Source organism: Magallana gigas, chromosome 6, assembly GCF_963853765.1.
Source record: "Magallana gigas chromosome 6, xbMagGiga1.1, whole genome shotgun sequence".
Lineage (NCBI taxonomy): Eukaryota > Metazoa > Mollusca > Bivalvia > Ostreida > Ostreidae > Magallana > Magallana gigas.
This window is the reverse complement of record NC_088858.1, coordinates 15595443-15704812: the sequence shown is the minus strand read 5'-3', so window position 1 is coordinate 15704812 and position 109370 is coordinate 15595443. Positions and strand designations below refer to the sequence as shown.

Genomic DNA, 109370 nt, shown 5'->3' with positions numbered 1-109370 from the left:
ATGCAACTTTGAAAAAGGATTTTATCTATATTGTTAGCACATTTCGCCTTCAAACTTCCGACATTGCAAACAATTAGTGATATAATTCACAGCAGATGTTTTCACCTCTTTTTATTTCCCTCTGTGCAAGGCCAACTTTTCCGTAAAAGTTTGACCCATTAGGGATCTTTGAAGTACTGGGATTAAACTATTGTTTGTGTGCCATGGAAGCGAATTGCTTCAAATCTGCCCCTGTGCTGCAAGATGGGCTTTCAGGTACGTGCCAGGGGAGCAATAATATTCAGATAATCAGAACCAAATACAAAAATATAAGTAAAGGAAAAGTATTTAGTAGGATGTCTGTACCCTGGTAACAATTTTAGTGAATACCTGGATAAGAATGTTTAGAGGGTAAATCGGTACGCACGTGTGTTTGGGTGGGTACATGACGCAGTTATAATAGTCCAAGACATAACAAAACACCATAAATCTGGTTTTTAGCAATAAATGCTTGTCTGTCAAAAGTCATTAAGGTTACGCACATTTTCCGCAGTTGATTAACATAAATATTTTTTGTATGACAAGATGGAATTTTTCCTTTTGGTAATAAACCACTTCTATTGGTTAATTGGCTACAAAGATTTTTGTTTTTTAATTAAAAAATAAATAAATTGAATACGTTTATGTTATGTATTATAATGATGATTTTGCTTTTACTACTACATGTATAATGGTGTCTTCCCACTTAGCCAAAATTCTGAAATTTACACAGGTGACTGGTTTTGGCTAGGTGGGAATGGTGTACAGGAAACGGGAGGGAGAGAACAAAAGACATTAATTACAGGTGATCTATAGTCTGTTTAAGAATGACCACAAGTGCTCAATAAAGATATGATACTCCAATGAGGGATTAATTTAACATTATGATTTATTATTTATTTATTTTAAACATTTTTTATGATTTTTGTGAAAATTACAACTTTGGCCAGGTGGAAATAAGAATTCAGAATATTGGCTAAGTGGGAATAAACCTGTATAATACAGTTATCACAAAAATAACTATCATTCAGACAGTCTCAACTTTATTATTAGAGAAATCTTAAAACAAATAACACCAGATAACGTTTATAATATAAAACCTTGTTAGACAGCATATGAAACACGCAAATATTGGACCAGTGACATAAAACCATAAACTTTATTGCCCCAAGACGGAATAAACTTGCCGTTTTCTAATTATATTTGAATGGTATCAAAATCCAAATATATATCATACCTGAGTGGTTTCCGTATCTCAAAATTGAAAATTGAGATGATAAGACGCAAAGTCTTCATAAATATCCTATCGACATGTTGTAGATACCCCAGGCTGGATCTCTTTGATGTAATAAAGACAATTCATTTAACCCCGGTGGTACCTTTCACTCTTATTTCTACCGGAGTACCATGTTATCAGACTCAAATGCACGATACATTTCACTCATTAAAAATTTAGCGCTAAAGGTTGTCGGAATAAAACGCATTTGTTGACAAAAAGACAGGACTTCAAGGGCCAGTTGGATGTGGACTGATAGTGCTGATTTATGACCCGGTTTGAAAGAGAGAAAAGAAGCGATAGGTGTGGAATGGTGTTTGTCCTTTAAAGAGCAGTGCCACGGAATTCCAAAATAAAATTGTAATTTTTCAGATAGTTCTTGAATATAATGACACCTGTGGAAAAGGGTAGAATAAAAACGGTGAAAAAAATTTTTAAAATTGATTTAAAAGATAATTTAAATTCAGTGTATTTATAATCTGTTCATGTACATGTACTTTGTTACACTAGCTTGGCATCAAATAAAACGTATAACTTGCATAGCAATAAAAAGCTTTTCATTGATTTTTACATTTTCTATAGTCTGTCCCAAGTTATTGCTTCCATCAATTTTTGATGATTTTTAATAAAAATACACATACCTGTGAAAGAAATACAATTGAAATTGATGAAAGGGAATATATCCAAGATATCTTCATTTAACAATTATCTCTTTTAACTCATAAAATTTCACAGGAACGAAAACATTTTTCTTACGGAGATTTATAATGGGAAATGTTTACATCTTTTCTCCATTCGGAATACACTCGGAATACATTGCGCAATTTTTAACGTTATCATCCGGGCTTATTAATGGCTGACGCAATGCAAAATCTACGTAGACTTTCAATTTTGGGATGTGTATTGAAACCTGAAGCGGTAGAGGGGGCGTTTCAAAACAGATAATCTGGACATTTTTCATATTACTGGGTGAACGTAGTTTGAGCACAAAAGTATTTACTATTATTGAAATATCAAGCAAAAAGTGGTGGAAGCAAAAACTCGGGACAGAGTATAGTATTTATTTTCAGACAATACACAATATTTTGGTTAATATTTTATGAAATTTAAGTTTTTAGTCTTTCATTTTGATCAGACGATTTAATACACGCGTAGTCTACCTTCGTCTGACAAAAATCACTTCCGTGTACCTTCAAATAATGAAATGATCTATTACGTAATTTGCTGAATATCTTAACAAATCACAAGAGAGTAAACAGCTATACTTTATTCCACAAAAAACTAGCAATACAAAAATGGAAAAAAGATCTAAACGACCCATTGTCAAAATCCTACCCAATTAAGTTGTCTCAATTGGTAATTATGAAGATATTAAAGGTGCAAATGGAACAACATGAATATCTTTTCATTTGTTATGAATGCGCTTTACATGGCTTTATGGGCGATTGAAATGCCACTCTGATATCTGCAAATATCGTTTACATTTTATAATCAATATATAATGTATTAAATGCCGGTTACAAAAAAAAACTCTACAATGTACACTTCGTTTTTCAATGGAAATAATCGACACATGAAAAAATAAGTGTTTATAGAACTCCTTGTATTGAAGAGACCATAGAATCGGACTTGTTGAAAGATAGCTCACTTGCTCTTCATAATGAAGTGATAGCTCTCAACTTACATCATTTAAAGGCAAGAAGTTTGTATTGGTAAAAACCGTTCCGACATACCATTCTAATAAAGAAGTCGGTAATCCAAAACACGGGACCTGGTAATGATTTTGGTATCTCGATAACAAGGGCTTCAGCAAAATGTTGACTTTGTCAAGAACTGCTTCTCAAATTGCGTCATTTATCACACTGGACAATGAGTTACATTTGCTGAAAAACATTTTACATCGATATCTAGACCTTGTGTAAATGTGACCATATGGTCCAAAGAAAGTTCATCTGGAGAATGTGCCAGACAACGTCATAAACTTTACCGACTAGCTGTTACTCTATTTCAAAAGGTAAACATGTACCGCTGGTGTATTTCAATTTTTCCTGCATGTCTGAAAAGAGAAGAAAAAATGACTTTTCTCAATTATTAAAAAGACTTTAATAGAAAAATTCAGGAACGAGGTTACATTATTTTGGTTTTATCTTTCACAATATGATGTTTTGTTTGAATATATTGATTGGGATCAATGCACGACAAACACAGGATTGACAAAATGGGTATTATCTGAATCACGATCCCGGCACCGGAAGTAAACTCAAACATCACCATATGTTGCAATATGTCCATATCAACGATATCGTTTAACCGAGGTGTTATAAATTCTACAGGGGACGTGACTTCATTGATTCATATTACAAAAATTAATATAAACTTGTAAAGTATACATTCACCGTCAAATTCTTATTGTATTAAAGAGTGACTAACTTCAACGAATTGAGGTGGTTCGACATGCCAATATGTTATTTGATATAAAAATATATCAAGTATTTTGAAAATATATGATTTCATAATTAAATGATCGATATGAGCTCCTTCGTTTAATTAGTTTTTTTCCATTGAATAATATATTGGTGTGTCGATCTACCTTAAGTATAACTGCATATGAATACTTTAAAGGTATTTAATTATTCTTCATCTTGTGAACTTCCTATAGTTCCAAGTAAACGGAAGCCCCAAATAAGCTGATGAGAAAAAACGATCTTTTACAGGTATCGGCTACATGTATATAATATTTTTTTTTAACTTATGCTTTAAATTTCACATTTAATTGTGTGACCCTGGTTGACATTGATGATCGTTGGAGACTCCCAAAAGTGAAAAAAAGAAGTTGAAACAAGAAGCCCTTGGCCAATATAGCTTACCTGAACAAAATGTTATTTGATTATATTTTATTGCTTACTAGTACATATATTTATTACTTTAATACATGTAAAATACACTGCCATAATTTGATGCATAGCAATTTCACAAACAAGTCATATATATATATATATATATATATATATATATATATATATATATATATATATATATATATATATATATATATATATATATCTCCAAAACGTGAAATTTGAATCATTTTCCTTCATCCTTTATACAAGTTTTGCTAGGTAATTTTTATACGAAATTTAGACACATTTACACCTAATTGTGTGACCTTTCAGATACCAAAATAATAATAATAAAAAAGAATTAAAGCATCCTAAAATTCTCAATAACTATAATTTCATTTTATTTGTTTCTTCCCTTTTCAATCTTTAGCTGTCAGACAATGTAAAGATTTCTAAACTAGCCCGCCAGATTAAAGCCTCTATTTCGTTAATTTGTCCTCACCCCTCCAGTGCAAGGTACGTACAAATATGAAATATTCCCATCTACTTTTTTCTTTAAAATGTTTTTTCCCGGTAAACCATAATATCCAAAATAATTTCGAACGCCACCATAATGAAAATGATAAGGCTTTGTCAAAAAGTATGTTTACTATGCATGGAATTTGCCTCCGCGTTCCTTTTTACAAATTTTATCATCCGTTTAGTCTTCAGAAGGATAGTTTTCTTATTTTATGTAAAATTGACCACCCCCTTAATTTGATAATGCTATCTCATTCAAACACATAGTGTTATGGTGAAAATAAATATAAAACACCTCAATTTCATGATAATTGAAACATTGTACACAATGTTAGACTCTCTTTGTTTTAGAAGATTTTTGTTACAATCTTATGTAAATTTTGGGATTATTGTAGAATTTGGTTATGGAAAAGAACCTCAACCATTTATCATTCTTTTTAAAATTACATGTACAGGGCCCGGGATTTTAGAAGAAAAAGTTAAAAAAAACTTTTATCAAAAACAGAATTATGTCAAGTCTGGTTTATTTTAGTCCAATTGTTCTGGAGAAGACGTAAAAACGTTAAATGTTTGAAGGGAAAGAACAGTCGCAGTAAATATTGTCGTTTAAGCTCACTTGAGAGCCTTCAGCTCAGGTGAGCTGAAATTAATACCAATTTTTTAGAAGGTTTTAAAAAATACGATGACTTGAGAGCGGTGTTAAGTCTCATTGCAGGAGATCCTTCTGATTGAGAGAAGACAAACGCACTTATTTACACAGTCTAAAGTCCCATATCTCTATGTGATTCTTCTCAGAGTTAGTACTACATAACACCAACTTATGCGGACATGCAAGACTTATTAAAGGTTGCACAACCACCAAGAAAATGCATCAAGACCATCATATCATAGATATCCCAGAGTGCACTTCACTAGGATGTCAAAGATCAAAGACGGCATTCTAATGCAGGTATTTGCTAACAACAAATATTCCACTGCACAGCGTGCCTATGGCGGGATACTGGTAAAATGTGCACAAATTTTTATCAAAGTAAGTTGGTTATTTAAGCCGTAAATATATCAAGTTTTAATTTACAGAAGTCAAAATAGATGTACGAATTTTTTTATTTTCTCAATTTTCAATTACATACAATCCGTTACTTGGTTTCACACACTGACCCTTTTATCTTGTATGTTGAGAATAATTTGTGCGCATATAAGAATGCCACTCGTGAGAAACAACTCGAGTAGCTCGTCAAATCCAACATGTTTGTTTATCTTCAAAACATTGTATTATATTAAGGAGGCTGGCTGGTCATCAAATTAACCATAAGATCTACCATAAAATAACATAACAAATTTTGTAGTCTTAAACTATTATTAAGTTAAGAAAAAATCCTAATATTTTTGCATTAAAATTTTAATATTTTCTACGATATATCTTTATACAAAGCTTTTAAAAAAATAATCAAATCTAAAAGTTCCCATGACCATCCAGCCCTCCTATGTTTTTTAGTTGTGTGGTTTTATTTGATATTGAATTTTTTTTATTTGTTCAGGCTATGTAAAAGGAAGAAAATTTTCTTTAACAGGCAAAAAATCTGCCAAGGACTAAGGTATAATATTTTAATAAACCCCAAAAAATTACAAAAACAATCAATATATTTTTTTAATCTGAGAATATTGACTTTCGTGGAAGTAATAAAAAATTGTATGCAGGTTTTTTATTTCAAAATTTTTGTAAAAACAAAACATTCATATATATATTTTTTATTCGCAACATAATTAAAATTTTTGAATTAATTGAAAATGATTTAAGCATTTTATATTATAACTAATATGCGACACCTATCTGCTATACTCCATTAAAATATGAACATGCTATTAAATGTTGTTAACGTGCAACTTTATTAAATAATGTTAACACTTATATCATTAATGTTAGTCTGGCATTAAGATTCGACGCCTGTTTTTTTTTTAAAAATAATTTTATCACGTTTTTATAAGTCTACATATTAAAAGGATCCATGTCAACCGAACTGTTATGTTTCATATCAAGTATAAATACAGACATTTAATCAAATTGCATGTCAACAAACTCATCTCGCACAATTACATGTACCAACATTTAGAACTTGTACATTAACAAATCTAATGAATTAGGTGCATGGGTGTCAATTACGGGTGGTAATTGAACATTTTTGATTACTGTAAACTTGTTAAAGTTACATGTATATAATACATATATAATGCAAGTCGAAATACTGTAATTTTATTAATATTTGCTAGCATCAATTTTCGTGGGTTCAGTAAAATTCACAGTTTTGAGGATACTAGTTTTATAAGTTTGTTGACAACGACCCGAATTATAACTAATTTTTTAATGCATATGTCATTTTACTAATTTATTTTGTGCTTTTTAATTTCGTTGATCGAATCATCACCAAAAATCCTTGAATATTGGTGGAGGGGAGAAATGGATGAAACCTCAATTATTCTTGAATGTTGTATTGTATTGAGACATCTGTAGTGCAAAATGTAAGAGAAAAATTTATATCACAAAGTTCTTTCATAATTCTTTTTTCATGTTATGATGTATATCATGTGATATACTAGTATACCCATTAAAGATTAATAATTCAATAGCTGCTTGGTGCATTTTCAAGGTGAATCATAAATTTCTGTTTCTCGTTGAGAAATTTTCGAGAGCTTCTAAATACCTTGCTAGCTGGCTTTGCAACCAACGCCACCTTTGCTCATGATGTGGATGTCACAGCCAGTTATTCTTGAAAGAAGCAATTTTTCAAACGTTCTATTGACGATGACTGATCTCCATTATTCAAAGCAGATGGCAATAAAACGCAGGAATGACAAAGAAGCAACATTGGCCTGTAGTATTAAATAAATTTGCTGACATATCGTTCAAAGAAGACTCGACCGGGAGCGGGGACTTTTAATCTGGATTTATGAACAGAGGTCAAAGAATTATACAAATGAAATTGTACATCGTGTAATTAATTCCTCATCGAACTTTAATGAGATAGATTTAAATGTCCTCTGAAAGTGCCTTCACTGCAAGGTGACAATATTTTTCAGATTTTGGGCAACAATGTGACAAAATACAGAGATTGTAAGCAATGTCTAAACATCCCTAGCAGTCCAGAGGACAATAACAATCTTGTTAAAAAATGAATAAAATCCACATGTCATATTTGAAAATGGAATAAAGTCCACGGCATTAGCATACGGCCTTTGTTATCGATGTGTCAAGGATATCATTTACCAATGTCAGAAATTTTAATGCATTTAGAACGAATTCATCAGTTGTAAGAGTAACCACTGGTTTTTCGTTACAATTATGTGCAGATAGCTGTGATATCCAATACATTTCTACTCTAGTATCCATGTTTTTACCAAAATTAAGGCTGATTCTGTGTCTGTTTGTCCATAAAAAAATTGTGAATTATATATGAAGCTCATCAACAGAGATTATATAAATGTAACCTTTTCTATAAAGTATCCATCATTAAACTATAGTGTATCTTAATGTTATGTTGCTTGAAATTTCCAATAATTTGTTGCATGTGTACGTAGTTACTACAATAACATAACGACTTTAAAAGAAAAATTATTCTTAATTTTCTTGTCTCAATTGAACATAAACTTGCGGATTATGTGTTCCGGGGCCACTAACGTACCCAAATAATTTCATTTGACAAGAAATCTAAATTTTCACGCTGTGAAAAAAATATTAAACGGAGCAAGCGACATCTTAAACAAAATCATGCTTGGAAATCAATTCAAACAATGAACGTTATGTTATGGTAAAAGACAATACAAAATGAGATCTCATGAGAAACACGTGTAACATCTGAAAGTCGTTTTATTTCCATGGTATTACGATTTTATTATTTCTCAAAAAGTACCTATCTCAATGGGTTAATTTCACGCTGCTAGAAAATCAAAATTAAATCAATTGATCAAAGTATAGGCATTGGAACGTTTTTGAAAACTAATGTTAGTATTGACAATGGGTTTAATTTCGCGGGAAAAAAATAATTTGCGAACACAGTGAAATTAAAACCATTAGGATTATGTTCAGTTACTGTCATTGCACATTTCACAATATAAAAACGAGTAAAATACTTATGAAATCAATTGATTTTTGTTTAAAATAGAACTTAATCTAGTATTAATGATTGTTATAAAAATCGCATGCTTTTCCCCAATCAAATACTAAAAAATAAATAATTTTCAGTTCGAAAAATTCTTGTTGATCATTAATTTTTCAAAGTGTTTGGGTGTTTTCACAACGTTATTTTGATTTACACGAATCAAAGAAACAGATCTCAATAGAGATAAATGATTGAAATATATCAGTAATATCTTGCATTTTACGAAAATGAGAAGGATCAATTACGAACGATTTTGAAATGTCGGTATATGAATGTTACTGCAAGAATGGCCAAAAATTGTATAAATAACAACAAAACACCCCATATATTTTAAAAAATAATAAATTTTTTAAATGAATTTCAATAAAATGTTATTGTAAAAAGACACTTCAAAATAATTATATACTGTAATAATCATTTTTACATAAACAAACATTATTTTGTTATGCATTTATTTTCCTACTCCACATAATTTTATTTCCCGGTATTAAAAAAATCATATTTTTTTTCTTGTATATCATTAAAGGCTGGTTTTACCGAATCACTATTTAATAAAAATATTACCAGAAAATTTAGAAGTCGTGCAGCTTTTGTCGAACAGATGAAAATCTGTTGTCTCGCATTACCAGCTGCTTGTGTACCGAATTGCTTTAATCCCTACAACTTCACTGATAACATGATATTGGGCGCATTAGGAAAACGATAAGAGATTTTGCATTATTAAATAATATATGAACACACTCTTATAGTCTTTTAATTCCAAACACCTTTAAAACAGAAGAGGGGGAGGGGGAAACATGACGTGGTCTGTATTCTATGTCTTGTTTTTAAAAGTCCTAACAGTAAGATTGGGTAGATTTTCTAGAACTTCGTCTGATCCTCGACTGCTGGTGGGGCGAAGAAAATCTGCCGGGTTTACGCTGTTTACATTTACTTTTTTAATTCATCACTGTCATGGCTAATCGGCAAATCAAACACACCGTTCGGGACGAGAGTAAGTTGATCAGCGCTAAAAAGTGTTTTGTCATGTTATTGCAGTGTTTTACTAGACAGAGATAAACAGTATTTCTGATTTCTAAACTTTCACACACTTTGAAGGGTTTTCACATAGTGGTCTAATCGAGGAAATATCTCGGAGTTCTCATTACCGCCTGTTTTTTTTTCTACTAGAAGATTGAAAAGCGAATTTGCGCGCCGGGTTGCAAAAGAATAAACAATCCCTTAATTCATTAACAGTGTGTTTGATTAACTCTGTTCGTTGTTATATTGCCCCGTTTACTATTTATAAGTTATAGGAATATTAATGGTTATAATTAAAATGGAACTGAACCTTCATTGGAATGTCCACAGTTTAGAATTTACATGTAATTAAATATAACCCAGTCCTCGTTCTGTTAAGTGTCTAATCAAAAGAAGCGAATCCCTCGACTAGTCAGTTTCCAAATTAGCAGATTGCGACACAATCGAGGTTTCGGGGGTCTTCCCTAATTTAACGTCCACTTGACTCTAACCAGCTGTTAAATTAAAGCCAGCTATGGATGAACTTCTCGTCCACAAAAATAAGTCATTCTTTCAAATAAAAACCACGCCCATTTTAGAGAGAGAATTGCCCCCAAGTTTACAAGTCATCGAAATTGTTTGCAAATTGTAGTTTTCCAAACTTAGAGTCACTGGGGAGAGACGAGTGACCACGGTCATTAAAACACCCCATGGAGGGAGGACATATTCATGAATATTTCGCTCTCCAGACCAAGGGTCCTCACACGTGCTTCAGTAGAGGGCTCCAGTCATTGAATGCTCAACAAATTAAGATTTCATTATTTGACTTCTTTATTGATAATTAGATAAAGTATTCTGTATGGGTCATCATTGATGGCTTCGAGCTTGTACTTCAATACTGGCACGCTTTGTGGAAATTTTTTGGAGTATTTTTGAGACCAGCGTGTGTTAAATGTAATTAGGTTAACCGGAGGAAGTTGTGCAATACAAATTTCAATGCTAAACATCCTACATAGAAAATTAAGAATAAACTCTGTTCCGATGAACTCAATTTTCATACAATCATGATTTAGGAATTACCTTTAACATCATGCAATTAAAGAGGACCGATGAGTTTTGAAGTTTCGTGGACCCCCCCCCCCTTTCTCTTTCCTCTACTGAAAAATTAAACCCATGGCAATTATCTCAAAGTCTAGAAACTACAGAAAATAAAACTGTACGGATATTTTTCAGTGTCATTATAAAATTAGTTTTTAAAAAGCATGAAAAAATAATGCATTTATGTATAAACCATTTAGTGGTATATTCCATTGTGTGATTTTTTTCCTTAAATGAAATGACTATGAAAAATTTCCTCTCTCCAAACAATAATAATGTGGTGGTACTATACGTTTTTCCATATCAAACCATTATAATGTCTTAAATTATTCAAAACCATATTATTTGCTCTCTAAAACAGAGATCATATGAAAAATTAGAATGTTAATAAATTATATAAAAACGATATAGCATGGATTACTCAAGCCGAATTCACATCTTCGCTAGCCAGGGGTTTTCGGTCCCATTTTCCCTATTTATTGGGGGCAAAGTGGACCGAAAAACCTTGACTAGCGAAGATGCCAAATTCAGGGACATTCGCAAAATTTGACTTGGATCAAGAAACATAACTCAGGAAATTTTATCAGATTTAGTCATGTTACTGCCGTGTGGATTAACGCTTATTTTAGCCACTGATCATTTTATATTAAAACAAACGATGGTTTGTAAATAGTATGAACCACTTAAAGAATAATGAATATTACATGTATTTAATTCTTAATTCATCTAATTTTTTATTTTGTCAGAAGTTTCGATTATCGTGCATGTGTTACCAGTGTAGTGTCGTTTACTGAATTTTACTATACCAAATTGATTTAAGTACATAATTATAACTTTTCTAAATCTGATTAAATAAAATTAAGTTCTTGTTGTAAGGCTTATTTTGAAAGACACGCCCTCTTGTTGTTTATAGTGCAATAATAATGGGAGAAATTACATGATTGGATAGAGAAAAGTCTTGAGAAAATATCCTTTTCACCAAGAATTTATGGTTTGCTTACAACTACAATGGATATGTGAAACTACTCTTACCCTCTTTCGAACACAATGAAAGACAAAATATTTTATACATTGATGAAAACATATATCAATAACTGTGAAATGGTAAAACTTCCTTTTTTTAAGGACAGTGAATAGATATGTATTTTCCTTAACTATCTTTCCTCTCTAAGAAACCTGTACTGATACGCTGATTCAATGCTGGAATCTTTTTAGGTTTAGAAATATGATCTCTTAAATTATTGTGATATATGTAATTCACAAATAAAATGTCAATGCTTTATAAAAAAAAATCCTGTTAAATGTTCAACTGGAGTAAAAAAATTCATATAAATTATGCACAATAGGACATTTTGAGGGAAAAAAATTAGGTTTGGAGAGTCCAGTGCTCCCTTGCCCTTACCTTCAATTAAACTAATTTAATAGTTAGATAATTTAAAAATAAAAAACTTGATTATTTCAAGAACTGAGCATTAGACTACCAGTCTTTAAGTAAAACAGTATATGAATGTGTTTAAATGTATTTGGAAATCAAAACTATCCACAATTTCCCATTCTTTTAAATTATTCAAAAATGTGGTAATGTAATTAAAAATATCTGCGGGCTGCGTACAATTGCTCATATTTACATCAACATGTTAATAGCTGCATTATTCGTGCTTTTAAAGGTGTTATACGTGCTCAGTTCCTCAAAGCCCTATTGTTATTGAAGGTTTTTTGGTGTCAGCTTGCTGGATGGGGGAGGATGGCAAACCCGAAAAAATATCGATAAGACGATCGTATACATGTTAATGAGGGTGAAATAATTTTTTTCTCTCAAAAATTGTTAAAGAGGAATAAACATGTTTTCATCATTACAAAATTAACAATACTGTTAACTCTTAAATCCTCTGAAGATGTCTGGTATACAGAGAAAAATTAATATATACATACATGCATTAATACACGCAAAATTCGCTAAAATCGATTACAATATTTGTAACAAGTAGTAGTACAAGTTAACAAAGTTTTGAAAGACAAGAATATAAAGAAGAATCAGCTTGCTTTATATTTATCTATAACACTTCGTGATCACAATAACAAAAATAACATTTTTAAAAAAAATACAATTACAGCAATCAAGAGCTACACTATATTCACCATTTTAGCGGGAGCTACTTGTACGTTATTGAGCGCAAAATTTCTGTACATTTTTATTCGCACAAGGATTGAAGCACAGAGCGTAACTGATTACTGATTGCAACAAAGCAAATGCAAACATTTTCCATGAAATTTACATATATACACTCTACCTGAGTGATATGGAAAGCGGAGCAATCCAAAAAGCCACGAAAACCTAGTGTCTAATTTAGCTTATCAGCAACATAGCAATTTATTTATTACATCTTTTTAATTTGATCTTTAAATGTTTCCGTCGCCAGAAGAAAACATATGAATAGGTTTTTATAATTTCTAATGTCAAACTGTTCTACAAGTAATTTCAAAATATAGGTATATTTAAAAATTCTATCCTGCTAAAATAACATATTGGTTCCAGTTTTTTTAAAAAAAATGAAATTCAGAACCTCTTGCGTATCATTATGACTCAATGAACCACACTCTGGCGATATTGGCTTTCTCTACTGTTTTTAAAATTAAAAATATGGTTTAAAATTAAATTTTTTTTCACATGGAACATTTAAAATAAAGTTATTTTCTCCCGCCACTTACTCAAAACAGACAACATAAACCTTAATAAAACAAACGATAAATCTCACGGTATACATGGTACATACGGCTTTCCATAGTCACCGAATACACGTCATAAAATGCCTCAGGATATTGTCCCTGCCGTATAAATTGATTGTTTTTCTGGCAATTAGCAACGCACAGTTGGAAATAGAAACCAAGAAAAGTCGCAACATGAATCCCTTAACCGTTTTTCTTCTGTGTCTTTTTGGAGTATATTCAGGTAGGTTTACGCATCCCTTGATAGTTTCATTCTGTGTCTTACTGGATTCAGATAGGCTTATCAATTATAAATTCTTATTATTTATGAACAGTATAACTACTTACGTCTAAAAAATAATCAAATATGGAAAAATTACATTTTTTATAGTTTGCACTTTTCTACCCAAGAATTTTTTTATCACAATCAAAACTCACAGCGGTGTGAACTTTTGTGTTATTTATGAATAATATTTACCATTCTTCTAAGTTTAAAAATACATCGTAAATACTAGTAGTTCCAATACGTTTTAATGTATCATTTCTCGTGTTTGTTTTAGGTTGCAATGGTCAACAAGAAGACCCTTGTCTATCTCTGTACACAGATGGAATGAGAAAATGTTTCAGTGATATCACAGGGTTGCCATCCGATGACGTCAAAGATGTTCTTATGGATGAACAACAGAACGCTGGCACTATCAAAACTATCTGCAGGTAAAACAAGTTATCACTATTCCTTTACAAGAGACACGGCCAAATATTTTCAGAGAATGCTAGAATTAAATCAAAGTACTGAAGGGAGTTGATTTTATCGATTATTATTTATTTTAAAATAAACGATATGTTATTTTGCACGCTAAGTATTTTCCTATATGTATTTGAATTACGCACATTTTTTTATTATATCATTTCTTCGACAGGAATTTCGTGAAAACCCCATATGAATCTTGTTGTGTAATATTCAAAGAATTAATTCCATCAAATTACGTGTCAGTAATCGAAATAGTACTGAGAAATTGTATGGATTCAGGCAATATTTAACTCTAGTCTCGTTCAACTAGATCGACGTTCGGCTGTCTCCGTCAATATCCGACAAGCGAGAGAGACTCTCTGCTAGTCGGAAATTAACGGAGAGAGCCGAGCGTCTGGTTGAACAAGACTATGTTGACTTCTGGCGTAGTAATACAAACTATGTACGACTACAAAAAATATCTAACTTGTTAGTACCATTTAAAATCTGACTATTTACATGGTATCTATAAATAAGATCCCTTGGAATTAATTAAGGCTTTAGAATACACTACATCGAATTTTCGATTAGAATTAAATGTTGTCAGCGATGTTGAGTTGTGCTTCGGTCCAAACACTGCTTCACTTTCGGTTTGCCAGAGTAACTGCATAGGAGAGTTGATTAAAATCAACTCCCATGAAATAAACATTTATAATCAATACTTTAATTCCAGAAATAATTGCATGGTAGTCACCAAAACAACGATTTTTTTAAAATCTGGTCAGAACAACTATTTACTTTGTTTTAAAACTGTTTTTTTAACCTCACTAGTATTTTGTAAATAAAAAACAATTCTTTAATATATATATATATATATATATATATATATATATATATATATATATATATATATATATATATATATATATATATATATATACACCCCCCCCCCATGATACCGTATATCCGGTATTTTTCATGATGATCTGTTTTTCGCTATTTTTGCGATCTCTTTTAAATCGCACATAATTGAATACGCAGAAATTATTTCTTGTATCATTTTCTATAAAAAACTGTTTAAATCGCAGAAATTAACTGACGCAAATTAAAATTTTATCAGATTTCCCCCATTTTTGTGACACGCGAAAAAACCCGGATATACGGTAAGAGTGCACAAAGTCTAAAGAACACACCGATTGTGTGAAATAGATTCGACAAATAATACCTTTCATTTCTTACACTGGTCTACAATAACAACCCCCACCCCCAATTTTGTCTTTTCTATATTTTTCTTTTGAATGCAGCGACTCTGAGTATTGTTTGGCACTCAATATAAACAAGTTATTTAGTTCAATTTAAGTCATTGTCTAGGTGAAAATACAAATGCATAAGCAAGACTTTAAAAGGTAGAACGAAATTCAAGAGGATGTATTTGTAATTTTGTTAAGAAGATACACGTCCGTGATCAATCGCTGCATGAATAACATCGCTAATGTATTGAAGTTCTAAAGACCAAGGGTTCGTGCAACGCTTGGTTGCTTTAGTAATATATGCTTTTATTCTAAAACACATGTATCTTTCTTTAATTTGCAATGTAAATGGTCGATATTTTGTTTGATGTTTGATGATTGAAAATACCAACATAATTACTCCTCAATATGTTACGCAACAAAAAACTTTCCCCTTTTTAGCGATATTCATTTTATAAAAATGATTGGAAATCTTGGAAAATTGGAAAGTCGTTGGTATATTAGATGATAATAAAATCATATTCCTTGCACCGAACGCATATCAACCAATGAAATAAAACTAATTTTTCACATCATATATTTTCTACAAATCACAAAGGAGAGGAGGTACACTGTCCGAAGTTAGTAAATTATGTATACCATGCAAACGATAACTTGTTTCTTTGCATTTTAATCATTTTAAAAGACAAAGGGGGGGGGGGGTAGCGTTACATCTTGAGTTTGTAATCACATCATCAAACAAATCTCAATCATTTACATTTAAAACATTTTTGTTCAGAAAAACAAATGGATTGCGTTCTTTATTTTTTGTTTTGTTTACAACAAATACAGAATCCTTTAAAATTCTATACATGCATAATCAATTTTTTTGCTATCAATATGTTTTACTATATAATCCAAGGTAACCGTTTCCACTCATTTTATAAAAACAATTCAAAGCAAGTAAATACACATATCTTTCAGTGAAGAAGTGTTGAACTCGATAAAGGTCACGAATTCATTCATACGTCCCCTCTTTATACCCGGGGGAAATTAACTTGAGCGAAAATACATTTAATTCTTAGAGAGAAAATTTGATTTTATTTTTAACGAATCGGATTTTTTTTCAACATCATCACATTGGTACTTATCGTTTGCAAATCAAAATTCAAGTGAAAAAGACTTAATTTTGTTATTGGGGGGGGGGGGGGGGTTTCATAATAGAATGCCTGACCTTAACTGTATGTATTTTGGAGGAACAGAAATGTAGTTATGGAAAGCTTATGGTGCATGATTTCAAATTTATTTTTAAAAAGAAAATTTTCACCTTCGTAATGGTCCTCAACACCTCCTGTATATTACTTTTTATGACTGTTCGTCACAACAAGGCGGTTTCAACCCATTATGAAACTGATTATGTATATCGCCATAAGCGCGAGTCCTTCTCTGTAGCAAATTGGTTACAGCTTCTGTCTAATGACCAGTGGGGTCCCGAGTTCGAATATATTTTTTATAAATAGTGGTACATCATTTTCTATAAGTATAGAAATATAGTAGTTGGGGCTTTTCCCAAAGGTGTGGTGGGTCCTTGGAACTATTTTATTGAGGTAAAACTTCAATCAAATTTATACGATGAAATAGAACTCATACATTTGAAATTAATGTCTGAGAACACAGTTAAACGTTTTATTGCATCCACAGTAAAGACGCCAAGCTGATAGAGTGTATTGAAACTATGACGGCAGATACCTCTAAAAGCAGTGTCTGTGGAGAACAGAACGGTGTAATGAAAATAGCCATGATCACCACGAGCCTCAAGTACAAGGTGGATACTCTGTGTGGACCAGGTCGGTTTGAAATAAATGACTGTATTCACATCTAAAGCTGAACTACGCTTTTTGACAATACATGAACTATAGAGCAATCTTATGTGTAATTACTTGCAATTTAACTTTTCTTTCATTAAAAAATTGGTTATGTAATGAGAACTTATGTAAGCCGAATATAAAATGTTAGAATAATGACATATCTGACACGTAAAGACAATATGTAACGACTGAAAATAGACAAGAAGGAATCTTCTGTGAAAATAATATCTATAACTGAAATCCTATTGGTTAACAATGTGTTGATTTTCGAACAAACTACACTATAAACAAGAATTCGATAGCAATTAATATAAAACATTCTATCGAATAAAATTAGACTTTGCATTGATTTGTGTATTGTTCATTTGCTTGCAGGGACACCGCCCCAGACAGTTAGCCATTAAATCATGTACAACACGAGTAAGCATAAAGGAAGAAGTTACCTGCAGCATAATTCTGAACGATATCGATCGAATACATCATTCTTATTCTTCAATAACTTTTTAATATATTGCAGATTGAAAAATGATTTGGAGAAAAGTGATCAATTGTGCTATAGACGTGACTATTGGTGATCATATATTTTGATAATGTTGCTTTGAATAAACAAGAGAACTGATATTGTTGATTTTGTTTTATTTTTTCAATATGTATGTTACGAAAATAAATTCGTGCATGTGATATACCATTAATATACCCAAGAGCATTTATAAACTCAAAAAGTGAAAACCGAACACAATTAATTCAAGGGAAAATAATTAAATTATGATTCATGTTTTCATGATAATAAATCACATTGATATATATTGATATAACTACCGAGGTATCGTCATAACTAACGGGACTGAATTACCCGAGTTTCTTTGACGATACATTTGGTCTTATTTATTGTTCCAAACATCGTTTACACTCTTTTGTTTCATTGATTTCCTCGATCGCAACTCCCCCTATTGCCTTTCGATAATACGTATCGTCAAAACCCCGTTATTCACGTGTTTCAGTTCCCCCATCTTGTTTACTGCTTTCCCCATAATGGCTGGTTTGTGTAGCATGCGGTATGACGTCATAACGGCCGAACCCGATGCTTTATAACCGCCTGCCAGCTGATTTTTGAGCAGACGGTCTAGTCCATTTCTGGACATCAGCCACATTTTGGCAATGGCGGACGAAATTTCCCGATGAGTAAATGTTTATTTATTTGGCAGTGGGAAGTGATGAAATAATATTGTTTAATCAATCAATTTATTATACTTAGGTTTATAGGCATATATAAAGTGGGAGGATTATTATAGGAACGGGACTCCCGCACGATTTTGCGGGATATAGAACTTTACATATTAAGTGTTTTGATGCATATGACTGTTTATAATATTTGATTACCGTCCCATCAAGTTTGGGAATGGATTGATTCTAATCCATCAAGTTGGGAATTCATTGGTTTTATTTAAAATATGGGACTTAAAAAGAAACTATCATTGAAATGGCACAGGCCCTACAAAGTGTTAATGATGTTCTGTATAGAGTAGGAAAGCATGGAAAAAACAAGGGGGATATAATCCACCACAATAATACCAGGGAACTCACAAACCCAAATAGTTCATACAATCCAAATCCCAGTTAAACAGTTCAACATTTGCAAATATCAATATAAATCAAATTGTTCTTAACTTGAAATTTCATCCATTATGTTCAGTGTTACCAATGCCTGCTATGCACAGAACAAAGGGCTTTTACCCAGTTAATGCATTGTGAGAAGCATATAACCTCCGCACATTTAAGATTTGGCTTCATGTGTACAGAATGTTTCGAAATCTTCAATAGGAAAGATCAGAAGCACTCCTGTAAGGATCACAAAGTTAGTGTAGTAAAGAGGGCACGTACACAGAGGAAGAGAAGAAAGAATTTCTGAAATTCCAGAAATCTCGGGCGCAGCATGTGACACCATTTATTCAGGAAATAAAAAAACAGATATGTACCCCGAAATCCAGAGCGCAAAGAGAACCATACGCGTGGAAATCCCCTCCACTTTGTACAAAAAGAAAAGAGTCTCTTTGACGGATAAACCAGGAAGTAAGGGAGATGCTGGCAACGACGAGCCTCCTACGAAACAGGCTATAGAAACGATTTGCTCACCACCAGAAGATATCCAACAACTAAAGGAAGCTGCCATCATCGTACCTCTTGCCGCAGATCCCCTTCCAAAAGCCGCACAGGAAGTTTCATCACCCAATTAGGTCCCAAGCAATCCGGCTAAAGATCCAGAACTTAAACCATCACTTCCGCCAAGAGACGACATATGTCATCCTATTCATCCAGCTCATCGTCGTCCAGCCCATCATCCAGTTCAAGTTCATCTTCTGATAATTCCTCTGCTCCAACAACATTTTCCAAATCCAAAGACCCTCTGCTAGAAATCACCACCCGGTACACCGTTGACGAAGTGCCTGCACCTATCTACACCCCAACAAAAAAATGAAGGTCAAATAAGTATCTTAGCACAGTGTTAAACAAAACGAATCATTTTAATCGTGGGAGGAAAGAAATTTGAAACAAGCACACCGATACTTACCTCAGCACCAAATAGTTTATTGGCCGACATGGTTGCACCTGGATCCCCAGTGAAGCCTTACAATACAAAGGCGTTTTTTGTTACTTCATTGACAGAAATCCCCGGTTCTTCGACTTCATCCTCGATTTTCTTAGAGATCCAAGTAATTTTCACAAGATTGTACCCCAAAACCACCAGGTCCTGAGACAAATTCATGTGGAGGCGGAATATTACCGGCTTTCTGATCATGAGCTGTGCGAAATCGCTGTGAAGAAAAGCATGTCTGCATTGTGGGAAGACTAAAGTGAACATTATGAATCTGTTAATGTCGTTCAGAACGGTTGGTAAATTATCAATACTGTGCATGTATGAATTTTATTTTTTTTAATTTTCTATACTTTGTTGATGAATTGTTCAATTGTTGTTACATGTGACATTGTTGTGTTATAATGAATTAATAAGAACAGATGAATGAATATTTAACATCCCATTATAAATTGTGTTCTATGAGGAAAATTCACTTAATAATAAGTCCCATTTGAAGACGAATGCTTTACAAGGGAGGGAGCAGTGTTACAAAAATGAATTCGTGCATCTGACATACCATTCTTATCCCTAATAGCCGTAATAAGCTCAAGAAGTGAAAACCCAACACAAGTCATACAAGGGAAAATAAATAAATTATGATTAATGTTTTCATGAAAATAAATCATATTGATATATATTGATATAATTACCGAGGTATCGTCATAACTAACGGGACTGAGTTACCCGAGTTTCCTCGACGATACATTTGGTCTTATTTGGAGTTCCATGCATCGTTTAAACTCTCACGTTTCATTAAGTTCTTCAATCACAACTCCCTCTATTGCCTTTCGATAATACATATCGTCAAAACGCCGTTATTCACTTGTTTCAGTTCTCCCATCTTGTTTACTGCTTTCCCCATAATGGCGGGTTTGTATATGATGTCATAACGGCCGAACCCGATGCTTTATAACCGCATGCCAGCTGATTTTGAGCAGACGACGGTCTAGTCCACCTCTGGACATCAGCCAGACTTTGGCAATGGCCGATGAAATTCCCGATGGGCAAATGTTTAATTATTTGGCAGTGGGAGTTGATGAAATAATATTGTTTAATCAATCAATTTATTAATTTGTTTGTAGATAAACTTTGTTTTTACTTAGGTTTATAGGCACTATGTAAAGTGGGAGGATTTTTAAAGGAACGGGACTTCCGGTTTTGCGGGATATAGAACTTTATTAATTGATTCTAATCCCATCAAGTTGGGTATTCATTGATTTAATCCCATCAAATTCGGAATTTATTGATTTTATATATACACTCCCAGAGTCTTGGGACTATCGTTATTTAATAAGCTGGAAATATCTCTATTTTATTTAAATCCTGGCTGTGTTTTCTTTATTGCCAATACACAGATTTGGGATACCCACAAGGTACGTTTCATAACATCCCGGGTTAATAAGATAAAACCCAAGTTCGGTATAATATAATTTATATAAGCGGGATACTTTAAAAACGCAACATGTATTTCTTTTCAATACTTGCAAAAAGAATTCAATGTTGAATTTCAGAATATTACTTACATGTATGATAAGGCCTCATATCTATACTAAAGGTGGTTAACTTTAACACACTAATTAGAGATAACACTGTGATAAATCTTAATCAAATGATTAGCTAACACATTGGTTAAATTCAGTTATCTCAGAAAAGTGCGCGACAAAACAAAAATAGTAAAACATTGTTAATTTTCATTAATTTTATTTCAAATCTGGCGATGATTGGACATGGGTAATAGGCCGCCATACATGACAAAGGGCATGCCCCAAATTTCAAAATTCAACACATAAGTAACACCATACATGTAGTTCACATAATTCAACAAATTCAAACAAAGTTCAAAGTTCACAGGTTTAATACCTTGACTCTGGGAGGTGCAGAAGTCAAGGATTTACAATTGACCCTTGGGAGGTGTAGGGGTCGATGTCCACATATTAATACGTGCACTAGTCTCAAATGACCAGCGCCGCTTATTCACGCCAATCAGGTGTTACATGCACACGTGTAGCATACAACAGCCGTACCGGATGACAGGTCCTTACACGGTTTCTGAAAAATAAAACAGAGAACAACCAGCAGATACCATTTCAAAAGGGAGGGAAGGGTGGGTTATTTGCTGCAAGTGCTTATCAAAGAGAAAAATATTATATTAACTTAACCAACCTATCTTCTCAGCAACAGGAAGTGAAAGAAAGATTATGGGGCTTTGGCTTTAATTTATATATTCAATGGGGATTTAACTCTAGTAATAAAGTGCGTGACAAATAGGAGATAGTGGTGTCGCCCTTTCTTCGATAACACCATCCAATACATAAAGAATTGGATGTAAATATTTTTTCTAAACAATTGAACACAGTAGTTAGATAACAATGTGTTAACAGAGTTAATCACTTGATTACCTATAATGCATTTAACAATATGGCATAGATCGTCTACATAAAGAACAAAAGGAAGGCCAGAAGTAAAAATTACGCTTAACTGAAACTAATCCGGTCAGTTTGAATCCAATTTTGGACGCAAAATACAGCAACACTGTAAATAATGCTTAAAAATCAACACATTTGGAGAAATATTTCTGATAATTTGGATGAAGATGGTATAACACAGACGACAGTCAAGAGTTAAAAGAGAGAAATATGTACCGAGATGCTAACTTAATCTGAACACAGGAGGCAGAGCCAGAAAACTGGAGGAGGGCCCCTATCCACCGTATTGTTTTCAAACATCGCTGAAGTCGTTATCATGTATGGCATATTATGCAAATAATAAAATCTAATATTATTTGACAAAAAATCTAAAGGCAGTGGTGTTTAATTTCATCTCTCATCCTTTTGGCTTAGCATATCAATGACGCATTTATAAATTAATAACTAATTGTAGTAATGTCAATACGTGTTGTAATATAATCATCATCCAACCCTCTATTTCCACAAGGGGAGAATAACTGTTTTTATTCTATCATTGAAAAATGTAAGTAATAAATCAAAAAAATGTTAACGGCTATTTTTATAAAGAATCAAAGGTTGTAGGACCTATGTTAAACGTTCAATTGAAAATGAATGTGCGTGCATATGGCGAGACCCAAATAAATTGTATGTAATTTTAGGGACGTGGGGACATCTAAAATTTAAATTTGTAAACAAACTTCAAACCTTAATGATCACAAATCCTTTGCACATTATGCTATGATATCCCTTACGATCAACAAAGGTGTTTTCATCGACCGGTGGAGCTGGATACAAACATTGGTACCGTCAATACACCAAGTTAAATTAAACCTGACAATAAGGGAAAATCTTATCTTGCAATTGATTCAAGAGTTTTGATTTGAGGAAAAAGGCCATTAAATTAATATGACAGCGCTAGCAGCCAAAGCATCGGTAACTATTTGAACTGTAGGTAATTCGGTGTCTATATCAAACTTTGTTGTCGACAGAAAAACTCATGTTGGGCTAGTTCATGTATGTATAGTATGTACACTAGACTATGCACGCAGGGAGTCTAGGATTTTTCAAGAATGGAATGTAAATTTGTATTTCACAATTATAAGCAAATAGTTAAAAGATAATTAAAATAATTTTATAATTCTATAATATACCAAATCCCAGTGCAATTAGAAATTGCATTTTGACAGTCAGTGCCCGTTTCTTCTAGTCGGTCATCTCTTAGTAGTGAAGCTAGATATTCGATTCTGTAAAACAACGCGTTTTTTCTCTTATAAACTAATCTCAGGGGGAGGATTAAAGTCAGCACAAAGTTAACACAAACGCATCCTTTAAAACACTTCACCAAATGATTAAAGTTAACACCGTTTTGAAGTTACCCACCCTTTGAACAACCGGCCCCAGTTCAAAGAGAGCTTAACTTTAACACGCTGATAAGGGATAACACTATGTTATATCTTAATCAAGTAATAAGCTTTATCACAGCGGCTAAATGTAGTTGTCTAAAAGCAATTTAGCATAGTGGATATAGAACATTGTGCTAACAGAGTCAAAAGAATTAAGTGAATGATGGAGAAACGTCCCAAGAGGCCAAGTTAAAATTCTCAGAACACAGGAGGCAGAGCCAGAGTACCAGAGGAGGACCTCCACCCACTCATTGTCTCTAAACATGGAAGACGTCGTCGATATGTATGAGGACAGTAGTCCATTATCTTATCGTTAATGTTGTGCCAAATAATTCTATAATTACCTGAAATAAATGATATAGAGTTAAATTTTCATAATTCAAAAGGGCCTAAAATAATGGCGTACCTTAACTTTTCTTATTTTTTAGACTCGCTAAAATGTTTTCATTACAATATTCTCAAAATGTTATAATTTAAGTCAGAACAACTTAAACTCGCCTCTGACTTCATTTTTACAAACAAGCATTCTGAGAATATTGCATAAGAAAAACACGTTCTTTAATAGTCTAGTATCTTTAATTTAAAACAGTTATCGTTTATTTTGTTAGGTTTAGTAAATTGAATAGGTTGTTCCATGTCTGTTTTCACATGCTTTTATCAGTAGAACTTCCGATCTATATAAAGTAAAGGAAAATTAATCTAGAAAGAAGCAGGGCGATACATGTATAGAAGCAGGCGGAAAGAACGCGCAGAAAAAACAACAGAATGAATCTACCTCTGGTTTTTCTTATCAAGTAAAATCTAAGAAGAAAACAAAGAAATCCATATGAATGGAAAAGAAAAGAAAAATACCTCGCAGTAAAAGACAGAAATATACAAACATTCAAAACCGTGTCATTCCTAAAAAAAACCCCACCAAAAGGACAAATGGTCTAGCAAAATCGCAAACAAATATTAGTAGATATCAGAAATATATCAAAGATACTGGAACCTATCATACGATCGCCAAAGAGAGTTCATATGATGCAATGCAATTATGCAGTCTTCACAATTGTTATTTCTAACACGGGCAGGTATATCCTCGAGTTGCTAGAACAAAAAATTACATGACCCCCAAAAAATCGCAGAAAACTTTTTATTGAAGTCATTTTATTCTTCTATGCGTTTATGATTTTATCTCCGTTATAATTCTCTTTCTACTTACAAGTTCTGTCGGCTCATCACACTATTAGTCTGAGTCATTTAAATCTGATAATTCTGTCACTTTTAATCTCTTCTTCCATTTCAATCTGTAACAATAGAAAGATGTAAGTCAGGTACAAAGTATGTACTATAAGTTTTGATTGTCTCTACGTAAACTACAAACAAAGTCACAGTTTAGACATTATATTACTATACCTTTTTTCCATCTCCTGGATATCAGACACTTAAGGTCCCTCCTTCGTCTCCACACGTGATTCCAAGACCTCAACACCAAGGGTTCTGCATCATCTGTATTTAATAAAGCTGCACCACCAGCAAGAGCTCTTCTTTTATAGTTTAGACGCCTCTGTTGCCAAATAAAGTGTTCTGGATAAAATAACTTCTATAATATTAATAAGCAATTCCAATTGAAATATAAGATCCCCAAGTCAGTAAATAAACTTACCATCCAAAGTTTTATTGCTTTTTCAGGATCAAATTCCTGAACAGATTAAAATTGAAGCTGAATGGTCATAAAGTCATTCAGTGTGTTTGTCTTTACAATACCTCTTGACTTGCCCTTGCAGAATTTCATTGTTGAAAATGTACATTCATTGGCAACGGATTTTGGAGGAAAACAAGTCCAAAAGCCTAAACACATTCTGAAACCATGGTTAGCCAACTGTGTTTGAACTGTAAGCCAGGTCAAAGAAATCCTGTCCTGGTGCCTTGAGGAAAACAAAATCCTTGTTCAATACACCATAGACTAAGTTACAAGTAATGTTATTGGTTAAATTTTTACAAGAATAGAATTCCTGGGTCCCCCGCCAGTCAAGCAGTATACTAGTATCGACCAAGGCTGATTTAGGAACTTGACCAAGGTATTAGTGATATAGACATTTGGTATAAATTTCATGTAAATCTGTCAAAATTTGTAGGCATAAGAGCGCTTACAAGGTCACAAAGTCCCATAACTCCAACAAAAAGTATCGATTAATGCTGATTTTCGAACTTGACTAAGGTAATAGTGGTATAAACAATTGGTATAAATTTAATGAAAATCCGTCAAAATTTGTAGGCATGAGAGCGCTTACAAAAAAGTGTGACGGACGGCAACACGGACGGACGCCCGGCATTTCTATGTCCCCGCTCCGCGTTGCGGCGGGGGACAATAAAAAAAGAGAAGTATAATGCAGACCTCTAATACATAATTGCCTTCAATATGGTTTATTTTTGAATTAGCCTATTATGTATATCCTCTAAATCACAATCAAAGTATGCTTCAAATTTCTGTGTCACAAACCTCACTTCTTTATTTCTAAATTCTATTCTGTATAAAAAGTTAATTTATTATTAATCACATTTCAAACTCATCTTGCATTACCTGCTTAAGGTACATGTATGTTAGTATTTGACAAATACAGATCAGTAGAAATTGATGAACATCCAGAACTAAACTGGGACATCAACCAAAACTTGACTGGAATTAATATCTGGAAATGGAAAAAGTAAAACAACTAAACAGGTAACATTAAAACCACAATATATATACTACACAGAGCCAAGGACCAGGTATGCTAATCCATTATCTGACCAATTTAAAAAATGATTCAATAAGAGTTTACTTCAACATTATCAGTAAAAGAAAACCTGTTTCTCATTGAAGCCACAAGTGTTGCCAACAGATCCAGCACTTTAGGCTTTGCCCAATGAACAACCAAAGATATTTCCCTGATATGTCCTGCTTTCTATCACTTCATTCATGGACAAAACATCTTTACAAATAATGCGCACAATACCATGTTTAAGAACAATTTGTTTGTGGCATTCGTTCTATGGAATTTATCTGCTAATCAAGACCTTTTGTAAAATGTACCTTCAACTTTCGAATTGTTGTGAAATCAAATTCTAGGTAACTGAGACTTAACTAAATCATGGAGTTTATCATTACATTATTACTTTTCAAGTGAAAATTTAAATCAGAATTTAATTTACTACGTAAAGAGGTGGGGTCTGATTTGAACCTACACTATCTGCGGATACTTAAACGAAAGTTGCAGCTTTTCTGGATGACCGGTTTTCGAGAAGATTTTTCTGTATATATTCCTATGTAAAAATTACCCCTAATTGTGGCCCCATACGTACCCCTTGAGAATTATTACTTGAACAAATTTGAACCACTCTACCCGAGAATGCTTCCATTTATCCATTTACGTTTCAGCTGTCTGGTCGACCGATTTTTGAGGAACAGATATTTCTCTATATATTCTTCTGTTAAAATTCGAAACCAATTATGGCCCCACCCTACCCCCGGGAAAAGGATTTGAATAAACTTGAATCAATCCTACCAGAGAATGCTCCCATACAAGTTTGAACTCTTTAAACGGACCAGTTTCTGAGAAGATTTTTTAAAAGTTTTCTCTATGTATTCTTATGTAAAACCTCCCATTGTGGACCTACCTTGCCCCATGATTTGAACAAGCTTGAACCTACCCTACATGATGGTGCTCTCGCAAAAGTGACAGGTTTTCAGGATGATCGGTTTTAAGACGGTTTTTAATGTGAATCGAGGATATCTTGGAACAGATAGAAAAATTAATTCACGCTTCAGAACCAGGGCATCGTAATCGGGTATTTATTCATACTATACGAATGGGGATACATTATTACAAAGGGACCTCATGTCCACACAATTCACATTGGCCCCGACGTGCAATGGCACTTTTTGCCTAAAATGTTTGCAACCACATCACTTGTCTTTTCCATTTTTTTTTCTTCAGTCTCCTCGAGTAAGTAATTGGAGCTGAATTTAATGACATTACACTGATGACATCACTTTTAGAAACCTTTGCAAAAAAGATTATACTTCTATTATACGGATAACTCCTACAGTTTTCAAGATAGGAAATTGTTCTTTTGGAAGTCAATTGTACATATATCTAAGGTGTTTCTAGGATTCTGATTTCTGATAATTTATGGGGAAAAAACCCCAGCTGCTGAAATCGTTTTTTTTTTTGCGATAACATTGCATGTAGAGTACCCCATTTCTCTGGATAGGTAGTGTTCATCGATTCAGGATTAACAAATAGTTTATGGATACTATTCGCACAAAAGAAAACCCGGTTTGCGGTCACATTATCAGCTTTCTCTTCTTCTATACGGATAACTCCTACAGTTTTCAAGATAGGAAATTGTTCTTTTGGAAGTCAATTGTACATATATCTAAGGTGTTTCTAGGATTTTGATTTCTGATAATTTATGGAAAAAAAACCCAGCTGCTGAACTCCGTTTTTTTGCAATAACATAAGTACCCCATTTCTCTGGATAGGTAGTGTTCATCAATTCAGGGTTGACAAATATATTATGGATACTATTCACACAAGAGAAAACTTGGTTTGCTGTCACACCGTCAGCTTTCTCTTCTTCTATACCCATTTTCATGAAAAAAAAATCCCAACAGCCTCATTTTTCTTAATTTCTGAGCATTCTGTCCTGTCTGTTTCTCATATACTTTAACAATAGCTTCGTCATTGGCATTGACAAGTGAGTTTGGCAAGACCTTGTTACCTACACTACTCCAAGATATATATTTGATGGGGTAATTGTGGTACATCACCAGTTTGGAAGGGTAGATGCATGGTTTTTAAAAAAAGAAGACTGTATAAAAATTATTGGATTTTGATAATGCAGAATTGCAGAAGCTTATGCTTTGCACTCGAAAGCGCAAAAATCATAATGAGTGACTGTGTTGTGGGTCGGGCGGGAAAAGGACAAAAATTCTTTGAATTTAAATTTAAATGGCCCAAAACATCCTACATTTCATGGTTGTAAAATATGGGAGGAATATGGAGGAAGATCAGACATGACAATATTGTTGTTCTTCGCCCATTCAATTAAATCTAAAAATAAGTGGCTTCTTTGACCATCATAAAATGGACAGTGCTCAAAATAATTTGTCCTTGAACATATGTCAAGAAATGTTGCTTGTTGAATAGATCGAAAACTTCAGTTTGACAGGCCACTTGCTGTCACAACTCCTTCAGTTCCCACCTATTTTCCATTGAAAAGCTAAGGCTTCAATTTTTGTCTAGGGAAGATAAAAAAAAAATAATAACAATGGTCGATTTGATTTCCCATAGCATTCCATTCATTAATAATGGAGACCGTCTTTTGTCAGCCATCATGGTCTGTGGTTGGTAGCCTATTTCCGCAACTGCATTTGGTGGCTGGTATTAGATGATCAAATACGGTGGGGCTTGAAATAATATTTTTGAAATAAAACCCAAGACTTAAAGGGGCATGGTCACGATTTTGGTCAAATTTTATTTTTATGTTTTTATTCTTTACAATGCTTTAGAAATGCATTTCTAATAATCAGATTAAATTTAGAGTCATTCGTAGAGTTGTAAGCACGATACAGGGCGCACAATTCTTTGTCATGTAAACAAGGCTCGTGCCCTGTTTTTGTTTACATAGGTTCAATATACCAAAAATCTTTTTCCAGCTTATTTGTCTATCTTTTTATTTATTTCAAGCATAGGTAAACAGTTCCTAACGTTTAACACATTCGTTTTAGGTTTAAAACTGAAGTTTCAAGCTCTGTAACTCGCTTATATCTCGTCTATCTTTTTATTTATTTCAAGCATAGATAAACAGTTCCTAACGTTTAACACATTCGTTTTAGGTTTAAAAGTGAAGTTTCAAGCTCTGTAACTCGCTTATATCTCAACAAATGACACTCAAATTTCGGTTGCCTACTAAAAATGCCTTTTTGAAGCATTGTAAATATTAAAATCGGAAAAATAATTTTTGACCAAAATCGTGACCATGCCCCTTTAATCAAACTGGGCCGGATTGCTCACCGATTATTATTCAAATAATTATTATTCATATTTACAATATTTTTTTAGCGGTGTTTTTTGTTCTTCCCCCGATATTTTCATTTCTTGTAATTACGGCATTCCCGCTTGCGCACCAACAGTACGCCATCGAATGGCTTACTATGGGCGATTTTACTATGTTAATAAACGTATGCAGTGTTCATTCTATGCATTCAAACCGAAATATAGTTCAGTGAATTAAAAAAATGTTGAAGCAAAAATTTCGCCTCTAACCACTCAAATTGAAAATTGCGACCGACACGTTTTGAAACCAAACCACTGTAGGTACTGGCACGATAATCCTCTCAATATTCACTTTAGTCTTTAATGACTGCAACATTACTCTTACAGATTAAGGTAACATTTTAAAATATAAATATTCAGGTATTCGAAATTCATATTTGTTTTTTTCTAATTAATTTAATAATAACTAATAAGAGTTACACACATTTGATTATTGAAGATCTTTTCCATACAGAGGTTGATAATTTTGGTTTATGAAAGATATCGTACATGTACAAAAGACAGTATCAAAGGATATATCAAGATCAAGATAGAATGATATTCGTCTTACTCACGTAATATTACTCCTTGATTCTTTTAAATTGATCAAAAATTTAATTTTTCGATTTCGTCCGATCTTAAGGTGGGTCACGGGTTTACCCCATAAAAAATCTCACTATTAATATTTCTGATTATTTACCGAAAATTGTCGCTTTTCCGTATTTGACGTCATACTTGAAAGTTCAACGTCGAAACTCGTTATTATAATCTCTTTCATTAAATTTTCTTGTGGGATTAAACAAACGAATATATCAGGCCCCAGGATCATGAAGCAAACTTAGACAAGTGAAAAATTGTAAACTCTCTTGATAACTCTTGATTGAATACACTGACAAAATTGAAATGCTATTTAAAGTGTCTTGATATAATGTTGTCAATTACAAATTTCCATTGTCATTTTATGATAAACCATTATTTTATGACTGGTTGAAATTTTGACTTTAGTCTGAAATTGCTTCATGATCCTGGGGCCAGAGCGTTAACTACTATAAACGGGCATGTTCATTTAGGTGAACACACTTATCGTGACGTCCATTATAAGAAATCAAGGTACAACATTTGGACTTATGTGACCTTTCAGTAGGTTTAAATAGGTTTTACTTAAAATTGACAAAAATTAGCATTAAAAACTTCTATCAATAGAAAAAAGAGATTATTAAACAACTTTGTCACCTTAATTTCTCTTTAAAATCTTTGTATTTTTCATTGCTAAATGATATTGCATCTTCCAAACTGACCTTCAGTCATAATTACGCGATAATAATTTCACCTTCGCATAGGTGAACTTGGCGCTTTTATCTAGGCTTTTGTTTGTGAAGATGACCATGTTTCGACTTATGTTTTTGATTGGTCTTCTGTTCACAATTTCTATTTCTACCGCTGGTAAGAATTTTCCAATTTCCTTTTAGATTTACTATTTTAGTGAATATACTCAAAATGGTGCTTTCTTGTGCCCACCATGTTTTAAGCAGGTAAAAATTGATACTGCTTGCATTTGGTTTTGAAATATTGCTGATGTGCATTAGAATATATTAAAACACTTTTTATTGAATAAAACTTCATCTATGTAATAAGTATTTAAAACTACTATACGTAAATTTTCGTGATCCAGGAAGACTGTTTTTAAATCAGTTTTCAAATACTGAATATTGAATTGGTTTAATATAAATGTTATTCTTTGATTGCATTTTGTTTCTTAAAAGGACTTCATAATAATTTCTTGCTGACCATTGATAATAGATATGTAATAATATTCAATTGTGTTACAACACCTTTATCAATCCATTATCTTATCGTTGTGCCAAGTAATTCCATATATACCAAGAATAAATGACAACTAATCAAATATATATTATGTGACCGAGGTAATAAGAGCTTGAAAAGTATTGCATAAGTTCACTTGCCTTTTATGTAGACTCGCTAAAATGTTTTCTTTTCATTTTTTTTTCAAAACATTATTTGATGTCAAAATAACTTGAACTCGCCTCTGACGTTCTTTTTTATAAACAAGTATCCTGAGAATATTGCATAAGCAAAACATGTTCTTTACCGGTATCTTTAAAGCTGCTTGGTCAGATTTTATATCAAGTTTTGCTTTGTTTACAATCGCTGCATATGATGCATGTTGAATAAACCTAGTTATTCGGGGGGGATTCATCTGGTGTCATAAGGCAAAAGTCTATAACCCTCTTAGATAAAATGTTTGTATGGAAAACTGCTCGATACTGTAATAGCGAAAAAGTCGGACCATACAGCTTTAATTATCCCCTCGCGCAACTTGTTGCGAGGGCGATATAGCATAGCTGCTTTGCGTGTGTGTGTGTGTATGTATGTATGTATGTGTGTGTGTGTGTCCATGGTCAGCTCTTTCGCAATTTTCCATCCCTTGAATATTCATCAAACCTTCTACACTTCTTTGGCATGGTAAAAGGACAAACCCTACAGATTTCCAAGCGTAATGATTCAAAATTTTTTTAATTGTCATTAAAAAACGAAGTTAAAACAGGAAATTTATGTACGACTTGACAATAGATATTTCCGGTAATTTTATGTACGACTTGAAGTAAATCGCTACATTTTGTACCATATGCAGTAGAAATCAACAACTTGACAATTTTGGGATTTAAATCAAGTAAAGGTAAAAAAACAGAAATGTATGTAGTATTGGAGGGTTAGAAGATTGCCCATTGTTAAAAGTTGAAGTGGGCAAGAGATTAAATTTTACATCGAAACAAGCAGTCGACTTTCGGACAAATTTTACTTACAATAGAACTAGTCCATAATTCAGGAAAGACATTGACAGATATCGCACATTAAACACGCGAAAATTGTTTCATATTAATAGTTGCATCTACTAAACAAAAACTTTATATCCTGAATTTGAAAGAGGAATAATATGTACAATAGAGGAATACTATGATCTCTGATATACATATACATGTACCTACAACTAATAACTATATACATGTATCCTGAACATTTTCAGAAGAGTTATCCGTACAGAAGAACATCCCTAGATGCAATATTTTGCAAAATATGTTAAGGAGGACAAAAGAGAACCCTTTTGGAAGCCGCCCGCCCTTCCCCCTATTCACCATATCAATAACCGGATTATTTTCTTTGGAAAAAAACCCGTTTAAGATCTTAACCCCTCGATCTCTTGCTCTGCCGTTGGATCGCCTTCAGCATCTATTTTTTTTTATCCTTCAAAACCTTCTCAAAGCATCAAGTGCAAACACCTTCAGTGTGTTGTGGGACATCGGTCTGTGTGTCATAACGTAGAACCGTTTTTCTTCAGTCAATCTGGTTTTGTTACTTTCTTTTTCTATTCCTTTCACTAAAAAGGAAAATCCGCATAGACAAAAGACTTCCAAAGGCAAATTATAGGGAGACTGACACTCGTTTCATTTGTTTGTAAAGTTCAAATTTGTTAATTTCAGTTGCCCCATAGATTAACTGATGTTATACAACAAATATTATATCAAGAGTATTATAATGAGACTGGTGTTTATTTATTTTACAGCGATTAATAAACCAGTTATGCAACATATTAATATCTCTCTGTGATACGGATTTTAGCGAGAGGTAGTCATCGATGTCGGAGGAAGTAATAAGCACTCTCTGTCTCATTTTTCAATAAAGATGGACTTTGGTACTATACTACATCTTCTAAAACTTAGTAGTAAAATTGTTGGGGAGGGAGTATATATCAAATTTTAATTATTTTTTTTTTGGTAATAAATAATGTGCATATTCCAAATAAATGTCTTTCAAGTGTTTCTGTTGTTAAAATCTGTATTACGTGTCAAACAATAGGTGAAAGGTTCTTTTTTATATTGGTAATGATACATCATTCAATTAATATTATTGGATAATTCATAACGAACATGTCATTCAGCAAAGAAGAAAAACATTAACCAAAATGTTATCGATGAATCATGTAAAGTTTCAATATTTATTCAATAAACAACATTTTCGTTTTTCTTCTTCTCTTTAATTCATCCTTAGAAAATAAATATATATTACTGGTAACAAGTTAAACGTAAATCTGAAAAGGGAGAATAAATTCATTAACTTTATAAACTTATGCTTAAGTTTTAAATCAATTATTTTCATTACGAAAACCACTTTTTTAAGTAAAGCATTGTTAAAACTTCATATCAGAACATTTCTATTTACATGCAGCCTCTGGCTATTTACTTTACTGTAGTAAAAGATGCAGGATATGGTTTTTCAAATTCTGATCATCCTATAAAAGAAATATTGATAATTCATTTGATAATATTATCACTATGATACGAGTTTGATGTAACTATATATCAAAACATGAGAATTGCAAATCTTTTGTCATTATGATTTACTTTTAATCCTTTAAAAGAGCCTCTCTCTTTCAGCCATACTGCATAACCAATAACAAGAAGACCACAGGTCCCATAATTTTTTTTTGTCGTGGTACATTCTGAAATTGAAATAAAATATCACACTTGAGACCATAATTAGCACAAACATACTCATGAATTTTGCATTGACGTTCATTATGTCTAAAGTAAATAAATATATTCTGTGTCTGAATAGACATTTATGTCTGTTCTGCAATCTTGCTTTTTGGCCTATGCATCTTCCTTGTCTAATCCTAGCAATGTTACGTTTCCGTATTGTCGCATATTTATGTGAGAAGTGCTAAGGTGCAAGTGGCCTCATAAAAAAAACCCCCATAGTATATGTATTTCTTTTTTTATTTAGTTTCTTTACAGAAAATTTGTGTTTCACAACTGGAACGACTGGAACTTACCGGGGCCCTATCCCCACCAAATATTGAGGCCAAAATATGGGATAAAGGGTGTTAGCCAGCCCTTGAAATTCCCATTTTAACTGTATTATACGGCATTTCCTCTTCTCACCAGGCTAGTTAAGCCTGTTAATGACCGTGTAAACCCAATTCTTTTTGAGGGACGACTAGACATTCCGGGGGGGCCCCATCCTCGCCAAATATGAAGGCCCAAATATGGAATGCACGGTGTTAGCCAGCCACCAGATATTCCCATTATAACTGTGTAATACGAAATTTTCTATTTTCATCAGGCTAGCTCAGTCTGTTATTAGCTGTGTAAACCTTGTTTTTCTACGGTCGACTTGACATTCCCAGGGCCCTATCGTACCAAATATGAAGGCCCAAATATGCGACACAGGGTGTTAGCAAGCACCTTGAAAGATATTTCTCATATAACTGTATTATTAGAAATTTCCTATTGTCACCAGGCTAGCTAAGTCTGTTTATGGCCGTGTAAACCAAATTCTTTTCGAGGGTCGACTGAACTTTCCCGGTGGCCCCATCCCCACTAAATATGAAGGCGAAGATATGGGATACAGGGTGTAAGCCAGTCCATCAAAAGATATTTCCACTATACGATGTAACTGTATTATAGGAAATTTCCTATTTTAACCAGGCTAGCTCAGCCTGTTAATGGTCTTGTAAACATAATTCCTTTTTAGGTTCGACTTGGTGTTCCTAGGAACCCATCCTTACCAAATATGAAGGCCTTGACATTAGATACAGGGTGTTAGCCAGCCCCTTGAATACTATTTTAAGTGCAACAAAATATGATGATATCTTGCCTTTCCGTCAGGCTAGCTTTAATTGCAAATAAAATTCCAAATTTTGCTCCCTTGATTATAGGTGGTGCAAGGCTCGTTGACGTTTAACATCTTTCGTTCCTCCGATTGTAAAGAGAGTTCTAACTTGCATATATCGAAGTGTTTTTCTGCAGTTAAAATTCGCGTTACCGATGGCGGACTATGGGTATTGGGATTTAAAGGCATTAAAAAGTAAACTAAAAATACGAAATGCACGTGTATCTGGGCAGAAAAGAGAACTCGTTGAGAGGTCCGATTGGTTTTACTTTATGACTCGAATTTTCTCTGCTAAATTTCAATATCGCTATTTTTGATTGAATAAAGACTACAACGTCATACAACTCAAAGTAATTTTAGTGAAAATTGTAGCTTACTTTCTTTTTTTATAATTCTTCTTTATAAAATGGCTATCAATACGAAGACAATTCTTTAAAGCTGCTTGGTCCGATTTTCTATCAAATTTTATACACGCTTTTAAACGATGGCTATGCTTAGTATATGTATAATAATAGACATTGCAGTAGTTTTACCCATCAATTATGCCCAATTTCAATGTAAAAAAATACGTACAAAATTTGCTAACAAAACAAACGACATTAAAAGGTACCGCGTTATTTCGCCTCTTGTTAAATTTCACCCCTGACGACGAGACGGGTTTGGTTGTATTACGACTTTGACATCGCTTTAAATAAAGGTCGAAATGATCAGAAAATTACAAATAAACATGTGTATGTTTTGTTTGCAAATATTTCCAAAGTCTGCTTTCTTTACAATCGACACATAGCATGCGGGTTGAATAACCCCAATCATTCGGGGGACGAAACCAAGCGGTTTCCTTTTCTAAACATTCCCGTGATGCATTTTGGTTTGTTTTTTCGTTTGCCCAAAGAGAAATTATTTTTATTTACTTTGAATATTTCTAATTTTGAAAGGAGATTGATTCTGCTGGTGTAAATAGGAGAAAGTCCATAACTTTTTAAGATAAACGATTTGTATGGAAAAAAAATTGATACCGTAATTACAAAAAAATCGGACCAAGCAGCTTTAAATAACATGTTTTAACCCAAAAATCAGTGAAATTATTTGAAAGACTTGTTAAACTGCAAGTGGTCATACATGGATGGTTTAATTTCAATATTTACGTAACTTCTGATTCCAAGTATACTAAGTTTTACTCACTGATTAATTTGATACTATATTTTTTTAATACCTGGACCAAACCAATGTATTTTTTCCAGACTTGATGCATACGACAGAAACCATAATATTGGTGGCGTTGAGAGAGTTAAACTAGAATACGGATGAAAGTTCCAAGTTATGAAAAGTATAAAGACATAAATAAAGACACTGTTATCACAGGAATAAGAGAGGAGGCATGTGTGCCTATCTGGCGAAAAAGAACAAAGAAATGAATGCAAATGTGAAATACATTTATGAAAGCCAGTTTTTAAAATATGTGAGATTAGCATGTGATGATGGAATGTCTTTTTTAAAAGCAGAATGAAAGACACAGATGGAAAAAGCTATCTCTTTCACTATTGATGCATGTTTACATGTTGATGGATGTGTTGTTGAATGTCAGTGTGAGTGTGCTGTAAACGTGTGTGTTGTTTTGTTTGCTCTACAAAAGTTTAGCGAGAGTGGTGATTTAATCACAGAGGAAACGTCAAGCAAAACTTCCGAACATTTCACAATGTTAGACCTTATAACGGAAGTCCTATTAAAGCTAAATATCTGCCTTTAGCAAATGAAACAATTGTTGTTGTTTTTGACCCTCGACCACGCAAGTATAGGAACAGGCCTGGTTATCAGGACACATTTAGGAACATCTGGTTAAACAACCAATCTGTTAACAAGTTTCCTGTTTCTCAATTGCAACACTGTTTGTATAGCTTCTGATCATGATTATTTTCAAGAAAAACTTTCAGAAATATGGCTGAAAAATGTCAATTCCAAAATTTGAAAAAGAAACTTGTGGCCAAAGAATTAATCCCTTATGGCAGGCTGAGAGGTGCAAGGGAATTCACTCCTCAAATTTTGGCAGAATCTGCAAATGTACAGAAAGAACAGATGAGGATAAACTTGCTTGTCGGTTGACTAAATATGTCCCCGAAATCAATGTCCCATCCATACTTCATGGCAAATGCTATGAGTCTCTAGCCATAAAATGTTTTGAAGAAAAATGCGACATAAAGACCCCAAAAACGTGGCACATTTGTGTCAAAGTCCTACCCATTTCTTGCTGCCTCACCAGATGATATAATTGATGTTCATTCAATTGCAGAAGTAAAATGTATTTCTACTTCCAAACATGAGAAAATAATTGAAGAAAGTATTTCATTTTTGAAAAGTGCAAATGATTCCCTAAAACTCGACAAGTCGCATGACTTATCAAATTCAGAAGGTCCTATGTCACCCGTAATGTTTTCTTTATTGTTGCTAAGTATATAATAAATCCAGAGGTGCTCGAATGAAAGTTCACGAGACTTCACCGAGATTAGTTCAGTTCCTGTGAAATTTCAAGCGGAAGTATATGTGTTCGGATAATATTCTCAAAATACGTAAGTTCTGGTGGTTTTTCATATCATATCCTACTTTGTTTAAAGTTAAAACATGAAATCTTTTAAGATGTATGGTTTTTTTTCCACCATCTAGCGGTTATTTTAAATGAAACGATGATTTTCAGAACAGAGTTATCGTTCGTGTTTACCACGTGTAGAGTGGTTGAAAATATAAACATTGGGTTGCTTTAAAAAATCATAGCCATGTTTGATGCTTGTTGTGTGCAATACCATGTTTTTTAAAAAAAAATAATGGGTGTCTGTTTTGCATAAAAACTTAGTATATCGAGACATTTTCAAGGAACATTCTGCATAAAATAATATATTCTGTTTCACTATTGATGCTATTACTAGGTCAGGCGCGAATCGAAAACTAATCCTTAGGGAGATCTCTACAAGCATGTTAATTGTTGCAACAGCAGACAAAAACAATTTTTAGTATTGTCACATTTATTTCTAGAACACATTTTATCCATCAATTAATGAAGATAAAGTTTAAAATCAATAAACATCTAGATTTTATATTTGACTACAAGTACCTAGATTCTATATGAAATAGGCTATAAACACGAGGCACAATTTTTACTGCGAAACTAAAAGGGTCAAATAAAAACACGTGGTCTAAAATTTAAATGACAATAACATTCGCAGGGGTGTCCGTGATATAAGTCCTGTCTTCCTTGTTTTGTCAACTTCATATATTGGAGTAATACGAGATCAATCACTCAACACCCGTTGATTTATAGTAAAGAAATTCACATTTTAGGCATCCGTAGACAGTGAGTTTGAAATCAAGTCGTCAATTAAAAAAAATTGGAAAACGAAGAGGCGATAAAGACTTATGACTCCCCTGATTTTACCGGTAGTTTCATCAAATGAAGTTATGTTGTGCATCTCATTCATCGGAAATATTACAAGCCAACTCAACTCTCGATTAAAGAAGAATTAAACACTGCATCTTTGGTCATGGGCGACCTATGCATATGCCCATTAGTCTTCGTTGGTTATACTTCTTAGAGTTGACATAAAATCCTTAACATTTATTATTTCCTTTTCATCTTCGACTACCGCCATTTTAGTCGTTGATTTCGTTTGTTCTGCTCATCGCAGCTTAATTGTTACATGTACCATGTTTGGTGGGAAGTATTTCTAGGATAAGAGGAATCTAAATTGTGAAATTAATAACCTTACCCCCCCCCCCTCCAAATATGGACAGGGCAAACTACACAAAATTGCCGAATTGTCAAAATCTCTTTCTTTTGCTCTAAGAAAGACCTTCTTCTATTTAAGAAAAACTAAATGCATGGTTATGATGTCAAATTGGAACTATTGAAATTGTGTAATTTATGGCCCCTGGGACAGGGGTTCAGGCCTTGATTGGGGTGGGGGGGGGGGGGGGGGGGACAATACGACCATATGGTAAATTCAATTTAATATCAGAGACTAATGTACTTTTTCCCTCCCGCTCTCTCTTTCTCTACATACAAATGTATTTTTGTAGAGCAAAAACTAAATCTCAAATATAAAACGCGGGGTACATGTATCAGTCAGAAGAGTTTCTGATTAGGCCTAACAAAAAAATAGGTTTGTTTCCGCTTTCCCGACCGACCCTAAATTAAACCAGCTGACCCAAAAAAAAATTTCGAGTGTTTTCGTAAATTTCCGTTTTTATCCGTTTTTTGTTAAAATTTCCTTTTTATCCGATTTAAATATTTATTGTGTCTTCTTAATTTAAGTCGTAAAAACGCTTAAAGAACTTATTTAGATGTCATCAGTGTTGTGTAGATGTTTGTTATTTACAAATGGCAGCACATGTCGTGCCAGTTGAGCTCCAGAAATGTTCCCACCAGCTGGGGAAAAAGTTCATCAGATCATTTAAACAATGACAACAAATACATGAGTTTTTTTTTTTATCTTACCCAGTTTAATAGATAAATGGTTTAATATGCACAATTAAACAGATGGAGAGGGGAAAAAAAGATTAAAAAAAAAAAAAGCCGACCTACCGACCCTAATTTTTTTCAGCCTGAAAGCGGAAACAAACCTATTTTTTTGTTAGGCCTTAGTATTTTACTCCGAGATAAAGTTGAAATTCAAACGCAAGACTCGCGTATAGGTCTATCTGCAGTTGATGGTGCTCAGGTGACCGTCATGATGTTTTTTGATGTTTGTGAGGGGGTCTGAAGCAAGAAACCTATAAAAATGTTCGTTAGTCAAACCCATACTTTATGCATTGCATTTTATTTAGTTAACTATATTACTCAACATTTTTCTATATTTTTCAGAGAAGCGGTTTTTACGTAAGTTGATTATAAAGTAGTTAGAGTACTTCTTTAAACAAGCCATGATTGCTATGATTGCTATGTAGCAAGTTTGATTCTGATGGGAAAAGATTTAAAGGTTTGCTTATAGGAGCAATGTAAGTGACAATTTTCTTATTTAATAACCTGTTAAAAACTAACATTCTTTGTTAATTGAATGATTTGTTTTTCATGTTATCTTTTCATGGTTTAAAATCTCACCTAATAGCTGCAGGTCTGAAAAAATTTCGGATGGACGATCTAGGAGCTACAGTGCCTCCCATAGTAAAAAAAAATGCAATTTACGGCGCACAAAAAATTGCGCAAGATTTGGGATGACTTAACCGAACACATCTATACCACTATATTAAAATAATAGTCTCGAATTTTTGGGCTTTACTACCGAGAAATCGGAAGAGTACTGTCTTTTATTTTATGTATTTTAAACACTTGAAGATTACCAATTTGTTTTTATTTTTTTCTCAATCAAGCTTCGCTAATTAATAATCAACGAAAATTCCTTTAAAAAATCCGGATATGATAAGGATTTTCTGGATTTTACAATCTTGCGCATGCGTATTACATTCACGCTAAATCAAGGGAGGCTATTTAGTGTATATTTGAACAATATCACATTTGCATGAATAAACTCAGAAACGATGATTCAAATACGTGTAAATTTTCTTTGAAAATTTGCTCTATATTCTGTTCATCAAAGAAAATACGGGAAATAACGCTAACTAATATGGAAAAACCAGAAAATTCCGAATGTCAACAATTACATGGTGTGTAAATTTGAAGCGAGTAAAAACGTTGATGAAAAGTGTTGAATTCTTCAATAAATATGACTTAAGTTTTTAGATAATAGGTATTTACAGCCTCAAAATGGTTTGTTATGAATAACTTGACTGTTATTTTCAATGAAGCTTCTTAATTTTCTCCAAAAACGTTTTGGAGCGATTTTGCAATTTTTTGCTATATTTCGGGTATATGAGAGGCATTTTAACTGTGGTGAAGGCCTCTTCTGAGACACAGTATGATTTTTCTAACTAAGCAGAGTGTTGTAAAATTAATAGCATTATTGTAGGCTTAAAGCTTGGTTAATATGTAAATGTCAACAATACGACCGGTGTGTCGATGTATATGTATCTATTTCGGAAATGTTCGATATCATATGCAATGTCAACCCGTGAACGCACGGGTCAAAGTCTAGTTAAAATTCTATACAAATATTTGATCCCAAGGAATTCTTCGGATATTTTACTACGCATAAACACTATCTCTAGCCTCGTAAAGTGAAGGGGTGCAGTTTGATTACATTTAAAAATGGCGACTCTCGATCTAGACTAGAATTATAATACTTCATTTTTCGAGGTCGGTAAGCATGTTTAAAAGAAAGTCTGACTCAAGTAAAGTGACGAAATCAGTTGTAAATTGCCCTTAAAGAATTTAATGGTACTAAATTAATCAGTCCAAAACTAGCGCAATTTTTTTAATGCGCATTAAGTTGTTTTCTTTGCTATGGGAGGCACTGTAGCTCCCAGATATTCCATCCAAATTTTTTGAGACCGGTAGCTACAGACCTGAAGCTAGCGTCCTAGTAATATATTTTTGTACCCAACTCTTTCTGAATATGGTTGTTTCATTTTGGTCTGTCCGTTCGCCATTCTGTCACTATGTTACATTTTATTATCCTTCGATTTCTAAAAAGGCCTTTGAGCTTTTGAATGAACTTTTTTATATACACTATTACTCAAAGAAAGGCCCTTTTTTAATTCCAAGGTCCAATGTCAAGGTCTTAAATCCAATATTCCGTTCGTGTGAAACACTTTTTTTTTTAAACACTTTTTCATTTAGACTTTCTTGCCCTCAAACTTTTGTACGTTACACAAACAAACAAAATTTAAAAAAGAAAAACCTTGTGATGTTATCTTAATGTGTTGCGCAAACACTGTTACTGTAAAAATTAGAAAGAAAATTAAACGGCAAAAAGCAAATGCACTTTACCGGTACGTAAACAAAACATGGAAGTAGCACGTGCTCTTCCTATATAATAGAGTCACGCTTTAGCGTGAAGATATCGCTAAAACGGCAATAAAATGAAAAAATAACCCTTTTGTTGAATTCCTCGTCGTTTTTTATGTTACTAAACTTCGTTTAATAACGAAGTCAATTAATTAAAATCAAAAGCATTTAAAAAACAAACCCTTCGCTATGTTTCTGTCGTTCACATTCCAAAGTCGTGACGTTGTTAAGCACGTGATTAAATGGAGGTTATTGATAAGTTGAGGTAAGTGAGGTAAAATAGAAAAGTTTGACAGTTCTGAAAATGTAAACATTGAATCAGCTGAGTGAGATATCATGCCTTTTTTTTACGAAGATTTGTATGAAATGTGTCGAGAAAGACGATTTTTAATTGATTGGCTTCAGGAGTTAGGACTTTTGGGGAACTTTAGTGGTATATGTGACTCTTGTAACGTTGGAACAGTGAAACTTGTTGAAGATAAATCTTACAGTAAGGACGGTATCGTGTGGCGGTGCAGCAGCAGGCTTTGCAACAAGAAAACTTCTGTCCGAGTAGGATCGTGGTTTTTCGGCAGTCATTTGCTATTGGAACAGGCAGTAAAACTGACATATTACTCAGTGTATGAACTACCGGGTGATTTCATTTCCAGAGAACTTAAGATCGGTAGTGATCATACCAGAGTAGATTGGAAAAATTTCGCCAGGGAGGTGTGTCTATGCATTCTTAAACAAGAGAGTGCAAGAATCGGAGGACCCGGAAAGCACGTCGAAATTTACGAAAGTAAATTCGGCAAAAGAAAGTACCACCGTGGTAAGAGGGTAGCCGGAGTGTGGGTATTCGGGGGGATAGAAAGAGAATCAAAGAAGTGTTTTTTTGAAGTTGTAGAAGACAGAGTGCTAATACGTTAAACCGGTTCATCAAAAAATTTGTTGAACCTGGGACAATCATTTTGTCAGATTGTTGGAAAGCATACTCTTCATTGAAATCCGAAGGCTACCAACACTTAACCGTCAACCATTCCTTAGAATTTAAAAACAAGGAAACAGGAGCTTGCACCAAACTTATTGAATCTACTTGGAATGCAGTAAAGAATTCTCTCCCCAAAACTGGAACTCAAAAACAACACTACGACAGCTATTTGATCGAATACTGCATCAGAGAAAAATATTTGAATGAAGCCAACGATAAATTTTTCACTTTCCTTGGAGTCATTAAACGCGTTTACAAGTGCCAAAAAAGACGGCTTTTAGCCAATTTGACACAAAACAACCAGGTAGATCAGTTGAATGCCAGCACGGATTTATTTGAAGACTAAGGTATGTTTATTTATTTATATTTTACAATATATTGGGGGCTGCCGCCCCCAATCCCCCGCTTGCAATGCAAAATGGCGGCGCCCATCACTGTGTATACGTTGCTAAGTTATTTCGCCGCTCAGGGTCACGCGCGGATCCATTTACAAAATGGCGGCCGTACCGGTAAAGTGCAGTCTATCCCTTTGCGCAAACACTATTACTGTAAAAATTAGATAGAAAATTAAACGGCAAAAAGCATGTCAAAATAACTTGATAGAATTACAAGGGGATCGACGCTCATATTTAATGTACATATCGTATTTTCTACTTACAATATCAATATTTAGCGAACGGTATTAAGCACACTCACCTTGAAAAGTAGATTTTTGTAAGGAAAATTAAAACTTATTATCGTTTAGTGTCAAATATTGCGTGTTCAATCAATTAGTACATGTGAAATGATTAGAATAACCATTTTACTCTCAACCTGAAAGAAAGGTTAAATTCTTTCTTTCCGTTCGTGTTTGTTCATCACTCATTCTTCAGGTTCGAATTGTTAATGAATTTCAGTCCAGTGGCATTATTAAGACATCTTTTTTTTTGATCAAATAATTTATGAAATAATTTCGGACACAATTATATACAAAACTCTTTATTAATTATAAAGTTTAGGGCAAAACACTCATCGAGATATAACAGTTTTGTGTTTTTTTCTGAAATTTTTTTAAGAACATATATTATAATTATAACAATTTGACCATAAATCGTTAAGGGTCTTTTTTCCATTAGACGCTGTGAAAAATTTCGCTATCAAATTGCAATACCAATACATCCTACGAAAAGGAAAATGTTAAACAAAGACAGAAAATTGAAATTTATGACCCTTACTTTTAACCTAAATATACAAAAGGGGTTTTCCTTTGGTCAGCTGTGTTTATTTTAAAAGTTCCTTTCAAAATTGCATGGAAACTAAAGTGTTCCATACATGCAGCATGGCGGACGGACACACTGAGGGACGGACGGAAAACTTTTCACTTGGCATATCAAAAACTCTTTGCTTTTATAGGATATTCGAAATTATTGGTGATATAATTCCCAATATAACCTTTATAATGTAGAAAATACATCAGTTCCCAAGTATTATTGAGTTTACAATAGAACTGCAAATTGTTAAAAAATCAAAATATATATACATGTAGACTGGTTTTTCTGGCCCTCCAACCGTTTCTTTCCCTCTTAGCCGGTTGACACAAAATGAAACGGAGCTTGATGAATTTTGTGTTTTTTAAAGTTGATGATCTCCTAAAGATAAAAACCAACGTTGATCCATGGCAATCTTGGGGCCCTTGCACGGCATCTTGTGGGGTTACAGGAACTAGAACCAGAAAACGTACTTGTCATAACGTGATAGTAATAATTGACATATCAAACGAGTGTCTCATTAATGGCACACAAACAGAGTCTTGTATAGGAGACTGTCCTTTAACTTTATCGACCAATATACAAACAACAACAACACAAACAACAGTAGCAGCAGCAACAACAAAAGTGTTACCAGGTACGTATTAAAATCTAGGACCCCTGATGCTGGAAAACATTGTAAAACCACATGGTTGTAAAACATATCAGCATCAATGTTCTGGTGTAAAAGTCGTTAACAATTTGGAAAACGTGTTTCTTGGATAAAATAATACTTCTTAAAATAATAAAAATAGCCATGATTAATAAAATGTTTGATAAGTCTCAAACTCAGAGTGCGTGTTTTATTGAATGTGGCAATTTTTACGATTTTCCCCTTGCGTTCTGTTTTCAATGATTCAGACTTTATCACTTTTTAATCTTCAGGTTGGTTAAATAAAATTTGTCGCCACCTTCATACCCTGCATGAATCACCAAAGAAAGCATTTTATTGTTTGAAAACCATGTTATATAGAATTTTGCGTATCCATTGGCGGTCAGGAAATGATTGTTTTTATAAACAGATCTAATTTGATCGTGTACATTTAGTTTTATCAGTAAGAATTACAATTTGAAGTCCAACCTTTCATTAATGTTAAAAATCAACATCAAAGCTCTGGCATGGTAGCCAAAACGAAATCCTAGTCACATTCATATCTTAATTACCTTTCATTTAACCAAAGTACAATTTTCTTTTCATTTTAAGCATGTCATCTCGTTAGTTACAGTTCCTTATTAAAGGGACTTGGACACGATTTGAGATCAATTTTTTTTTAAATTTTAATGCATTAAATGATGCATTTTAAATGATTGGCCAAAATATTGAATGTTAAAGTCAAGTTATAAGCGAGATACAGAGGTAAGAATTGATTGTTATGTAAACAAAGCTCGAGTTTTATAGTTGTTTACAAAAAATGTAATGTAGAGAATTACCATTTCTTAGACAAAATGACATTTAAAAAACAATTTAAATTCAATATCTTCATAAATACTATTATCCAAAAAAAAAAAAAAAAGAAAGATACAATTGATTGAAACTTACATCAATACGACACATATGTAAAAATGTCAATATTCGAGCTTTGTTTACAAAAACAAAAAATTATGAACTCTGTATCTTGCTTATAACTTGATATTTGACTTTCAAATTTTGACATAGCATTATAAACTTCTATATTCATCAGTATAAAATGTAAAAATAAAATTTGAAAATTTTAGGTCATATCGTGTCCAAGTCCCTTTAAATAAACCCTCAATCTAATTTTCCAGTAATCGATCTCTGGTCAACTTGGCATGGTTCATCCCATTGCAGTGTGTCATGTGGTGGAGGGTTTAGAACACGAAGTCGATCCTGCCATCACCACCACTCATGTGATGGATCGTCAACCAGGACTGAATCCTGCAACACGCAGCCGTGTCCAGGTACCATTTTTTATAGTAAGAAACTAAGTAAGTAATTGTTTTATTGTTCACATGCAAAAATTATAAAGATACATTGCATAAAATATTAGCACCATGCCTTAATAGGCATATTAGACACTAAAAATAGGACTTGTTTTGCCCCTTTGCATTAAAAGTGCACAACCAAAATATCTGTATCTTTTAAATATAAAACAAGTGTTTTGGCTAAAATGCTTGTACATTTGAGTTCATAAATATTTAAAATGTTTGAAGGTTACAATTAAAGATATGTGTAATAGTTTTTTGTGTTTATACATGCATAACATTGGTTTGTAAGCATTGACACCTCTTCTCGCTATAGTGACTTAACTAGAGTGGTATTAGAAAATAAGCTGGTCAAACAGTTTTTTTCCGATGGTATGTGAAGAAATGTATTGGGGTCTAAAGTAAAACCCTCATGTAATATTACTTTATCATAAAAATAGAGTCAATTGAAAACACTCGAAAGTGTCGATAAATAGCATGTTAGAATCCTTCGTGTTCTCTTCTCAAGAGGGTTGGATTATTGCGGTCATTTAAAGTTTATATTTAACTCAATTTAACAAATACACATATATAGATATATGCGCCATCCTATTCCCCCATTTTCTTTTACGTGCGACTTCGGTTCGTGAAGTAAACATTTCAAATCAACAACTTGATATTTTGTTGGATGTAACCCCTGTAAAGGAAAGAAGCAAACGTTTTTGAGAAATAGGGAGATGAAAGGATGTCAAAAGTAAAAAACTGAAGCAAACGGGGATTAAGTTGACCCTAATTTAATTGAAACAAGCAGCCGTCTGAGCTGAATTTCGGGCAATATTTAACGAATTACTTAGAAAAGAACATGTTCATAATGCAGAAGAGGCTTTGACAAATATCGTCGACATGATAAACCGGAAATTCATTTCTAGTTAATCGCTGAAGATATGTTACTCTTTTTAAAATATTGGGGTTAAAATTACGACATGTTAACTCGAAGTTTCTCATAGAGCTCACTATAAATTGCCAGATCTTACATACGTTTCCTTTTGAATATTAAACTAAAATTTGCCTACACTAATTGCCTAAATGTGTAAGGTATGTCACTGGATAAGAGACTTTATTAAACTATATTATTTAAGTGTGCGGTGTGTTTTCCGTAGTAATGGGAGGAAACAACCACGTAAATGCACCAATCTCCCATGGGTTCACACAGAGCGCGCATGGGAATAGGAATAAACGAAATATTTTAATACAAAATGGTTTTACAAGTGAAATATTTGGTCTCTTCAATTACATGCTTATTTCTGAATAATGCATTTCCCCGCACATGCAATATTTTCATTTCGCGAGGGGATGCTCCGCTTTGCGGTGCCCATGTTAAAGATTGTATTGTCATCAAATCTTCAGCTTTTTACAATATTTTTTTTCTAGTTGACGGTGGGTGGTCTAGTTGGCAAAGTACAGCCCAGTGTAGTGTCACGTGTGGTGGGGGAGTGATAAAACGGACTCGAACGTGCAACTATCCGCCTCCAGCCAATGGCGGCTATCAATGTCAGGGGAAATCACTCAAGAGTGAACATTGCAATACAAACCCATGTCCAGGTGAGGCTGCCTTCGTTAAATTGCATTTTAATGTATCAGTTAAAGCACTTAATTAGGACAATTGATTTCTTAAGACAAAATTTACTTGAATTTTCTTTCCAGTAAACGGTGAATGGTCAAGTTGGCAAAATCCATCGCAGTGTACTGTGACTTGTGGCGGAGGATTGAGAGTACGAACTCGGTCGTGTACCAATCCGACCCCAGCCAATGGCGGACAGCAATGTGTTGGTTTATTTTTTGGAAGTGAATCTTGTAACACGCACCCATGTCCAGGTGAAAATCTTTATTACATTGTATATGAATATAACGGTGAATAAACCTTGTTTCACAAATTAAGGTGCAACACTGAGGCAAAACACCACAGAAAAGTGTGTTGTAACAGCATCAGATAGGGTTGAAAAAAGCATTAATTTATTTGTAAAAAAAATCAATAAAAATGGTAAATTATATATTTGATCAAAATTCATTTCAACATTTCAATTAAGCGTATTTATAAATATCAGTGAGTTCAAACTACAAGTATTTACTTAAGTATGCCCTTTGTTTATGTTTCGATCACGTTTTGGTGAAATTAATGTAAAGAAAAAAATCTCAACACTTCTTCATTGACACTTAAGGTAGCTCCATACTCGTAAAATTCTCTGAGGAAAGTTGAAAAACCGAACTGATTTCGACTTAATAGACTTAAATGTCATCAATTGTTAGAAAAAATATACATGTCATCACACTTTTTGAGATGCCAGATAAACATAAACTAAAGCATATTTTAGCATTAGAAAAAGGAAAATCTTGTAGGCAGGTTTTTTTTTGTTTAATTTTAATGTCAACTTTATCAGAAAACTAAAATTACAAAAATATTTTAAAATTTAATCGTTGGAATAAGAAAAACTATAGCATTTAGACATATAACTGAGAGAAAAGTCAGAAAAAGAGTTATTTCCCCTTTGCATAGATAAAATATATAAAAATTTGGAAATTTAGTATAAAATGAAGTGCGATAATATCTTTAACCTACCAATAATTCTAATTACATCCATGTGATTATATTCACATAAAATAAATAAAACTATCTTGCACAATTTTTAAAGAATTCAAAGTTTTACAAAAAAGTGTGACGTCACAGAACACTGGATCTACTTTAATTTCTTTTTATCCGGATAAGTAACAGAATTGAACACAGAATTTTTTCCTTAGATTTGTAATGGGAAAATCTTATTATCATTTTTTCCAATTTTAACGTTATCATCTGGGTTACTTTCATGACGTTTGCATTGCAAAGTCACGGAATACTCTTTATTTTAAGCCATGTCCTTCAACCTTTAAAGATACATGGGACGTTTATCAGAAACATTTTTATTCTTTGAATAAAAGAATATATAATTTTAAACTCGACGCATTTATGAAAACGAATTATTTTAAAAAGTGTCTCGGAATATCCCAGGACAGTGAAAGGAAAAGGGATTTTGTTGGGTTTTTTTCACATTTCCTTTGAAGCAAAAAACTGAGATGTCTACTGGATATTTGCATTATATATGACACCGGTAAAACTATTTGGATAATTGCTGCAAGGTGTTCCAAGACACCTGTACAATAAGTATTTTAAAATGTCGTATTCTTTAAAACATAAAATTAGGATGATACATGTACATTAAAAAGTAAATATGATTGGCTTTTTTTCCAGATATAGATTCAAACTGTTCTTAATCCCCAATAGGTATTTACATTTACACATATTAAGAAATTGACAAACTGATTTTCGGTCTACTTCGCTCCCCATAATGGGGAGCGAAGTGGACCGAAAACCCTTGGATAGCAAAAATGTAAACTGAGGGGTAAAAATTACTTACGGTGGACAGTTTAAAGAAGCATAGGTTATTAGTACATATATGTAAGCTCTTAAAGACTACACATAAAAAACAAATTTTATATATTATAAAAAACCATCAGATATACAGATCTTCTACTCAGTAGTTATTTAGTAGGAAAGTGGTGCTTTATGAAGTGCTTATCTGTGTCCACATCATAAATAGATCCATTCCCGTATTCTTCGAACGCTTTGAAATTGACAATTTTGTGTTTTGCTCATAGTTCATTTTACATTTGTAATAGCGATTTATCAAGCATTGTCGTAAAACTTCATTCTCCCCTTTAATCAATGTGAAGTAATTTTCAAAATCTCGAAATTTTATTACATATAACGTTCTCAGCCTCCTTGACTACGACCACTACGACGCCACCACCGACAACTAAGACTACCACTAAATCAGCAACAACAACCACCAAACCTACAACAATTATTTTGCAACCGCCAACAACTACCATAACTTATCTGTCTCCACCAACTACCACAACAACTTTGCCACCACCAACCACAACCACCCCACCACAACCAACAAAAACCACTACTGTGACACCACCTACGTCTTCTACCTTCACAAAGCCGCCACAAACAACAACAAAGTCGACACCAACGACAACCAGAAAAAAGTTTTTTACAATACGCGCTGTCTTCAAATAAAGAGAACATGCGTTATCAATTATTATCATAACTTGTCAATTGATTCAATGTAAACGTATTGTATTTGGCGTGTGCGATATTTGGCGGAAATAAGTTTTTGAACAAGTTGGCGTGGATTTGAATTGGCTTATCCCTGAATGTGACTATTCTTATACAAAGATGTATGGCATTCAGCGATGTACTTGATTTAGCGGAGGGCCGCATTCCGCCACAAGCTCTAAATAGAATACACCGCCAAATGTAGTACGTTTACAATATATCTTTAAGTATTTAAGATGAAAAAATGTTTATCATGCAGGCCACGAATGTGAACAAAAATGTGAAGTGATTTTTTTGATAATTCCAGCCTTTTATACAGTAGTCTCAATACGCATAGCTACTGGCTTTCTTTACAGTAATTAAGGTGATATACATATATAGATTTATTAAAAAAGTGTAAAAATGTAAATTAGATACTAAAGGTATAAATAACCATGTGAACTGCGATTAAAGGTGTTAAACCTTAGCCTTCTAAAAGTTATTTAGATATCGCTCTTTTAATTCGAATTTTGGCATTCATATTTTGGTTAACCGTAGGAAATATCTTAACACCAAATATTTAAGATTAATAATGGTTAAATTACCTTTGAAAAGTTTCACCTTTAATTGTAACAATCCCGCTTCAAACACCCAAGTGATTGATGATTTTATTTTAAAATGATTATGAGTTGAGGACTGATTAAGTCCGTTTTTTCTTATGTTTACACCCAATTCATTTTAATTTGCATTACTTTAGTAGTTACATCATTGTACCTCATAAAGAAAATGCATGACTGTGAACAGCAGGAAAGAAAATGCAATAATGCATTTCACTATATGAACTGGTGACGACGAATACTGTGGTTTCATCAATTTTTGTTGAATACCAATTTTCGTGGATTTCGTTGTTTAGTTGATCCACGAAATTAAATATTCATTGAAGTGCATTTTTTATTAACATTTTGTATTGATAGGGTCAATGGCCACGAATTTATGTAATCCTTGAAACTGTGATTTTCACTTTATCCACGGAAATTGATGCCCTTGAAAATTAATGAAACCACAGTAGTGCTCAAAATCAGAAGTCAAAAGAAAAAATACCAAACAGAAGCAAAGCGAACACGGAATTCAAAACAAGTTAGAGGAAGGATCATGTTCGAAGAAGGAGTGAGCATCCTCAGCTGACTGGCCACTCTTTTACCGAAGAATTTTGAAAGTTGCTCTTAAATATCACGGACAGACACGATGGACAGCCAAAAATAACAATGGGTAACTCAGTTACTCAAGTAACTTTTAGGATAAGATACGTTCAGACTAATGTAAAAGAAATGCAGTTGAAATCGATTCAAGGGAACATATCCAAAATATCTTCATTGAACAGTTGTCTTTTTTTACTCTTAAAAGTTCACAGGAACAAAAACAAATTTCTTACGGTTATTTATAATGCGAAATGTTTACATTTTTTCTCCAATCGGAAGTACTCGTGATACCTCGTGCAATTTTCAACGTTATCATCCGGGCTTATTAATGGCTGATGTAATGCAAAATCCTCGTAGACTTTCTATTTTTAGATGTGTATTGAAACCAGAAGCGGTAGAGGGTGCGTTTCAAAACAGAAAATCTGGACATTTTTCGTATTAGTGGGTAACGTTTGAGTACAAAGGTATTTATGATCATCGAAATATCAAGCAAAAAGTGGTGGAAGCAAAAACTCGGGACAGTGTATAAGATTGTACTACATGTAGTACATTTAATGATAGTATTAATTAAATTTGATAAAATACATATGGAATACGTGATTTACTTAAATACTTGATCTCTTTCTTAGTGCTGCATGTGGTTCACGTTCTGTAAAGGGTCTTCATAATATTTGTCTTGTTACAAATTATTCGATTACGAATATGACAATGTTTGAACCGATTATTTGGATTATTGTATTAACCACCATTACCATTCATTAGTAAAAAATCAAGCTAATATCTGATATATGTAAACAATGTCAGTGTTTCATATATGCGTAAGAATATTCGGAAGTATATGTATAATTCGCCTACTAAAAGTAAAGCTTATTCATGCCTTACTATTTTGGAAATCAACAAAACGGTGCTATATATAGCTTATTGCATGTAGCGTAATGCTTTTGTATTGTATTACCAAAGCTGACTAATGATATTACATGCCGATCATTTCTTTAAAAGGAATACTTATCTCATTTAGTTTTGGAATATCCTGTCTTTTTTCCCTCATTCTACCAATAGTATTTTGTTGTACAAAAGTCACTTTTTAACAAATTCTTTCAATTTTTTAAATCAACTCTCTCTGTCTCTCTCTCTCTCTTTCATTTTGTCTCAAAATATAGTAATCTAGTCTAACCCTACAAACATAACACATATAAAAACCTACAATCTATGCCTTCATGCGTCCCACTCTGAAGGGGACATTGACTCCGTAAATGAAGATAAGCGTATTTAGGGTGTGCATAATGTCGACCTTGACAATATGTACAAGACTACATGCGATTCAGTTGCAAAGTTCCTTATCTTCGTCTTGTTAGTGACAAGCAAGTGGCGAGATTGATGTTATCCTAGGTTGTGTTGTTAATAGGAAATATCGACTAAAATTTTTGCATGCGTCAAACAAAAATTAGCAAAACAAGTGATTATTTTTTTTAAAACCTTCTAGGTTCATTTTTATTTATGTTGATCAGTACAAGAAAAACTCACTTGATTTAGAGCATTGGTTTTAAAGCAAGTAACCCTTACATTTCTGTTCAAGCTCGTTTTCTAATTGTTATTTCTGAAAATTATACGTAAATGGAATCAGCTAATTAAGTTCCATCGACGTTGGAAGGGCTGTGACTAGTTCTTTCTCCCAGAAAAAGGACAGGTCGAGGCTCATTACCAGACCTAAAAAAATTTAAGGAATGAACAGTGTCAAGTAAACCTTCTCTTAACAGTGCTGTTTCTTTTGTTCAATTATTGGACAGCTCAGCTCAAAAATTTCAAATTATTTAACTCTTCTACTTTGCAATATAAACATCTCATCTTAAAACATTCATCTTTTTAGACTGTCCCTCCGTCAGTGCAGCTGTGTCCAGTCGTTTGGGTAGTATATATGAATTCGTCTGCCTGTATGTCCGTCTGTCTCTCCACCCGTCTTTCCGTCTGTCTTGGTAATCGTGTCTGGTCAATGTTTTTTTTATGGAGAAACATTAAATTTCAACTTCACACAAAGATTGCATTTGATCTGAGGAGGTGTCATTAGGACGAGGTTAATGTCATTGGAAGGAAAAGTGCATAATTAGTAAGTGGTCTATATCTTTTTATAGAGAAAGTTTAGGCGTTCCTTCTTTACACAAAGTCTTCTTATGACCAGAGGGTGTGTCATGATTTTGACTTTAGGTCATTTGGGAAAGTTCAAGGTCACTGGACGAATACGTTCATTGTTTATTAGTATTTTGATGCTTCGTTGCTGCTCTGCTATCTGTGTCATTTAAGATGTTTGATATAACATTTCTTCCTTTTTGACAAATTATTTGTATTTCTTATAGTAGTCGTGTATTTCGTTTATATTCTCAAGTATTATGCATTAAGTATGTTCATTATTTAAAAAAAATTCAAGGTAACTTACTGGATTGATTTAAAACTTGCATGGGTTTTTGTTCAGATTAAAAGCCTATTAAATAAAGGATTACATAACAAAAATGTTTTAATTGATATTTTCTATTGATTATGTTTGTTTGAACTTTACATAAAAGTTTTATCTATATAGTCCTATTTTCTCATCAAGAGCACCAGAATATGTACAAAATTTCAAAAACTAGAACCGATTTTACAAACAAATACACCGAAAAATATGATGGACTTGTTCTTTGTTACAACAATAACATTTTGAAAATATTTATAAATCCTTGAATACGCTTTCCTCTATTTAGACATAGGTAAATGTTGAAATTTCTTCTGAAATGTACAAAGTATTATAATATATCTTAATATGTATGAGCAATAGATTTGCTAAATTTATTATGTTATATGTTAATAATTAAATTAAGTTTTACATGTAACATCACATTAAAATTCTTTTAACGATCAAACATTTGATAGATTTTGAGCAACCACTTATTTTGATAAAGGAAAATAAATTAAAGTCTTTATTCTAAACGATAGGGTAGAGATATATATTGGAACATAAACATATTTACTTGTATTTCAATGTTTCATTGCTGCTTTGCTGTATATGTCATTTAAGATATTTGATATTAAATTTGTTGCTTTTTTAGCAAATGTAACGACGTAATTTGTATTTTAACCATTAGCCGTCTAATAGGTTAACCGTTTTACCTGTCAGTGTCCATTTATTAAATAGTATAATATTTAAATAGAGTACTGTACATTATTCTAATTATTGGACAGTTATTTGTCCATTGATAATGAAAAAAGACATCTTAAGGTAACTTATTGGATTTTTTTTAAATATTGTATTGGTTTTCCTCTATTTGAGAACCTAATAAAACATGTTTAAATAACAAAAATGTTTTTAATTGATATTAAAGGTTTTTTTTTTAATATTTAGTCTTTATTCTCCAATAAAGTACCAATATATGGATAACAGTTCGAAAACTAGAATGATTTTACAAACAAGTACACCGAAAAAGAGATAAACACGTCCATCTTTTACTTTACAATATAAAACGTTGAATGCGTTTTCATCTTTTAAGACAGTACTGAATATTTATTTCTTCTTAAATGTAAGAATTATTACAATATTTTTGAGTAGACCAAACAAAATAACATTATTTGGGTTTCCATTGCCTGTCTTTGTGTTATAAATGGTATTGAAGCATTAAAATTGACCCTACAATGTAATCCGCGATAATAGATTCACGTTCGCAGTTGAGATCTTCAGAAATTTTGTCTTGTTACGAATTACCAGATTACGAATATGACCACGTTTGGACCGTCCTTTTGGATTATTATATTGACGACTCTTTCATTTAGCACCGCTGGTAAGAAATCAAGCAATCATTACAAGATCGTTACAATATCTAGAAAATATATAGAATGTAGATTTATACTTACATTTTTTAATTCTTAAATATGTATGCGTATAAATGTATAGCTGTAAATAAGGTCAGTTTGCCCTTCAAAATATGATGACCTAATGAAGCAGAAGTGCATGTACATGTTACATAAACACAATACAAATCAAAACAGTGAAACATGAAAGGTGAATCAAATATACTAACAGCTTTCTTCCAGCTCATTGGCGCCGCAATTAAATGAACTTAAATAAAAAAAACTTCAAGAATGCTAATCATATATGTTACAATAGTGCTTTATTCAGGGCACACTTGTGTCATGTATGTTTTATTAAAACATTTAAAACATCAAAGGCACCGACTTTTTGATACTGAATAAAGATTATTCTAAGAACATTCTAGATTAATGTTATACAATTAGTTGTATTGAAAGAAAGAACAAAATCAATTATTAGTATTGAAAAAGAAGAAAGAAATCTCAGAATCATTCTCCTTCAGCTCGGTTATTTCCGAAGACAAACTTGACGTATGAAATATGACGTCACAGTTGTAGGCTGGAGATGTTTATCTACATTTTGGCTTACGCTTTGTGTAGACAGGCGGATCTAACTGAGTTCTTTTCAAATGCATTTTGTTTTCTTTTTTACAAAATCAAACTTTACTGTCTTCTGTGTTCGGACCAACGATCACGCCATTTACATATTGAGATATATGGTCACCTCTTGCTACATGATTCAAAGAAACTTTAAACATTTCTAAAAGACAATATTTAGATTGATACTGTTCAACGAGTATATTTTATAAAGTGTTTTGTATTGCTTCTAAAGTGATCTTTTGTCATTGAATTTGTTGTTCATTTTTTGTTTTAAGTAAAAGGTAAACTATCTTTATACAAATATTCCTTGTAAAAGAGATTTTTAAATGATAAAGTATAAAAATACTTACGATCAAACACACCATTTGAAAAAGATATTTTCAAATTATATTTGACGAATACACATCAGATTATGAGAAAATTAATTTAAATTATAAAGTATATTAACCTTTTGACCTGCATTGGTCAGACACATGGTGTTACAACCTTTGGACAGGTACCAAAACAAAAAGCTTGAACAAATTGACATAAAGGTCAAAGGTCAAGGTCATTTAGAAAAAAAAAGTTTTAAGATCTCTTGATAGAAGCATATTTCTATCCTTATATACAAGATAAAGTATTTCAATTTGCAAGAAAATTATAATTCATGCAAGATAATTATATTTAAAATTTGAAAGAAACTGATTTCGATATGGGTAAAAACTACTTATGCAATCTTTAAACATTCAAGATGTACCTTAATTCTACAGACATGCGAAATATCATGTTAACAGAGGACTCAGATTTTTTGTCAGTGCTGTATGTAAACAAACGTTATATAGCATGTAGACATAATGAGTCGCATGTCAGCCATTTTATCTTGCGTATTTACATAAAAGAATCTAATGTATCCATCTCCCACGTTGAAATGATTATCATGCAGGTAAACATGATATTTATTTATGTCTAGATGTTATAATAATCATTGTTATACTTTCATGTTAAATACTGAAATCTGATTGGTTAAGACGCAGTTTATAATATTTACTATTACCCTCAGCGTTAGCAACGCACTTGGCAACGGGTAACATTAAAAAATGTTACATGCGCGAAAATTATGCGCGTACGGTTCGCTGTAGAATTCACGTTATTCCTATATAAAAGCAGTAAAATTTTCTTAAATTTTTTAAAAAAGACATTCAGTATAACAAAATAAATAGTGCCTGTTTGGGAGGATAACAGTTGAAATTGACACCCCTCGAAAACCATTGTCAACCTCCGCTTCGCGTCGGTTGACAATGGTTTTCTCGGGGTGTCAATTTCAACTGTTACCCTCCCAAACAGGCACTATTTATATATTATAACAGTACATAAACAAGTCGCATGTCGATATAATTATGTCCTTAACCATATTTTATGTTGACATGCAATATAACAATATCCACTTGCCATGATTAACAACATAATTGTTTTGCATTTAGACATACTTATCTTGGACGCTGACAAACGCCTACTATATCAATATGCGCGGAGGTATACAGTTATTGAACCCTCCGTTCGCTATACATAGAATATACATGATGTAGATGCATATCTAAATGTGCATATTTACAGGTAACCCCAGATCCTTCATGTTTCTGAAAATTTAGGCCCTTTTGAATTTAAAACTTTTGCACAATTTTGAAAATAAAAAAGAAGAGTTTAATTATTTTGTGTATTTAATGCAAAGCATGTCTTTTATTATATGTATCATCTATACTTATAAATTAAGGCATTTTGCAAATAAACTTAATGCCTGCACCAGAGTACTTGCTTACACTTTTGGTATTTCAACACATGTTAGATGATGTCCGTAAGGTATAAGTGAATTTAACTGATAATTTATTATTGTGAAATTAATCAAAAACCGATTAACAAGCCCGAAATAGAAAAACTGAGAGTAAGGTGGTGGACACGCTTTGGTGGATCAAAGTCAGGGTTATTCGAGATCGAAATATATAATTGCAAAGAAACAATATTGTATGATTACATAAAGAGTTAATATACTTACAGTGAGCCTATTTAGAGAATACCTAGAAGTTAAGATTTGATAAATATTGAATAAAATGAGTCAATTCGTTTCCTAGTGGGCGATTTTAGTTTTGATACTCATTCGCTTGCAAAGCACGACCTCTGGTCATGGTAAGAGAATTGGATAGAACTTTACAGAACGGGGTGAGGCCAAAAAAAAATATGTGTGTTTCCTATTTCATGAAATTTTAAAATAGGGTAGGTAGGTCGATTTTTTTTTTAAATTTTTTTTTCAATGACGATTAATTCATATATGAATATGGAGAGAGAGAGAGAACGAGAGAGAGAGAGAGAGAGAGAGAGAGAGAGAGAGAGTATCTGGCTACAAGTTCTTTTAATAATAATACAAGTATTCTGACAACAACAAAACTCAACAAATTGAATAAACATGAGTTTAATATTTTAGCAATGAATACGGTAATTGTTAAATTTAATAAACAGTTGTAAAACAGTTGTTATTTTCATAGAATAGTTGTCCTTATTTTAATGAGAACTTGAATGAAATTCATGAACAATGATTAGTTTTTCTTTCCATAGGGGCGCTGGATAAATGGCACCCTTCCTTTTCCTTCACATGTTTTGCATAGCGGTAATACAGTTTTGTACTGTTCTTTTAATTCTGCATTTGTATCGGCTTCTGGTTCAGCACAAACAGAGCAGATATCTACTTGGTCTAAGCCGCTTCCATAAAAGGCTAATTCAACATGTGAGTCACAGTTAATATTAAGTCTGCTCATAACTTTTTTAGACATGAGTTGGTGGGTGGCAATAAAGGACTTCCACATGTGTATTCATATTCACTAATTGAAATAGTGAAATACATTATTTGCCTCTCTGTGAGTATGTGATGACTGTACACTACACGTGGCTTTCTACACTCAACACATTCAACTATAGCTCTGGCATTTTGTGTAATGCAAAGGTGTGCATCAGGAGTTGGTACTTCAAATTCCTCTTCTTCAAAAATATCATTCACAGGATTTGACGTGGTTACATTCACAGTAGCTCTAAGGTTCAGTTTCTTTTCTTTGATCGGTTTTGCTTTTAAAGAAGGTCTGTCTGATTCATTTGTTTCTGTTCCTTTGACTTCATTGTAGGATTTGTAATGATCTTTAGTCTCATTTAGAACTGGATCAGGTAACCACTGCATTTGCTCATCTCTCAAGCGTGGAGGAAGACAACAGTTCTCATCTCTGCATTTTCTGATTTGAAACGTGTATTGTCTACTTCTACAATGAGTTTCAATCCACTTCTGATAACTCTCAACTTTACTTGTGTGCACTTTTTGAAATTTTGTCAAATCAAGATTTGGGAAAAGTTCTCTAACATGGCGCTTCAAAATATCAATTTCTTGGTCACTAACTGGATCTAGGGCCTTTACTGGATCATCTTTTAACTTCAATCTCAAGAAACGGTTACGAAGCACTGATGCAACTGGCTCGACTGATTCTATCCATGCAGTTTTTACTTCTGGAGTCTTCTCAGCAAGATTTCTTACATCTGCCATACTGTTGCAGCTTTTCAGAACTTTATTCATTTTTTTTCTGTTGACTCTTTACGTTCTAATGCTACATTTTGCAGAGCCAAGTTTAGAATGCTCATAACTCTCTCAGCAGGGTTAACATAACTGTGACCGGGTGCACATCTTGCCAATATCATTATGTCAAGATTCATTTCCTTAAATACACAAATTGAAGCACACTTCACACTTTCAAGTGTATTTCTCTGATCAGTTCCACCATCTGTGAATTTAAGCAATATATAAGGAAAATGTCCCTGTTGTTCAAAGGCTTTTATAATGGAAACTGCATGACGAAATGGAGATGCCATTTGAAAAACAGAATCATTAACTGTCACTGTTACTTGACCACGGACAAATTAGTCATCAATGCTACCAGGAATTTTACAGTGCAAAATAACTGAGGGGGTCAAGGATGCTTTAGTCATGTCATGATCTAAAGATACTAAAGTGGAACTTGATGGCACTATGGTTTTCTTCCCCCTCGCACCTGTTGAAACTGGACTTCCAGGTTCTCCAATACTCACTTTTGCCTTATCGCCACAGAACAATAAAGCACAATGCTCTCTCATCTCAATAGCCATCTCTTTAAGATATCTGAATTGTGCATTGCAATAGTGATCATCTCGATGGTCAATGCGAAGCTGTCTTCTTTGCACTTTATACTGAACATCAATCTTTCCTGTAAAGTTCAATGCAGACCTTGCATAAGGATTCCTAGGGGCAAATTGTAACCTCACCAAGCTCTTCGATGGAATATCAGTGCCCTCTGGACAAGATTTGGCTGTTTTCTCAACCATTTCTTCCAATGTGATAAATTCTGATAAAAGTGCTGTCCCATGCCGTCTATCGTCTACAGCTGTAATCTTTTCTATCTCTTTTGATAAGGTTTCAAAGAAAACATCAAATTTGTTGTTTGGTCTTCCTGGGTTGAGCACTTTTAAATCAGGAATGAGGTCATTCTGACCAAGAAAAATAAGTCTAAGTCTCTCTTGGGTTACAGGGTGTTCTGCGGCAGAATAACCCAATGCCAGCTCTTGATAAATGAGATTTGCAATAGATGGTAATACAGAAGCAACATTTTTCAGTTTTTCTTGAAACAATCGCCTCTGAGCTCGTGTATGATATTCTTTCAAATTTGGTCTGGTCTGACAGTTTGTAGTAATCGAGCACCTTGTGTCAACATTTCAGCGTTTGATCTATTTTGATTGGAAACTTGGACTATACAGACTGTTGAGACTGACGATCCACCAGGACTAAAACGAATGATATCAACAGGACATTTCAACTGAAGATCTTGAAAATAGCGGAATCACTCCAAGTTACTTTCAAAAGGCTTATCCAAATGGTTGTATTCGTCAAAAACCACTGGTGCCATAATTCCAGCACTGGTTACAGCTTCATTTATTTCCACATATTTCTCTCTAATTTGACCTGACAAATTACCATATCTGTGTTCAATGGTGACTTCTTTGTCCATGGTCCGAACAGGATACAACTTACTCTGATTTTCCTGGGCAGTTTTATTCCGAACAACTAGATATTCTTTGTAAGCAGTGAAACATTCTGCTAACTGCTTAATATCTTCTGCACCTTGTTTCCAAGAGACTGAACTATTGACCACAGACTTCATCAGTAAAGAATATAGAGCCTGGGCATGGCTATCAAGAAGTGATGCAGACAATGGACAGGATTTTTGATTCTTCCTTTTTACTTCATTATATCCATCGTAGTCATTAAAGATATTTAGAACTGGCATTAGAGTTTGTTTCCTTAGTGAGGCATCATTTATTGTTTGATGATGATTAGTGATGTACCACAATGCATTGCAGAGAACCTGAAATAAGTAGAACACATGAATAATTTTATATACTAGGGCCTTAAATATAAATTTTTATTGAGTCTGATACTGGTATATCAAACAGGGTACAAATCTTATTATAAACAAATCACAGAATCTTATCGGTGCTGATTGATATAAATATTATAGTTTGTGCAAGGTATAAATTAAGGCAACACTAATGTTTTTACAAAAATGCAAGAGTATCTATCTATCTATCTATCTATCTATCTATCTATCTATCTATCTATCTATCTATCTATCTATCTATCGGAGAACATTAAGTATAAATAGAATTGAATTATCGAAAGTGGATATCACAAGAACGCCATGTTAAATAAAAGGTGTGTAAGCTGGATACAGTATCAAGACAAGACCAAAGAACTACAAGTGTTATAAATTATACTAGTTGGTAGCTTAATATTAAGCAAGCATCTATTATTTGTACATGTTATAGTTTTGACGTGCTGCAGTGCATAGCATACTAATGTAAGAAGATATATATATATATATATATATATATATATATATATATATATATATATCATGTATACCTTTTTTCCTGCTCTAATATTAAAAGTAAAAGTAAAATATAACTTATATGGTATGGGAAAAACATTTAAAAAACTTTTTGGCATTTGAATACCAAGTAACACATTTATTTTATACAGAATGACAATTAAAAACACAGTGTATTTGACATTAAACTTTCAGACCTTAAAAATCCTTGTTTGTCATGTTAAAACTTGTTTTAAAACGGTTTTGTTTTCTAAAATTTGATAGTTAATAATATATTTAGCATAAAGACCTGTACAAAGTATGATCCATCTTGTTCACAGGAAGCTCTTGGAAAATCTAGGTTTCTTGAATTGAAAAAGTTTTCAACCAGCTTATTATAAATTTCGTCCTTTCTACTGATGCCATCTTTAATGCTGCAACTGAATAAAGATAAATAAACATTCTTTATGCCTTGTAAATCTTGAGTACATACCATTGAGACATAAATTATTGTTATAATGGTATTAAAGCAATACAGAGACAGTTTAAAACCACCCAAAAAAGGACGGACAGACTGACATATATCTGTCAGGCCTCAGACACACACACTTTATTCAAACTTCAATTTCTAAATAAAACACCATTTGTTCAGTATAAATAATAAAAATGTTTAAAATCAACTGTACCATTCATATTCAATTACTTAATTTGGAAGTGTAAATTTTCAAAATTTAGATGCAAGATATGAAAACTACAGACTATAGAATGAAAATAATAAAGGTATATGCTTTCTAAAATTGTAAATATTCTAGTAGATTAACAAAATTATATGTCCAATGACCTTATGTTATTCAGTGTACATTGACAATCATAATTTAACACTTCCCTGCCTGAATAAAGGAGCTGGTAAAATTCATTTATACATGCCATGAATTATACAACTAGCTCTCTTTTAATACAAACCTTGATGTCTTCAATGAAACATTCTTTCTGCCACCCGCCATGAGGACTTGAAATGCATCGACCGTTTTACTGGTGGCCGTCTCAGCTGCATTATTTATGATTTCACCCAATGCTACTGTTTGCTCTTCCGTTGAACAGGAATATTCAATTCTTTTAATGGCAAAAGTCCCAACAAGATCGCCTACCAGCATATTGGGGTATACATCGAACGATGTTCCTATCGATGGATCTGTCGAGTTGTTACAAACGATTGAAAGTCTCGAGTCTTTTGGCAAATCACCGTGTAAATCAATAAAAATATCAAGAAGAGTTCTACGGTTTTCCAGGCACAAAATTGCATTCTTCTCTGAAATGTGCTTGCATTTTTGCCTGACGTCATGACGTCAGGCATATCTAAGGTTTAAAAGTTGCAATCTCCGAAACGGTGCAGACAATGGCAAAAGCAATATCATGATATTTCACAATAAAGATTAACCGATGCATGTATAAGATGCCAGCATTTACATTCATAATTGATGAAAATGTTATATGGCATGTAATAACAACAGCGAGCAAAAGTTTTCAAGCAAAAGGGACGTTCACCATGCAGTGCACGTGTGTATTCCTGATTTAAAATAGATTAGCATTCCACCATATTTGAACGGTGAAAAAGGGGGAGGGGGTCATCGCAACAAGTTGTAACATATTGTCTATTACGGTACAGTGTAAGTAATAATTGGTGTCGGGTTATTATTATTGCAAGAGAGTCATCAATTTGAATTTAAACAAATATATATTTATACAGCTGGAATGTTTACTGGAGGAACGAAATCGCCAAAGCGGGGTGTGACCCGATTTTCGTTCAGTTGGACGATTTCATTAATTTTGAAAAGGGGTCATAACTCGCGTGTCTTACTAATTGTACATTACTACATTTAACAATGACTAATCAAGTGTGTTTCTTAATTCGATAGAATTCTTCCAAAACATCCGATCCAAAGTATAATATACATGTATGTAGCTGTTACAAAACAAATGTCAAAAAATTCATCTGACCCCCTCCTCATGGATCTCTGCCAATGGATGAGTTCATTCGCTGCGTAAATGGTAATAGCAGGATTTCGCGCCATAATGTCTCATTCATAGTTTGTGCGCACCGATTAGGTGACGAGTCCGTTTGAATCATGCGAATTGAAGTTACAGTTAGGGTTTTTTTTTCATGAATTTGAGAATTCACCCTTTTTTAATTGCTTGTCAAGATGATTTTGATGAAGCTGACCACACACATTAAAAAACAATACGTGTTTGTATACCCTTTCATATTTCATGTGGTTGGAAATTTTTAAAAATGCCTTTCAGTTGATTTTGCATCTTAATATAACAAATACAATTTTTAAAAAACTACTATTTACTTTCAGATTTCAAGCTTACATGCTCTATATGATAAGTGTACATTCCTATAAAAAAAATTAATAAACTAAATGAATTTCAAGTGATATATATGTACATGTTCTAGATCGAAGAAAAGACTGACATTTCGTCTTAAATTTGCACGTTCCGTTTATAAAGTTATGATCAGCAGCGAATATTAAAATTCATTTCTGATAAGATAGCCTAATTGATACATGCATGCTTCCATTGAATTATTTTGTTTAGTCAGGCAAGCTTTTTGGAAAGGTATTACTTGTTTAACTCTTATCGCTAACAGACTCGTTGCAGCTACAGTCGCCGCCATTTTGATTTTGTAAATGTTAAAACCGGAGACGCAGAAGACAAATTTTCCGGTAAAATCCGAAAAAGTTTAGGGTCGGTAATTTGGCCGGGAAAAAAAGGGTCGGTCGGGAAACCGGAAACACATATTTTTTTTTTTGGCCTAACCAAGAACGCGAATTTACTATAATTAACGAAAAGTGTAAGACGAGTTCATCATGCATCGATCGCGGGCAAACTGCAATTGAAAAAAGTAATAAACACACAGAACTAGAAAAGGAAAAAGGGCATGTGCAGGTTTTTTTTTTCCATGTTTATCACGACTTATTTTGTACAAAATTTCGAATACACTTTAAGTTCTACCTTACAAATAATCACGTTCCTTGTAACTGGATCGACAGCTTCGATAAAGTACTCAAAATATCACAACTTTGAGCCAGTATTTTAAAAATAATTGTAATTTTATAGTTTAAGAAATGTTTTATTTAAAAATATACATATAATAATGATAAGTGAATATGTACTAAACAGCAGGCAAAAATATCCTACATGTAAATTGGTTCTCTCTATCAGAGCTCAAGGTATAAATATTTTTAATCCTAACAGTGTACATTTTTCGAAGTTTTACACAGATGTTTTAAATTGTAAGTTTTAATGTTAGTTGTCAATAAATTGGGAAGCTGAATTATGTGAGCTTGTAATCTTTTTCTTACAATTAAGATTCATTTAAATGGAGCAAATTATAAAAAAAAAAAAGAAGTTTTTTTAAAAATTTGACAACAGTTAATCGCCGTGTATTTCTCAGATTAGCTAACATGAATAAATTTGCACTTATTCTATTTAAAAAAATTATCTTATAGATTCCGGCAGTAATCCTATTATAGATAGGATGCAGTTAATTTAAATTGTAAAATATAATCATTGAATTATTTCTAGCAGATAAGTATTAAAAAATGAATAAAGACCGTTCAATATTTAAGGTTGGGCTAGCATTTCATTTGTTGACTTTGCATTGATATATAAGGTTTTACAATGATAAAATATAACTTTATACAACAAATTAAAAAAAACTAAGAGGATTATTTATCCATTAGATATCGAAGTATATATGTGTTGAACAGTTTTGTGAGCTTTATTAATGCATGACAAAATGACATGCAACAGTAAGTTAGAAAAATGCATAATTACTTGAATTGTAATTTAGAAATTTTTTTGTTACTAAATGTATAACCTTTATAACAATCGATTAAATGACCGAAAGTGAAAAAAAAAATATGAATATAAAATATTATCTTTATTACCAAGTTGACACCTTTGTAAAGATACAAACCCAGTTTGAATCCTGGCAATCTTGGAGCCCTTGCTCGGGATCCTGTGGGGAGACAGGAACTAGATTTAGAACTCGTGGTTGTCATCACGTGGTGGTAGGATTTCTTAAGTTTTCCCACGAATGTCCGATAGAAGGCGAGGAGAAGCAGACTTGTGTAGGCGATTGTTCAACTTTGTCTACCGTAATAAAAACAACACTGTCTCAAGGTAATATTTTTGAACTCAAAACATGACATGAGTTTGTTAAATATAACAGTGTTTTGCGTTTTTAATAATGCCTTCATTGGAAAATCTGGTAGTGGTGTCTTATTCTGATTTGGAGTATAGTGTTTTGTGGATTTAAAATTTAAAAAAAAAATCAAGCTACATATTATGTACATTAATTTGAAAACGATGGCGTTATCGAAACAACACGTGTAAATCTCTCCAATGCGTATCTTAAGGTATCTGATTCATTTCAGCCACATATTCAATTAATCTGGATGCATAATATATATGTATGGGCTTAATATACTCAGTTTACTTAGACACCATTTCCATGTTGAAGTATCAGTATGTAAGGGCGGAATGTATCCTATTCTACTACAGTTATTGCCGAGATCAAAGAGATGCCGCGGACATTATTCTCCAATATACCAAAAACGTCATCAGTAAATTATCAGATCAGAAATACCTATATTTGTCTCGTACTGATCATGATAGTACAACTTCAAACCGTAAAAAGTTTAAAACCATGTCAATATTCCACGTGTCAGTTCCAGTCAAAACGATGTGTATTGCCTCAAATGATCAACGCGGCTGTTCCTAGGACCTCCCTAGCACATTTTCACTGCGTGGTTTTACATAAAATATATAACGTGTAGTTGTAATAATCGTGTTAAATTGCCCTTAAAATATTAGGAATATAATTCAAAGACATTTTATAAATAAGTGAAGAGTATTAAAAATCCAAAGAAAAATTCTGTCGTCTGCATGTGATTCCTTTGATCGAAACACAGTCATGTAAACATTACTATAAAAACCGTTGGGGTTACACGGAACAGCCGTCAAAATGACCTAGATCGTCTCTCTATAGGAGAAACGATCTTTAGAAATACTGGGCTGTTAGTAGAATAGAAATAAAGTTCTTGTTACCGTGAATGTTGCAGGATGACCTCCTCGGTCTCGAAATGTTGTTTGAAATATAAAAGCCTCGGCTAACGCCTCGGCTTTTATATTTCAAAACAACATTTCTCGACTTCGGAGGTTATTCTGCAACATTCACAAAAACTCGTAATTTATTTCTTAAATAAATTGCTTCTTCCTCTTCTTGAAGAGTTATTCCCCCATTTTTGCTTTTAATTTATAAAAATCAATTCTTTAAAAAATCTATTAGGAGAAAAAACATATTCAATAAATTGTATATTCCTAATGATTAGATACATCTTTCCACCCGAACATTTACTGATATTCTTAGTATTTACTTTTTCATTTTCAAAAAACTGCTTGTTCCCATGCAGTAAATGCAATTTTCATAAATTGATTACTGCTTAATAGGTAATATAATTTTTTTTTAAAAAGCATTAGTAAATCCTCTTTTTACTCTAGAATGCTTCAAATTATTATAAGAGTATTTAATAAATGTGGTAAATTCAAGGTTAGAAAATTTAGTCCTAATACGGAAAAAATACTTTGAGACGATTTCAATGAAATGTTATCACATGTACACATTAAAACATATTATAATCCAATTAAATAATTATTCAAAAAAATTATAATATTGGAAATTCTTCACCGTTGTTTTCAGCTTTAGGCAATTAACAGTACTTTTCATTTGTGTACACAAATGTGAGAGTCATTTTTACGTAACAATAGAAAGACTTTCGAAAATATTATTGTGCATTTTAATCTGCTTCTTTGATATCAGTGGATAAGTTGTATAGCACGTTTCCACGAAAATACATAAATAATCTCTAATCTCTAGTCCTTTCTTTTCAGCTTCAACGACTTCTTTGCAGAAACAATCAACAGTTAAACCTGTTTCATACACTCGAATATGGCAAACTCTGGTAACACTTAAAGGAAAATAAAGTTGTTGCATATTTATGTAACACCCTGTTGTATTTTGTTTCGTTAGTAAGCCACCGCCTCACCTTCTCTTTATCTGTCAACTTTGTGTTCACATACGGCCTTAAAGCCCTAATACACTTCCTGACATGTCTCTGTCTGATACTGATATCATTGCTGAAGCCCACCTATATGACTCTATAGTTCTTATCCAGGTTTGATTTGGTCGAACTACTTTTCTTTTGATTTTGTGGTTTATTCTGATTTTATCTAACCATTGGGCAGTGAACAAGTATGCCTAAGTAAGAAAGATAATTCCAAAAATAACGAATTTTGAGTTGTTACATGTATAACAATGCTTTTTATTCCCACTGGTCGACGGTCGCCGAAATATTAATTTTAATACATGCATGTGAATTCCCATTATTTTCTTATCTGCACCCAAGTTATACTATGCTAGATACATAAGATATACATTCCATCAGTGACCTTAATGAAAATCACACTTTGTTTTATGTAACAACCACTTTTTAACAAAGAGTTCTTTAGGGGTCAAAAACTGATACCAGTAACCAATGCTACAATTTTCAATGTTAAAGTTCAGGTCGGAAACAATCCTTAGATTTTGGACTGTCACTTATTCAAAAGAAGTTTGCCTATCCCTGTACATTTTTGCGTTTACAAAAGCGATATGTCTTCCAATTTAATCACGAAGATTATTATAATGTAAAAATTAATTGTAGGACTACCTTGAATCTCACCTTCCCTAAAAGCTTGTGATAAGATTTGTTAGAAGATAACCATGTGAATAGAATCGTACTTGTATCATGTATGGCGAGCCATAAGATTCAAAAGTTATTATATTTTTTTCGAAGTAAAGTTTTTGAAGTTGCAAGAAACTTCTACGTATATTTTCCTGCTTAAAGAATACTTTTCCAATTTATTTTAAATCGAATATGTCCATACTATAACAGACAGAACCGAATATACATAATCCATATAATTGTAAGCAATTTATGTATATTTATAGACATAATCCTTGATCTTTTTCCAACTGTTTTTAAACATGATTAAAAAGCATTTTCTGCATTCTAACGACACCGGTTATTCCACTGCATAAAATAAATTTTATCTAGTTTGTTATTAAATATCTTTATTATTCATGAATTATTTCGTTATAGACTTTATAAAAAAACATCAAATGGAAGGACTGTGGTTAGATTTTTAAAAAGTGAACTCGGTTACATAATCACTTATGGAAATTTTTCTACTTCGATTTTGTAGAACTCACAGTTTAATAAACGGTAAATTTGTTTATAAGGGTCCATCTAATAAATATTATCGTCCGAGTTTGACATCGGTGGCAGTGTGAGTTCTAACCAAGTTGAAGCAACTCAAGGTCGACAACAACTGTAAGGAGTATTAAACAGTTTTAAAGATTCGGTTCTTCTTTCAATGTCTCGTAATTATCGGGAAGAAAACCCTCAACGAACTCTCAGTAATTGATAGACGGAGTTTTTATCACATTGTTGACCTCTTGGCTCTCCACCTTGTACCATTTGTTAAGAATTTGCAATGGCATATAAATATGTGTTTGATAAGGAAAAAGCCAGTGTTACGTTAGGACTACAAATGGATTTGAATTATTGTATCATTCTATTTTTCGGATTTTTTGCTGGCGCTCTTTCTGGTAAGACAAATCGAATTTAAATATACTCAGTTAAATGTAAATTATTTTCAATTGATGAAATTTGCAATATATTAGTATATGTTTTAAAACTGAAGACTTTCTGTAACGTAGGGGTTGACCATTCTAGCTTCCAAAATACAAAAATATTTAAACACTAGAAACCACAACTATGTGAGCGATCACTTTGATGGAGAAGGAAAAAAAATGCTTAAAAAGATCGCTATATGTTGAAAATGTTATCAGCACAAAGTGACTGTCAACATTTTATCATATTTTTCGTATAACTTGACATTAACACCAAACGAAAGCATTGACCATTTATGTTAGACATCACATAGCTAGGTTAAGGAAAATTAGAAGAAAATTCTCTGTTTTCCTTTTTAAAGTTCTACCGTTTACATTTTGCGACTTAAAACTACTGCAATTATTAGGAATACAAAATACATTGGTATGACACATATTAATTTGAAAGTGAAATAATCACCAGGAGTGTCCCTGTGTCTAACAGGATAGATCATATTAAACATCTAGTCCACACGTACCTTGTAATTGGATGCTCACAGTATTTGAATAAAAATAATTTGTGAATTTGTTCAACGTTATCACCCTCCATCGTAGGTTTTCTATCTTTGTAGACCATTACTTCGTTCGTATGAGTCTTAGACCAATTCTCAGATTATACTATTTGAACATATCATTAACTTTAACTAGAGAACGTTTTATAAACATTATGTTTATATAATTACCTGAATTTATTTTCGATATAATTACATACACTTGTATAAACCGGTAGTTTCAGTAAAACATGATGGTTGGCGGCCAGAGCACAGAGGATGGTCAACCTGGCATGATCATTCCAGATGTAGTGCCTCTTGTGGGGGAGGAGTGAGAACACGTGCTCGGAAGTGCCATGGTGGGCGTGATTCAGATGACTATCGTCATTGCGGGGGCGCTGCATACAGGACGGAACATTGTAACACACATCCATGCCCTGGTATAATTTAATTGTTTGTTTAACAACACATCCTATCCTTTTACAAACTGAAAAGCCCGCGTCATTATTTTTTTTTATCTAGTACGTTAGTCGTCATACTGATGTCGTTAGTAACAGATCTATACAAATATCCGCTAATGTTTTGAAGAGAATAATTATGGCAAACATATTTTCAGACTCTAAAGAACATGTGCATTTGTCGAGCTGGACGACATGGTTTCGTCATTCTAAATGCAGTGTTTCGTGTGGGGGAGGGGTTCAAATACGTACTCGATCATGTCATGGCGACAGGGATTCAGACCACCACCATCGGTGCTCGGGATCGACAGTGAGCACGCAACCATGCAACACACATCCGTGTCCAGATACATGTATGTCGACCGTGTCAGTTACATGATACATGCATCATGCGCTTTTTAAAATATTCATTTAAAGTGGAGTCAATACTATTCGTGGGGGCCCACTGTTTAGGCTTTCGTTGGTATCCCTTACCCAAGAATTCACATCCCCGCGAACTTATATACAATCACTTGCTGACCGCCACGACTAAAATTGATTCCACATTACATATTTCTTATTCTTATCGGCCCTGAACTTCTGTTCACTGTTTGTTCAGGTAAAATGAGCATTAACATTTTATGAACAACAAAGACATTTATTCATTCTTTTTCTATTGTCATTACCAATTATCTACATTAAAAAAAATCACCTTTCCGTTAAAGATTACGTTTCCTTAGAATGAAATATGAAGTCCCCTGTTGATAATGAAAAGTCATCTACTGTATGTTAAAGACTTGAAGAAATGAAATATTGAAACGTTATGATTCACTTTCAATAAAGAAGGTCAAGAACTTTTTGCGTTAGTGGTCCGAGAATTGTTTTTTAAAAATGAAGAAAAATCCCTCAAAATGTTACACTAAGGTTGAAATTGTATTTGTTGTGGAAACATTATAAATAGCATAACTCTTTTTAAAAAAAAAAACGAAATACAGTTTATGAATGACTATGTAGCTAAATAGATACAAAGCACTACGTCTTTAGCAACAGTTTGAAATAATAAATCCGAGTCCGAATTTCCTCTATCAGTTTAAAATTTCTAATCATTTTTATTCAATTTGTCATAAATCTAAGTGATAATGGAACTAAAATATTTATAGTCCTTAACTATTAATATTATCTTTATCCAGCTATCATTAGATTTGAATATGGTCAATGATCAACATTGTTAGATTGGTGCCTTATATTGTTTTCAGCATTTTCCAGTAGTTTTGCATTGCGTGCCATACCATTATCTTTATCTTATTTTATCTCAAATGATTATAAAACCTTACTGAAAGTATGCAAAATTATGTTGACTTACAAATTAAATCTTCTAAACTTTTATTTTTTTAGTGCGCTCAAACTTGTTTTATGCAAAGACTTTTTTGTTTCAGCCGAATTCCATATGGTGAAAATATAGAATTTCATATCAATAATAATTCGTTTTATAGATACTTTTTGGTGTTAAGAACAAATTATACTGATGCTATTGAACGTTTTATCAATTCGAATATGAAAACTACGTAAAAAGCATTCTTAAAAAAAGAAAGTAAATTACTTCTTGTGCAAAATTTATCAGAACGAGATTACATTACAATATCTAATTGACTGTGGTTTATTTTTTCAGTAAGCGGTAGATGGTCAACATGGCATGATTCATCTCACTGCAGTGTCTCATGTGGAGGAGGGCTTCGAACACGTACCCGGTCTTGTCACAACCATCATAGAGACCACAAACCCAAGGGTGGCCACCATGATCATTACTACTATCCCTGCCAGGGACCGACAACAAGGACTGAGGCCTGCAACACACAGCCATGTCCAGGTTATTTATCTTCCGGATCTTTACCTTCCCATTTTTAAATTATAAGTCAATTTCTCCTTTGAAACGCCCCTTCTAGCTTATCAAGGTTAAATACACGGCTAAAAAAATTGATGTCTATGGGGGTTTTGTATTGCAACAAACCCGGATGATAACCTATTCCGAATGAATTCCATAAGAAATCTGTTTTCGTTCTAGTGAAAATAATTATGTGTGAATGAAATTCTCTCGCATTATCAGTTTGTTCATTGTGAGATAGCAGTGTGAGAGTTTTTCTAACACTGTGTAATACTACGACGCTTTAAAACGTAAACAAATGTTGTCTGCTGTTGGGAAATGAAAAATGAAGGAGTGATATTATCCATTAAGTAACTGTTTTGCTTAATTAATTACAATTTATCACATTTTTATCGAAAAAACTGTTGTCATGTATACAGCACACGTATGTAGACTCTTGATAATCAACCTTTAATTACATGCTTTATATGATAATACCTGAGGCAGTGTGATTAAACATTTGGTTGACGACGATTACATGATGATTAGATAATTCTTACTTTTATATGATTTATACAGTCGGTTCAAGCATATCTTTTACAATATACACCATAGCATAGCATAGCATTAAAATCTCATAGCATAGCATTGAAATCTCATAGCATAACATTGGAATCTCATACCATAGCATACAATCTCATAGAATTGCATTCGTCATATCATACCATAGCATACCATATCATAGCATAGAACATTCTTTTAACTCGGTTTTAAATGTTTCTATTTGAAAAATTAAATGTTTACGTAATAGATTTGTGGTAAACATTGGCTTCTTATTATTTTACTTCAAAATGTGTGGAACTCTTCTGTGTATGGAGGCGTTTTTGTTCAAATCTCATGGCATACCATAGCATAGCATAGCATAACATATTATTAAGCCCTTCATTTCAATTTCTCATAGCATAGCATACAAATCTCATGGCATAGCAAACAAATCTCATAGCATATCATTAAAATCGCATACCATAGCATCGCATAAATTTGTAAAAGATATGCATGAAATGACTGAATCCGTACTTAATTTTCGAGCCTAGGCGAGCTCAAAGGAATGGCGCCACTGGCGTAAAAAAAATGCTTTGTGCACAACTTCAAGTTGTATATGTCACAACTGTCATATGCTTTCATTTTGACTTGCAATATTTGAAGCACGCAGAGGAAAAAACCGAAAATAATCTTTTGAACGTCATAACAGAAAGTTATCAGACATCATTTTTTAATGTAAAATAATGCGAGAAAAATAATCATAACCCATATACTTATGTGAGATAGTATAATTCCACCGATAGGCTAAGATTCACGGTCTAGAACCCGGCAAAGCCTCGTTCTTAACCGTGAATCTTGTCCCTTCGGTGGAGTTTCACTAACCTACACTCGTCAAAATTGTCCAAATATCTTGGGATAGAATATAGATAGTTCCCCATTCCCCTCCCCTTTCGAAGAAGAGAGGTCATATTGCTTTGCTACTGTCTGTCGTCGGTCGGTCCACCGACAGTTTCTGTTGATTTTCTTTGCACAAGATTTTGGGTACAATCGAGCAATTATCAACAGTTATTTCCCTTGACGCAGAAAAATTCCAATTATTTGCAGTTTCCGTTCATTTTTTTTTTTGGAAAGGAAGCACGTATTGAAAGAAAATTTAATTTACAGATTTATCATAATAATATCAAGGTAAAGTTCTATTTTTGGGTACGATTGATCAATTATCGACAGAGTTATGCCTCTTACAGGTGGAACCATTCCAATTATTTGTAGTTTCCATTTTCTTTGCAGAGGTTTCACTTACTGATAACAAATTTTGAAACAGATTTACCATAATGTCAAGTTTTATCTTGGGTACGACCAAGCAATTTTCGACAGTTATGTCTCATGGACTTATAAAATTCCAAATATTTACAGTTGTCGTTCATTTTCTTCACATTTTTCTTCACAGAGGTTGTATTTACTGAACTGATATATAGAATTATCATAATAATATCAAGGTCAAGTTCAACTTTGTGTATGACCGAGCAATTTTTGGCAGAGTTATATAGGGTCATGCACCTTCGACTTAGAAAGGTTTCAGTTCATTTTCAGATGTTTCCAAGGGAGGGGAGGGGGCTTAAGTGTTTCACAGACATCTTTGTTTCATTCAAGTTTTAAACAAGTTAGTGTTTTCAATACTGTTCAATTTTTTAACATCAAATTGGTTCATTGCGTGTTTTCAAATTAGCAAGCAACCACTCCTCGCTCGCTAGCATTTTGAATATGTGTTCAATCAGCGTGTTTTAGTTTTCGTTTGACAAAGATATCGTTGGGTGTTTATGGTACATTCTCAGCTTGACAATTATTCCTAAGCTTTCGAATGAAAACATTAAAATATCACAAAGTAAATCAAAGTGCAAATTTATTAGATACCAGTTTTTAAAAAAATTCAAAGAAAATTTTATTATTTTCAAATCAAATAACCATAACCAATTTTCTTCAAGTAAACGGTGGTTGGTCAAAATGGCAGAGTCAATCGACGTGTAGCGTTACATGCGGTGGAGGAATAAAAAGTAGCACACGAACCTGTAACAGCCCATCACCGGCTAATGGCGGCCTCTTTTGTTCAGGGTTATCGACAAAAATTGAACCCTGTAATACGAATTCATGTCCAGGTAATTTTTGGTTAAAACAAGTATGTAGAAAATGTTTGTGTGTAGTGCTGCGTATATGTAATGTTACAAAACTTTAGGGAAAATGACCATTGCTCCTAAATCAATGAAGTTTTTCTTTAAAATTTTAGAAACAGTGCGTCTAATTTATATTTTTTTTTTAGTCAACGGTGGTTGGTCAAGATGGCACACCCAGTCTCAATGCAGTGTTTCGTGCGGTGGGGGAGTAAAAGTACAGGTTAGATATTGTGACAATCCGCCTCCACGTTCAGGCGGCCAACAGTGTCCAGGGGTATCAACCCAGAGTGTACCTTGTAACACCAGACTTTGTCCAGGTAATTTTTATTTGAAGAATGCATGATAAATGATTGATTACATTTAATACGACATGTTGCATATTGGATACGTATAATAGTTCAGAACACTCGCAATACCTTAGTAGAAAGTGACGGTATTTTAATTATACAGGGTACTGGTATTTCTTAAAGATTTCAGAAACGGTAGTAATGATTGACATTTATTTCAGTAAATGGTGGGTGGTCACAATGGAAAGTACAGTCAAAATGCAGTGTTTCATGTGGTGGGGGAGTCAGAGTACGAGCTAGGACGTGTACAAACCCACCCCCTGGTCATGGCGGCCAACAGTGTATAGGAATATCGACCCGGAGTGAAACTTGTAACACAAAACCATGCCCGGGTATTAAAAAACACCACTATATTAGAATTTCATTAGATTCCCCACTTTAACAGATACGCTCTTTTAGACTGGTGGTATTATACAACTAGATAATACGGGACTATATGTAATTATCAACGCACAAAATGGACAATTAAATATATGGATATTTTTTAGTTGATGGGGGTTGGTCGAGATGGCAACACACCAGTTGCAGTGTGACATGTGGCGGGGGAGTAAAATCATACGCTCGGACTTGTACCCACCCATCTCCAAGTCCTGGAGGACACAAATGTCAAGGGCCGTCAACCAGGAGTGACGTTTGCAATACACAGCCCTGTCCTGGTAATATTTTTAAACAGTTAAAAAAACTTCATTAAAATAACTTCATAAAATATTGTCGTTGAAAAATAATGTATATAACATAAAGAAATAAGGAAGTGGCGGTGTCAAGTATAGGACTGCCTCTCAATCAGTTTGTTTTTTTAAACTACAGAAAACTAGCTATTAATACAGTTTTATAAGTAAACCCATTTAAAATCAATGTTTATGCAAATACCTTAACGACCTTAAAAAGTAATTGTGCAGGATAAAATAATATATTTTATGCATACACGGATTATTATTCTAAAGTTATATTGCCTTATTTACTAGTTTAAAAAGCAGTTAAATAAGACAAAGCAATTTACATTGACATATATTATTAACAGTTGACGGGGGATGGTCAAGTTGGCAAAATCCATCTCAGTGTAGTGCCACGTGTGGTGGAGGGTTGAGAACACGAACTCGAACGTGTAACCACCCGACTCCAGCCAATGGCGGTCATCAGTGTCAGGGGGGATCACTCCTGAGAGAACATTGCAATACAAGTCCATGTCCAGGTAAGGACGTGTCTTAAAATAAATTGTATTGGAAAATAACGATAATAACGATTCTTTACACATATACTTTTTTTCCACGTTTATAGATATGAAACGAAGTTTCCTCGCTTATTTGCCGCTTTTAAAAAAGAACCGGAAAATTGTGTATTTGATTTGTTGTCTTTATATTTTAGGAATGAATTCAATATTTATTAGTTTTATACGATATAAAAAAAGTTTGGGACAGTTTACGCTTAATAAACCGTTCCAAACCATTTTATATCGTTTCAAACTAATAAGTATTGAGTTCATTCCTTATAATTTACTTTTTTGCTAATAATTGTTATGTACTAGATAAAAAAGGTCATTTGACTATTAAAATGACATCAACATGAACAAAACTCAAATATATCGTTAGGCAGATTGATACATTTTTGACGTTAGTCTTACTATGACGTAGGCAACCTTCTTTATAGGAAATAAAATATTTTTAACCCAATCAAAAAGCACGTTACAAACAAAATTTAACTGAATAAATATTGCTGCCTTGTCTTTATGAGACAGTTCATATTTAGTATATCGACATATATTATTAACAGTTGACGGGGGATGGTCAAGTTGGCAAAATCCATCCCAGTGTAGTGCCACGTGTGGTGGAGGGTTGAGAACACGAACTCGAACGTGTAACCACCCGACTCCAGCCAATGGCGGTCATCAGTGTCAGGGGGGATCACTCCTGAGAGAACATTGCAATACAAGTCCATGTCCAGGTAAGAACGTGTCTTAAAATAAATTGTATTGGAAAATAACGATAATAACGATTCTTTACACATATACTTTTTTTTCCACGTTTATAGATATGAAATGAAGTTTCCTCGCTTATTTGCCGCTTTTAAAAAAGAACCGGAAAATTGTGTATTTGATTTGTTGTCTTTATATTTTAGGAATGAATTCAATATTTATTAGTTTTATGCGATATAAAAAAGTTTGGGACAGTTTACGCTTAATAAACCGTTCCAAACCATTTTATATCGTATCAAACTAATAAGTATTGAGTTCATTCCTTATAATTTACTTTTTTGCTAATAATTGTTATGTACTAGATAAAAAGGGTCATTTGACTATTAAGGTCAGACGACACGTTCCTCAATTTTAAATAACTTTTTCCAGGAATTTGTTAATGGTTTACTACTACTTTCACAAGCTTTCTTGCAAAAAATTAGGGTACCTTACCAGGCATTTCTGCAAAATACTAGATTATGCAATTTCCTATATAATCTTCTTGAAAATACACTTGAATTTCTGATATAAAAATAAATACATCTACAGCACAGCGAAATTCACTAAATTAGAACTATATCTCCGCCGGACATCAATATGAACAAAACTCAAATATATCGTTAGGCAGATTGATACATTTTTGACGTTAGTCTTACTATGACGTAGGCAACCTTCTTTATATGATATAAAACATTTTTTAACCCAATCAAAAAGCACGTTACAAACAAAATTTAACTGAATAAATTTTGCTGCCTTTTCTTTATGAGACAGTTCATATTTAGCAGTTTTTATTTTTTTGGTATATATCATAATTTACGTCAAAGAGAGGTTAAATCAATGAAAATATTGAACATAAATCTAACTGTTTAAATATGATTATGCTGAAAAGTATATGTTATTTTATTTTATGTATTTAAAAAATATTAGTATCAAAGAAAACAGTTTTTAACTAATCGCAAAATTAAAACCGTTACTAAAATGTATTTTTGTTGCAAAAATGATCAAACTAGAATGATATGCACAGCTCCATCTATATAAATTGATGTCATAATTTAAGAAATCAGTTCAAGGAATTGCTCTAAGCTTCATTATAGCAACCCTTGTCACCTCAAATATGGAAACACATATCCACCCGAAATAAAAGCCTTACTACATGTAAAACAGATACTTAAGCGTTGAATATTATTTTTTAAAGATATTCTTATAACTGCAACAGTGTTGCATACCATTTAAGTATCGCGTGTTTGCGCGTTATGAAAATTTGTATGTACACACCGCCGCAGTTATGAGTCTATATCTTTCAAAACTTAATGATTTATTGCTTATATCTCTACATTTATTAAACTTCTTGTTTTGTCTTTAAATGTGATTTATAGCCTAAAATTCCAATTTCATCCAAAAGATAAGTTCAAATTAATGGTAAAGCCGCTGTAACAGCCACAAGCGCGAACTTTGATTTTCGCTTTGGACATTGCATTTTAAGCTTTGAACATCCTGTCTGTGTTATGGTGCTATATCTGCAGTAGCATTGCACACACGAAAGAATACATGTATGTTGAATGTAAAAATTTAGAGTTGGTGTTGTATCAAACATGCCTACATATGACTATTGAAGTATTCATTTTGGTGTTTGTAATTATTTGTAGCAAGAGTAATTTTTTAACACTTAAGTCGGAACTAGCATGTTTCCTGTCCATTGTTAATGTATAAAAAGAACTGTTTTCAATGAAAAGGTACATTGGCTTAGGAAGCCGCATTTAAAACAAATCCTTTTCCCCCCTCATAATTGCTACCAGGATTCAATATAAAACCGAAACCGAAAAGATTCATAATTGTAGATTTCAGTTCAGTAACTTGATATCAATCATAAATATTTTTTTAAGTAACTGACTTATGGCTAAAAATAAACATTGTTAGTTCCAACGACTACCACTACGACAACAACTACCACTACTACACCACCAACTACCACTACGACACCACCAACTACCACTACGACACCACCAACTACCACTGCGACACCACCAACTACCACTACGACACCACCAACTACCACAACGACACCAACTAAACCTCCACCTACAACTACAATGTCGACAACCTCAACAACGAAAAAAAAGTTTTTTACAATCCGTGCTGTGTTGAATTAATTGAATTCATTTAGTCTTTTTTTCCAAATAGAAAAGTCTTAATATCCTACATTAAAAGTTTTATATGACTTACAAACTTCTTGAATATCAAGATAAGATTGACTTTTTTAAAATTGTCTGGGTATAAATTCAAAATAAGATCTTGATTTAATACAAAGGGACTTGAATAGTAGAAATAATTTCAAATGCTATTGTAAACGTATTGCGTTTGGCTGAGTCAACGTGTGTTTAAAGAGTTGCATGAAGTCTTGTTGAAATCTATCCATTCGTATTTTGGTTTTTCTTGTTTGGAAAAAGACCTAACAGAAACGAGCCAGCGTAGAGGATAGTGTATTTTGATTAAAAAAACCCCACAAAATTATATCTTCAGTGTTTTTTTTCAGAAGAAATCATATTAAATTCAAACTAATAGTTGGTTTGGTTCTAGATTGGTAATCTTGACGGTGAAAATTGGCTTACTTCTATCATGACGTCCAAATTATAGTATACTCAAGCGATAAAAACCCATAAAGCCCAAAGTAAGGTTAAAAAAAAAAAGAATATGGAAAAACAAATATCTGTTCGTTACGTCATCAAGTCTCATGAAATAATGTAATTTATTTGGTCAAATCCATACGAGGATATGAATACAGATGAGTTATGTATACTACACACAATTTCACGCGATCATAATCTACAAATCCTGAATAGATTCTTAAATTTAGTATACATTTGTTGCAAGTTATCATAAACACTCTCAATTACATGCATACCATATTTTCTTTTTTATGCTTTTCTAAAACACCTCTTAGATTTACATAACGTACATGTACAACCAATAATTTAACAATGTTAAAGGTATGGATTAAATGTAACGGATGATATAAATATAACGCTAATTCTAAAAAGACAGCATTTGTAATCTAATGATGGGGTTAAATAGTAACTAGAATGTACTTGTAAAGAAAAACGATTATGGAGAACTGGATAGAATGTTACTACTTTTACTGATGTTAAGTCACATAGCGGCTAAGAAATTGAAAAGGAAGCTATAGAGAACAGACTATCAGAGGACTTTTCAGGAGAAATGATACCCAAAACAAAGATAAGATTCATGAGCACAGTGTTTTTCCTTGAAAATTTGAGAGACAAGCTTTTAAATTTGTTATGGAACGATACAAACAGAGATCAGAAGGTGTTAGATTATGATGGTAAACATGCGCGTTCAATGGACCATACACAAGGTCGGTTATATTGCGATTGCAATTGTAATTCGGGATTTTCATAACTTGGAGCTATGGTTCGTAACACGAGTTATCTCTCCATTAGAGAAGGTATACGCTATTTTACCAGTATAAAAAAATGGTCATAATAAACTTTTTTTGTCTTGTTTAATCGGTTGTTGATGTAAATTGTCAATGTAAAAAGGCAAATGTGCAATTAAATAATGGTGTAATAATGCAAAAAAGTTCGGAGATTTGAATAGCGCGTTTAATTGTGGCATCGTTTTTGAAAGCGCGGGGGGGGGGGGGGGGGGCATCAAAAAATCTTGACAAACCATGAAAATCCTAATCCTTCTGTGTAGGGGGGGGGGGGGGGGTATAGTGAACTGTACTGCGTACCTTTAATCATAACTTCGATTTCACTATTCATTTCCTTCTTTTCACAAATTCATTTCAATTTTTTTTTACATGGATGGTGCTCCCCAAAAAGTGGTTGGGGGGACTAAGTTTATTCACTTTTTAATATTTTAACTTATGAAAACTATCTGTTGCAAAAAAAAGTGGGGGATGGGGGCTCCCTGCCTCCCCCCCCCCCTCTTATTCTTCAGCTAGGGGGGGGGTCAATATTCTACGTCGAAAAATAACCCCCGGTCATTATTCTACGGGGGTCATTATTCTTCATTACACCGGACGTGAGCCAAGTTTTTTTTACTTCTTTGACTAATTTTCAGTGACGCTGTATTACGATGTCGACCCCAAAATACGTGAATCTTTGACAGCTTTGACAGAAATTTTCAGACAGTTACAATCAATTTTTTTGCTAATGAAAATTTTATTTCATATCACATGTTTTATTCTTATTTTAATTCAGTGTGAAATAAGTAAATATAGCAGCTCGGTACATCTCAACTCAAGTGATTTATTTTTTAATGTGATGTACTATATTTTCTGAAGCATAAGAGAAATTGTTTTGTTCATCACTTTGTCAAAATCATTCTGTGAGTTTTTGAAATGAAAATATTTTATTTCGTTTTTACTTAAAAAAACCAAATAATGTGTCTGGAAACCTAAATAGTAAAACTACAACGCTTTTGCGTAGCTTATATATAAGCACTAATTCAATAAGAAAAAAAATTCTTTTTTTTTGAAAGTTGTGTGAATGTCCTGGATATTATTGACAAATAATAAAAATGCGAACAAAAAATTAACAAAAACATTGAAGTAAAAAAAAGTAACAAGTTTAAAAAAAAAAAAAAATCCCCCTTCCCCTCCAAAAAGAAAGAATTTTTATGAGTAAGAGATAATTATGTCAACTTGGTAATTTAAATCCTCTAACAAAAAGCTAGTATTAAGGATATGTCACGTGATAATTTGGAGGATAGTTTGATATACATATATAAATATTGATAGCTATTTATTCTTGAAGGACACACGTGACGTGCCTTCAGTTAGATTAGGATAAGTAGTGCATTTTATTTCGTAACTAACATATTACAAGTAATTGCAGGTTTCAATGGGTAAATGTTTTTTTTAAGAATCTACTCGACAGATGATACTCTAATATCTTGCTATGTTCTTCAAACATTTTAACAGATAAACAGAGGTGTCTTATCAAGGTTGGCAATCCTTTAGGAACACAGCTAAAGGTGTGTAGGAAGAGAAATAGCAAGACTGAATAAGGTATAGTCTGTCCCAAACTATTGCTTCCGTCACATTTGGACATTTTCAATCAAAGTACATATATCTGTGAAAGAAATACATGTACAATTAAAATGCATTTAAGACAAAATATCAATAATATCTTCTTTGATACATTATCATTATGTACTTGGAATAATTGTTTTAACCTTGAGGTATTTATATATATATATTTCCAATACCTAAGCAAAATGTGGATCGAGGAACAGAGTATAGTTATAAATTATAAGTATAATGTTTAGGAGAGAGGTGTGTTGGCATATGCACAAACAGCTTTCAATATATCTTGTGTCAAATATCGGACCTACTCTGGCGTTTTTCGATATTCTACCTACATTCAAAGTTGGATAATTTGAACTTGTTTTACAATGAACTAATTATAACTCTGTATTGCCGACAAACTAGATCACAGGATGAATCTCTGTCATTCAGTCAATTGAAAGGTGACTGAAAGGTAACTGAAAAGTGACTGACTCTGTGCCATTTAGTCACCTTTCCAGACCATTCAGTTAACATTCAGTTGACGGAATGGCAGAGCTTCATCCTGTGGATGTAATAATATTACTACTTACTAGCAATTTGGACGATATCAAAGTTTAACAGAATCAATTCCTCGACACAGCTTTGGTAAATTGCTGCAGTTTAGAGATTTGCTATCATCTTCACAACCATTAAAAATGGTATAATATAAAAATCATATCAGGATAAAGCTCTATCTTCGAAAAAATCCTGGAAAATAGCAAACAGAAAAGTAGTTTTGAATCAAATATGATTTATGTTAGTTTTAAGCTCACTTGAGATGAGAGCTGAATTGAGCTTATCTGGTCTTTTTCATTGACGTCGTCAGACTGCCGGTCCGTCTGCATGACTCTAATCGTTACAGATATTATACTTTCTATCCCGAACCATTATGCGAATTTTAATCAAAATAAGATCAAACACTCTTAGTTAAAGAAGAATCTTTATAAAGTTTATATAAATAATGGATCACGTCATTATTCAAGGGGATACAAGAAGGAAATATTTTAGACATTTAAAAAATATATCTATCAAAAGACTATTGCAATGTAGCGATAACAAAGGGTATTAAAAATCAAAAGACCGCAGGAAAATAAAAAAACATGAGTTGAGCAAACATGGACCTCTACAAAAGTAAGAGGAAGGATGATGTGCCGTGGAGGAGTGAGCATCCTCTGCTGACTGGTTGTGCTCTTTGTCGTACTTGGAAAAACGGGAAAATCCGTAGACAAATTGGTGATTAATAAACAATAAGTATAAAGAATGATATAAATTTCATTTGCACATACAATACATGTATATATATTGTATGTGCAAATGAAATTTATAAGCATATTTAGTACAAATGACAAACCTATTGACAAGATCATTTTCAACAATTTTAAGGGAGAGAAAATGAGGGAAAGAAGGAAATGGAGAGTGGGGGGAGAGAATGGGGGGAATCAAGAGGATGCATGTATCATGTCAGAAATATTTTACTAATACATAGGCATCATCAAAATATTTACTGCCGAGTTGTTGTATTAAGACAAGGTATACATAGATCGTGCAATATGTAAATATGTCAATGGTCAGGATCTACCTGTACATGAGAAAAAGCCAGTCAGTCCATTGGTTTAAGAAATTATCATATTTGCCTTGTTTTGTTGCAGTGTATTTAAGTGTAGTTATATGGGTTTTGAGATCAATCAGGAATTCATGGATTGATAAGTTTTCCTATAGACATCTTTTCCTGTATATGTAAGATTTAATTATAAGAAAAATTATACCCAAATAAATTAAATTAGGGGTTCCTAATATGAATGATTTTTCTTCTAATGTAATACATGTATGTAAACCTTTTCTGTCACATATTAATATAAAGAGGCTTAAAAGATTTTAGACATAAAAGCAGTCCCAAAACAGATGCAGGATAGTTTTTTCGTTACTTTGACATAAAGAATACAACTTTGTGTCAGTTTTACATATTTAAATAAAAATGAAATAAATAAAAATATATAATAAATAAATAAATTTTAAAAAATCAAAATATACTGATTTATTCTAAATTGCAACCATTGCAATTTAGAATCTTAAGTGTATAAAAAAGGAAATGTGAAGATATTTTCCCACTGGAGGTCTGAAATTTCAAAAAACTTTCCCCATTTCATTTTTCCTAGAGGAGTCATTTTTTCTGTAGTAAGAATATTGTAGATATATTTTGTTTCTTTTTTGTTGTTACAAAATGTTTTAATATTATGAGGAAGAAATAGTCTTGAGAGACTTGCTTTAATTGAATTCCTTAGTGATGCATAATTCAGAAAATTTGTTTTTATCTTAATTTTGAATGGGAAATCTTCTAAAGAATAAAAATTTCCATTTTCATCAAGCAAATCTGCTATGTATACTATGTTTGTTTTTATCTTAATTTTGAATGTTAAATCTTCTAAAGAATGAAAATTTCCATTTTCATCAAGCAAATCTGCTATGTATACTATGTTCTTATCAAACCAGTTTTTATAAAAAACTGTTTTATTTTCAATTTTGATTTTCGGGTTGTTACAAATAGGCTGAATAAATTTATCCAATGAGTGAACTACTATTTTTTCTTGAATTATTTGAAAGACAGCAAGTGTATCTTTCCAGAAGGGATTTTTTTTCCTTTTTAACGACATTAATATAGTCTGATCCAGTTTTTAATATTTTTTTTATAGATACAGTTTTGCCAAGCAGCACTTTCCGTTTTGTTTCTTGGAAATAAAGATTTCTTTTTATCCATGTTGATTTTAATCCCAGATTGTAATTGTTAATATCAAGCATTTAAATCTCCATTAATATAGTCTTGCACTACTTGCTTTCTTTTACGTTAACTACTTTGTAATGCCATAAAAAATTTAAAAAAGAGTTTCATTCAGATTTTTCATAAAAATATTTGATATGGAGGGTAGAGAAATGAAGAGATGATTTAATTGTGCAATAAGCAATGATTTTATCAGAGTTATTCCGCCAAGTGGAGTAAGTCGTCGTTTACTCCATTGATTAATGATATGCTTGATTTTTACTAATTTCTTGTCATAATTACATGTAAGTTTTGGTGTATTTGTTAAATCCACATCAAAATATATATCTAAAAGTTTAAAGGTGCTTGTGCATTGAAAGGTCATTTCCTCACATATTCTATCAGAGGAGTATTTTTTACTACAAACTGTACTAATCCAGACAAGTTGAGTTTTTGATATATTTATTTTGAGTCCAGAAATTTGATAAAAGTTATTTAAAATTTAACTTTCTAATCGCTTCTCTGAGTGACCTCTCACTGCCATCTAATATAATAAGGGTATCATCTGGATACTTCAATAACAAAAATTCGGAATTATCTGTTAATACCATTTATACTTTTATTATTTTTCAATTTATTAGCTAGTACTTCAGCACATAGTAAAAAGATATATGATAAAATTGGATCACCCTGACGACAACCACGCCCTAATTAAAATTTTTTTTTAAATATTATCTTCCTTATCACAGGTGAAATGAGTGTTTTGTAAACATAAAATATTGCAATGGGTTTGTCGATAATACTGAAAGGCATCTTTTCTTTTCTTAAATTCGTGCAGACCCTGACAGTTAGCAGATATAATTTTTACCGAAGACATGTTACAGAGAAAGTTTGCTTACCTTGTATGATTCGCTGGAAATACAACAACACGGTCAAAAAAAACTCTTGTAAGAGGGAATAATTATACTAGTCTGAGGTTGATACATGATTGAGAAGGGAAACATAAAGAAGGGGGAAAGTGTTTTAAAATTCAATGCAGTTTTTTTTTTATCAAAATACATATTTATAAACACAAGTAATTCGGACATTGTCCTTGATAGTTTTTAGTGTGGATGAGGAAAATTCAATTATTTTCCGGAGTCACTTGGATCATCTAGTGTATTAACAAGGTCACAGACAAAGTTTTCCATGATCAACATCATCAACTACCACTGAGACACCACAAACTACCAACACGACACCACAAACTGCGATAACAACACCATCAATTACCACAAGACACCATAAACCATCGCTACGGCATCACCAACTACCACTAGTACTACAACAACAACTACATACCACTTCAACAACCAAGGCCCTTAACTACAACTACAAAGTCGACACCGACAACAAGAAAAAAAAAGTTTTTTTGCATTACGCGCTGCATTAAATGAAATATTATGTAGTTTATTTTCTTTATAAAAAGGATTTTTTTAGAACATCAAGATAAGTAAAGAATTTGTTATAAATGTGTTGGTATAATTTCAAAAATAAGACACAAAGATTTAAAAGAAATGTGATTACAAATACTGTTTTAAAAAATTTCAGTTTATTTTAAAGAATTTTACATAAATATTATAAAAAGTTTTGTAAATAAATTTGCCCCTCTCTTGTAGATTTTTGCAGTGACAAGGTGTTACAGTAGTAAATAAATTATATTGACCTATCAATGTATTCATTGCCCTATATATTACTCTTCAAGATAAGAAAAAAGCGAGTGATTCGCAAGTACGTTACAACTGCACAAGGATTAACATCAATGGAAATCAGTTATTTTTGGTGTTTAATTTTTATTCTGGTAATTCTTTCTAGTGTTTCCTCAGGTAAGATTTTAATTCTAAAAATCTAAGATATATCAACTACAACTATATTGAAATGGATAAACATTTTCATGAAATTACTTAAATTTGTAAAATAAAATCATAATTAAACCACTGAATAGAAATGACCTCAAGCAGATAATACATTGGCAATTCTAGTCACTCTCTTGACATCTTTATGGATATCTTAGGAATTGATTCAGTAAAAAATAATCGGTCAAATGATCACAGTAAATACTGTATAAAAGATTATTTTCACCATACGAGTTTTTTGCCCTTTATCAAATGCAAACGGGTTCAATCCGTTTTGAATTCGCAGAGACAAAGTTGTTTAAAGAGAGGTAATATGAGGCATTGGAACTCGCCAAATCCTCACCCGCTGACAACGAGTGCAAAAGGAACAAAAATATAAAAGGGCGAATATTTCCATGTAAACGCTAATCAGCGTGACATGGTCAAATTAATGGAAGTGTTTTTCTACAGTGACACATGGGTTGGAGGATAAAAGGTTCATGCGTTCACATTTATTTTTTTAAGTGTTTTTCATCATAAAGTAATAAAACAAAAATAGAACTTAATAACACATCCTTTTATTGATTACTGTGTTACAGCGATTCTTTCTCCACTATGTCATATCATTTGTCAATCATAATGCTAACTATTAAATTTTTCTATAATGTTAATAATGAAAAAGACCCCCAGAACTGCATATTTCAATAAAATATAAGGAAGTTCTGAATCAAGTTTTCCTTTCAGTTAGCAGTATTTAGTCAACTTGGCATGGTGAATCTGAATGCAGTGCAACATGTGGTGTAGGCGTTAGGACAGGTATTCGGTATTGCCATATTTTCAATCATTATTACAATCATAACCGCCCGGGAACGAGAATCAGAACTGAACCCTGCATCAAAGATCCATGTCAAGGTTTAAAATTTCTTCACCTATAAATTATACGTTGATGATCACGTTGATGATACGTTGATGTTGGTAATGCATGTAATGACTATTCTCTATTTTATTATCTGAGTTTAATTGACACTTTGTTAAGCATTGCTTGATCAGCTTGCCCTCAATTGTTAACACGTTGTTTTATCACTATGTAAAAAGAAAGTAACTCTTTCAAGATTTAAAGGAGCATTGTGTATTCGTTTTCATTTAGATTAAACTTTCTGATATCTTTGATCTTATAGGGAACGGTGGATGGTCACACTGGAGTGGACTTCACAAACCCCACAGTTGCAGTGAAACGTGTGGCGGGGGAGTAAAGCATATAACCCGGAGTTGTAGCAACCCACATCCAGCAAATGGCGGCCAGAATTGTCAAGGACCATCAACCATGACTGTAGCTTGCAAAACTGAGCCATATCCAGGTAACATTTAGCTCCAATGTACCTGCTTAATGTTGTCGTTGAAGAAAAGTCTTTAAAAATTCGTACAAAGTTTGTGTTCATATATGGCGGTCAATTTTTAATACGCTTTAAATTTCTCCGAGTATGCCAGGTAAAAAAAAATGTGACGATGTTGACGGATTAAAAAATGTAACAAAACAATGTATAGAAATTTAGTTGAGAGACCGTGTTAGTCCATAGTGTAGATCATCAAACAAATGTTAACTATTGTCGAAGACAGAATTAATGTTATTCCGTTAGAACTGACGCAAAGCTGATGCCAGTATTTTTTTCGCAGCGGGCAAGAGCCGGATATTATTTTAGACCCTTAGTTCATACGGTCAAAGTTGCAACAAAATTGTCAATTGTTCTGATATATGAATTACACTGAAATGCAAATTCATGCTTATGAAAGGGTGTGTGTAAATTGTGTTTCTATATTTTTTAGTAGAAGCTTTTTTTAAAATCGCTTTTTAAAAATGAAAATGTTATTTTAGTAACAATCTTGTTAAAGTACTGCATTAAAGTGCTTTATTAAAAAAAATCTTAATTCATACAAAATGTATGAGAGAGAGAGAAAGAGAGAGAGAGAGAGAAAGAGAGAGAGAGAGAGAAAGAAATACAAATATAAATGAAAGAGTTCGTTTTTACAAGACTGATTCATGTAAGTAGAACCACCCGAACCACCTGATCAGTTTGGCAAATAGATGCAACCCTCAAGTCTTTTGGTAATTGATTTTGATCAGGTAAAATGAAGTTCAGCGCCCCCTTGTTTTTTATACATTCTAAATAAGATAATGATATACTGAAAAAAAATTCGAATGTAGTGCAATTTTATGCGTATGATTGTTTTTTGTTCTTTTATGGTCGATACAACGACCTTGTCAGCAAATACAATCTTCCACTGGGTCGCATGCTGACTGACGTTTTTCATACCATAATCAATCACCTAATTGTCTACAGACTTTCCCGTTTTTTTTCCCGATTACGACAAACAGCACACGGCGTGTGTGGCCGGTTAGAGGAGGATGCCCACTCCTCCTAGGCACCTCTGATCCTTAGGCTAATTCTATCTATTTGGAAGTCCGTTTTGCTCTGCCTTGAATTTGTATTTCGTTTTATGGATTTTTGAGATAGTTCACGGTTTGTTATTGTCATTTTCTTCATGTAAAAAGAAACACATTATTTTATAGATTTAAAGGAACATCTTGTATTCGTTTTCTTTCAGATTAATCGTTGTGAATAATTTTTATCCTCTAGTTAATGGTGGATGGTCACACTGGAGTGGACTTCATAAACACCACAGATGCAGTGTTACGTGTGGCGGGGGAGTAAAGAATATAACCCGGAGTTGTAGCAACCCACATCCAGCGAATGGCGGCCAGAATTGTCAAGGGCCTTCAACCATGACTGTAGCTTGCAAAACAGAGCCATGTCCAGGTAACATTTATCTTCAATGTACCTGCTTAATGTTAAGAAAGTCTTATATAATTCGTACAAAGTTTGTGTTAATTAATGTCGGCCAATTGTTAATACGCTTTAAATTTCTCGGAGTATGCGAGGTATAAATATGTGACGATGTTGACGGATTAAAAAATGAAACAATACAATTTGCAATGTATAAAACTTTAGTTGAGAGACCGTTTTAGTCCATAGTGTAGCACATTAAACTAATGTTTACTAGTGTCGAAGACAGAATTAATCTTACTCCGTTAGGACTGACGCAAAGCTGATGCCAATATTATTTTCTTCCCAGTGAGTTGGCAAGCGTCGGACAGCATTTTTGACCCTTAGCTCATACGGTCAAATTTGCGCAAAAACTGTCAATTGTCTGATGTATGAACAACATTGCAATGCAAATTCATGCTTATGAAAGGGTGTGTGTAATTGTGTTGAGAGAGAGAGAGAGAGAGAGAGAGAGAGAGAGAGAGAGAGAGAGAGAGAGAGAGAGAGAGAGAGAGAGAGAGTTACATATCCCTGAATTGCGCGGTTTTCAGGTAAGGAAATATATAAAAAATGCAGACACGATACACGATAGAATTTGCTTCTTATTTTGACGCCATAATTTTCACTTTCTAAATAAGTTTATAAAAATAATACTTCCAGTGTTTGTACATTATAACTTGTTCAGTCGGATGCAGCTAGAATGGTATTTTTTTTTATTCTTTTATCAAGGTGTTTTTGAAATGTTCTAAATACACAAATTTCCCAAATAACTTATGGACATTAGACGTCTTGGTCAAAATCATTATACTTACTCAGTCTATTTGATGAAGTAGAAGTGACCACTGAGAAGAAAAAAAAAATTAAATTCATAAACATTTCGGAACAAAGTATTTAGAACATTTTTTTTCATAAGAAATGAATAAAACAAAATAAAAACTAGAACTACAACAAATTTAAAAAAACACATCGGATAACAAATATTAGGTTACATATTGATAGGACCGACTTGTTTTGCATTAAAGTTGACTACATTTTATCGTGGAGCCTCTTACTTGAATATATACAAGAAATTGTTGATTTCAACTTTACGCCTGGTACTTTAAACTTAGCCAATTGAAAATTCAAGTCTGACTTAAGAGTAGAGAATGTGAACAGACGATGTTTATTCTTTTTACTCATTGGTTATTAATCAAGTCCGTCAAAATCATCATTCTATTAGTTGATAATACTGAAAATAGTGTTAAATTTTGAATAAGAAATAAAACTAAAAACGGACAAGGTTGATTAAATAAACAAAATTACATTCTAAGCACTATATGGTAAGTTATAGTATAGGAATTCAATGTGATGCAGTCATTTTATGCTATTGGTCTAAATGATTTGAGTCCGTTCTCCCAGAAATTGTCTTTGTTCATTTCGTGTCCGTCAAATGAGAATTATGGTCAGACATTAGTACAGTAAAACTCGAAAGTCGAAAAGCCCTAATTAAGTCCAATAAGTAACACATGAGGCCTACTAGTGAGTGAAATAGACGCCAGGCTAACAACAACAATCCCTGACAATGCCTGTTTAGCTATGACGATTAGGATAATGCATTGGAGCGAAAACCTATTTAAATAAGGAATAAGGAATCATTCTTTGAGTATTATGAGGTGATAATTTTGGTCGGGGCGTGATCAAATCAAATAAAGCCCGAAGGGCTTTATGATAGATTTCATAACGCCCCGACCGAAATTATCACCTCATAATATTCAAAGAATGATTCCTTATTACTTATATATATATAATTTCAAACCATCGTACGATTTTATATTAAATATGAATAAGCAAACCCCGCTGGCGCCTCAATTTGCCTTTATGAGTTATATAGTACAAAATCGATACGTAGTGTTATCACAGGCAAAGACACTGGAAAATGTAAATATATGGGCATGGTCATAATTTGGGTTAAAAATTATTTGTCTGATCTTCATGTTTACAATGCTTCAGTAAGGCATTTTAATAGGCAACCACAATGTGAGTATCATCCGTTGAGTTATAAGCGAGTAACAGAGTTTACAATTCTTTGCCATGTAAACAAAATTTGTGTTTACATTTTGAATGTTGAAGTGTAAAATCCAGTTTTAGACCTGAAATGATTGTGTAAAACGTAAGGAACTGTTAATTTATGCTAAAAACGAAAAAGAAAATACGATAGACAAATCAGCTTGAAAAAAACATTTTACTGGTATATTGAACCTACACTTGCTAAACAAAAACATGGCATGAGCCTAGTTTATATGACAAAGAATTGTGAGCCTTGGATCTGGCTTAAAACTCTGAAATGTCACATGATCATTAGAATTACATTCCTAGAAGATTGTAAATAATGAAAAAGTAAAAGTGAATTTGACCAAAATCGTGACCATGCCCCTTCATGGAGCTTTGGAGAAAAAATTGTTCAGGACGACTTGTCTGACAAACTTGCGTTTTACGTTACATGTTTTGGTTGTATTCGGCGAAACTTTTGAAATGCAAAGGACAGGAAAAGACACTTTGGTGCTGAAAGTTTCTGGCATGGCCAACTTAATTAACTTTTTGATAAACGAACTCAACCATAAATAGTTGAATTTTATTATATTTTAAAACAATATATACTTGTTTACGTTAATATGTTGATATTTTTTCTTGTAATAATTAATAACACTGAATCTTGTGAGATATGTTTTTAAAACAATTTGGTCAGCTTGACTTTCCACAATGGTCAAGTGTTACGATGGTCAAGGAATTGTAAGGACCTATAAATTGATATGTGAAAGATAAGAAAAGGCCAATGACACTTAGGGACTTCAATGGTGCAGAAGGACTAAATTTTAATTGCCGTTTTATTTCTATTCTTTTTGCAATTCTTCCTAATGTTTTTCCAGGTAAGATTTATTTTGAAAATATACTAATGATATCTATATCATTAAAGTGGATAAAACGTTATTATATAACGTATTAGTATATGATTCAACATCTGTTTTAGAAACACTTGGTGCAAACTTAATGTGTGCCATTTTAGCTTCTTATAGATAACAAGAGGCCAATTGGCCTTAACGGTCACCTGAGTAGCATATATCCAATACACAAACTTGTCATGGAGTCTCATATATGCATCTAATTAATTAGGTTTCATACTGGAGTAGAAAAATTATAAATTTGTAATGACAACCACATTTAATTCAAAAAGAAAACCTATAATTTTGGTGAAAAACTAAAAGATCTGGTCTACAAAATAATGAATTTAGTTTTCCTTTCAGGTGTGTGGGAGTAAAGAAGATAATTTTTTAACGTTATATGCATTAGCATCTATACATCCATTTTGGCCCTGCCCTAGAGTCAAAACCGATACCCCAGGGGACATGAAAATTAAAATTTCAGTAGAGGACTTCCTGGTAAACATAATTATTAGTCGTTTTTTTATACAGATGTGTGAGAATAGAGAAGAAGATTTTTAAACATTACATGCATTAACACTTTATCGCCATATTGCCCCCCCCCCCTTCATGTCCTGAACCCCTGACCCAGGGGCCATGAATTTCACAATTTAGGTAAAGGAGATTGTGGATATCATAACCATGTATTCAGTTTTTTGCCCACATGGGTGGGAGTAGAGAAGAAGATTTTTTAAGATTTAAATCATTTTTACAATATGGCCATATTGGCCCCACCCTAGAGCATGAACACCTAACAAAGGGGTCATGAATTTCACAATTTTAGTAGAGAGCCTCATGGACATCATAATCATGCATTTAGTTTTTAACAAATATATATGGGAGTAGAGAAGAAGATTTTCAAAGATTTAATACATTTTTACTATTTGGCCATATCGGCCCCACCCTAGAGCCTGAACCCCTGACCGAGGGGTCATGAATTCACAATTAAAGTAGAGGGCTTCATGGACATCATAACCATGCATTTAGTTTTTAACAAATATATATGGGAGTAGAGAAGAAGATTTTCTAAGATTTAATACATGTTTACTACATGGCCATATTGGACCCACCCTAGAGCCTGAACCCCTGACCCAGGGGTCATGAATTTCACAATTTAGGTAGAGGGCTTCATGGACATCATAATCATGCATTTAGTATTTAACAAATATATATGAGAGTAGAGAAGAAGATTTTCTAAGATTTAATACATTTTTACTACATGGCCATATTGGCCCCACCCTAAAGCCTGAACCCCTGACCGAGGGGTCATGAATTTCACAATTTAGGTTGAGGGCTACATGGACATCATTATCATGCATTTAGTTTTTAACAAATATATATGATAGTAGAGAAGAAGATTTTCTAAGATTTAATACATTTTTACTATATGGCCATATCGGCCCCACCCTAGAGCCTGAACCCCTGACCCAGGGGTCATGAATTTCACAATTTAGGTAGAGGGCTTCATGGACATCATAATCATGCATTTAGTATTTAACAAATATATATGAGAGTAGAGAAGAAGATTTTCTAAGATTTAATACATTTTTACTATTTGGCCATATTGGCCCCACCCTAGAGCCTGAACCCCTGACCCAGGGGTCATGAATTTCACAATTAAGGTAGAGGGCTTCATGGACATCATAACCATGCATTTAGTTTTTAACAAATATATATGGGAGTAGAGAAGAAGATTTTCTAAGATTTAATACATTTTTACTATATGGCCATATTGGCCCCACCCTAGAGCCAGAACCCCTGACCCAGGGGCCATAAATTTCACAATTTTGGTAGAGGGCCTCATGGACATCATAACCATGCATTCATTTTTTTCCTCACTTGTGTGGAAGAAGATTTTTGAAAATTTGGCTTTTTTGCATATTTGGCCCTGCCCGTGGCACCCCAGGGGTGGTAGAGCCATAAATTTCACAATTTAGATTCTTCTTACCATAGAGATGCTTCACACCAAAAATGGTAATGATTGGCCTGGTAGTTTTCAAGAAGAAGTTAAAAATGTAAAATTGTTAACGCCCGACGCACAACGCACGACGACGGACGAAGACCAATTGCAATAGGTCACCTGAGTGACTCAGGTGACCTAAAAATAAGAACATTAGATTTGAGAATTTTTGACCTACACAATCATCTGTCAGTAATAAATAATATGCATACACATTTGTCTTACAAATTGATGCAAACATTCAACCTCACTTCCACCTTATATTTTTCTTTCATTACTTTTAACCAAATTCAAAAAAGTGTTATCTAGTCTTGCTGTTAATCCTTTCAAATTCATCAATTCCGTTACATTTTATGCCATGGCTGGATCTAATATTTTTATCAAAATAATCATAAACAATATTTTGAAAAATGTAAAGAGTAAAAGATATTTTAATTCCGTTTGTCTTGCTTAAAAATAATGTGTCTTAATTTAATTATTATTCAAATATACCATGGATTTGAACTGGAGATTTTTTTTACAAAAACAAATCGAGAATACATATATTATAGCCTTGAATAATGATTTTTTTGAAGTATACAGTGTCAAAACTGCAGCGATGTGTGCATACAAATTGAGTAACGCGCGCTAGCCCGTTATGAAAATTTGTATGCAGACATCGCTGCAGTTATGAGACTGTATACTTGAAAAAATAATGATGTAATGCTTATATTTACATTTTTTTAACTTCATGCCGTGTCTGCTAATGTGATTTATACCTTAAATTTCCTATCGTATCCTAAGGGTAAGTTCATATTAATTAAAGAGCCAAAGTACAAGTAACAGCCACAAGCGTGAACTATATGTGTGTGACGTTGCAGTTTACAGCGTTCAACGTTTGTTACGTCATAATAAAACTCGCCATTTTCACCTTTGAGTACCCTGTGTACATTACAGTGTTATATACTGCTGTAGCTTTTAACTTTCTTTACAAGCAAAAAATATGTGGAATGTAAATATATTGTTACACACTACTTGACATCAACTTTTACGAATAACTAAGCTATGAAGCAGTAAAATGCTGTTGGTCGTTTTCTAACAGAGGTTAGCCAACCTGACACTGTCATTTGTTATCTATTGTCTCGTGTGGTGTAGGTGTAGGAACACCTGCTCGGTCTTGATTTCTTGTTCGTAATGACCATTGCAAAGTAATTCTACAAGGATATCTATAGAAACAAACATAGGTAATCACAGATTACAAAGCTCACCGAGACGAGACATCACCCTTATGAGACTTCACCTTTATGAAACCACCTTTATCATATTAAATGAAAATCATACTTTATGATCTTGAATATTCATGGATTCTGTTTTGACACAATATCGTATATCATCTGTGAAAAATGTATGATAATCATATGTTCATATGTTAATGTTAATCAAAACAATAATATAAAATTAAATATTGCATCCTATCATATTTATAACATATATCATATAATACAATAAAATACCAAAATAAACAATGATGAGATATGATATTGTAACGTATGATATGACATTGTATTGTGTTATACGTAATTGTATTTGATCACATAATACAATATCATAATATATATAACAATATAGTTTTATAGTACAATATCATATAACATAATACATCATAATATTGAGACATATGATATTATATTGTATAAAATAGTATGATATTGTATGATACTGTATCATTTTTGATAAATAATATACATAATATGATATTGTATCATATGAAACAATATAATTTGATATGTATAACATTGTATCATATCAAATGATACAATATTATGTGATAAAGTAAAATATTATATAATACAATATTATAATTATACATATTGTATCATATGATACAATAAAATATTTTACAATATCATACAAAACAATTTCATGTAATGTGATAATATATCATATTATAAACCAATATCATATTATACAATATCGTATGATACGATATTATATAATATTACAGTATCATATTATACATTCAATTTCATATGATATAATTCTATATTACAGAAACTAATATCATATTAAACAATTTCGTATGATTCAATATTATACAATATACAATATTGTATCACAGGATACAATATTATATTTTGCAATATCTTATGGTATAGTATCATGTGATAAAATAATAAATTAATAAAACAATATAATATTATACAATATTGTATCATAATATACTATACATGACAATACCATGATACAATATCATAACATATCAATATAAAAAAAAAATTGATACAATATCATATTGTATCATATAACGTTATATAATATAACATATGATATCATATTGTATAATATTAAACAATATTGTTTCATACCATACAATTCTATATCATAGGAATCATGTTATATCATTTATCAACAAACACATCTATCTATCGAGCAGGTTTGAGTGAGGTAGGAGATTTCTTAAGCATCCTTGATAATGGAGATCAGGCTCTGCATCTGAAGCAACCTCTGCGTTTCATTTATAATATAGTTAAATCAACTATGCAAGCTATCATCTATAAAACATGTGACCTGTTCCAAAAAAACTAAACCTCATCCAGCATCCGAAACCTATGGCTCAGATTCAGCATTCAAGCCTGTCAAATGCATCAGTATACATAAGACGCATCTCCATGCAAGTTTGGTGAAGTTCAGACCAGTAATAACTAAGATATCATCATTAGAGGGCACTAGCAATTAAAACCTTAACCTGCTCCAGCATCCGCAACCTATGGCTCAGATTCAACATCCTTGCCTGTCAGGTGCATCTGTATCATAAGACACACCATCCATTCAAGTTTGGTGAAGTTAGGACCTGTAATAACTAAGATATATTTTTTAGCATCCTTGATAATGGAGATCAAGCTCTGCATCTGAAGCTTCCTCTGTGATTCATTCAAATTACAGTTTAATCAAGTATGCAAGTTTGAAATAGTACTATTATCTATTAAACATGTGACCTGTTCAAAAAAACTTAACCATATCCAGCATCTGAAACCTATGGCTCAGACTCAGCATTCAAGCCTGCCAGGTGCATCAGTATCATAAGACGCACCATCCATGGAAGTCTGGTGAAGTTATGACAAGTAATAACTAAGATATAACCATCAGAGGTCACCTGTTTCAAAAACTTTAACCAGCTCTAAAAACCTTAACCTTCTCCAGCATCCGAAACCTATGGCTCAGATTCAGCATTCAAGCCTGTCTGGTGCATCAGTGTCATAAAACACACCATCAATGCAAGTTTGGTGAAGTACGGATCAGCAGTAACTTAGATATTGCTATCAAAGGGCACCTGCAACAAAAACTTTAACCTGCTCCAAAAACCTTAACCTCCTCCAGCATCTGAAACCTATGGCTCAGATTCAGCACTCAAGCCTGTCTGGTGCATCAGTATCATAAGACACACCATCCATGCAAGTTTGGTGAAGTACGGACCTGCAGTAACTTAGATATTGCTATCAAAGGGCACCTGCAACAAAAACTTTAACCTGCTCCAAAAACCTTAACCTCCTCCAGCATCTGAAACCTATGGCTCAGATTCAGCACTCAAGCCTGTCTGGTGCATCAGTATCATAAGACACACCATCCATGCAAGTTTGGTGAAGTACGGACCTGCAGTAACTTAGATATTGCTATCAAAGGGCACCTGCAACAAAAACTTTAACCTGCTCCAAAAACCTTAACCTCCTCCAGCATCTGAAATTTAGGACTCAGATTCAGCATCCAAGTCTTTCAAGTCCATAAGTAGGTCCAGATGCATCATCCATGCAAGTTTTGTGAAGATAGGACAAGTAATAGCTTAGATACAGGACCTGCAACAAAAACTTTAACCAGGTCCGGACGCCGACGCCGACACCGACGCCGATGCCGAGGGTATAGCATAAGCTCCCCCTGACTTCGTCTCGGTGAGCTAAAAACTATGTTTTGGTTGAATGTTCCATTTGGTTGATTGAATAAAATTATTTCTTTTAGTAAACAGTGTGTGGTCAACTTGGCATGATGAATCTTTATGCAGTGTAACATGCGGCCGGGGCGTTAGGACACGTTTTCGGTCTTGCCATGATAGCACTCACTATCACCACTATAATTGTCCGGGACCTTCAACCAAGACTGAATTTTGTATTCGAAGACCATGTCCAGGTAATAGATTTACATCGTGTATTTTCCCTCACCTTTAAATTATGAGTTGATGATCTTGTTAATGATAGTGATAACTAATAAGTAATACGTGCTTATTTAATTAAAATTTTACTATATTATTTTCATTGAAAATTTTACTATTTGCCAAACATTATATCATATATTTTAATTTATTTGCAACCGTAAACATATACAGGTAATAGCTTTCCTAAAAGATTGACTGACTAGACACAATTATTCCATTGGAGGCATGTATCAATTACTTATCAAAATTAAACTATAATTTCCACTGCTGTTTATTAATTCATGAAGGAACGTGCAGATTCAAGAAGTAAAATCATCTCTTTTTGCGGGGGAGTGGTGGGTTGAAGTACATGTACGTGCATATATTATTTTTTTAAATTAAATATTTCAGGAAAGTATCATACATGTAATTGTAAGCTTGAAAGCAGAAGAGAAAACAGTCAAATTTTTCGAAAAATTAAGATGGTAAATATATAGGCCTTTTTGTCTTCATCAAGCAAAGGTTTCTTATAACAGGAAAGTACAAGGAACGTTTTTTTTTTCAAACAAAGCTGTATGTACACGGTATATTCTCGTTATATGAGGTTTTGACATAATTGACCCTCTTTCTGACTCGTTCACTGTATTTCGTTGCTTAGAATTATTTCGGCGACCAGTCCTGCTGTCAAAATGAAGAGATTTTACGATGCATTGAATGATATCGTCCATCGATTCATGAGGGTCCAATCAATTTTTTAATATTTGTTAACAACCGATTTATTATAATTTAGAATGTCTTAGAAAGAATAAACAGACACACTAATTGTATAATGTACATTAAGTAAGACGTTTAAGCAAATTACCTCCTTTTCAAGATAAAAAAAAATCGCCCAATTGATTCGGGGCATAAAAACGCCCTGGGCCGCCTTTGTATATAGTTATACACGTGTCTTTAATCCAATCTTTATTACTGACAATGGCTATCGTTTTCCAATCAGGATTACACACGTGCATAATAGACCTCCTTCTTCACTCGGAAACTCTTCCTCACTATTGCGTATAATATTCCATATAACATTTTCGTTTATTACGAATGTACATGTTAACATAGTAGACCTGCATTGTGTTATCCTTTTTTATGAAAATAATTGATATTGATAACTCCCATTGCCTGCTCTTTTTCAGAGAATGAAACTTTCGCACCTTAGATATGACTGGCGCCATAATGTCCGACAATTACATGACTACGAGAGCGACATGTATACGAGAATGTTTGGCTTAAGAGGGTTCGATGGTCGTGGCATTTCAAGACACTATAATTGATCTCCTTAGGAAGAAGAGCTCTATAATAGAAAATTTTTAAAATCTTAAGCTTATATACATGGAATTTTTCTTCACTAAAAATTTATAGCTTAAATAGAAAGGAAATGAAAAAATAATTATACTAATAAATTGGTTTAAATTATCACGTGTGGTCATGCTGTTTTGAAAATATACTACATTATTAAGCTTTAATGTACGTATGAAGCTAGCGAAATCGTACTTACTGGAGACATGAATAAGAGATAAGCAACACATGTCAATGATCTTAATTTTGACGGCATCTTAAAATTCGGTTCAGATTGTGTATCGTGCAAAATTTCACAAGAGCCCCGGGAGTTACTTTATGCCTCTGTCACTTTTACTTATTTTTTATGAAATGTATACAAAAAAACGAAAACGAAGTATATTATAACGTCAAAGGGAATGATTTATTTATTTACAGTTGCCTCGTTAACCGTAGAAGGGGATAATTTTACACAATCCATTTTAGACCATCGTCGCAAACCAACGCCAAAAACCTATAGTAGGTTTGACGATAGTTGCGTTAAGGGATAGATATTTATTTTCAATGGTAAAACATATTAAGCCACGCATTAGGCGCAATATTATTTACTAGTATAAGCATCGTGAAGAGGGGCAACTTAAATAGACTCACTTAAAGCTATTCACACTTTAATATGCAATAATTTTAAATGACGAGAAAAATGCATGTGTTTGATTACTTATTAAAGTTACCTTAATGCTATTGATTATTACACTCAATTCGAGATCGATCACGTAAAAAGATATCATATTGATTGACAGTTAAATTTATTCTTATAAAAACAGTTTGGGAAAATGAATGGAAATATATAAATATTTCAGCTCGCCGCTTACAAAGTGCAAGTCGTCTAAAGTACTTATGATAGTGTTTGTATTCAGAAATGCTGCATTTGTGTTCATGAAAAATATTTCGAGAATATTTCGACTTGACGTGAAAACAAGTTGGAATTGTTCAGGATGCTTCGAAATAACTGTTTCCGAAAGGCAATGTAACTGCCTTCGGAGTGATTAAGCAGTGCTCAGGGAAATATCACATTTAGGACATCACAAGAAAATTACTTGAAATGTTATATCATTAAAAATCTTTCATCAAGATGGTTCATCTTGCATTTGCAAACAGCCGGTTTTCACTAGCGTTCTCTCTTTGCGTTCATTCAACACAAATTAATGTTTAATAAAAATATCAGTTTAAAAAAGATCAAATTAATTTTTTCTCCTTAATATACATTTCAATTTCAAACTTTTATATGAAAAATATTTAACCGCAGATATTTTTCAGTAAATGGTGGATGGTCAAGTTGGCATAGTCAGTCTAAATGCAGTGTTACATGCGGTGGAGGATTTATAACACGTCATAGGTCGTGTAACAACCCAACCCCAGCTTATAATGGACATCATTGTTTGGGTTTATCGACAAGAATTGAATTTTGTTACACGAAACAATGTCCAGGTAATTTTTTCTTCAATAAATAAACTTACAAAATGTTCTTATCTAATACATTATTATGCATATTTGTAAGGCTTGAAGGTCGAGAGAACCCTTTTTTTCTTAAGTACTACAATCTCTTTGAAATTTCAGAACTGGTAAATTTGATTGAGATTTATTTTTCTCAGTAAATGGTGGCTGGTCAGCATGGCAAGGTTTATCTAAATGCAGCGTCACATGCGGTGGAGGAGTCAGAACACGTAATAGGTCTTGTGACAATCCAACACCAGCTAATGGCGGCCACGATTGCTTAGGGTTATCGACCCAAAATCAGTCGTGTAACACGAGACTATGTCCAGGTAATTTTGTCTAAAAAAAGAGTCTATATGAGTTTGTATGTATTATATATTATTCTCGTAAAAACGAGTGTTCAAAACTAGCAAAACTGAAATTTTTGGTACTTTTAATATGATCAAACATTTTCCTCAGTAAATGGTGGCTGGTCAGCATGGCAAGGTCTATCTGAATGCAGCGTCACATGCAGTGGAGGAGTCAGAACACGGAATAGGTCTTGTGACAATCCAACACCAGCTTTTGGCGGCCACGATTGCTTAGGGTTGTCAACCCAAAATCAGTCGTGTAACACGAGACTATGTCCAGGCAATTTTGTCTAAAAAAAAAGAGTCTATATGCGTTTGTATGTGTAATATATTATTCTCGTAAAAACAAGTGTTCAAAACTAGCAAAAGTTTTGTACTTTTAATATGATAAAACATTTTCCTCAGTAAATGGTGGCTGGTCAGCATGGCAAGGTCTATCTAAATGCAGCATTACATGCGGTGGAGGAGTCAGAACACGTAATAGGTCTTGTAACAACCCAACACCAGCTAATGGCGGCCACGATTGCTTAGGGTTATCGACCCAAAGTCAGTCGTGTAACACGAGACTATGTCCAGGTAATTTTGTCTAAAAAAAAATCTGTGTACGTTTGTATGTACAATGCAATGTTTTGCATATAGATAGGTGTCCAAAACATGCTATATTATTATTTTTGTACTTTTAATATGAATGAGCATTTCTCCAGTTAATGGTGGCTGGTCAGAATGGCAAACTCAACACCAATGCAGCGTTACATGCGGTGGAGGTTTTAAAACAAGAACTCGAACCTGTAACAAGCCAACACCTGCTCATGGCGGCCACCAGTGTTTAGGGTTATCTACTCAAAGTGAATCTTGCAACATGAATCCATGTCCTGGTAATCTTTTGTATTACAAAATGCACAAGAAATCAGCGTCAATGGGCCGCAAAAAATATATTTGTTGTATGAATCATTGATTGTTTACATCAAAAACACACCACAAAGAAGAGATAACGAGTTGGTTGTACTATATTTTATGGTAAATTTTAATATTCTTTCAGCAACTTCTTTTGAAGTTTAACAATGAACTATTATCATAAAGAATCGAGTTCGTTACTGTAAGCATTTCTAACGGTAATTGTATGATCATTGCCATAGTATGAAGTAATGGAGAACACATTGATTTGTACATTACTCTAATACAAAGTTCCACTTATCATTTTTCTTTTGGAGATTATGTATTTCAAACCATCTTGGTTTTTTTGTTGCTTTATATTGAGTGAAAACTTAATGGATTAGTTTATATGATTTCAAGGGACCATATGATAAAATAGAAATGGATTAGTTCAATTTTTCAGTCAATTCAAATCTTCATTTCTGTCATATTTTTGCGTAAATAATTGATATGGATGTCATTTCATGATATTTTTCTACCGAATTTTAGATGGAAACATAATAAATCTCACACAAAGTCATTTTATTCGACACGGCTCATAGAAATTCAAATATATCATTTATATAAAATTTAATGACATTCAGGTCTTAAGTATTTCAGGTCTTGAGTATGTCCCACATACCGATCCCGATGCATTGTTTTGAAAAGAATGAAGAACTTTGAAATTTTCCGAATAGATTATAGTCTCATTAAAAACTTACCAAACACGACAATCTACTAAGTATGACCTACTTTTTTTTACGAGTAAAAGAAAAAATATGTTATTTTTCATAAAAGGCATAAATCATATTTCTACATGCAAATTTAATTTAATTCAAGAAAATAAGCATAATATTAATTCTATTTAAAAAAGAACTATCTCGCAGAAACGCAGTGAAAATATTTAAATGTATTTCAAGTAACGGACCGCCTTCCGGCGGCCCGTAATAAACCATAATCTTTGAAGAATGAAATATTCTTTCTGTAATTGGTTGTTGGTCAGGATGGCGAATTTACTCTGAATGCAGTGTTTTCTGTTATGGAGATGTAATATAACTGCCTAAATTGCATCTTTACTACACCTTAAAAGCCGTTGGCAAAGAAGTTTTCATGATTCAGAATATAGCAAAACTTTTGTGGTTTTTCGTCTTTGTATTTTTACAAAAAGAAAATAAAACACATGTGTTACATGGCTTTTAAGCAGCAATGTGATTTTAGCTTCGAGAGCAAAATGGTTTCGAAAAAAGACGATTTGCTGATATTTTATGCAAAACTCCAGGAATATCGAATCTGACTGAATCTTGTCACACGGGACCATGTCCAGGCAATTTTTGTGTACAACTTCCATTTCCCATCCCTTTACGTTAAAAATTCCAGTGTCGCATTTACTTTATATAACAAATAACATAGAAAATTGTTTTTAAAAGATGAAGTGATAAATTAGGTAAAGATTCTTTTGTAGTTGATGGTGGTTGGTCAAGGTGGCATGGCCATCACCGAAGTTGCAGTGTTACATGTGGCGGGGGAGTGAAACATTTATATCGGTTTTGTAATCATCCACATCCAGCTCATGGTGGCCAGAACTGTCACGGACAGTCGACAAAGACTGATGCGTGCAAAAGAAAGCCATGTCCAGGTAACAATTATCTAAATTTTGTTCCCATATTTCCTCATTGAAAATATTTTACATATTTTAAAAAATAGTTGAGCTCAAATAAAGGAGTCACGTTCTAATTATATCAAAACTTTTACTTCAAGCCTTAATGGATTCAAAAACGTGACTTGTTTAAAAAAGTAAAGATATTTTACAATTTGCACAATGAAATAAGTATGATCTCAGTTTAAAGTAAATAAGATTTTATTTTAAAGATTTATTGTTAAAAAAAAGTATGAAAAAGGTAATAAACATATAGATAGTGCATGTATGTATGAAATGTACAATAATGATATTAATTTTATTTTCAAAAATATTTTAGTTTAAAAAACACAATGTTTTTTTTATTATCTTATATTTTTTCACTGACTAAATTTGATAACAGAATATATGCCCAACTCTACCACACGATCCATCAATTTTCTCTTTAGCTGAATGCAAGTCGAGCACTTGCTACTCCTTGGTACCATAATTTATTTAAAATTTGATTAATCGATGATTTGTAGTATTTTCTATTCAATGTAAAATATCTAAAATTAGTGTCTTAAACTAAGTAATATTTATACACACTCAGAAGTCACTTTATTCATTTTTCTACGGAGACAGAGATACAAAAGTGCGGGGTTTTTTTTCAAATAAAACATTGTATCGTATATGTACACTATCGTAACTTTAATGTAATAAACTGTTCAATATTCTAAAGGAGAAGGGTTTATAAATGCAAAATGTTTTTCTAACGACTAGCACATTGTAGAAATAGACAGTTGACGACCAGGTCATCCGCTGCTATTTTCTCGATTATTTTACTCTGCATGTTATTCCACCTATTAATTACGGTATACACGTCTCATTACAACATAGGAATTATGCATCTATTAGCGCGTAAAAACAACACAGATAAAAATTCAGTTTGTTACAACATCATATGATACAATAACGAATACATGAACCTCGTATCATACACTTTCCTATTATATTGCATCACATATCATACCTTTTCCTGTTGCATCACAAGTTATTTCGTTTGTTCGTATTGTATATTGTAATTATACATTGTATCGTATCATATGTTAAAAAACCTATCCTATAATGTTCTAACATTTTGAATAAAGCATATTATATTTACATGATTTGATTGTCTTTCATATGATATTTGAAAAAGTATTTGATAACTAAAATTTGCTTTTTCGCGGAATAACCTGTATCTTCGATTCCATATGCTTGTGTTAGACAAGTCGTGTATAATGAGGTTCTATTCTTTTTTTGTAGATTATTATATAAAAGTAAATTAAATTTGAGAAATTCGGTTTTATCATAAAGCTACCTATTTAATGGAGATAATCTCATATAAGCTAGATGCAGTCTCCAAATTAAAATATCTTAACAGAGCTTGAAAATGTTTGAGAGGTTGTTTATCTCTTGTACAAAATTAAACAGTATGGTACGTAGAATGCAAAGCAAACGTAATAGATGACAAAAACTTGAACTGGACACTGTTGGCTTTAAATTTATTTTCCTCACATCCATATTCTATTAGATATATATGGAGAAATAATAATAATCTGACACTATTTTAGGAAGGTGGATATGGGGACAATTAATTTAATATCAAATATGAAAAAATGACAATATCAAACTGTCAACCGTCTCAAAAATCCATAAAACGAAATACAAATTCAAAGCAGAGCAACACGGACCTCTAAATTCACCAATATATATATATATATATATATATATATATATATATATATATATATATATATATATATATATATATATATATATATATATATATATATATATCATATTGCAATAGTTTTTCAAGATGACTAAGTTTTCAAATCGATAAAGCTAAAACTTTTGAACTGATACTTAAACATATTTTTCTATTTCGTATTTAAAACCAATATGATTAAATAAAAAAAACTAACTTTAGAAACTTTTTCTGTTTTAAAAATCAAAATATTTATTCTTTGTTATGTATAAATATACAACAAAACTTCTAGATGTTCACCCTGATAAAAAGAATAATTTGAAAGTGACATAATGAAATGATAAGAAATTTTCAACATTTCGTGACTGATATATGTTTTCACCATTAGCATAATAGATAAAATAATACATCCACGATTGAAATCATCTACCCATGTCAAAACGTCAAAAAATTAAATTGGTAATTTTCTGCGAATGCTTAATTTCATTAACATTTTTGTGATTGATATCAGTCTTTGGTGATAGTTGAAAAAAGAAATTTAACCACTTCACATGGCAAAATTATCAATAAGCAAACAACAAGATCCGCTGGAACAATGGTATTTGCATTGTTTCCATGACACACTGTACTCACTTTACATTTGCTGTTTATTTTGTCCTCGATAGTGTTTAAAATATTGAGCAATAAGAAAGAAACATTATTTTGATATATATTTTCTCTTTCATGAGTGTTCCACCGATAACTTAAAACAATCCAAATGCTGTGAGTGATAAAACAAACGAACCGGATGTGTTTGTGATATTTATCAAAGACCAAGGTCTTAGGTCGCCACCAGAGGTCAATGTCAATGCATCTTATCGTTTTTGACAATTTTAAAGATAATTATAAATGGAAATCGGTCACCCTAACAACAAGTGGAAAAATAAATGTGCTTATTTCATAAAGTAAAACATAATAATGGGTAAACACTGCTGTTTTGTTGAGTTTTTAAGGTGCCTCACTACACCTTGAAATAGTTTCTCAAATCAGCAAAACATTACTTATTATGATAGAAAGCATGATGGATAAGAAGTACATTTTGTATATATGTCAAATAGGCGAACAAATGTGCAACTTTAGAAAATGATATTTTCAAAAATTTTATTCAGTAAACATAAACAAAAGCCCCAGGTGGATTCGAACTCATGACCTGCGGTGCTCAAGCCTGATACTTTAATCACTGAGCTATGACGATATACATCTGAATCGATTGATACAAACAGTTTAACAAAACATATAAATCGCCATCCTGTGACGTAGTGTCTTAAAAAGTATAATTCTCGGTGTATTGAAGTTCCTTAATTAATACGGTTCACAGCTTTGTTATCATTGTTTTAGGATTTTCACAAAATAATACATTACGCATACATAAAACATTATAAACACTAAAACCAACCCCCTTTATTGTCTTTCTTTATTAAACATGCTAAGATTGTTCCACAGTGGTAAATTGTTTCACAACCTAAATATACTAGTTATAGTGATTCAGTCTCATTTTTAAAAAATGAAGAAGTTATCTGCATCAACCTTGATCTTTTTCAAGTAATACTAGATGATAACCCGGGAATTGACATTTTACACATTATAATGATGTATTGCTTAATATGTTGAACCATATTTTTTCACGTTTGTATGGACTTTGTCCGATTTTGTCCTTATCTTATTATATCTTTATTAGAATTTCAGATAAAAAACAAATTGGAGGGGGGATGGGCATTCTCATTAAACTTCCCCGTTTTATGCATACATCATTTATCCATATAGACGTAGAATACAATAATCGGTTCATGAATGTTTACAAATTAATGTCTAAGGTTTACAACCAATCTGTCATTGTTTGAAAATCTATGAAATTAAAACACGCTAGGACATGCATTATTATCCATTTGCATACATATTTTAAACCAAAATTGTCAGATTCAAAGTACATGTACATGTATCTGCCCGATGGTTAACTCGCCCTAAACTTTCCGCCATGATGTCAATTAGTCAACACGTTTCTGGGCACCCCGCTCCAGAAAGTTCTTTCCTTTGATACTAAAGTTGCAACATTTGTTCCAATTTATTTATTAACTTTTTGTGTAATTGAAGTCCGATCCAAGGTTTCTTCCTGCGATGCATGATGAACTCGTCTTACACTTTTCGTTTATTAGCCAACCCGCGTTCTTGGTTACCCCGTTCCGGAAAGTTCTATCCCATTTTTTCACCAGAGGTCGTGCTTTGCAAGCGAATGAGTATCAAAACTAAAATAGCCCATGAAAGAAACGAATTGACTCATT

At 32.9% G+C, this 109370-nt stretch overlaps 3 protein-coding genes, 1 long non-coding RNA gene and 2 pseudogenes across 5 annotated transcripts; 5 read left to right on the top strand and 1 right to left on the bottom strand.

Annotated features, from left to right (window-relative positions):
* Positions 1–13696: 13696 nt before the first annotated feature.
* Positions 13697–17868, top strand: LOC105335279 (uncharacterized). Its single transcript, XM_011439098.4, has 4 exons — positions 13697–13854; positions 14171–14324; positions 17271–17416; positions 17813–17868. The coding sequence occupies exons 1-4, from the start codon at positions 13806–13808 to the stop codon at positions 17839–17841; spliced, it is 378 nt and encodes a 125-aa protein (XP_011437400.2). The 5' UTR covers positions 13697–13805; the 3' UTR covers positions 17842–17868.
* Positions 17869–31333: 13465 nt separating this feature from the next.
* LOC117688979 (thrombospondin-1-like) lies at positions 31334–51703 on the top strand. Its single transcript, XM_066089159.1, has 7 exons — positions 31334–31430; positions 40528–40542; positions 45155–45421; positions 46591–46743; positions 48178–48348; positions 48451–48621; positions 50556–51703. The coding sequence occupies exons 1-7, from the start codon at positions 31367–31369 to the stop codon at positions 50864–50866; spliced, it is 1152 nt and encodes a 383-aa protein (XP_065945231.1). The 5' UTR covers positions 31334–31366; the 3' UTR covers positions 50867–51703.
* On the top strand, positions 35834–40426 carry LOC136276078 (uncharacterized; annotated as a pseudogene).
* A 4083-nt stretch (positions 51704–55786) lies between the features above and the next one.
* LOC105335281 (uncharacterized) lies at positions 55787–68485 on the top strand. The gene is made up of 3 exons (XR_010715214.1): positions 55787–55889; positions 66381–66611; positions 68382–68485. It is a non-coding gene; the product is annotated as an uncharacterized lncRNA (long non-coding RNA).
* Positions 58857–61269, bottom strand: LOC136276077 (uncharacterized; annotated as a pseudogene).
* A 1572-nt stretch (positions 68486–70057) lies between the features above and the next one.
* LOC105335282 (coadhesin) lies at positions 70058–80497 on the top strand. 2 transcript variants are annotated; one of them, XM_066089038.1, is made up of 11 exons: positions 70058–70140; positions 70934–71134; positions 71311–71505; positions 72801–72998; positions 75518–75688; positions 75850–76020; positions 76212–76382; positions 76539–76706; positions 77072–77242; positions 77821–77991; positions 79919–80497. In XM_066089038.1, the coding sequence occupies exons 1-11, from the start codon at positions 70083–70085 to the stop codon at positions 80149–80151; spliced, it is 1908 nt and encodes a 635-aa protein (XP_065945110.1). In that variant the 5' UTR covers positions 70058–70082; the 3' UTR covers positions 80152–80497. The 2 variants fall into 2 exon arrangements, with proteins under 2 accessions (XP_065945110.1, XP_065945111.1); XM_066089039.1 differs by lacking the exon at positions 77072–77242.
* Positions 80498–109370: the final 28873 nt, after the last annotated feature.

Coding starts and splice junctions, on each gene's coding strand:
- LOC117688979 (XM_066089159.1), top strand. CDS start 31,367: ATGACCATGTTTCGACTTATGTTTTTGATTGGTCTTCTGTTCACAATT. Junction 45,422..46,590: donor AACAACAAAAGTGTTACCAG/GTACGTATTAAA, acceptor CTAATTTTCCAG/TAATCGATCTCTGGTCAACT. Junction 46,744..48,177: donor CAACACGCAGCCGTGTCCAG/GTACCATTTTTT, acceptor TTTTTTTTCTAG/TTGACGGTGGGTGGTCTAGT.
- LOC105335279 (XM_011439098.4), top strand. CDS start 13,806: ATGAATCCCTTAACCGTTTTTCTTCTGTGTCTTTTTGGAGTATATTCA. Junction 13,855..14,170: donor TCTTTTTGGAGTATATTCAG/GTAGGTTTACGC, acceptor TGTTTGTTTTAG/GTTGCAATGGTCAACAAGAA. Junction 17,417..17,812: donor GGATACTCTGTGTGGACCAG/GTCGGTTTGAAA, acceptor ATTTGCTTGCAG/GGACACCGCCCCAGACAGTT.
- LOC105335282 (XM_066089038.1), top strand. CDS start 70,083: ATGGATTTGAATTATTGTATCATTCTATTTTTCGGATTTTTTGCTGGC. Junction 75,689..75,849: donor TAATACGAATTCATGTCCAG/GTAATTTTTGGT, acceptor TTTTTTTTTTAG/TCAACGGTGGTTGGTCAAGA. Junction 77,243..77,820: donor CAATACAAGTCCATGTCCAG/GTAAGGACGTGT, acceptor TATTATTAACAG/TTGACGGGGGATGGTCAAGT.